The 144,179-nt window shown below is 38.9% G+C and overlaps 3 protein-coding genes across 7 annotated transcripts; 2 read left to right on the forward strand and 1 right to left on the reverse strand.

The window, feature by feature from the left end:
• Positions 1-1,281: 1,281 nt before the first annotated feature.
• Positions 1,282-78,079, forward strand: GNPTAB (N-acetylglucosamine-1-phosphate transferase subunits alpha and beta). Of its 2 annotated transcripts, XM_004742981.3 has the most exons (21): positions 1,283-1,643; positions 30,160-30,245; positions 37,639-37,758; positions 38,676-38,717; positions 40,716-40,921; positions 46,639-46,703; positions 46,935-47,069; positions 52,329-52,490; positions 52,890-53,069; positions 53,282-53,452; positions 54,944-55,067; positions 56,160-56,363; positions 57,238-58,343; positions 60,546-60,745; positions 60,994-61,213; positions 61,863-61,976; positions 63,003-63,088; positions 63,342-63,440; positions 66,826-66,993; positions 69,912-70,002; positions 76,671-78,079. In XM_004742981.3, exons 1-21 carry the CDS (start codon positions 1,527-1,529, stop codon positions 76,746-76,748), a joined length of 3,774 nt encoding a protein of 1,257 aa, XP_004743038.1. In that variant the 5' UTR covers positions 1,283-1,526; the 3' UTR covers positions 76,749-78,079. The 2 variants fall into 2 exon arrangements, with proteins under 2 accessions (XP_044940722.1, XP_004743038.1); XM_045084787.1 differs by lacking the exon at positions 61,863-61,976 and having other exon boundaries at positions 1,282-1,643.
• A 17,731-nt stretch (positions 78,080-95,810) lies between these two features.
• SYCP3 (synaptonemal complex protein 3) lies at positions 95,811-106,643 on the forward strand. The gene is made up of 9 exons (XM_004742980.3): positions 95,811-95,898; positions 96,756-96,901; positions 97,374-97,440; positions 97,730-97,764; positions 99,926-100,043; positions 100,854-100,953; positions 104,163-104,261; positions 106,292-106,396; positions 106,525-106,643. Exons 2-9 carry the CDS (start codon positions 96,769-96,771, stop codon positions 106,576-106,578), a joined length of 711 nt encoding a protein of 236 aa, XP_004743037.1. The 5' UTR covers positions 95,811-95,898; positions 96,756-96,768; the 3' UTR covers positions 106,579-106,643.
• Positions 106,435-136,075, reverse strand: CHPT1 (choline phosphotransferase 1). Of its 4 annotated transcripts, none has more exons than XR_006608034.1 (9): positions 135,578-135,884; positions 122,680-122,827; positions 122,247-122,388; positions 118,090-118,174; positions 115,096-115,227; positions 112,545-112,703; positions 111,964-112,089; positions 109,560-109,759; positions 106,435-106,604 (listed from the first exon to the last, which is right to left on the reverse strand). XR_006608034.1 is itself a non-coding variant. In XM_045084788.1 (9 exons), the coding sequence occupies exons 1-9, from the start codon at positions 135,848-135,850 to the stop codon at positions 106,560-106,562; spliced, it is 1,221 nt and encodes a 406-aa protein (XP_044940723.1). In that variant the 5' UTR covers positions 135,851-135,885; the 3' UTR covers positions 106,435-106,559. The 4 variants fall into 4 exon arrangements, 2 of the variants coding, with proteins under 2 accessions (XP_044940723.1, XP_044940724.1); XM_045084788.1 differs by having other exon boundaries at positions 109,649-109,759; positions 135,578-135,885; XR_006608035.1 differs by lacking the exon at positions 111,964-112,089 and having other exon boundaries at positions 135,578-136,074.
• Positions 136,076-144,179: the final 8,104 nt, after the last annotated feature.

The raw sequence follows: 144,179 nt of genomic DNA on the forward strand, positions 1-144,179 counted from the left end.
TTCTTGCCCTTGCCCTTGCAGGACAACTCACTTCCCCTTACCCTCAGCTGTGTTTTGGAGCCAAGTTACACTGTTCAAATGTCAATTCTGTCACACACTGGTTGAGTGAGTTTAGACAGTTATTTAACTTCAATTTCTTCATCTCTAGAATGAGGATAATAACATTATGTCCCTCACAAGGTTGTTGTGAGGAATAGGGGAACCCCTGCCTACAGTAGATTCTAAGTAAATGCTGGCCATCATTATTGTGGAAACAAACACTGCAATAGAGTTCTGTTGAATGCTAGATGGTTTTATATCTGTTACCGTGCTTGAAAAGCCCTCAGAACTGTGTTTCACACTACTGCCATAATGTGTCATGTATGTGGAGCATGTAATCAGCTTTTCCTAAAGAGGGATTAAAAGAATTGACTAAAAAGTGTAAATGCCTTACCTTGGATTGATCTGTTCATTTCATCTGGCCACCTAATTAAGGGCATATTTTGAGTATTTCCTTAAGCTGCTTCTGAAGATAATTCTAAAGATGCTATGAATGATGGCGAGATAGGCTATGTGTACTGTTTTCCAGGGTGACTACATCAAGGCAAAAATCATAGTCACTAGAGTCTATTGGGAGAAAATGAAAACGTCTCCCAAATAAGAGGAGAGGAGGCCCTTCCGGAAATCACCTGGTGCCGAAGTAGAATTGACACCGCCGCCTTGGCTCCCCTCCTATACTTGGCACTCTTTCTGTCTTAACTTTGTTTGTACTTAGTGTTTTGCGCCAGCCAGACTCTGGCTACAGCTGCCAGGTCTAGTTCATTTTTTAATACCCAACACCAAGCACTTGCCAGGCCCCGGACACTCACCACACATTCAAGGACTACATGAATGAATTGAATTTGGGTTTGGGTACTTTTAGCCTAAAGGTTTCCTCTTTCAAACAACATAGTTAAAGAGACAGAGGGTAAAGGAGCCTCCTAGAGCATCCCCTCTTGGCGCTGAAAAAAAAAAAACGATTTACCACAACTTTTCATTTACTGTAAATGCATAAACAGTTTTGTGCACACAAGTACTCATAAGGCCGTCTGTGGCACAGCGACCTTCCAAGGTCGGGTGCGCTCCCAGTGCGACCCCAACTCACTAGGCAGATGCCGGCCGAAGCGAGAGGCCGCCGCGCACGCGCGGATGGGAAGGGCGCGCGCCGGCCCTCCGCTCCTCCTCCCCTCCGCCCGCCAGGTGGCGCTGGCTGCCCCGCTGCCACCGTCGCCGCCGTCTCTCACCGGGCCCAACCGGGGCGGCGCCCGCCGCCTCGCGGGCCGCGGGTCCGCCTCCGCCGCGCCGAGGGCGTGGGCTCCCGGCTCCCGGAAGCGGCGGCCGCGGCGCGGAGCCGAGCGGGCGTCGATCCTCGGAGCAGCAATGCTTGGCGGCCGCCTCCTGTGACCTGAGCGCGGCGGCCGGGCAGGGGCCGCTGAATGGCGGCTCGCTGAGGCGGCGGCGGCTGTGGCTGCTCGGGGCGTGGCGCGGCGCGGCGCGGCGGAGGCCTGATGCTGCTTAAGCTCTTACAGAGACAGACCTATACCTGTCTATCCCACAGGTATGGGCTCTACGTCTGTTTCGTGGGCGTCGTGGTCACCATCGTCTCTGCCTTCCAGTTCGGAGAGGTGAGTAGCGGAGCGGGTGCCCCGGCCGGGACGCCCCGGACCGGTACGACTCCGCGGCGCCCCGAGCCCCTGCCCACTCGAGCCCCGCGGCGCCCCGAGCCCCGGCGTGCTTGCCTCTTCCCTCCCCATCCTCGCCGCAGCTGCGGGGACAAGTCCCAGAGCCTGCATCCCCCCCCGCCGACCCCCCGCCCCGGAGGCTCCTAGAACTCAGATGTCCCCGAGCTCTGGTTTCACATCTGGGATCCAGATCTCGTCCTCCCGACGGTTTGAGGGAATGGGCGCTCGTTCAGCCAGTTCCCTTTGCCTCCAGGTGTTTTCTTGCGGCTCCCCAAGTCGTTCGGTTTTTCTCCCTCAGGCCTGTCCTCCTCCACGAAGCCGCCTCCCAGCAGCCAGAGTCGGTGTCTTTTCCCATTCCTAAATCCTCCAAAATTCTCATTCCTTGCCCCTCTTACAGGTTTTTTTTTTTTCGTTCCTGTTGTCACCCTCCTGATCTTCTCTCTTATGACAAAGGCACTTTGTCTTCATAATCTGGTTTCAAAACTTTCTCCAAGGGGTGTAGGTTTCTTCGTACGTGAATTTGAAGTGAGGACAGGGTACCGGCTCCAAATTTAAAGACTTACTTGTAAAAGCCCCCCCCCCCGCCCTTCTGCTCTGTTATTGAGAACAACACCAGTTATCCTGTAGAGGCTCTCCTGGTAGAGGTGTACACACGGATGTGAGAGATGTGTTGGCAGCTACAGACATTCTTCCCTATCTCGAGATCCGCTGAGGCTAGGGCCCCTTCATCTGACTAGGAAGCCTTGTCTTGCACTCCAGCACCCAACCTCTTGGGCCCTAGGACAAGCCCTTCGGTCATGGGTTATGCTGATAATTTAGACTCTGGATCACACAAGGCCGGCCTTTCTTGATCTGCTCTTAGTTAATGTGCAATAAAGTAGTTTGGTTAGACTCTAAACTCTTTAGAGGGTCCACACAACAGGTTTGGGGAGGTGGCGACACCCAGGTTTAATAGATTTTTATGCCTCGCTGGGTAATAGACTAAACATTTTCTTGAATGAAATACCCTTTGTTTTAGGTTGGGTAGTTATTATATTATTGATAGTCTTATATGGTATTTATCATAAACGAGTTTACAGAGGCTGGGTAGGTCAGAACTGGAAGAGTACATGTATATGATTTTAGAGAACACATTTGAAATAAGTAGCAACTTGGAGAAGAGTTGTATTTTGAAATTGTTAGATGTCTATTTCCTTGTTTTAGTATTTCCTTTTTTTCTTTCTTTTTTTTTTTTTTTTTTTTTTTGGTAGGAGGTTGCAGAAGGTTTTAAAATTAAGAGAACAGTTTTTAGAAATGCCACAGTATCCATTTGCTTAGTCTGTACCCGTGCTGCATTATAAACTTCATAGGAGAGGGTGTTCTTTGTTTAACTACTGTAATCCTGACCCAAGCACTGTTCCAGGTACTCCAGCATAGGCAGTCTAAATATTTGTTTAATGAGTGAATGAATTAATTGTGTGGCATGCTTTCCAAGTGTACACTTCTAATAGTTCTCGTTCTAGGGGCAAATGAAAATAAGTCTTACAAGTCAGAGTGAGAAAGTGCCCCAGACGTGTAAATGTGGAATATGTACCTAGTATTATACCACAGCTCTTCTTTCATATACTGCAGTTTAATACAGTGAATGTATCTGTGTACAGTTAAGTGTCTTATTCTTGGTGGAAGATTTTTTTTTTGTCCCTGATTAATTTTAAGTTAGCTGTTTACTAACATCTCTGCAGTGTGAAGGTGACTTAAAGGCAATCAGTTGCTAGAATTTTTCACTTTATATATTCCATGTCTGGTTTTTTACCAAAAGAAAGACATTTGTCAGCTTTGAAATGCGCCACAAATGTTAAAGTTTGGAACATACAAAAGAAATAATAGGTGAAGAATGTCAACACGTGAATTGGGAGGTAGAGACAGCAGGCTCAGTGCCGCTCATATTGCCTGTAGTAGAACTTCTTTCTTCCTTTTTTTTTTTTTCTTTTAAGTAGGTTCCACAACCAAAGTGGGGTTTGAACTGATGACCTTGGAGGTCTGAGAGTTGTGCAGTCTACGGACTGAGACAGCCAGGCACCTGCCGTAGTACAATTTCTGCAGCACAATGAAAAAAAGGAGCCGTGGGATTGGGCAGATCAGGGTTTGAATGCTGGTGCCAGTATTAGTAATATCAGCTAATCTATAGGGCTTACCAGATACTAGGCACTCTCTTAACTGCATTACATATATTAACTCATTGAATCTTCACAACAGCACCCCTATGAGGTGGGTACTATTGTTATACCCATTTTATAGTGATGAAATTAAAGCACTTGCACAGAGTAATCCAGCTAGTTACTAGCTGGGGGTGGGGGGGGTGCTTTCAACCAAGGCATTGTATGGTTCCAGAGCTGTAAGCACACATCTTCATGGTTTCTCACACAGTCTGTGCTGTCTTTTGTATGATCTTGGAAAAGATACTTAACCTTTTGAACCCCAGCTTCCTTATCTTTGAAACTGAGATACGATTAAATAGATCTCTTTTGCAAGGCACCATTCAAGGTTCTTGGCACGTATAACAGACTTTCATTAAATGGTAGTAGGTGCTGCTACTGTGTTATCATCAACTATTTTATGCCCTTGTCTGAATTCTGAAATAAACCCTTGAAGTAGAATACTCCTGCCATACAGTTAATGTTATCAACTTGTTAATAACTTCACTAATTGCAGTGGATAAAAGAAAGGACTAAGAAGGGCCTTGTTAACTGTGAATTCATTAATATTCCCCCCGCCCCTCAGTATAAGTGGTATTGGCTGCTACCTTTTGATAAGCCCTTTGTATACTCATCCACATTTTGAGGAAGAAAAACAAAACTGAGGGAGGGAAGTATTAACACATAGCATTTTAAAAAATTTCCCTTTAAGCTGCTGGGGTAGTTTCTGGAGAGCTCTTTTTTGGAACTCTGGTCAAACAAAAGCAGAGCTCCTTCCAAATGCACAGGGAGAGCCCTCAGGGTGGGTACTAATAGCTACTGAAGTATACCGCCTTGGGGTGAGGGTAGGAGATAGAAGCTTATCTAATGTAAACTAGTTGATTGGACAAATCCTGTGCCCTCTGGGAGCCTCAGTTCCCACACCTGCAAACGAGAGCACTAGACTACTATGCTCCTAAAATCAATTTTAGCGCCAAAATTTCTGCTTTTAAATATTTGTTCTCTGTTGGTTGATTTTTTTTTTTTTTTTTAAAGATTTCACTTATTTATTTGACACAGAGAGAGACATCACAAGTAGGCAGAGAGGCAGGCAGAGAGAGAATGGGAAGCAGGCTCCCGCTGAGCAGAGAGCCTGATGGGGGGCTGGATTCCAGAACCCTGGCATCCTGACCTGAGCCGAAGGCAGAGGCTTACCCCACTGAGCCATCCAGGCATCCCCTCCCCCCTTTTTAAAAGATTGGTTGATATTATATAAACTTTAAAACGTGTGTTTTTGAAGTAAAATTTTATTACTTAAGGGCCATCATTATTTAGTTGAACCATTTGTATACAAATCCACAATCCCTTCTCTGAAAATTCTACTGAATTAACCTTATCATCAAACGTGAGTATCTATTACAGTGAAACATAGGAGTATTCTCACTCATTTAGGAAATGAAGACTATAGGGAGTGCCTGGATGGCTCAGTGGGTTAAAGCCTCTGCCTTCGGTTCAGGTCATGATCCCAGGGTCCTGGGATCGAGCCCCACATAGGGCTCTCTGCTCAGCGGGGAGCCTGCTTCCTCCTCTCTCTCTTTGCCTGCCTCTCTGCCTACTTGCCTACTTGTGATCTGTCAAATAAATAAATAAAATCTTAAAAAAAAAAAAAGGAAATGAAGCCTATAAATAGTTTGCAATTAGTTGTAGGCCAAGTTTTGCCACCAAATGAGTTCAGGTGGTCAGGTTTTGTTGCCAAATAAGGTACAAAAAGGTCTTCAGTGTTGAGAACTTTCTTGATTTCAGGATTGCGAATAGAAAATTGTAAATCACTGCTGGGTGTATATGTGTGTATCAGCACGTATGGAAACAAGTACGCCAAAGTTAACTTCCATGAGGAAGCAGATTTAGGAAGAATATACCCATACTGGGTGGTAACTTGTCCCTGGACTCCCTGCTCCCTTTTGGTTGCCTGCCTTCTGCCATTTTGGATTAATGAGATGTTTTTGTTAAGTGAAGAGGAAAGTTGAAAACTGGATCCAGCCAAAGTCATGCTCAGCCTTGGTGACCAGTTTCTGATCCTGGCTCAGTTGGAAGAAAGAAATTAGTTACTATGTTTGTATTTGTTTAATTCTTTCATTAAACAGATATGTTTTGAGTGTGTTCCTTGTCAAAGGCAACATGTAGGTAGAGTAGAGGGACCTGGTCTGAGAATTGTGAGACAGCCTCTGGCCTGGTTCTAGTTCCAACGTAAACTGTGACCTTCAGTGCTTTCCATGCTGTGTTAGTATTCCCAGCTGCCTTCTAGCCTGTGGGCAGCCACTCTTATCTGTTATCTCATGTAGATTTCTTTTGGGGTGAGGAAAGCTTTCTTTATTAAAAATAATGTTTTAAAAAGTCGAGATTTCTAAGACCCCCCATTTTAGTTTTAATGTTCTGTGAATATACATTTATTGTTTCATATGAGAAAGCATGAACCATAATGTAATGTTGTTTGGACTAGAAAGAAAATGCCAGTGGCCACACAGAGCCTTTTTTAAATGGTCTCTTTCTTTTGCGGGGTTTGGGAAAGATACACAGCCCCGCTAACTGTCAGATCAAAGCAGGGACCTAGTCTTAGTCTCTCCTGCATTCTTAGCACCTAGGAAGTGCTTGGTACCCAGTTGGTGCCAGATAAATACTTGATATGGATGGGTGAATGCATGAGTTAATTGGTATGATCTTAATAAACATCCCTTCAAGCTCATTTCCAAAAAAAAAGTTTAGATTTCTACCCCGATGCAGACCCATCTTTAGGTACCTTTGATTTCTCAGACACCATTGGTCTGATTGTACTTTGTATGGTAAAAAAGGTGTTAGTGGATATACGATTTATAGCTCATTTTTGGCCATCTTTGTCTAGTTGAGGTGAAGCCATAGTATATACATGTGAGTACCAATACAAGGAATAAGTAATTGAATGAATAGGTACACAGTAATTGCTTAGAAAATCAGAGGGAAAGAAAATTATGGGTTGAGGCATCCCAGAAGAAGTTGAGATTTTTATAAAGGAGGCAGGAACTTTGCTTTTGAACTGTTAGCGGTTTAAAGTTGCGGCTAGGATCAGCAGCACTTTGGTGCAATTGACAGAATCCAGCTCAGACACAGCCTTAAGAGAAACGTAGTTTTTTGACTCATGTACTTGACAAACAGGGTGAAACTTCTCACAGGGTTAAATAGAGGTGCTCAGATGATGTCATCAGGAATCTCTTTTTGTCCCTCTTCTCCAGCTCTCTTGGTTTAGTACTCAGGTTAGTACTCAGTGCCCAGATGGGAGGAGATTGCTGCCAGCAATTCCAGCTTCTAGTCTGTCAGTCGAGTAACTCCAGCAAAAAGAGTTTCTTTCTCGTTAGTGCCAGCTAGGCCCAGGGTGGCCTGCCCAGCCACGGAATGAGTGTCCTTGCTATGCCCTCATTAACTGCCTGGACCATCTCCAGAGCTAGGATTGTGGGTGGTGCTGTCATTCTCAAGCATATGAATTGAGGGGGTTCCCCAGAAGGAAATCACGAGGCTGTTATCAAGGGAAGGGCCAGAGCAACAGATGACCTAGACAGAGCCTTCAGCCAAAACCCATTTCCTTTCCTGGGCCTTACTGTTGTCATTGTCACTGTGATAGCTCTTAGCCCTCTACCTTCTTCTAAAAGATGTAAAAGTTATTTCCATTTTGATTAATTATTCTGTCTGTGAAATTGTATTCTTAGTTGGGTATTTTTTTTTTTTTTTTTAAGGTGGCTGTGTTACTACACAGTTCTTGTGCCTTTACATCTTTCAGCAATGATTCCTTTGAATATGGTGAATTGATAGTTACAGTTTTAGCCATGGGGTATTGTTAACTTTATTAATGAAATTTAGCATGTTGTGTGATAAAAAAACTTAACCTTTTTGCAGCACCTGGCCCACCAGTGTGTTTGAATAGTCTCACTCCCTCTTTCTTCACAGAGACTACCCTCTCTCTTCTGCTTGCCCATTCACTGTTCTCTCTCAGTCTTGAATGTTGAGATTCCCCAGGCTTTGCTCTTTGGCCATCTTCTCTTATAGGGGATGTTCTGTTTCAGACTCCCATCCATTTGTCTGACTTCCTATCCCCAGCTGCTTTGATGAACTAAGATCCACACTTCTGCCTGTCTGCAGTGCAGACCTTACTACTCTGCCTTTCTGACAGACAGTGCTCATTCATCACGGTGCTCTTTCCACTGCACCCAGACCTGGATTCAGAGTTTTTTTGTTTTTTTTTAACAGCTTTTTTTTTTGTTTTGACAGACAGAGATCACAAGTAGGCAGAGCAGCAGGCGGAGAGAGAGAGGAGAAAGCAGGCTCCCTGCTGAGCAGAGAGCCCGATGTGGGGCTCCATCCCAGGACCCTGGGATCATGACCTGAGCTGAAGGCAGAGGCTTTAACCCATTGAGCCACCCAGGAGCCCCCCGCTTCAGAGTTTTAACAACGTGGGATTCCTCTAGCTCCTGAGAGTTCTCCCAGAAAGTAGAGGAAGAACTTCACCCAAGACCTCAGCAAACCTTTCCAGGAATTGGATCATAGAGCCATTCCTAAAAACACGCCCTGAAAGGAGGAAGAGGTTGCTTTTTGACCACTCTGATCCATTCCTGAACTTAGGGCCTGTCTTGTGAACATTTGTGTTATGTGGGTACAGAGTTGTATTAGGAAAGAATAGGTAAGTGGTACTGGTATAGGTCATGGCTATAATAAGTGTCGTGTTCAGTAAGCACAACTTGTGGGATGTGTAGCAGTTGTCGTATTAAATAAGCACAACTGACGTGTAGCAAGTGTCTTTCTCTCCCACTGGCCCTTTAATATCAGTTTGTAGGGTTAGTTCTACCTCTGCCTCTGAGTGAAAACTCAGGTGGGCTTAAGGCTTTTCTTGTCACTCCTAAGTAATAAAAAGTCTCTCTTTTTTTTTTTTTGAGATTTTATTTATGTATTTGTCAGAGAGAGAAAGAGCATGCATGCAGACAAGCAGAAGGAGCAGCAGGCAGAGTGAGGAAGAAACCCCCTGAGCAGGGAGCCCGATGTGGGCCTCCATCTTAGGACCCTGGGATCATGACCTGAGCCGAAGGCACACACTTAACTGACTGAGCCACCCAGGTGTCCTGATAATAAAAAGTCTTGTGGTCACTTCAAATTTTAAAACATAATGACATTTCAGCATCTACAAGCCTGTCGAATTTGAAGCCTCTTACCTTCCCAGCTCAGGCCTGCCCTAGGCAGAAAGCTTGCAGTTGAGGAAGGAAGGTTGGGAACAGAGGGCTACTTTTCTCTTTATTCATCCCATGCTTCTCCTCCTCCTCCATAGCTTGTTTCTGCCCCTTTCTAGGGGCCAGCACCCTAGGAGGTTGGAGCACCTAGAAGAAGGAAGGGAAGCGAGGGCAGGAACGTCCTTCCAATAGGAGTGCTGGAGCTCTCCGGAATTTGCCGGTGTCAAAGCTTGTTCTCTTGAATGCTTTCAAAGGGCCTCCTTCAGAGACTACACCCTGAGAGCCATGGCTTGCTTTTAACCCTGATGAGAGCAAATGCCTCTTCATTTAGGCTGGTTGCTTGCTCCTTCCTTGGTCCCTAGGAGTATGATGAGACCATGAGAATCTCATTTCAGTCTCTTTGCTTTTCTTTTGGGGGGCCCTGGACCTGATCTAAGATGACCCTCCTTAGGTATTCTCTTGTGCATGGCACACATCTGGTGCATGAAAGACCAATCTGCTCTGCTTTGTAAGAGAGAAAGTTTATCTTTTTCTTCTACTCTTCTAAGTTCTTGGCTGGGGCCTCTGTAACAAAAGACAGATTGATAAGAGAAAAGCATACATGTTTATTTGATATAAGTGTTACATGATGTGGGAGCCTAGGAAATAAAGACTCCAAAAAGTAGTTAAACCTGAGTATTTTTATTGAAGGTTTGATGAAGAGTGGAGTTTGGGAAAATTGTGATAGGATAAAAACAAGAATGAGCTAAGTGTAGTTAGCTTGGGAAACACAAGGCCTGTTCTTTAAGATTCCTTTTGGAAATACTTGTCCTTTGGAGATAAGGATAATCTTTTCTTCCTGGTGTAGGAAGGGCACCTCTTACAGACAGTCTAGGGGTAAGGTCAGAAACTTCTTCCTGCACCTGCTGTTTCTCAGATTTCTTCAGCTTGAAATATTCAGTAAGCCCCTTAAGGTGCTGTATTTTGGGGTGGTGTATCCTGAACCCTTTCAGCTCAAAGCGGGGGAATGTGGGCTGATTCCAGCATAGCAGCAACCTCTCCTTTGTCCTCAGAGCAGTTAGCCAGCCCACCCTTCTGTTTTGTGGGTGTGAGACAGTTGTGGCATCCAGCCACCTGCATGGTCCTGTTGTGGGCTGTCTTGGTGGTCCCACTGAGCCTTTTTCCTGGTGTGGGGAAAATGGAAAGAGATTTCCATCCCTCCCCTTTAAAGAAAATCAAGTGCATATGCAGAATGCCAGCAGCTTCCTAAACCCTTCTGCCATGATTTGGATGAGTTTTCAACCATCTCCTGAGGAAACTTTGCCTCTCGTTTCAAATTCACTTTGGAATGTGACATCTGGTCTTTTGGTGCCTCACAAGAAACTTACTTCTACATGCATGTTTTCTTGGAGCAGTTAACTGAGTTTTGCCCATGAGACAAAACCTCTTTGCCATTTCTGTACTCAGCATCATGAACACAGAGACACTGCCTCTCTTGTCTTGGGGTCCCTGCACTTAGCAGAACACCAGAATCATTCTTCTGACAGAACATTCTTTGTTTGAGCACAGTGCCCGGCCTCTGGGCAGAGAGCAGAGAGCCAAGTAGGCTGTTCCTGCAGAGGAGGAGTTTATATTCTGGTTGTACAGTCGGACATTAAATGCTTCTTAATGACAGTCATGAGCAGTGCTACAAAGAAGGAGAGGCTGTTGTGGGAGAGACGAGCAGTGTTCTTTCTGGTGCCTGCGTCGGGAGAGGCTTTCTTAATGTAATTGGAGCTCAGCTTTGAAGGGTCAGAAATGCCAAGGCAGAGGACAGAGCAGAGCAAGTGTGCTCTCTAGGCCATTGCTTCAGGGCAAGTGTGCTCTCTAGGCCATTTCTTCTCAACCGGGGTGATTTTGCCCCCAGAGGCATTTGGCAGTGTCTACAGATGGGGCACAGGGTGGGGTTGGTGCTACTGGCATTCAGTGGGTGGAGGCCAGAGATTCTGCTAGACATTCTACAATACAAGTACAGGCCCCACAGTAAAGATTATCCAGCCCCAAATATCAGTAGTGTTCAGATTCTGGAACCAGCTTGAAGGTCTTGAAGTTGGGGTACATTTGAGAAGGTGAACACAGGCCCATGTGGCTGGATGCTAGAGAGCAAGAGAAAGTGAGGGTCTAGGGGAGACTAGTGCAGTTGGTGGTACCCACTTCCCAGCACTTGGTAGATTAGGTGTTCAGGATTTGGGTGTTTGTCCTGAGAACAATGGGATGCCATTCAAGGTTCTTAGGTACTGTCTTTTTTAGTGAGTGGACACCAGGGATGCTGATGAACTTTCTGTAGTGCGCAGGACAGCCCCTATAACAATGTTTTCAGGTATTAAATGCCAATAGTGCCAAAGTGAAAAAACCTGAATTAGAGGGAGAGCAGGAATGGCAGCAGGCCCTCAATTAGGAACCTTGGACTAGGCTGATAGAAGGGTATGTTAAGAGAAGTGGATAGATTTGAGAGATTTAGGCGGCAAAAACATTGGTCTTTATGTTCCATATTGTGCCAGACACTCAGCTGACATCTTGGGATACAAAAATGAGCAAGATAGATGAGTTCGTTTGCTCTACCAGATGATAACTATAGATGTTAAGTGAATGAATAGGTGCTTTGTTGAATGATTGCTTCTCGGCCTTTTGGCTAAGATCAAGGGTAGGTGCTTTGTTGAATGAATAATTATAAAAAATTATTTTTATTCATTGGTTGTGATTGAGCCTTAGTGAGGAAAGATGGTTTATAAATGCTAAATACATGCCATGTGTCCTGTCCCAGGACCGTTCCATTGGCCAAGATGCTCAATGAAGAGAACAGCAGGAGACCAACCTTCTGGTCTGGTGCCCAGGGTCACAATTGAAGAGTACATTAATCATTCCTTAGATTAATTAATCTTTCCTTAGAGACAGAGCTGAAAGGTTTGCAATGATTTCTTTACCTGAGTGTGCTTTGTTAATGGTTGATATGATAACAGAGGCAGTAAGTGCATTAATTTAACACAGGCTGTGCTATAGTGTATGTTATTCTAGTTCCTTCTAAAATATAACAAGTATAGCTGTAATAAGTTCTGCATATTCACCATATATCTCATAGTAATCTTACTGTCCTTTAGATTGATTGTTCCAGTCTTGTGATCCACATGCAATATCTTTAGCAGGTGATTAGTCAGCCTGTGTGTGATTCATACTTGCACTAAATTAAGCAGGGGGAAAAAAGTGATCTTTGAAAAATGTTACAGACTAAGTCACATTTGTGCAGGGAGAGCCATTTGCATTCTACCATCAGACTAAAAACCATATTGCCCACTTTAAAATTGCTTCCTAAAATTGTTTCTCCTTTAGGTTCTAGTTTATCCCCCCCCAATATATCTTCTATTCCCCCTTCACTACCTCATTCTATTACCTTCATTTTTTTTTTCTTTAAGATTTTATTTATTTGGGAGAGAGAGAGAGAGAGAGAGCAAGCACAGAGGGAGAGTGAGAGGGAGAAGCAGACTCCCTGCTGAGCAGAGAGCCCGACTGGGGGTGAGGGGGGCTTGATCCCAGAACCCTAAGATCTTGACTTGACCTGAGCTGAAGGCAGATGCTCAACCAACTGAGCCACCCAGGTGCCCCCATTAGCTTCATTTCTGTCTCTGATTAATTCCAAACTGGATAGAACTTCTTTACCAAATTTGCAGAAGCTGTTCATTCAGCAGATTTACGGAGGTGCTTACTCTGGGCCAGGTACTCTGCTGCTAGTAGAGACACAAAAATAGTTCAGTTTCTTCCTGCTCTCTAGGAGCTCACTCTAGACGGAGATAGGCAAGCAAATAGAGAAAACGCATTGTGGTAAATTAAGTTGAAGCACAGGCATGGGTGTTTCTCAGCCGTTAGGAGTGACATTTGAACTTGATCTTGAAGAAGATAGAATAGGTGGCCCCATGGAAGGAAGGGAAACCTCTCCCGCATTAACACCACTTTTCAATAGGGAAAGATGCCGTAGGTGTAAAGGCATAGGTCTAAGAGGTATTATTATTTTTCAGGAACAAAAGTAGTTCTGAAGGGGTGTGGCACACTGAGGATGGAAGCTGGAGAGGCACCTAGTAGCCAATTTAGGACTTGGCTGTTGAATGATATGAAAGAAATTTGGATTCATCCTGAAGAAAATAGAGGCCATTCAGATGATTACTATTTTGGGACCTTTATAAAAAAAAAATTTGCCAGTCCCTTGGCTTAAAATTACATTCATTCTGGGGCACTTGGGTGGCTCAGTCAGTTAAGTGTCTACCTTCTGTTCAAGTCATAATCCCAGGGTCCTGGGATTGAGTCTTGCGTTGAACTAGCTCCTTCCTCTCCCTCTGCCCCCTGCCCTTGCTTATGCTCTCTCTCTCTTTTTCAAATAAATAAAAATCTTTTTAAAAACGACATTTATTCCCTTGATGTGCAAGACACATGGGAGCTGGCTCATCTGGGTGGGTTTTGGTTGGCTCTGCTACACCTATCTTTCATCCTGCTGGGACCAGTGGGCCAGCCTACACATGTTCTTTTTATTTATTTATTTATTTATTTATTTATTTATTTCACAGATAGAGATCATAAGTAGGCAGAGAGGCAGGCAGAGTTGGGGGGGGGCAGGCTCCCTGCTGAGCAGAGAGCCTGATATGGGGCTCGATCCCAGGACCCCGAGATCATGACCCAAGCTGAAGGCAGAGGCTTAACAGTGGGTTAACACTGAGCCCCCCATACGCCCCCAGTCTACACATGTTCTTCTCAAGACAGTGGTGAAGGCACAGAAAATCAGGTAGATACTTGTAAACCTACCTTAGATTTAGAACTGGTGTATTCACTGTCTTTTTATTCCTTTTTTTTTTTTTTTAAAGATTTTATTTATTTATTTGTAAGAGAGAGAGAGAGTGAGAGCGAGCACAGGCAGACAGAGTCAGAGGGAGAAGCAGGCTCCCTGCGGAGCAAGTAGCCCGATGTGGGACTCGATCCCAGGACGCTGGGATCATGACCTGAGCCGAAGGCAGCTGCTTAACCAACTGAGCCACCCAGGCGTCCCTGTCTTTTTATTCCTTGAACCATCAAATTTGTTTCTGCTTTAGGAGCTTTACATTATCTGTCCCATCAGCCTGGAGACAGCTGCTTCCAAGACGGTCATGTAATGAGCTCCTTGTCTTACAGGCTTCAGCTCAGTATCACCTTTTTAGATGGGTTTTCCCCACCACCCAAAGACCTACCTAAAGAGACTACCTAAAGTAGTCTCTTTTAGCAAGCCATTCCTTATTATAGTCCCTTTCTTCTTCTTTTCTTAATAGTACTTAGTCTGAAAATGTGTGTGTATGCTTATATTTAATGTCTTCTCCCTCTTCACCAAAATGTAAGCTCTGGCAACAGGATTTCTGTCTTATCCAGCCTTTCTGTCTTATTCACCACTGTATCCTCAGCCCCTAGAATAGAGCCTGGCACTAAGTTCAGTGCAGACATAATTTGTGCTAGTATCTAAATATAGAAAGGTCACCTGTAGTGATCAGTTTCTAAATTCAACCTTAGTAGAAAGTAGATAGGTTTAGTTGATAGACTAAACCCTAATTATATTAGGGTTCTTCAGAGAAACAGAATCAGTAGAATGTGTATCTATATGTGTATGGAAATAGATTTATTACATAGAACTGGCTCACGTGATTATGGAGACTGACAGGTCTCCAAGATCTACATTTAGCAAGGCTAGAGACCTAGGAGAGCCAGTTGACTTAGATTAATTCTAATCTAAGTCTAAAGGCCTGAAACTCAGAAAAGCTTAGTATAGTTCCTGTCTTAAAATTGGCAGACTTGAGAGCCAGGAAAAGCTGTTGTTTCAGTTCAGATCCAAAGGAAGGAAAAACGATGTTCCAGCTCAAGGCAGTCAGGTCAGAAGCAGTTCTCTCTCACTCAGCCTTTTTATTTTATTTAGGCCTTCAACTGAGGCACTGAGGCCCATCCACAATAGGAGAACAAATGCTTTACTCAGTCTACTAATTCAAATGTTAATTTATCCAGAAACACTGCCTGACACATCCAAAATGATGTTTGATCAAATATCTGGATACCCCCCGCCCCGACTTACTCAAATTGACACATAAAATTAACCATCATGAAAATGTAATAGGTTTTATTTTATTATAGCAGCTTTAAGTTAATGGAAAAAATTGCATGGGAAGTGCAGAGATTTTGCGTTTACCTCATCTCTCCCAGCATACTTTCCCCTACTTTTAACGCTTTGCTTCAGTGTGGTACATTTTTTAAAAAATATTATTTATTTATTTATTTGACAGACAGAGATCACAAGCAGGCAGAAGGCCCAATGCGGGACTCAATCCCAGGACCCTGAGATCATGACCTGAGCCGAAGGCAGAGGCTTAACCCAATCAGCCACCCAGGCGCCCCAGTGTAGTACATTTTTATAATTGATGAACCAATATTGATAGATTTTTATTAACTAAGAATATATTGAACATTAGGATCCATTTTTTGTACTGTACAGTTCTATGAATTTTGACAAATGCATACTATTAGTTATATCATGTATCTGCCATTACAGTATCACACAGTTTAGTTTCATTGCCCTGATAATACCCTTGTCCTGCACTATACCTAGTCCTTGCTTCCCTCCCCACTGGCAATGGATGATTTGGGGTATTTTATTTGATTTTTTATTTAAGTAGTTTCCACGCCCAGTGTGGAGCCCAACGTAGGGATTGAACTCATGACCCTGAGATCAAGACCTTAGCTAAGAACCGGACACTTAACTGACTGAGCCACCCAGGTGCCTTTGATTTTTTTTTTTTTTAAACTATGTATATAGTTATGTTTTTTCCAAATTGTCATATAGTTCGTTGCTGGTATTTAGGAAAGCAGTTGACTTTTGTGTGTTACTTTTGTGTGCTACAACCTTGTATCCTGCAACTGCTTGTTTATTAGTTTCAGGAATTTTGTTTTGGGGGTTTTTTGGGTCAGTTCTGTGAAGTTTTATATATAATCGTGTCATCTGTCAACAAAATAGTTTTATTTTCTCCTTCCCAATCTGTATAGCTTTTATTTCCTTTTTGTGTGTTACCACACTAATTAGGACTTCAATGTGTAGCAGTAGTGAGAGATGGTATCCTTTCCTTGTTCCTGAAATTAGTGGGAAAGCCTTGAGTTTCTCACCATCAAGCATAATGTTAACTGTAGGTTTTTTGTAAATACTACTTTTAAATTGAGGAAGTTTCCTTCTATTCCTAAGTTTACTGACAGTTTTTTTTTTTTAAATCAAAAATAGGTGTTGGAATTTGTTAAATGCTTTTTTAATGCACCTATTATATAAGAGCTTTTTTTTTAAGATTTTATTTATTTGACAGAGAGGGAGAGGTCACAAGTAGGCAGAGAGGCAGGCGGAGAGAGAGGGAGAAACAGGCTCCCTGCCGAGCCCAGCAGAGAGCCTGGGCTCAATCCCAGGACCCTGAGGCCATGACCTGAGCCGAAAGCAGAGGCTTAACCCACAGAGCCACCCAGGCGCCCCTTATGCACCTATTGTAATCATATGATTGTGTGTGTGTGTGTGTGCGCGCGCCTGTTGATGTGATGGATTACATTAACTGGTTTTGGAATGTTGAACCAGGATTCAGAAATTCATATCTAGAAAATATACCACTTTGCTCTGGTAAATGATTCTTTCTATACATTGTTAGATTTGATTTGATAACATTTTATTGAGGATTTTTACATCTCTTCACGAGAAATATTGTTTGTAATATTTTTCTTCATAGAATGAATTAGGAAGTTTGTTTTCTGGAAGAGATTGTAGAGAATTGGTATTATTTCTTCCTTAAATGTTTGATAGAAATCATTAGTGAACCCATCTGGGGCTGGTGCTTTCTGTTTGGAATATAATTAATTATTGGGCCAAATTCTTTTTTTTTTTTTTTTTAAGATTTTATTTATTTATTTGACAGAGAGAGGGATCACAAGTAGGCAGAGAGGCAGGCAGAGAGAGAGACGAGGAAGCAGGCTCCCTGCTGAGCAGAGAGCCCGATGTGGGACTCCATCCCAGGACCCTGAGATCACGACCCTAGCCAAAGGCAGCGGCCCAACCCACTGAGCCACCCAGGCACCCTGGGCCAAATTCTTTAATAGGTATATGCTAATTCAGGTTATCTGTTTCTCGTTTGAGCTTTGGTAGATTGTATCTGTCAAGGAATTGGTCCATTTTATTTAAGCTGTGAACCTGTAGTCTTAGAGTTGTTCATAATGTTCCTTTATTACTCTTTTGGGAAGAATATTGTAGTGACTTACTTCTCTTTTGAGTTATTGTTGTAAAACTCAAATAACATAAAATTTGTCATTTTTAACAATTTTTAAGTGCACAACTCAGTGGCATTAATTACATTTTCATTGTTGTGCAACCATTGCCACTATCTATTTCCAAAACTTTTTCATCACCCTAAGCAGAAACTCTGTAACCATTAAGCAATAACCCCATTCACCCGTTGGGACCTGGTAACCTCTGTCCATACAGATTTGACCATTCTGAATATTTTATATCATGAGCATTTCGTATAATACTTCTTTACTTGTTCTGGCAGTTTCTGCTTGTTTTTCAGTGCTTCTTAGGCGGGTGGGGGGATGAGAGATTAGAATTGCTTACTCTGCCATTTTGATGACATCTTGCTTCAGACTGATAAGTTTTGATAATTGCTTTTTTCACATAATATTTTATCAAACACTTTATCCTTTTTTTTTTTTTTTTAAAGATTTTATTCATCCATCAGAGAGAGAGAGGGGGAGAGAGCGAGCATAGGCAGACAGAATGGCAGGCAGAGGCAGAGGGAGAAGCAGGCTCCCCGCCGAACAAGGAGCCCGATGTGGGACTCGATCCCAGGACGCTGGGATCATGACCTGAGCCGGAGGCAGCTGCTTAACCAACTGAGCCACCCAGGTGTCCCAAACACTTTATCCTTTAATATTCTTTATGCTCCACAAAGGAAGATACTTTGTTTTGGCCATTGCTGAATCCTCAGAGTCTAGAATGGTACCACATAATATTTATTGAGTTACTGAATTAAGTAACTAATTTTTAATAATTATTTGAAAATAAGATTTTTTTAAAAAATTTCCATTTATTTGATGAGAGAGGGAGAGAGGGAGAGAGCAAGCTCACAAGCAGGGGGAGAGGCAGGGAGAGGGAGAGGAAGAAGCAGGCTCCCTGCTGAGCGAGGAGCCTGATGGATGTGGGGCTTAATCCCAGAACCCTGGGATCATGACCTGAGCTAAGAAACACACTTAACCGACTGAGCCACCTAGGTGCCCTGAAAATAAGACTTTTTTTTAATAGCTTTGTAATATTTGTTTGACTGTACTTTATTTTCCTGATTACCTATTGTTTAATTATTAGATACTATTTTCAGGTTTTATTTTTATAACTAATAATGGACATTATTGTATTTACGCAGGTCTTTGGGTACATCTGTGATGATTTCCTTGGCATGTATAAATCAGAAGTAGAGATAGCCAGAACAAAAGACATTTTGTTTGGTCCTTTGATACATAATGCTAACTGCCTTTCAGGAAAGGGGAGATTTTTTTAAAATGACTTTGCAGCTATTTACAAATCTATAACATACTTTTCAACTAATTTATGATTTTTATGCACTTGTGGCTCATAAAAAAGAGATCTCTTCTCGGTGTATTTAAAAAAATGTTTTCATCTAGTGAATAAATAGTATGAGATAAAATTTGTTGATAGCAGTGAGTGGAGTATCACAAGCAGATGTTTTGTAAAACTATCTTATTTCACTAAACTTATTTATTTATTTGAAATATATAGTTCCTTTTTTTTTAAGATTTTATTTATTTATTTGACAGAGATCATAAGTAGACAGAGAGGAAGGCAGAGAGAGAGAGAGAGAGAGAAGCAGGCTCCCTGCTGAGCAGAGAGCCTGATGTGGGGGCTCAATCCCAGGACCCCCGGATCATGACCTGAGCTGAAGGCAGAGGCTTTAACCCAATGAGCCATCCAGGCACTCTTAAATTTTTTTATTTAAATTAAATTTTTATTTAATGAAATTTACCAAAATAAAATTAAAAAGGAAACCTTCATTTGACTAGTTTTTGTTCCTGGTTTAATAGTTAGAGTGGAAATAGCAGGTTCAACTACACTTTTATTCATATTTTGGTTATATTTTTCACATGATATATTGTAATTATTTGTCTTATATTTGTCTTCCCAGCAAACTGTGAGCCCTTTGAGAGGCTAAATAAATAAGGTCAGTGTGTTTTCATAGTCTTAATATCTCATATTTTCTGTTGTACTTTGTGGTTGTCAGAATATTTGGATATATATTTGCTCACTTGTTTTTTTTTAACAACCCCTTGTAGGATAAGGTATTTCTTAAATTTTACATTTGGCACTTATGTTTAAATGACTTGTCTAAGATCACAAAACTGGGGGCTCCTGGGTGGCTCAGTTGGTTAAGCAACTGCCTTCTGCTCAGGTCATGATCCTGGAGTCTGGGATCGGGTCCCACATGAGGCTCTCTGATTGCCAGAGAGTCTGTTTCTCCCACTGTCCTCTCTCCTCTCATGCTCTCTCTCTCTAATAAATAAATAAAATCTTAAAAAAAAAAATAAAATCACAAAACTGGGGCTTCCTTGTATGACTCTTGCTTAACTTTAAGGATTGTATAACCATAACATGATCCAGGGGAAGTTTGTGCAGTGATGAAAGTATTCTCTAATTCTGAACTGTCCCAAACAGTAGCGACTAACCGTGTGAGTGCTTGAAATGTGGCTGGTGTGACTAAAGTACTGAGCTTTTTATTTAATTTTATTTAGTCTTTTTTTTAAATTTAAGATTTATTTAACAGAGACACAACAAGAGAGGGAACACAAGCAGGGGGAGTGGAAGAGGGAGAAGCAAGTCCTCTGCTGAGCAGGGAGCTTGTTGGGGTCCTGTCCCAGGACTCTGGGATCATGACCTGAGCTGAAGGCAGACGCTCAATGACTGAGCCACCCAGGCACCCCTATTTAGTCTTAATTTAGATAACCATAGTGGCTAGGGTATACCATTTTGGACAGGTCTAAACTCATAGGTAAAGAAACTTTACCATGACGTTATAGCAGAGATTGAGACATTGGCTTGCAGAGTAGAGTACTGGATTTAAAGTCCATCCTATACAATTCTGTGATTCTATAAACTCTGACCAGTAAAACTCTGACCAGAGTTTTATAAACGCTGGCCAGTAAAACAAGTAAATCTATGTATACCCAAAAAGTCTGCTTGAATACATTTTGAAAATATCTTTGGTAGGCTTTTTTTGTTGTTGTTTTGTTTTACTTTTACTTTTATTTAAGTGTGGTTACAGGAGTTTTTTTTGTCCCCCCCCCTCGAAATAATTTTTTTTACAATGAACTGTCAAAGGTTTAACGTTTTTAATTCTACTTTTTAGTATGATTTCCTTCATTATTTTGCTCCCACCCCCACTATCCCTCTGGCAAACAATTCTCTCCCTTTCTCTGCTCCTTTTTTTTTTTTTTTTTTTTTAGGATTTTTAAAAATTTATTTGTTTGACAAGCAGAGAGGCGGCAGAGAGAGGAGAGAGGAGGAAGCAGGCTCCCTGCTGAGCAGAGAGCCTGATGCGGGGCTCGATCCCAGGACCCTGGGATCATGACCTGAGCTGAAGGCAGAGGCTTTAACCCACTGAGCCACCCAGGTGCCCCTCTCTCCTCCTTTATTTCCTTAAAAATCTCAGTTTTGTGTCCTGGGAAAAGGAGAGAGATTTTATTAAGCTGTCATGATTAACCCTGTCCTTGACTATTATTTTTCCTGTGAGTCATCTCTTTTATTCTGTACTCATTTGGAAGCTGAACAGTAGATATTCCTTAATCATTTTATACTAGTAAATAGTCCTTAACATGGGTATCAGCTCCTTGAGGACAGAGGCCTGATTTCCCTTTTGTGCTCTTTTAAATGTTCAGCAAATACATGATGTGTGTCTAATTGTCTGAAGGATTCAAAGAACGTAGGAATGGTCTAGAAAAGTGTTTTTGAGTTTAATTAATGTTTGAATAAATAGTGGTCATGCATCTTTTTGGATCATTTCCTTTATGTGAAATGGGGGAAATCAACCCAGTTTTAATAACCATTCAACTCCTAATAAGAAATGGGTTAATTACTTATTTTAGTCACTTTGCTAAATGCTATAGACTGAATGGTTGTGTCCTCTCAAAATTTATATGTTGAACCTTATCTCCAGTGTGACGGTGTTAGCAGCTGGGGGAGGGGATTAGGTCACGAGGTTGAAAATTAGTGCCCTTATAAAGAGACCCCAGAGAGCCTCTTTACCCTCCTGCCATGTAAGATGACACAAGGAGAAGGCAGTCTGAAACAAAGTAGGCTCTCAGCAGACACCCAGTCTGCTGGTACCTCGATCTTGGTCTTCCAGTCTCCAGAATTGTGAGACATATATTCCTATTGTTTACCAGTCTATGATACTTTGTCATAGTAGCCCGGATGATGATGATGATCTTCATCATCATTGACTTCCTGATTGGTATCAAGAAGAGGAGAGTTAGTAGAAAAGATAAAGCCTAGAACATCTGTAAGATATCTTGGTCTCTCTTGTAATGCCTCTTAATGAAAATTTTGTTTTCAGAAACTATGAAGAACATGTTGTAATCTAGGACTATTTTAAACTTCTTTTTTGGGGGAATATTATAAACTCGAGTATCATTATTAGTGTGTGAAAAGCTCTGTCATTGCTACTTAGGGTTCTTACTGTGAGGTTGGAAATTTTTATAGTACCCTGTGAAACAGTACAGGGTGCCAATGTCACATTCTTTTTTTTTCACCTGATTTTTTTTTTTTTTTCTTTAGAGTAGGCTCAACACCTAGCATGGAGCCCTGAACTCAAAACCTTTAGATCAAGAGTCAGTCACTTAACTGACTGAGCTACCCACATATCCTGCATGTCTCATTTCTACACTTGGAAAATTGAAAAAGGGCATTTGCTTTTACAGAGAGTTTTATACCCTTGTGTGCTTAGCCTCCTGTTGTCTCTTTATTAACTCTAGCCTTTAGCTTTTACCTTGAGTATCCTGGAATGAATCCAAAAGCAGAAAGTCCTGGAAAGAAACCATTTCGTGTCAGCTGTTCCAGAATGTTTGCCTTATGAAACTGGTAGCCATATTTATTCAATTTAGAAGGTTTATTGGTTTTGTGCTAGGCACTGTGCAAGGTTCTGGGAATAAAGATTAGAGATCAAGTTTTTGGCTTTGAGTTGTTCAAAGAGGTTTAGACTGATACATAAACAGGTAAAGATATTGCAGGATGAACACGTGAACAGCTTGCATGGAAGTATTGCTGTACAGCCCTGTATGATCTGCACATCTTATTTATTCATCAGAATAATTATGTAATATACATGGCATTCCTACCTTCATTCTACAAGGGAAGAAGCTGAGAATCAACACATGCCCTAGGTCATTTATTGATAACCGTCAGATTGAAACTTATGTCTTCTGATTGTAAATCTTGTGATCATTGCACTGTACACCAGTTCTCTTCTGATAATTACCTTCTTCTTTTCCTTAAGTGGGGAATTCTTCGGATACAAACGATTATGAGGCTTGTGTTTCAGTAACTGTTATTCTTACACAGGCATGCATTTGAACTTGTTCTAGGATTGTAAAAATCTTCAGCCAATGCATGTACCAGTTTTATAATTTTAGAAGTTTATCATCCACAATTTTTAGTATTTGTTTGCACGAGCCAGTTAAAGAAAGGATTGTTAGACATTCTAAAAATACTGGGGGCAAAACAAATTTATTATGGACTATGGTCATTTATAAACATGCCAGGGAAAGAGATCTAGGTCATTGAATTAAGGATGATAAACATAACCAGTTTTGGTATTGGTTGAATGACCACGTTTATAAATGTACATTTGACAAAGCTGGCTCTGTGTAAGCAAGCATCAGAGGAGCTCAGCCTGGATGAAGTTAAACAGGAACACGAGCTCTGGGGTTAGGTCGATTCACATCTCAGCCCCATTACACACTGCTATGTGGCCTGGGGCTTCTCTTTGGGCAATGACCCATTGCAGTGCCTGCCCCACAGCTAGTACCTTGTTGCAGGGATTCAGTGGGGAGGAGAGGAGCACCTGGCATGAGCACCTTCACTTGGTGAAGGTGGGAATGTGCCCCTTCTCTGTGATCAACACATTAAGACTGGCTGCAATTTGTAAAAAAAAAAAAAAAAAAAAAAAGAAAGAAGAAAAAGAAAAGATAGAAACAAAGAAAGAAAACAGAAAAAAAAAGACAAAAGACCAAAAATTGATCTTGAATGCTTTGAATGCCATGATTATTAAAAATGGAGTCGTAAAAGTGATAGATATTTTAAACTAGTAGAGTAAACTACCTTTAGATGATTTTTATATATTTGTCAGAGAGCGAGCACAAGCAGAGGGAGAAGCTGGCTTCCTGCCAAGCAAGGAGTCTTATGTGGGACTCGATCCCAGGATCCTGAGATCATGACCTGAGCTGAAGGCAGACATTTAACCAACTGAGCCACCCAGGCATCCCTAGATGATTTTTATAATTGTTAATAATATATTGCTTATGTGGTATTTCAGAGTTCATACAGTATTTTAGTAAATAGTATTCTAGTTCATGTGTCTTAAGTTTTACCATCAAACCACTTTTAATAAATGGCAGAAAAAAATAAATACTCTGAAAGAGAATAGTGTAGAGAGGTGTGTGTGGAAGGGGTGGGAAGGATAGTGCAAAATGGCAAGTAGGAAAAATTTTTTTTTTAAGATTTTATTTATTTATTTATTTGACAGAGATCACAAGTAGGCAGAGAGAGAGGAAGGGAAGCAGGCTCCCTGCTGAGCAGAAAGCCCGCTTCGGGGCTTGATCCCAGGACCCTGGGATTATGACCTGAGCTGAAAGTAGAGGCTTTAACCCACTGAGCCACCCCGGCACCCCAAAGAATAGTGTAGAGAGGTGCGTGTGGAAGGGGTGGGAGGGATGGCGCAAAATAGCAAGTAGGACATTTTTTAAAGGCCAGCGTTTTGTCTATAAAAATCACATCAGTTTTCTGGTTTTTTCCATAAACATGTTGCAGTACTATCAGTGTAATATTTTAAATGTTTTGCCATTATAAATGATGGTTCAGGAAGATATGCTTTGTTTACTCCTGTGTTAGACTTTTTTTTTTTATGCATGTCAAGGGAGAATCACTGTCCTACTGGAGCAACACAACAGACTGATGAACTACATTTTGTACTTAGTTCATAGTTGAGGAAATTGAGTACCCACAGTTACACAGCTACTAAATAGAAGAACTGGGAGGTTCTCTATCGGAGGTATCCCGTGTCCCAAGTCTCTAAACCCAGTCTTTTTTTTCTTTAAGAGTTTATTTATTTGGAGAAGATAAAGTGTTTACATGAGCAGGGGAAGGGGTAGAAGGAGAGGAAGGAGCAGATTCCCCACTGAGAAGGGAGCCCAGAGGATGCAGGCTCAATCCCAGTGCCCTGGGATCATGTCCTAAGCCAAAGGCAGATGCTTAGTCAACTGAGCCACCCAGGTGCCCCTCCCCCAAATCCAGTCTTAATGCTACTCCTGCTGTAACCAGATAATACTTACGAACAAGAAGATGGTATATAATGAATAGTGCCGGGTATGAGTTGATGATAAGTAGAATTGTAAGTAGTTCTGTATCCCCAAGCAGTTTATAACTTAATTGGTCTGACAAGATGCTTCCATGAAGGGGAAAGTAAGTAATGATAAAAAAGCGAAGGGATGCAAGGCAAGAAATGTTAGAGGGCCATGAGTAATTGATTTCCAAATAAGCAGTAGAGATGAAAGTTAAGTTCTGAGGAGGAAGCGTTTGGGTTGGGCTGAAGAATATGGAAAGGCTTTGTGGACAGAAAGGGGCTTGATTTTATAGTAGGTAGTATTTCTCTAACCTTTTTCTTCTGGTCTTTTGTTTATTGCTAATAATGGCTGAAAACAATATCTCATTGTAAGCTTAGGCCTATTTTGGCTTTTTTGTTGTTTGAAAGTTATTTATATTTATATAGTTTACCCCAGAGTAATTTCATAATGGCTCATTCAAATTTCTACTCTTTCCTATGCTATCCTTGATAGTGTAAGAAAATGATCTGGCACTTGTGCTCAGATGATTTTTCATTTCATTTACAAGGTTCCTTTTTGATCCCCCCTATAGCTAGCACATTACTTATTTACTTAAAGAGTTTAGCAAGACTTCCCTAATAGGGTATAGTTGACAGTTGGGATTAAGCAGAAAGGGCAAACGGTTGTAAAGGAAGAAGATCATGTTTCATTGTTGATGGGTTAAGGACCAGGTATAAGAGACCCAGAGGAGGCTTGAAGACAGGAGAAGAGACATGGTGTCCCAGTGCAGTTGATATGTGGGTTCAGGGAAGAAACTGTGCCTGTCATGGTGCCAGCTGTACAGCCCTGCACCTCCTTCTGTCATATACTCTTAGGGGTGGAAAGGATTTCAAGGAAATTTGGTCAGACCCCATTCATAAAATGTAAAACAGATATAGAAACAACCTAAACAGACTAGAGAACTTACATAAGGTCTCATAAAAGTGACAGAGCTGGGATGAAACCCTGTGTCTCCTGAATCATAACCAAGCATTCCTACTACTTTCTCTGAAGTGTGCAAAACTCTTGGCTGATAGGAGAGGAGAACATTCCTAAATGTGATAGATAAGGACCCTTTGCTGCTGCTATTCTTTCTAATACACGAAAGTTGTTTAGAGATGGTGAGATTAATTTATCTGATGAAGGAAAGCACATTGTGTCAACGTACAGTACATCAGCATTTCTCAGCCATTTGTGAAGTATGCCCTTTCTGATATCTTCCCGTCTTCTGGATAGCACTATGAGCCAAGAACAATGATACTGAACTTTATTTATTGTGGTTTTTTTATTTTTTATTTTTTTTTTTAAGATTTTATTTATTTATTTGACAGAGATCACAAGTAGGCAGAGAGGCAGGCAGAGAGAGAGAGGAGGAAGCAGGCTCCCTGCTGAGCAGAGAGCCCGATGCGGGACTTGATCCCAGGACCCTGAGATCATGACCTGAGCCGAAGTCAGTGGCTTAACCCACTGAGCCACCCAGCCACCCCTATTGTGGTTTTTTTAAATAAAAATAATGTACTAGTTGTCCTTTTGCAGCTACATAGGGATATTGATGGAGAATCACTTCTGTTCTGAATTCAGTAAGTTGATCCAAGTCAATACAATATGTTATTAAAATAAATATACTTTATTTAGCAAAGATGGTATTTTATAGCTATATGTCTGCCATGGGGTTTGGTGTTATGTGTGATACTGCCATAGAGCTCATTCCCCTGTTCTTTTGGAATTTCCAGTCCAGTTGGGAGGCCAGTTATATGCACACACAGCCTCAAATCTACCATGACTAAAATGGTAATCCCACCAGTGCTCATCCCCACTACACCTGTTCCTACTGTGTCATTAAGTGGCCCCACTGTCTCTTCAGTCACTCATATTAGAAATACTGGAAACCTAACATCACCTCGCCTCTCTTCCCCTTCTTCACTCCCTCACCTAGTCTGGTAGCAGATCCCTCTAACACACCCTTGGTACCCCAGCTGAACTGTCAGCAGACATCTGTTCATCCTTTAATACTACTAACATTGCTTCTTGAGGAGAATCTTTAAGTGTCTTCCTAGATGAGGTGCTCTTTCTTCAGTGCAGTTGTTGGCAGTAAACTTCTCTGTTAATCATTGGCTGTATAGTTTGTTCAAGTCAAGGAACTTACTTTATTTCTCTTTAAAAATCCAGTACAAGGTATATTAGACCCTCAGTTTTTATTTATTTTTTATTTTTTTAAAGATTTTATTTATTTATTTGACAGAGAGAGATTACAAGTAGGCAGAGAGAGAGAGGAGGAAGCAGGCTCCCTGCTGAGCAGAGAGCCCGATGCGGGACTCGATCCCAGGACCCTGAGATCATGACCCGAGCCGAAGGCAGTGGCTTAACCCACTGAGCCACCCAGCCACCCCTATTGTGGTTTTTTTAAATAAAAATAATGTACTAGTTGTCCTTTTGCAGCTACATAGGGATATTGATGGAGAATCACTTCTGTTCTGAATTCAGTAAGTTGATCCAAGTCAATACAATATGTTATTAAAATAAATATACTTTATTTAGCAAAGATGGTATTTTATAGCTATATGTCTGCCATGGGGTTTGGTGTTATGTGTGATACTGCCATAGAGCTCATTCCCCTGTTCTTTTGGAATTTCCAGTCCAGTTGGGAGGCCAGTTATATGCACACACAGCCTCAAATCTACCATGACTAAAATGGTAATCCCACCAGTGCTCATCCCCACTACACCTGTTCCTACTGTGTCATTAAGTGGCCCCACTGTCTCTTCAGTCACTCATATTAGAAATACTGGAAACCTAACATCACCTCGCCTCTCTTCCCCTTCTTCACTCCCTCACCTAGTCTGGTAGCAGATCCCTCTAACACACCCTTGGTACCCCAGCTGAACTGTCAGCAGACATCTGTTCATCCTTTAATACTACTAACATTGCTTCTTGAGGAGAATCTTTAAGTGTCTTCCTAGATGAGGTGCTCTTTCTTCAGTGCAGTTGTTGGCAGTAAACTTCTCTGTTAATCATTGGCTGTATAGTTTGTTCAAGTCAAGGAACTTACTTTATTTCTCTTTAAAAATCCAGTACAAGGTATATTAGACCCTCAGTTTTTATTTATTTTTTATTTTTTTAAAGATTTTATTTATTTATTTGACAGAGAGAGATTACAAGTAGGCAGAGAGAGAGAGGAGGAAGCAGGCTCCCTGCTGAGCAGAGAGCCCGATGCGGGACTCGATCCCAGGACCCTGAGATCATGACCCGAGCCGAAGGCAGTGGCTTAACCCACTGAGCCACCCAGGCGCCCTAGACCCTCAGTTTTTAAATCAGTACATTGAGTGATGGGAGGATTATTAGTTGAATTTGGGGTGTTTATAAAGCATTCCAGCGAAGTAAGGTTGTCAGGATAGACAGAGTTTAGATATTGAAAACCTGAATGCTGTGCAAAGAAAAGAGCAGTTATAGCTGAGCACATGGGTCCACATGGCCTCCCCTGTAGCCACATGTCATCACGTGACTGCATTCTGGCCATTGAAAACAGAAGTGGTAGGTGCCCCTTCCAAGAAGGTTCCCTAATGGAGGGGCATATCATTCCCTAGCTCACCTTTCTGCTGGCTGGAATGAAATCTAAATGATGGGCATTCCCATGGTCATCTGAATGTACCCCGGGCCATGCATCCTATGGTTTGCACAGTAGGAAGCTAGAAGTCTTGCCAGGAAGGGGCATTCCAGGAAGAGGAATGAAATGAAAGGATGCATTTGAAAGTCAGATAGAAAAAGATGACCTGGAAAAGGAGATTGAAAAGGAGTCACCAGAGTGATGGGAGGAAAGCTAGGGAAGTGGTTCAGTAAAGAGGAACTGGGTAGCAGCTACCCAGTTGAGTAAGAGAGAGATGGGGAACAGGTCAGTGGATTCCACAACATGGAGGCCTTGGTAAGACCCCAGACATGGTAAGGGCAGAAATGGTTTTGGAATGGCTGAAGGGTAAATGGAGCATAGAAGAAGTCTCTAAAGAAATTTGCCCTTGAAAGAGAATTTCAAATAGAAGGAACAACTGGCAGAGGGTGTGGAGTGAAGGGAAGGTTTTTCTGAGAGTACTGTAATAAGCTGATGAAAATAGTCCTATTGTGAGGAAATGAGAGAACAGACCAGGTCTTGAGACAGGTTGAGGAGATCCAGAGCAAATGGACAGAGATGGGGGTGTTTGCAAGGAGGAAGGACACTTCACCTCTGGTGAAGGGAATGAAGAAGAATATGGGGCACATGTGTTGGTGGGTTTACAGACTTGGGGTGCAGACATGAGGGAGCTCCTATCTGGAGCTTTCCATTCTCTCCTTTATTTAGCAAGGTCATCAGCTGAAACTTGGTAGACAGTAAGGCCATCACTCCAATATCTCCTTATAGCTTTCAGTCTCTTCCTTATAGTTTTGTTCTGTGCTGTGAGGAGACTCTCCCAAGGTTTGGATGGACCATGTAGCTGCCTGAAAATCCTGTAGTGCCTCTGCTTCCCATGGTACATAGGGCACAATAGTTAAGACACTGTTTCCCTTCTCAGCCCCATTCTCTCCACTTATTAGCTATGCTCCTACCAAAGCCAGCTGCCCTGTTGCCCTGAAACCACTCACCCTTGCTGCTTTTCAGCCTTTGAACATGCTCTTGCAGCTCTGTCCCTTTCTCCCTACCTTGTGAACTCATTTTGTAAGACCTAATTCTCATATTGGGTCCTTTAAAATTTTTTTTTTAAAGATTTTATTTATTTATTTGACAGAGAGAGATCACAAGTAGGCAGAGAGGCAGGCAGAGAGAGAGGAGGAAGCAGGCTCCCTGCTGAGCAGAGAGCCCAATGCGGAGCTTGATCCCAGGACCCTGGGATCATGACCTGAGCCGAAAGCAGAGGCTTTAACCCACTGAGCCACGCAGGTGCCCCTAAATTTTTTTTTTTAAGATTTTATTTATTTATTTGACAGATAGAGATCATAAGTAGGCAGAGGGGCAGACAGAGAGAGATGTCAAAGCAGGCTCCCTGCGGAGCAGAGAGCCCGATGCAGGGCTGGATTCCAGGACCCCTCAGATCATGACCAGAGCCCAAGGCAGAGGCTTAACCCACTGAGCCACCCAGGGGCCCCCCTTTTAAATTTCTTTGATGCCCCTCCTCCCACAGGCCATTAACTATAGCTTTTATTTCTATATCTGTATAACTATCCTTCTATTGTAGTTTTTATATCTGGACTGAGCACAGTGTATGGTGTATATATATATATATGGTAGGCAGTGGGTGAATGGATGAATTTTGATTTCTTTTCCTGTTCCTTTAGTGATTCTTAAGGAAATTAAAATGAAACAAAAATTCTTAGTATTTGATGCAGGGTAAACATTTTTTCCTTTTTTTTTTCCAGGTGGTTCTGGAATGGAGCCGGGATCAATACCACGTTTTGTTTGATTCCTACAGAGACAATATTGCTGGAAAGTCCTTTCAGAATCGGTAAGAAGAGATCAGTTTCGGAGAGCTGCTTCTTTGGACTTGAAGTGATGAGTCATGAGATCACCCTTGTTTTAAATATAGGATTTGAAGTTGAAGGGATTTTTCCAAGTGTAGATAGGGTTTAACCTATTCAAGACCACTTCTATCTGAAGGAATCCTCATATTTTATGACTGAAAAATCCGATTCCCAAAGAATAGTCCTGCCTTGCAGAGTTAGTTACATGATCTCATTATCATTGCCCCAGTTCTGTGAAGTAAAGGTAATTCCATCCCTCTGCAGGATGAGGAACCCAAGTGGCTCCCCTGGCCAGTATTATTCTTTTCCAAGTCCCGGCCTGTATTCTTCTGTTGACATCTTCTTTGACTCTGTTAACCAGGGCCAGTCCCATGGAAGCCACCAGACTAACCCCTCACCCAGCCCTATGATCACCACATCTTGCTGTTCACTGTGAGGAACAACAAATAACCTCATAGGTTGGGTCTTTTTCTCTTTAATGCCAAGAGGCTTCTTGGTGCAGCCACTCTTGGATGCTACCTTCAACCTTTCTTTTCCTTGGAGATTTTTTTCCACCCTCAAAAAAACAGACCTCAGAGTGGAATCAATCTTTTCTTACATCCTCTTTTCTTCCTGCAGCTAAAATGAACTGCAGTCTCCTTTTTGTTTTAATTATTACTTATATTGTTTTATATAATAAAAGCAGTTTATGTCAGTGGTTGAAAACAGAAAAATAAAAGTTTATGCTTCTGTCTGTTCCATTTTTAATTTACCCTGATCTAGAGGAAGCATTATTAATGAATTTTGATTGTAGATTCTTTGGGTAATCATCATTCTAACTTTAAAAAATAAATGGAGTTCTCTCCTTTTTCATTTACTCATTTTATGCAGTACTTATTGACTCTTTTCCGTTCTAACAGTGCACAGTGAATCATTACAGGGCAAGGAGCCATAGGTGACCAGAACAAATGTGGGGCAGCTCACAAGGGTAGCTAACCCCACAAAAGTCTAAATGTCAAAATCCTCCTTGATCCTGACTGTCCATTTCCCCCTGAGGATAGTTCTCATAAATCTTGCCCTGTGCTCTCACTGAACTGGAAAACCTAATGAAACTATAAGTGACTACAGTTGGTATCAGTTGGCACACCCTGACAGTTTCCTGAGAACCTCCAGACTACATCACCAGTTGCTCTGGAGCCCTTCCCCACTGCTTGGAAGCACTTCCGTGTCCCTCTCTTCACTCTATATGAGTGCCTTGTGGTTTCTATCGAATAAGTGGGTTTTTAATTTACTGTACTAATTGGATGTATGTACTGTTACAGTCATGAGTATCTTAGGGAGGAAGGGCTAAGGGATTTTTTGATTGATGTTAAGCTTTACTCTTTGCTTTGTGCCTTATGTGTGAATGACATCCCAAGACTTTGCTCCTTTAACATGAAATGAGTCTTTGAGTCTTCCTCTCTTTTAGTCACTGAGATATAACTCTGCAGTAAAGAATTGTGTAGTCCAGTGGGGAGAATGGCATGTTAAGCAAATAATTCGTGAAGTAGGGAAACTAGGCTTTTCTCTTAGGATGTCTCTCTCTTTCTTTTTTAAAGATTTTATTTATCACTTGAGAGAGAGAGCATGAGCAGGGCGTGAGGCAAAGGGAGAGGGAGAAACAGATTCCCACTGAGTAGGGGAGTCTGACACGAGGCTTGATTCCAGGACCCAGAGATCATGACCTGACCCAAGGGCAGACACCTAACCATTTGAGCCACCAGGCAACCCTTTTAATAGCTCTTAAAAACAGTTTTCAAAGACACTAGGGATCTGCAAAATCAAAACTATTTTTTATAACAATACTAATGTCTTATTTGCTTTTTTTTACTGTGTTGACATTTGCACTGATCGTGTAAAAGCATTGATGGGTAAAACTGCCACACCTTAGCATGAGTCACTATATTCTTTACTACCCCACATTTACATGGGTAGGATAAAAGCTAGCTTCACTTAAAAGTGTTCACGATGAAGCAGTAAAAGTTACTAATTTGATTATATCTTGATCCTTTGACCACACATCTTTTTAATGTTCTTTGTAATGAAATGCACCTGACTGTTTGGTGATTATCTTGAGGAAAAGCCCTGTGTGATTGTTTGAGTTGCAACCTGGACTAGCTGTTCTGTTTCATGGAACACCATTGTCATAACTTGAAAGGACAGATGGCAGTATTATTACTCAGACTTGGTCATTTGGCAGATATTTCTTGACAGTGAACAAAGCAATTCTGTCTCTTGAAGGAAGAGTAGTGGTATTCGTTGCCAGTGATAAAATTTGAGCTTTCAGGTGAAAATAAGAATTTGGGAAATCTTGTTTCTACTATTGTGGGCTTAACAGCTTCACAGTATCATAAAGACTTATCTCTTTAGATCTGTGGCATTGTCCAAAAAAATCACAGTTGTTAATATTGTAGAAAAAAAAATGAAAGAAATACGGCACCATTTAGCAGATCTGCATTAACTCAGTGAGCTCTTATTTTCCAGAGAACCAATACATTGTTATAGGATTATTGTTACAGAGGTTACAGAATCTCGCATGGGTAAAAAAGCCATTCAAAGTGCAAGAAGGACCAATGGATTTCAGTGGAAAAGCACAAAAAGCTCATTAATGTAGCTTCATATTCCACATTGCCACTAATTTTTAAGCAACTACCAGTTACTTTGGTGTAGGACCAGAGAGGAAAACCCACTATTACCTGAAAAAGCTATTACTACTTTTTTGAAGATTTTTATTTATTTGAGAAAGAGAGAGTGAGCAGGTGGATAGGGCAGAGGGAGAGGGAGAAGCAGGCTCCCCGCTGAGCAGGGAACCCAACGCAGGGCTTGATCCCAGAACCTTGGGATCATGACCTGAGCCAAAGGCAGATAGATGCTTAACAAACTGAGCTTCCCAAGGGGCCCCCATGAAAAGGCTAAAATACAACTTTCCTTTCCAGCTAAATATCTGTATGAGCCTGGGTTTTCATTATATAGTTCAACCAAAACAACACGTGGGAGTAGATTGAACATGGAAGATCTGAGGTGCTCGCTCTCTTCTACTAAGTCATTAAGAGATTGGCAGAAATGTTAAACAGTGCTTCTCTTCTCGCTAAATTTTTTTTTGTTGTTTTGGAAAATATTGTTATTTTCATTTAAAAAGTTGTTCATGGGGTGCCTGGGTGGTTCAGCCCTTAAGCATCTGCCTTTGACTCAGGTCATGATCTCAGGGTCCTGGGATCTAGCCTCATGTCAGACTCTCTGCTCAGTGGGGAGTCTGCTTCTCTTTCTCCCTCATCCTCTCTGTTCTCCCTCTCTCTCTCAAATAAATAAATAAAATCTTTTTAAAAAGTTAATCTTGTTAACATGTGAGGAGGTTTTTTGTTTTAAAATGAATATTATAGGGAAGGCTGGGTGGCTCAGTTGGTTAAGCGACTGCCTTCGGCTCTGGTCATGATCCTGGAGTCCCGGGATTGAGTCCCATATCAGGCTCCCTGCTCGACAGGGAGTCTGCTTCTCCCTCTGACCCCCCCCCCAGTTCTTATGCTCATTCTCTCTCTCACACTCTCTCTCAAATAAATAAATAAGTAAAATCTTTAAAAAAAAATGAATATTTTTAATGTGTTTTATTTTCAAATATAGCAAATATGAATAGTTACAACCTATAAACAAAAGCCTTTTGGGTTCTTAATAATTATTAAGTGTGAAATGAATAATTATTAAGTGTTCTTTAACATAGCAGTTCCCAAAACTTCAGTGTGCAGCAGAATCCCATGGAAAGCTTCAGAAAATGCATTCCAGCCCCTGCCCCACCTCCCCACCCCCTGCTGGGTTTCTGAGTCTGGAGGTCTCAGAGGGGCCCACAGAATTTTCATTTTAACAAGTTCACTGGTGACACTGAAGCTGCTGGTCTGGTGACTACACTTTGAGAACAATTCATTCGTGGATTCTTAATGAAATCCAGTTTTCCTACTTTGTTTTCATTTTAGCCAGTTTTCCTAAGAAAAGCTCAAAATGGCTTTTTTTTTTAATTGTCTTTTTTTAATCAAATATTTATCAAGCACCTACTCAACCTACTGTGCCTTATGCTGGGCTCATGCTGACGGTGCACACTTGCAGAAATCACTGTCCTGAAGGAGCTTCAAAACTTTAGAAGGAAAAGTAGCTGTAGAAAATTCACATATGGAGGTCAGCAGTTTTAATCAAACATTCTTGTTCTCTTTCTGAAAAATTTTGTGTATGTGTGTTAAATATTTCTCCTCCTAATTTTAGACTGCATTAAAATATAGTTTGAGTTTTATATAAGGATATTTCGAAATTACCTAATTTTGAAGATGACAAGTAAATGCATCATATATAACATCACGTGTTCTGATATATTTTTAAAATACCATAATATTTATAGGAAATTTTCATTATTTTGCTAGTTTCTCTGCAAGTCTTTTTAATATTATTAGAAATGTTTAAAACAAAGTTCTATATGTCATTAAGAAGTAAATATGTAAATGATCTATTGCTACTAATTTTGTGAGGCATTAAGTCAGTCTGGGACTAGTCTAGTCATCTCTAAAATGTAGGTATTAGATTAATTAAGTATAAAATCTTTTCCAACTCTTTGGATCTAAGGTACCATTTAAGTTTTCTTATCTATTTTATAAAATGTAGAAGTAAGGGGCTACATTCATAGTGTCGTTTATATGTCATAGCGCCTGTATACTCACTTAAACTAAACTGATTAAAATAAAAGCTGTATTACTGTCACTGTGGCTTTGGTTCTGAGTCATAGGTGACTTATTTAGTCTTCAGCTCTAAGATAAAGGCTTTCTTTTCATCTGGAAACTAAGATATAGTGGTCTCGTGGTTAGAAAGAAAGACTCAAACTCACTGTGGCTATGTCTAATAGTAGAAAAACAACTGACTCACTGACCTCGGGCAGATCACACGATCTCCTAGTTTGTTTAACACCAGAGAATTAAATTGATCATATAATACAAGCTTACTAGAGCCAGTACATAAAACCATTATATACTTAATTTTTTCCCCATTTGAACATGTATGGATATTTCCTCATTCTATTAAAAAATTTCTAATAGCAGGTAATTGCTTGAAATTGCTTGTACAGGATAGCTTTGGAATGTGCAATCCTTTTTTTTTTTAATCTTCGGGAAAAAAACCCTTAAAAAATATGTCACCAAAGTAGTTTTTTCAGATTAATTTTTGGTCGAAGCTATTGGGAGTGAGATGACCTTGGATAATTTCGGTGTGAGCAATGCAAGACATTTCTTTTTAATGGAAAAGACTGATATATATGTTGAGGGAATGAACTTTATTTAGCCAACAAGTATATGTTAAATCCCACTCATGTACCAGACCTTATTCCTAGGCATCTTGTGATGACCAAGAGGAACTCGTTTACCCTCATACAGAACTGGCACTTTAGTGGGGAAGGTTTGTTTTTTTTTTTTTTAACTTAAGCATGTGAACTACAACCTGTATATAAACAAAACAGTTATCATTGTGGATTTCTGGACTGGCAGTATTGCTGTATCTGGGAACTTGTTAGATATGCAAGTTCTGGGGCCCCACACCAGACCTAATGGGTCAGAAACTCTGGGTTGGAGCCTAACAATCTGTTTTACAAGCCATAAGGTGATTCTGATGCCTACTAATGTTTGAGAACCATTGGTATAATAACTGCATAAAAGACCTAGCTGAGAAAGCTTTCACTTACTGTTAGGGTGAGGAGAGAGAACCTGAAAATATAGGAAAGAGAGGAAGTTTTTTTGTTTTTTTTTTTTTAATTTAATTTTATTTAATTTTGTGTGTGTGTGTTCCAAAATTCATTGTTTAGAGGAAGAGAGGAAGTTATTAATGCAACAGCGCACAAAATTTATGGTACCACATCTGCTCTAGAAATAGTCTATCTAGTGGAAGATAGACATGCATAAAAACTAGTACAACATAGCGTGCTAAGGATTCATTAGAGTACAGAGTATAATGGAAGCTGCATGGGAAGCAGTACATTCTCTTTGTGGGAGGTGAGGGAAGAGGGCGATCGGGGAAGGAGGAAGTGGTTCAACAAAGCATGAAAAAAAGAGGATATTTTAGGCAGAGGGAGAGGCATGTTTAAAGGCACAAAACCTTGCAAGTCTTACTTTATTGGGGTAAATGATCGGAGTGTTTAAAGCACAAGGTGTAGATTATGACATGGTTTAGATGTCATTCTGCAGACAGTGGTAAACATTGTCAGGAGGGTTGCTAAATGTTCAGTTTTCACATATAGCTGAGTATTAGGTGACTCCTCATTTTTCCCATGAAGCTCTGGGTCCCTGGTTCTCCTTTGACCTTCATCTTCTCTTTTGCTCCTCCCTTTTTCCCCTTGTCTCTGCCACTCTGGCCTTTAGCCCCTTGAACATGCCAGTTAGGTATCTATTTCAGAGCATTTACACGTGGTGTTCCCATTCTCTGAACCTTTCGTCCCCCAGTTATCCACATGGCTTGCTCTCTCACTTCCTTCACATCTTTTTTTTTTTTTTTTAAGATTTTATTTATTTATTTGACAGAGAGAGATCACAAGTAGGTAGAGAGGCAGGCAGAGAGAGAGAGGAAGGCAGGCTCCCTGCTGAGCAGAGAGCCTGATGTGGGACTTGATCCCAGGAGCTGCTCTGTGTGCTCAGCACTTTTCTAATCGATTGGGTACTTTAGGGAACAAAACAGAAAGCTTCCTGCCTTCTTGGAGCTTACATTCTGGAGGAAGGACACACACAGTTACCAATGTAGGTAACAAGTCAATTATTTAATATGTTAGAAAGGTGGTCAGTGCTATGAAGACAAGAAAAAGCAGGGCAGGGGAAGGAGAGGGCTGGGCTGGGAGGGGCAGGACTTGGGGCAGCGGGGAATAAGGAGTGCTGCGGCATAAAACAGGGCTGGGAAAATAGAACTGGGTCATCGTTAGGGAATGTTGGATAATTCCCTTTTTGGTAATTTTATTTAGCTTCTAATTTCTTTTCTGTTTGGCTACATTTGTATCTCAGCACCCTTGTTTGCTAAACTGAGCATGTAGGAGTATAAACTGAGTTTCCAAGATCTCCTGACAATCTTAAAGTGGAGTGATGGCAGCCTCTTCACGGGGTGGTTGTGAGGAGTAAATGGTGCAGAACTGCATAGAGATCTGCATGCATCTTGCAGAGAAAGTTCTCAACAAATAGTCTCCTAGCACCAGTTTGAAACATGCAATTTTATGATATGGTTGGCTGGTTTGATTACCTTTTCATTGTTTCGGGGTTTTTTTCCATAACCTTTGAGTTTAAACCCTTTTATACTCTTATTCCCAAATGTATTGGAAAAATGCATGTAAGCGGAAGACCTGTGGGTTTGCCCTAGGCTCTGTCTGCCGATGCCGATCGATGTGGTTTATACCTGGGTGAATGGCACAGATCTTGAACTACTGAAGGAACTACAGCAAGTCAGAGAACAGATGGAGGAGGAGCAGAAAGCAATGAGGTAAAACTGATTCCTTAAAAACAAAACACACACTGTTCTGAGTACAAGTAACAGTGCATTTCAGAAGGAAAGGTGATGTTCACAATGCTGTCCAAACAAAAATCTGGTAACATTGCTAGCCCCTCTCAAATTCGTGCCATTAGAAGATGTTGTCAGTCATGTATCCAACCCTTGTTTCTTGGTGCCCAAGGAGAACTCAGCCACTTTAGTGGCATCCTGGCCTCACTTTGTAAGATGGCCATTTTATGACTGTGCCACTCTAGTGATGCCTTGCTCTCTGAGAGCCCTAAAGGGAAAGGAGCCTCCCAAGAAAGCCCTGGACTTCTGCTTACTCAGGCTGAGTCCCAGGTGTCATACCTTCAGGAAATAAGGTGTTTGTTATTCAGCATAACTACAAGAGCTGTTAATTCCCTGGGAAAGGTACAATGCCCTTGAATGGAGAGCCTTTAGAGCTAGGGATCTGGCTGATTTTTCTTCCTTTCTGATTCCTTAGCAGTATTTGTTGAGAATTTCTCCATTCATTTCTTTGTAAATGTTAATGGGTGCTTCCCAGTTGCAGGTAATTGGCCAAGTTATACTGCAACAAATTGTCTCTTTCTCTTTGCATTAGAGGAATTTTATACCTTCCCAGTGCATGAAAATGACTTTGGCAACCTGATTTTACTAGTAAAATGTAGAAGCTTGTATGTCAACTTTTTCAGTTATTGTGGAAGGTATGTGATGGTAATAACTTCAGTATATTTAATTGAAACTTAAAATTTTATATATCTTACATGTTGTAAGCATTATATTTCTTAACCTACTGGTTAGTTCCAGGGGAGTAACCAAGAAAATCAATGTTGTCAGTAACCTCTTGTTCACATTTAGGGCTAGTACTAGCCTATGCATATGTAATGAAATATATTTGCTTTCATTAGAGAAATCCTTGGGAAGAACACAACAGAACCAACTAAGAAGAGGTAAGTGTGTTGATTCTCTTCTGAGGAATAGAGGTTGAAATGTTGAAGTAAAACTTCCAGGTTCTAACTTGTTTTTGTTGAATACACAGTATTTTATATTTATTGTCCCTCTTCAATCCCTCATCTGCTAGTTTTTGACCCCCAAATTAAGTGCTTCCATTAGATGGAAAATCTAACAGTGCCAAAGGCATAGTTGATTGAGAACTCTTATCCAGGTTGTACCTAATCAAAGCTTTATCGTTTCTGATAGATTAGTTTTCTGGATGTTAAGGTTTTTCTTCTCTGTCGTTTTCATTAATCTCTCTGGGTTTTCTTTTCTCTTGGTACACTTAAAGTATGATTTAGACCCAGTGTTTTCACTAATTTATTTCCTTGAAAAAGCTGTCATAATGTGGCTATTGTGATTTAAATTGTAACTGATTCTGAATAGCCCTAAAAACAAGATTGCCTCACTGACCAGCAGAAATCTCTGTTAACTGCACTCCCCCCACTTAATTGTTAGACTTATAAGAGTTATTTTATAGAAATGAGCCTGAGGAATTTAGAGATCTTGAAGTGCCCTCTGAATCATTTTTTTATGTTATGTATATTCATTTATAAAATAGTACTGTACTGTATATACTACTGTTAATACCACTGTTAATTTTTTTTAATTTTTAAAATACCGATATTTTTAAAATAAGTACATTTTTAAAGTAGTCAAAGTAATAGTGCCACATTACAGAAAGGTTGAGAGGACAGTGAAAAAAATAGGCTCGCATAATTCTATGGTCTCATTCAGCTGTGATCATTATATTATTCCCTTTTCATGCATGTGTTTATAGTCGTTATTTATAATCTTTTTTTTATAATTTATAACCCATGTACAATTTTGTATCATTTTAAAATTTATATAGTCTATACATATCTGTTGATAAATTATCTTGGTGCTTCTTCTCAGTTGTAATAGTTAATAATATTCCATAAAATAACTACTGTAATTTACTAAATGTTGGGCACTTCTGTATTTCACTATTGTAAATATTTTGTGATCTTATATTTGGGTCTGTCACATTTTCTGTGTGTGTGTGTGTGTGTGTGTGTGTATGTATGTATGTATGTGTTTTCCCTGTTTTGTTTCTCTTCTTCTGCTTGGACTAGATTCCTGAAAGTAAACTACTGAGGAAGAAGCATATGTATAAATTTTTATGGGTCTGAATAAGGACACATGCAAATGCTATAAAATTAATTCTCCAGAGAGGAAATGGGAAATACCCCCCTGCAGTGACACCAGCAGTGTTTGAGAGGAATAGGTGTACTGTGCTTGCACTAACACTGAGTCCCTTTTTTTGAGGGATGCTAATTTAGTAAACAAAATGTGATACCTCATTGTTTCCTTTTGCATTTCTTTAAATATTACTGTGGTTGGACAGTTTTACATATTAACTAGTCACAGCTCCCACTTTGTGAGTTCCCCAGCTGTGTTTTGTCCATTGTTTATTTAGGTATTATGTTTATTCTAGGTATTCCTTTCGTTTAGATAGAAATATCTGAAACATTCATCTTAGAACCTTGTTGCATTTGCTTTTATTTACATTAGTGTCATGTCTTTCCAGTGTATTTGTGAATTGGTAAGTTGTATCTGGTAGGCTGACACTCTGTGAACAGAATTTATCTACTTCCTAATCTGCCTAATGATAGATTTCATTGGAATTATGAAAAATATTTAAAATGGTAGTGAAATGCTTAATTTCTTGTGTACCTTTGAGTTAGTAAATTTTGGTGGCAATTATATTAATAGGAGTTTGAAAGCACTTTCTAAAGCTCTAAAGCTACCCTTGTTTAAAATAATTTTATATCATACTTGCTATCTTTATATTCCTGACAAGATTTGTGTTTATTAAATGTGATTTTTATAGGATATAGAAAAACATCTAGAAAATTTAATGTACAAACAAGCTTTTCAATGTTGATTAATTTTTCAAGAATGTTTTTGAGCATGTTGGTGTCTGTTTCCAGTGAGAAGCAGTTGGAGTGTTTGCTGACACATTGCATCAAGGTGCCAATGCTTGTCCTGGATCCAGCTCTGCCAGCCAACATCACATTGAAGGAACTGCCATCTCTTTATCCATCTTTTCATTCTGCCAGTGACATAGTCAATGTTGCAAAACCAAAAAACCCTTCCACTAATGTCTCAGTTGTTGTTTTCGACAGTGCTAAGAATGGTAAGATCTCCTATGGGTATTTTAAACTCATGTCATCATTGATGGTTTGAATAACAAAATTCTAAATGGAACAGACATGATTCAGTTTTTAAAGAAGTACTTGATAAACTAAAAACATAAAAGGAGAAGCAAAAGAGCTGCCACTGTATTTCAGCCCTAACTTCAGAAAGGGATTCCATATATCTTACTCCCTGTTATACACTTGCCTTTCTGTGCTGTGGTCAGGACCTTAAATTTGATACCTTATTTCGCTTGGCTCTGAGTTATTGTGGAGGCTTATTACTATTATTATTTTTTGCCATATAACTCTTCAGCAAGTTATTTTCTCCAGTTTGAACAGAGCATACTGGAGGATTCTTATTTTACATTCTGAATTATCTGATTATACAGTTTGTTGGTCAGATAATAGAACTGAAATTGTAATTTCTGGATAGAATAATACACACATTCGAGATCCTGTCCTCCCACTTGGCCACTGAGCTGGTGAGCCTGTGTCTACTCTGGTCTGTTGTCTCTCATGCTTCTGTCCTGAGCCTCTCTCCTTGAAGCCTACATGTGTTTCACCTGTATAAAATGAAAACGGTCATGTCCCTTTTACAGCATTGAGTCCTGTTCTTAAGTTCCCATTCTTTCTGTGTCATACCTCCCAGCTTAAATCTTTGAAATATCTTTGATGTGTTCTTCCTTTTTACCTTCATCACTAATAATTTATCTCACCCTGTTACTTGCTTTTGTTTTTCACAAATGATTCCCTCCTTTACTTATCTCACTTTGTCTACACCAGACTGAATTCCTTCACATAGGCCCCGGTGATAGCCGCCTAGCTGCTCTGCCTACCTGTAAAGTTTCTCTCCCATCTCCCTGGCACGCAATCTGAATAAATCAGAAATCTCGGATTTTATTGGTTTGCCTCCTTTTTGAAGACGATAATACAGTAGTATGTATTTGTTTTCTGCATGGATACAGATTCCTCCTCCTGGTGTTCAGGACTCAGCCTTGATTCTGCACTTAGTTCCTCGTTCCCTGCCCTGCTGCATCTCCTTGAGGCTGCCCGTGTCTTCACACATGTGTGGTGCTGTTCTCCTGGTCCTCCTCCTCTCCCAGCCTGCCTCCTGTTCTTTCCAGCCCCACCTCTGTCTCCTTGAAGATCGTGGACAGTACACTCACAATGATTTCATTTATTTTTACTTTCTGTCTCCCTTTTGTACTTGTAATGTGACTCACAACTTAGGTTTCTGTGTGTGTGTGTGTGTGTGTGTGTGTTTAAGATTTACTTATTTTTTAGAAGGGGCAGGCAGAGAGAGAATATGCAAGCAGACTTCATGCTGAGTGCAGAGCCCGATGTGAGGCTCCATCTCATGAGCCTGAGATCATGACCTGAGGCAAAATCAAGAGTCAGATGCTTAACTGACTGTGCCAGCCAGGTGCACCAAAACGTAGTTTTTGATTACACAGGAGTTTATGGTGTCCTCATCTAATTTCTTAATCGAGCACAGAGACCTTATTACTCACCAATTTGTGTCCTGAACAGTGTCTAACATCATGCTTTCTTTCTGACACTTAAGTTATTTGTAATTTGAAAGAAAATTGTAACCTTTCTAAGTGCAGGTATCGCCACCTTTACACTGTAGATTTGTTTCTGAATTATTTTGTATAAATAACATTTTTGTATTTGAGTTATAGTTAAATATATAGGAAAAGTAAAGGGATAACCTTTGACAAATTACAGCAAATTATCTTGATTTCTTGTTTTGCTAAATTTAGCTTTGTTTTTTAAAATTAGTTAAGGTACTTTGATAATGTTTTACCTGAGGAGAAGAAAGAATGACATTATGTTAAGAATTATAACTCAGTTACAACATCTGTGGAGAGAATCTTGGATTTTTCCTCTAATTTTATAACATAATAAAGACTTATGAGGTTGTGAGTTTTGATATAAATAAATTTTATATTAAACTATAGTCTTCTAAGCACTGTTTTTGAATTCCTACTTGGGCTTCTGTTTGACTGCCCTACTTAATCATTTGTTCAGTAAAGATTTGTGGAGCAACTGCTCTGTTTTGGTTGTTGTTCCAGGTAACAGAGAAATAGCAAAGAACAAAAGACAGATCCTGGCCATCAGGGAGCTTATACTTCTAGTGGACCACAGACTCCCTCTTTATTCTCCTCAGTTATCTAGATCAGGGATTGCCAAATTCTTTCTTAAAGAACCAGAGAATACATATTTTAAGGCTTTGTGGGCCAAGAGGCAACATGGAGGATATTATGTAGATATTTTGGATAAGTATTTAACATTTAGCCATTTTAAAATGTCAAAACCGTTCTTAGCTTGGGGCCATACTAAAATAAGCAGTGGCTAAATTTTGGCCCTAGAATGCCAACCCCTGATACAGATAAAAAATTTGTATCCACATTTGATGTTCCATTTATCTCATTTAACCTTTTTCAAGTTCATCATCAAGTGCTGTTGGCTTTTTTCTCTTTCTGAAATGTGTCCTTTCTGCCCCTCCGATTCTGTGTCACTGTACTTGTGGTCTAGGCTCTGTAGAGTAGACAGGACTTCAGCAGTTGCACAGTCTAGTCCTGCAGCCTGGGCCTGGATTGCTCAGCAAAGTGGTTTTTCCGGTCAAGCTTATCCCCTTTGATTTATAGGAAACGAATTTTCTCCTGTGAGAATTCATTTTGCCTTTGGACTACATTGACCTTTACAAGGAATTATGGAGTGCTTCCTTACAGCTTTCTCACACTGGTTAAATTGTACCCGTTGGGATCTTCCAGAACTAATGTAATCTCTTTCCCATGTGACATTTCTTTTCATTCCTATTCTTTTAGCTGTCTCTTAGGGGCTTATCTGTGTCCTAGTTTATTCTTCTCAGAGTGAGCTTTGGTTTCATTTGCTTTTATTTATTTTTTTATTTTTATAGATTTATTTATTTTAGAGAAAGAGAGTGAGCATGGGGGAGGGGCGGAAGGAGAGAGAGAGAAAGAGTTTCAAGCAGACTCCACACCAAGCAAGGAGCCTGATGTGGGGCTCCATGTCATGACCCTGAGATCATGACCTGCGCTGAAACCAAGAGTCAGAAGCTCATCCGATTATACTACCCAGGCGCCCCATGGTTTCTGTTACTTTTAAAGTGTGTCAGCTGGAATAGAACATTTTTTTCAGGTGGTTCATTTGCAGAGAGAGCAGGACTGTTTGTTATTTTTTTAATGTATACCATGTGCCAAGTACTGTTCTCAGAGCTGAAAGTGCAACAGTGAAGAAATGGACAGAAATCTTTGCCTGCATTGAGTTTACATCTCAACAGAGGGAGACACAATAAATACAGAATACAAGTAAAAAGACAAGTGGTGTAGAGAAAAATTGAGCAGAGGAAACTGGGTGATAAAGGCAGACTTACCAAGAAGGTGACTTCCAAGTGAAAATTTCAAGAATATGAGAGGGCCAGCAGTGTGAATATATGGACAAGGAGTGATTCAGTTAAGTGGATGAGCCAGTGCAAAGACCCTGAGTCAGGGGTGTGTTTGGCATATTTCAAGAAGAGCAGAAAGGCCTCTGTGACTGGGCTTTCTATGCCCATGAGTGAACAAGGGAAGGGGGCAAAAGATGAGCCTAGAGAAGTAATGGGAAAACTGGTGGGATCGGCCCTGGCAGCCATGACAAGGACTTTGGCTTTAACTCAGAATGTGATGAGCAGGGGCGCCTGGTGGCTCAGTCTAGGTTAAGTGTCTGCCTGCGGCTCAGGTCATGACCCCAGGGTTCTGGGATCGAGCCCCATGTAGGGCTCCCTGCTCAGCAGTCTGCTTCTCTCTCCCCCCTCTGCTGTTCCTCCTGCTTGTGTGCTTATTCTCTCTCTGTCAAATAAATAAAATCTTTTTTAAAAAAACGCAGTGAGCAGTTATTGTAGGGTTTTGAGTATAGGAGTGATGTGATTGAACTCATGTTCCAAAAGGATCAGTCTGGCTGCTGTGGTGGGAATAAACTGAGGAGGGGCAAAGGTTGTAACAATTCAGGTAAGGGGGAGGGTGGCGTGGATCAGAGTAGTGGTGAGGAGAGGTTGGATTCTGGGCATTTTGAAGGTCAGCCCAACAGGATTTACTCATGGGTTGGTGTTGGGGAATACCACTTTTCTTATCCTAAGTCCTCCAGTTCAAAAGCACAGAATTACAGTGGAAATTCAGTATGGCCATAGTACATTGTTGACATACTGACCTCGCCCTGGACTTAAAACTCCTAAGTCTTTTTTAAAAAACTTAATAAAGGGATGTCTGGTTGGCTCAGTTGGTAGAGCATGTAAGTCTTGATCTTAAAGTTGTGGGTTCAAGACCCATGATGAGGAAGATGAAAAAGAGAAGAAAAAAGAAACAATACACGCTAATGCTCAAATACTTGCCAATTTATGCTTACATAGTTGGTTTTTGGTGCCAAGTTAAAGGTCTTTGTAGGAGGTTTCATTTTGCTAGGTTTGACTTGTTGTTCCAAATAGTAAGAACTTTGGGGAACTCCTAGTACATTATTCAGAATAATTACTTCTCTGTCTGCTTCGTGTAAATCCACACATTCTTCAAGCATGTCTTCTGTGTCTTCTAAAACTTTGATGGATCATTGAACAAGACAGAACCTATGGCAGACCTCTAAATCCTCTCTTTACGTTGATAGTAGTTTTATGATTTCATTCTTTAGTCAGAATTGGTTTATTCTCCACCAAACTTGAGATCTAGGCTAAGTCTCTGTTATATCCGTAAAGATGACATGAGATGTCATTAGTTACCTTTGCTGAGATTATTTACAGATAGCTAAACCACATCTATTAGAATGCTCTGATCGACCAGTGCAGAACCTCCCATGTCAGTGGGGGTTGGGGGGAGCCAGGGAGGTGCATATCTGATAAATAATGAACTCCTACTCTTAATGCTCAATGCTTCCCTTAAAGATTAACAGTATACTGCAAAAGCTTTCATTTTTTTTATTGCTCACCAATTTTGTTTTTTACAATACATCTGAGACTCTTGCCCAGAACTGACAGCCATCTTGCCAGGCTGGACCCTGCTTTTTTCTATGACCATTTTGCAGATTATAGCCCTCTGACCTCTCTTCTGTTTTCTAAGATCTGGGATCTCCATATGTGAGGATCAAGTTGCTGATTTTATTTGTCCCTCTCATTTAGGAACTCTCTCCCAGTTGGGCTGTGTCATTGGCCCTCTCCATCCTTAACTTAATCTGCTCTATTCAGCCTTACCAGATGAATATTAGGAATTCCTTGTGACCGTTGGGGAACCCTAGAATTTAAAGTCACTCCCCGCTGTTAATCTAGATGCCTTTGGCCTGGCTGTCAAGAGCTCCCTTCTGGTTACCCTTCTTGTACTCACCACTCCCAAATGTTTTATTCTATCCAGGGTTGTTTTTTTTTTTTTTTTTTTAAATTAAATATGTTTGCTCTGACATCTGTGATTCTGTCATTCTATCATTTTCATGTTTCTGCTGCCTATATGAACTTCCTCTTCAGTACCGCAGAATTTAACATTTAATTGTGCACTGGTATTACATCATTCCCCTTTTGTTGGATGGGTTGAACTTGTCTCCCCCAACCACCTGTTTTTGAGACCATGTATTTTACTGCTATAACAGCTCTCAAAATATTGTGTAGTGTTTTTGGCAGGTATCATAGTTAAGTATTCATTGAAAACATGCTTGCTTATTGTATTCTTTATTGTAGTTGAAGATGCCCAGAGTGAAATATTTAAAGGAAACAGCAGACATACAGTTTGGAGGGGCTATTTGGTATGTTATTTTAAATTAACTGTATTTATGCAGTAGACTAGAATAAAAGTATAAGTAGTAAAGCTGTTTTACCTTGAAAGGCTAATTAATGTATACTTTTTCTCTGAGCCTGGCTTATAAGTATTAATGAATGCTGATTTAAGTAATCTTAATATTCTGATTTTGAGGCTATAAGTTTTCACCAGCCTTATGATGTGGAAAGTGAGTTGTGTTTTCCCCCTCTTATTTTAGACCACAGATAAAGAAGTCCCTGGGTTAGTGCTAATGCAAGATTTGGCTTTTCTGAGTGGATTTCCACTGACATTCAAGGAAACAAATCAACTAAAAACAAAATTGCCAGAAAATCTTTCTTCTAAAATAAAACTGGTAAGAGCATAGGAAACAGAGCAACGAGTATAGCACATTTCATTTAATGCATGACTCTTCTCTTGTGGTCCATTTCGTTATAGTAGAGCTGACAGTCATATGCACAGAGGGTCTCTTCTGCCACAGGATTGTCATGAAGATGGCTCTTTCTTTACAGAAGATCCTTACTCTTTACTTTTTATTTGGGCAAAAATTTAAGAGTCTTGGTTTGCTGGTTTCTCAGACAGAAACATGATTCATTTGTTTAACAATGCAACCTGTGTATTTATTAAGAGCCTTCACTCATAAAGGGAGTATGCTTCAGATATTTGGAATGGTTGATAATGTGAAACCTTTATTCATAAATAGCTAATCAAGCCACTAATGTATTTGGGGATTTATACCTATTAACTCTTCACACTTTGATGCCATTAGTTAGAGTTGACTTTGGAGGCTGCCCCTGAGACATGCCTTTACCTTAACATTTATTGTTTTTAGACCCACTTGCCCTGTTGTATGGTGTTCTTTCCTTCTGACCTTATGTCAAGATACCTGTAGTTCTGTCAGAAGCATTGCAGATTGTAAAACGTGAATACTTTTCTTCTAGAACAGAAGGCATAAAGATCTGGGCTCAGAATTTTTTAGGGTCTGGTTTTCTTCATTAAAGAACAAGGAAACATTCTTTGAATTTTGCCACATTGATCAGGTTCCTGACTCTTACTTCCTTCTGTTGGTGTCAGTTAACAATTGGAGGTGCAAGATGGAGATGGCAGGGCAGTGGTAATGGAGAGCCTTGTTCGGAGAGTTCTTACCTAGTTCCTGTCTTGACCATGTTTTTTAATGCCCTGCCCCATCCACAACGTTCCCTTTAACTTGTCAGAGAGTGCACAAGTGGGGGAGCAGCAGGCAGAGGGAGAAGCAGGCCCCCCCACTGAGCAGTGAGCCTGATGCAGGACCCTGGGATCATGACCCCAGCTGAAGGCAGCTGCTTAACCAACTGAGCCACCCAGGCATCCCAAGAATGACATTCTTGAATCTGTTTATATGATTGCAACTGTAATATGGTTTTTAAAAAAAATTCTAATTAATTATTTATTTATTTGAGAGAGAATGAGAGAGAGAGAGCATGAGAAGGGGGAGGGTCAGAGGGAGAAGCAGACCTCCCGCTGAGCAGGGAGCCCAACCTGGGACTCGATCCCGGAACTCCAGGATCATGCCCTGAGCCAAAGGCAGTTGCTTAACCAACTGAGTCACCCAGGCGCCCTGTAATATGTTTTTAAAGGAAAGAAGGTTCGTGACGTATCTCTGTTCCCCAGTCAAGTTTGACTTTTCTTTGCCTGCTGCAGCTGCTTCCCAGTGTTTGCTGACACACACACGGGTGGGTGCTGCCAAAGAATGCCAGTCCAAGTAGTTGTTGATCCTTCAGCAAACTGTTTTTGGGTGGTATGGAGTGTGGTGTGTGCGTAGAGGTAGGGTGGGGTAATAACTTGATTTGGATGAGGAGTACCAACAGGCTCTGCGCACAGTGATGTGCCCCCTTGTACTGTTCATTCACTGTCCAGAGATTTATTTGGATTCCCAGACTTGTCTTTGTGGACGCTAGCACCTCCTCAGAGGGTCAAGCTAATTAGCCATAACATTCATTACAGGTCATTTTCATGATGCTAACACCTGCAATGAACTTCAGGGATTAGAAATTCTGGTTTGGGGAGATTAGAGAGAAAATGAGAAAGGGGAAGAATAGAAGGGGAGTGGATCAGCATTTAAAGCTAATCCTTCAAGTGACTGACTTTCTGTAGGTTCCTCTTCCTGGTTTTATTTTGAATACCTTGAGAAAGAAGTTTCCTGTCATTGGATTCCCAGGCCATTTAGAGTATGAGCTTTTAGTAAATGTCTGCTTTGTGCCGGGACTGTGTTAAGGATCACTGAGTGAATAAAGCATTTACATAATTTTGGGGCACGATCACTTCCAAGTAAGTGTTTATACGAAGTGGTGTAAGCATACCTGGGTTTTAGGTGTACTGGTGCACGGAAGGCTTTGTAGAATACAAGACATTTTAGCTGGGCCCTGGACACAGCAGCCATTCTCCCAGCAGAGAAGGGGGTGGGAAAGACCATTCCTGCAAGAGGGAACAGCCTGAGCAAAGGGCTGGAGGTTTGCAAGTCAGTGGTTTCCAGAAAACCAAGGCAGCTATTTTTGGCAGACAGCCACCAGACGGGGATTTTCCTGGTGCTGAGATTGGGAAAAGAGATTGAGGCCAGATTGGGAAAGATCTGATAAGGAGCCTAACTTTATCCTGGAGGCAAGGGGCATCCTTAGGAGGAGCCCTTGATCTGTTTCTAAGGAACATAGTAGGTGAAGGTATGGTGGTAGGGATTAAGCAAGATGAGCCTGGGCAGAAAACCAGTTTAGCCACTGCAGCCATAGCCCAGCAAGATGTTCAGGTTCAGCAACTGTCCTGGAAGTGGTGCCAGTAAAGAAAATGGTTCTAAAAACATCTGCGAGAAACACTCAGCATGACCCTGTGACTTATTAGCTGTTGGGGAGAGGGAAGGAAAAATGAAAGGGGAAGTGGATGTTAGTAGTGAAGATGGAAGTGATGGCTTTAACCACATTCCTAGCCTCAGTAGGAGAAGCAGATTTTTTGGGAAGGAAACTGAGAGCTCAGTTTGGGGTATGTTGTTAGAGGTACTTTGTGGCATGTGGGAGGAAGGGGTTATTAGACACTGGACTTTAGGACCTGAATGGGGTAGACTGTCTTGCTCTCCCAAGGTTCTTCAGGAGGCCTTGGCCTAGGTCTGTGGCCTCCACCCAGTGCTCAGTTCTGCTCTGGAGGCCCTGCCTGGGTACGAGCAACACAAGATGGATATTACTTGCTCACCTGTGTACCCCTAATGATTACCATACGGCTTTGCACTTAGAATCATGTTTTGGAGGCAATATGTGTGCATGTCAAGTATTCAAGTAGCAAAGTAAGATAGGTGAGTTAGCAAGGAGAGTAGTACAGACCTCCAAAGTTGGCATGTAGAGGCAGGTAAAGTCTGTGTAGATCAGAGACATGGGGGAGGTTCCCATAGAGAAAGAGGCTACATGGATCCTTGAAGGCTGCCCAGGGTGTTGACTCTGGCAGGAAGGACAGTGCTGGGGGAACGGGAGCGCATATTGTCCTTCCTGAACTTGGTTACCTCCGACTTCTGTTCAGGGCACATTCAAGGTAACAGATAATTGTAATAACTGTATTAATGCCCCTTTTAGTGACTTGCCTGAAACTGTGTTACATGCCTGCTCTTATAAAGTATGGTACCCTTTGTTTTGGTTTTACTCCTAAAATAGACACTTCCCATAGATTAAAGCAACTCTGGAACTGACTTAAGTTTTAGAAAACTCTTGAGTTGTCAAGTTACTGGAATGAGTTTGTTTTCACTTGTATTAGAGGCATGTTTTTTTCCCTAACCTTATGCTACCATGTATAGGTGTATCGATCCATTATGCTAGATAATGCTCTAGTAACACATACCCTGAAATCTCTGGCTTAAAAGTAGCAGACCTTTACTTCTCAGTCATCTTGCCTGTTGTGGGCCTTCAGTGGGTGGGTGTAGTTTTTCTCTTTGAGAAATTTATAATTTAAAGAATTTAGGTAAACTTACTAATTCCATGTAAGAAGCTGTGAATGGAAGCAGCTGCCCAAGCTAATCCAGCATTCAGTATTTACTACACCCACTTTTCCTTGCCACCGCCTCTCTTCCTGCAGATGTCCATGACTAGGGTGCCACCTAGTGGCTAGCGGAGGATACTTCTCCCTGCCCTTTTCACCACTCACAACTTGGTTGATTATGGTGGCAGAAAAGGTTTTTCAACATAGAAATATTCCCTTAAGCTCTTTAGTTTTCATGGCTCTAGTCAGGAAAATGTCTATGAAATTTCAAAGTATTTGTATAGAAGATATTAATATAAGGGTATCTGCCCAATAAAATTTAAATTTGAGTATTAAAGTACTACATTCATTAAAAATTTAGTGATTGTTCTGTTTCACGGAGCTCTCCGAGGTGCTGTGGGAGCCACTGTGGGAGGGAAGGATGGAGCAGGGGAAGGCTGGGGCAGGCAGTGAGACTCAGTACATAGTCGGATAGAAGAATGTTTGTCCTGCCTCCCACCTGCCCCCCACACACTGAGGCAGGATAACAGCAGTGAGAGCTGACCTTCAGTGAGTGCTCAGTATATACCAGGTGCTGTCAGGGTGAAGGAAAGTAATCAGTCAGGAAGATAGTACACACCTTCGCATGTATGCACCCAAACACCCACATGCAGTTTGTGATAAGGGGGAAAATATAAATGAAATTTCAACTTGAACTTCTCATTTTTGACATCATAAACTCAGGAAACTTGGAAAGATGAGCTAAATTTAGTCAGGTAGCATATATGAGAGCTCAGGAGGAGCTCATAATTATTTGCATTTGCTCTGCAATTAATTAATTAACTAATTAATTAAGAATCCGGCCCTGTTAGGAGAGTCAGTTCAGCAGAAGGAGTTCTCACCCCCATCTTTTTAAGCGGATCTGGTAGTGGTAGAAAGCCTATTTGTAAAACATGATGTTTGTAGTCATCTTAGACTGATGACTTCTTTGAAAGCTCTGCCCCAGAAGGTGCTTTTCCTATGGAGACTGTTCAAGCATCCCTGTCAGAGACATTCCTCTTAGACGTGACTCACAAAAGTTTGGAGACTGTGCTTGCAGGCTTGTTTCTACCAATCCCAGCAATGTTACATCGCAGGGTTTCCTCCAGTATAAGCAGTTGGTGATATTCTAGAACAGAGGTCACAGCTGGTGACCAGTTGTGTTTTGTTTGAAAGCAGGACAATTGAAAACATTTGAGCCAGCATTGAAAATGGGGAGATTTCATAGAACACGTGGGGATTCTGGCCTTTTAGGAGATCTTGCTGCACTTGTCAATATTGAGTATTGACTGCGGCTTTTGGGTTCGGCCTGAAATGTCCCATGTGCCAGAACTCCACCACTCCCTCTGTTTTACATTACCTGGGTTCTTCCACTCATTTGGAAAGTGTGTCTGGCCTGTTTACATCTTCTTTTGGTGATCATAAGCTTACTAGTTCATAATCTATATAGAGAGCCAGAATTAAACTTTAAACATACATAATATAGATTTAAGTATGCATTATACGTGTTATATACATTTAAAGATTAAAAATCAAACTGGGAATTTAGAGGTGTCTCTTTTTTGAGGCTCAGTTTTTCTACATGTAACCTTTTGTTATTTTACAGTTACAGTTATATTCAGAAGCCAGTGTAGCACTTCTAAAACTGAATAACCCAAAAGAGTTCCAAGAACTGAATAAGCAGACTAAGAAGAACATGACTATTGATGGAAAAGAACTGACTATAAGTCCTGCATATTTATTATGGGACCTGAGTGCAATTAGCCAGGTAAGGGAAGCAGAGATCCTTTCTAAACCCTAATCAAGGGTTTAGATTTATGGATTTATAAGTCATTATATTTGAAGGAGGAAGAGGACTTACAGAGAGTTGAGTTGATTGGAACTTTTCTAATTTTCTAGTCATTGCCATTGGTTAATATTAACTGAAGTGCCCTAGAATCAGATCCAAGAACCTTCTCTTTAAAAAAGTACAAAAGAAGTGTTGGGTATTTTTGTTGTTTTAAATATGCTTAGTGTTTTGCATTTTTTGTGATGTTCAAATGTAGGACTCAGTCTTTAGAAGTCTGCCAGAGCACCCTGAGAGCAGATCTGGCAGAGGGGACAACCAGGAGGAAAGGTGTGACTTAAGCAGTATTTTACATTTTCACATGTGAAATGTTCTTTTCAGTCTAAGCAGGATGAAGATGTTTCTGCCAGCCGTTTTGAAGATAACGAAGAACTGAGATATTCACTGCGATCCATTGAGAGGCATGCTCCGTGGGTTCGGAATATTTTCATTGTCACCAATGGACAGATTCCATCTTGGCTGAACCTTGATAATCCTCGAGTGACAATAGTCACACACCAGGTCCATGACTTTCCATGTCATCACAAGGCTGTGGTTTCCTTTTCGGTCCTTCACCTATCCCTAATTTTATTCCCTTTTCCCTCATCCTCCCCACCTCCATCCCCTTTGACTGTTCTACTTATCTCCCTTCCTTCCTTCCAAAAAGGAAAACAAAATGAAATAATTCTCATCCACCCTCTTTTTCTCTTGCCTTTGTTGTTGTTTGCTTAAAGGATGTTTTTAGAAACTTGAGCCACTTGCCTACCTTTAGTTCACCTGCTATTGAAAGTCACATTCATCGCATTGAAGGGCTGTCCCAGAAGTTTATTTATCTGAACGATGATGTCATGTTTGGGAAGGATGTTTGGCCGGATGATTTTTATAGTCACTCCAAAGGCCAGAAGGTGAGTGCCTGAGAGGAAAGGATGCCTAGCTTAGAAGTCATTTAGAAGTTATAAACAGATCAGGAAAACAGTATACATACTACTCTATATACCGTTTGGGTCAAATAAGCATTTTTGAGTGCTAAACTCAGGAGAGTTAACAATTTGGGAGGACAAAAAATGTTCCTTAGTAGTTTTTTGCTTCCCTACATTGTCAGACACCCAGACCGCACCTCCTGTATTTTCTACTACAGCAATAGCAGAGAAAGCAAAACCACTATGAAATACAAAATCATCATTAGAACATTAGCAAAATGGCCAAGATAAAAAGTGAGTTCAATTTTCCACTTACGGACATGGGTGTAATTTCATGTAGGGCAGCAGTCTCCCTTGACGTTGAGAGGTATGACTGAGAAGTCGTTATGAGCACAGACGGAGGGGCCGATAATTGAGGATGGTCCTGGGCAATGATTACGTGTGTTTCCTGTCTGCATACTGGGGACACTAGGAATACCCCTGTGGCCCTGTTAGGATTCAGTGAAAAGTTGGAGAATTACTACCATAAACTTTAAAGTTACAGAATCCTGCAACTGGAAATGCTAATTGCACAAAACTACTTTTCCTCTTGCTGTTTATGCCACCCCAGTGTGCCCCTTCTCTCCGTCCCTGTTCAGTTGCCTCCTCTGTGTTTGTAGGGCTGACAGGGTGAGCTGTGGCTTGGCAGGAGAGACAGACAAAATCAGTAACTAGGAACAGTGATTTCGATGTTGGCAGGTGTGCCCTCAGTGGGAAGGCATGGCTGCCCAGGAGTTTGAAACCAGACAGGGCTAGATTCCCATCTGAATTGAGTGAACTTTGAAGAACAAGTAAGAGTTAACTAGATGAAGAAAGGCATTCCAAATAGATGGAGCATGCAGAGGCATGGGGTGTATTTTTTAAATTAATTTATTTTAAAAGGTTACCACATACCATGTCACTCCCTTTAAAAGGCGAGTTCACAACTTAGAACACTGCGCTAACATCATTTATTGCAGGACCTATGCACGGAGATAAGAGTATTGAGAGTTCATCTGACAAGATCATGGGTAAACACATTGAGGAATTACATTTAGGAATTAATGACAGTTGTCACAGAAAAGCAGTGAATGTGTGATATACTTTCTACCTGCTTTGGCACACATTTGTACTTATCTTTAAGTCTGATGTGTTGCTTTTTTTTTATTTCAAGATAGATTATAAACCAATCCATGAGTTGAGTCCTTGTCTGCTTTCCTTGAGTCATGAAAAAGAGCAGATGTGCTCAGTAAGAGTCATTGACGTAGCAGGACTCTGTAAACTGCTGCAGCAAACAGTGTAAAAATACACCACGGGGATGCGGGTGGCCGGCCCAGGGAGAATCGTAACCTTTACTGGAGGCTCCGTTTCTTTCCTTTTTTTTTTTTTTTTTTTAAAAGGAATCCTAATTTGAAATTAGAAAGTGTCTATATTATTTTCTTTTTGGCTCTGTCATAGGTTTATTTGACATGGCCTGTGCCAAATTGTGCTGAGGGCTGCCCGGGTTCCTGGATTAAAGACGGCTATTGTGACAAGGCTTGCAATAATTCAGCCTGTGACTGGGATGGTGGTGACTGCTCTGGTAATGATGTGCTCACATGTAATTTATTCATGTTTACTGACTTTTTTTCATTCATATCATCACTGAATAGGTATAGTGAGTTAAACATTCTTCCTGTGTTAAAACAATACATAGAGTAATCCATAGATTGTGGATGTAATGACTCACATTCCCGGTGGCTCGGTTTTTCATATTCTCCATTGTTGAGGGCATATTCCCAGGCTGGCCCTGCACTTGAAAATGCCTTTTATTATGTGAAATTAAAAAATCAGGAATATCTTTAATTATGTAATCTCAAAAGCAAGAATCACTCTACCTGGTTCCTAGGAGCTCAAGGCTGGTGGCTTTCAGCAGCAGCTTTCTGTCAGTGATCTCTTCAGCATCTTCTCTCTCTTACATGGTTATATCTGTATTTGTTTATAATAGCATGTTTTTACATTTATTGATTGCCTTTCAGTTTATCAAGCATTTGAGTTTATAATGCATTTTCCTTTACCCACTTGAATTTCTCAGTCACCTAAGAAGGAGACAGTATGTGCACAGATATTATCATCCCTATATTCCATTTACAGAAACAGATTTGAAAAAGTGCGAAGTAATAGAAGAAACAAAGCTTTAAGTTGTGTTCTGTCTGATGCACTTTTGAAAAATGTAAGCAGCCTCAGTGAGAGAACACAGACATGCCAAGAAGATCCGTGCAGTCCAGAGACGTCAGCCCCTAATAGAACGTTAAGGTTCGATGATGAGGCTGGCACCCCATATTAGACACGTTTTGGCAGTTCTGACGGTCCGTCTTTAGAATAATCTCCTCCTGTTTCTCTGCTCCTCCACATGCACCTCCACATACCCCTGTAGGCCAGTTTGTACTTCAAGGTTGCACAGCTCTAAGTGCCAAGGCCTGGTCATCCCATGCCCAGTCCCCTGTCAAGTGATTTTTCCCTTTTCAGTTTGTTTTCTTCTTAAGATACATGAAAATTTCTGCTAAAGAATGGGGTGAGCCTTTTCTGACTGAAATGCAGGCATCAACCTTGATAGCACTACTGAGAAAGAAGGAACAGTCCTTTTCCAAGATAATAAGCACAGCAAGATTCTGTCTTCCTCCTCCCCCTACAGGTAACAATGGTGGGAGTCGCTATGCTGCAGGAGGCGGGGGTACCGGCAGTATTGGAATTGGACAGCCCTGGCAGTTTGGCGGAGGACTAAATAGTGTCTCTTACTGTAATCAAGGATGTGCGAATTCCTGGCTTGCTGATAAGTTCTGTGACCAAGCTTGCAATGTCTTGTCCTGTGGGTTTGATGCTGGCGACTGTGGGCAAGGTATATTTAATCACGTAAAAAGATACTTAGAGTAAGGGGATCAAAATCCTTGATAAGTAAAGGGAGGTGTGTATTGTTGTTACTTAAAGTAATTATTCTCTATGAATCCGTTGCCCATCATTGCATCCAGACGACCAGGTGTAAGTGAAAAGAGAGGACACAGATCTTTTTTTCGTTTTCTTTTTTTTTTTTTAAGATTTATTTATTTATTTATTTGACAGAGATCACAAGTAGGCAGAGGCAGACAGAGAGAAAGGGGGAAAGCAGACTCCCTGCCAAGCAGAGAGCCCTATGCGGGGCTCAATCCCAGGACCCTGAGACCACAGCCTGAGCCGAAGGCAGAGGCCTTAACCCACTGAGCCACCTAGGCGCCCCGAGGACACAGATCTTTAAAAAACAGTACACACTAGAGCTGCATCTTTGCCTGTTATTGCTCCAGTCTGACTTATTTTGTACGAGGCAGATGCACCTTCATTGAAAATATATGGCAAAGGTTTGATTTAGAAACAATAGAAAGAGACCAGTAATACACTAAGTAAGAATGGTTTGAACTCTGGATCTTGATAGCTTTTCCCTGGAGGTCATTTTGGCAGAAGGTTCTATTTCCTCAAATGGATACAAAGATGAGAGTTGATCAGTGGAATTTACCCTCTCTCTTTAGTCAGTTAGACTCAGCATTCCACGTTGATAATAGTGATTGCTTCGGATAATAAAGTGAGCCCCCATACCAACAGCTCTTGTGTTAAAATGTTTGATTATTCCGAAGTCAATGTAAAGTCATTCTTAGAAAGTGAAAATCCAAACCCTAAGAATTAAAGGAAACGGAGGTGGAAATTCCTCATTTTTAAAGTCATGTTTGTGTTTTTTCCTCTAGATCATTTTCATGAATTGTATAAAGTAACTCTTCTCCCAAACCAGACTCACTATGTTATTCCAAAAGGTGAATGCCTGCCTTATTTCAGCTTTGCAGAAATAGCCAAAAGAGGAATCGAAGGTGCCTATAGTGACAACCCAATAATTCGACATGCTTCTATTGCCAATAAGTGGAAAACCATCCACCTCATAATGCACAGTGGAATGAATGCGACCACAATACATTTTAATCTCACATTTCAAAATACAAATGATGAAGAGTTCAAAATCCAGATAACAGTAGAGGTTGACACAAGAGAGGAACCCAAAGTGAATTCTACGACCCAGAAGTCTTACCAAAATTTGGTTAGTCCCACAACACTTCTTCCAGAGGCGGAAATACTGTTTGAGGATATTCCTGAAGAGAAACGCTTTCCAAAGTTCAAAAGACATGATGTTAACACAACAGGAAGATTCCAGGTAGAGGTGGAAATTCCCTTGGTAAATATTTCACTCCTTCCCAAAGAGGCTCAATTGAGTCTCAGTAACTTGGATTTGCAGCTAGAACGTGGAGACATCACTGTGAAAGGATACAACCTGTCCAAGTCAGCATTGCTGAGATCATTTCTGAGGAGCTCACCAGGTGCTGAAGTAAAAATAAATCAAGCTTTAATAACAGATGAAAGAAATGACAGTGTAGAGGCCCCACTGGAAAAACAGGTTCACAAAAGCATCTTGCCGAAAAGCTTGGGAACATCTGAAAGATTACAGAGGTCGACGTTTTCAGCAGTGACAATGAAAGTGAATGGTCACTACCAGAGTCAGAATCCACCCCCGGACTTAGAAATCGAAGAAAAATTTAAATCTGAAATTCTGATCCAAAAAGTAAGAGGTGGAAGTGTATCAACAGAAAAACTCTCATCTCGGATTGTTCCACTGGAAAAGCAGATTACAAAAGAAAAGAAAATCACAGGGAAAGAACGAGAGAAAACCAGAATGGAGGAAAATGCAAACAACTACGTAGATGTTAATGAAGTACTACCTGGAAGAAAACTGCAGCATTATACAGACAGTTACCTGGGCTTTTTGCCATGGGAGAAAAAAAAGTATTTCCAGGATCTTCTCGACGTAAGTTATATCCAGCTTTCATCTTTCCCATGCTCAGAAAAATAAATAACCTTGTAAGGGGTAATTATATAATAATAGGTACTGTTTATTCAGGACTTCCTGTGCCAGTCACTGAACTAAATGCTTTTTCTTACATGCTTTTATTGCCCCAACACCCCTAACAATAAAAATACCTTATAAGGTTATCTACTAGTATGATCCTCATGTCACAGTTTAGGAAACAGCTTAAGCTAATGTGAATGAGTAAGGGAGTAAGCTGGGGGCATGCCCTGAGAAAGTAGTAGAACAGGGATGGTATCTTCACTTGACATATTCTGATTTCAAAAAAAATGCTTCTGCATATACTGTGTGAGTCAGATCTGATTATTTTTCTAATTTTACTGATTAAAAAAAAAGAAACCCAGGGTGCAGATAAATTAATTAGTTTCCAGTGTGAGCCAAGCCTCAGGGTTCAAGTGCTCACTCTCCTGTACCATGGTCTCCATGGTGCCATGCTGTCATCTGTCCATCTGCCAAGTGCTGTCACTGTGTTCACTGCAGGGGAATGCAAGACTATTAGAACACAGCTAGGAGGACAGATTTGTGAGTAAATAATTGTAGCGACGTGACGGAGGTCTCCCGAGGTTGCGCAAGGAGTCCAAAAGGAAAATTTCTTACTTTGCCTAGAGGTATTAGAGAAGGCATCCATGAGGAGCTATCCTCCTGAACTATTTGTGAGGATAGTTCCTGTCAACTATGTGGGAATTGACAGACCACCCTGTCTGTGGTCAAGGCTGGATCATGAACAGAGCACAGCCATGAGTAGGTGTCAGGCTGGTAAAAAAGAGGCTGAAGAGGGGAACTTCCCTCACTGTCTTTGGAGAGTATCTTATCCCTACAGTAGTCATTTACCAATTGAGTGAAGGACTGCAAAGTTCTTACCTGTGATAATATCCCTTTCATTACTTAAATTAAAAAATATTATAGACTAGTGGCAAAAATTGTAAGCAATCCAAAAAATATACAGTAAAAAAGGGAAAGATCTTCCTCCTTTCTTCCTTTATTTTCTTACTTGAAATAATCACTAGGAATAGTTTGGTGGGTATTTTTCCAGTATTTTTATATAGATATGCAAATAAACAAACTATATTAATACGTCTTTTGCAGCAGTGTTTTGTTTTTTTGTTTGTTTGTTTGTTTGTTTGCAGCAGTGTTTTGCAGCAGTGAACTAGCACTACACATACTGCTCTGTGGTTGCCTCTTGATCCGGTAGTATGGGAGCAAACCCATGCGAGTGTCACTGTGTTTTTTAAGAGCTGTTTGTTTTGCAATTACAAGTAGTGTTGCAGTAGATATTCTTGTACGTATAGCCTATTTTTGAGGAAGTTTCTACTTATGTAGGTGGAATTTCTAGGTTAAAGTTAATTTTTTTTTTACTGTGTCCTTCTAGAATGCCATACCACTTCATACTGCCACAGTATACAAAAGTGCTAGTTTCTCCACAGGCTAACCAACAACAGTATCAATCGATATTTTTTCACCAGATTGAGAAGCAAAAATATCCCATCTTCGTAAAGTGTATTCATATATTCTCTTAATATTCTTTGCCCATTAGTTTTGCCTCTTACTGATTTTGATTTTGACAGGGTTCCATCTTTGTATTTTATAATATTAACACTGTTATATGGTGAAACAATCCTTTTTTTGGTCCTTCTGTTCAGAACTCAAGTGCTTACTGCTTAGATGTCACCAGTAGAAATAACTTGATATTGAAAGTGCTATTAAATTGATCAGTTAGTTAATTTTTATTTTTAAAGTAGGCTTCAATGTGAGGCCTGAACTTAACAACCTGAGATCAAGACCTGGGCCAAGATCAAGAGTCAGATGTTCAATCAACTGACCACCCAGATGCCCCTGTCAAACTTACTTTCAAATAAATTTTTTAAATACTGCACTGAATTGGCTATGAAATTTCATGCTTGGTGACTAGTCCTTGAAAAATACCCTATAAATAGACCTCCTTTGCCCAACTGTTGTTCATAGACCAGTGCTGGTGAAACTTTCACTGAAATTGAGTTTAGTCCTACTCTTAGGATCCTTAAAGTGATCTGCTGGTGCTCATTTATTTGTCACAGTTCCTGGCTAGGTATATAAAATACTACTTAAACAAAGTACACCTGTGCAGTAAACATAATGCTATGTTACATGGAATTCTCTTTTCAGGAAGAAGAGTCATTGAAGACACAACTGGCATACTACACTGATAGCAAACACACTGGAAGGAAGTTGAAAGATACATTTGCAGATTCCCTTCGATACGTAAATAAAATTCTAAACAGCAAGTTTGGATTCACATCTCGGAAAGTCCCTGCACACATGCCTCACATGATTGACCGAATCGTTATGCAAGAACTTCAAGATATGTAAGTCTTGCTTATTGTGTGAGTTGCTTGCACGTGCTCAGAGTTAAGTCTGCTTACAGTGGACGTCTTTGTGGTGCTTGATGTATGGCTCTTAACACGTGACAACTGGTATGTTGAAGGTATCAGCGAAAGAAATGGGAAAGAAGATTCTAACTCCACAAATGTTGGAATATATTTGAATACAGATTAATGTCTATATATACTTCAAGTATCCAGAGCTCAGCTCACTGTATGTTATGTTTGGACAGGTTCCCTGAAGAATTTGACAAGACGTCATTTCACAAAGTGCGCCATTCGGAGGATATGCAGTTTGCCTTTTCATATTTTTACTATCTCATGAGTGCTGTTCAGCCACTGAATATATCTCAGGTTTTTGATGAAGTTGATACAGACCAGTCTGGTGTCTTATCTGACAGAGAAATCCGAACACTGGCTACCAGAATTCACGACCTGCCTTTAAGTTTGCAGGTGTGTTTTGTTTTATTTTTCTCTTCTGAACCTTCTCTTTTCTTTCACATATTTTGTTGTAGTGCAAGTAAGAGTAATTCTTAATATTTAACAGAGGTATTCACAACTAGTCCATTTTTAGTGCCAGAATTAAAGCCAAATTTGAGGTTCATATTTTATAAGAGTACATTTTTAGGCCTGAAGTAGGTGTTCTGCTATTATATTATGTGGAAAAGAGCCAGACCATCCCTGCATATAAGATTCTCGTGACAGGTTCTTTCAGGAGCTTCAGGTGTGGCCCACTGGATTGTTGTCTCAGCCAGGCCTGGGTTGTTGCACAGTCCCCTTGGTCACAGCATCCTGTAGTCCTAGGAGTAGACGACTTGTTAGTGGAGAGTGCCAAGATGAACCTGACTGCAGGACCTCCCATCTGACTAAAAAGTGCCTCATAAGCCAGTATGTTCTACTTTGAGATGAAGATGAAATATTTGTGTTTGTATTATCTCATTCTGTTCTTTTGGGGATGTTTTTATTTTAGGAGTCATGTAATCAAACTCCCCTTGAAGATAGCATTTAAAGAAATTTTGGAGACTTTCACATAATTTTTATTTTTAAAACCACAGTTATTACTTGTACATATAAGGTTTATCCTTTTATTTTGCTTTATTAGGATTTAACAGGTCTGGAACACATGCTAATAAATTGCTCGAAAATGCTCCCTGTTAATATCACTCTGCTAAATAGTGTTCCACCAACTCAGGAAGCATACTATGATCCCAATTTGGTAAGTGGCATGAGTTCCTTTGTGTAACAAGGAAGTATGTCCTTATCAAGTATTATCTGTACCGGTTTTGTATAGCATTTCAAACATATGAAGTAGACTCTATATTTATCTCTTTGGTAGACAGCAGAAGTTCAGATAATCCGGAATCATTCATATCTTTTCTTTCTCCTATCTAGTGGATGTTAAGCTAATATTGAGATTAGTTGCTAATATTCTATAATCAGACATCTGTTCATTAAGGACAGCAGAGGATAGCCAATGAGAATACTTCAGAGAGTTTTGCTGGTGTTCACTCTCACTCAAGACTTCTGTTTCCCCCACCTGTACTTTCATTTCTGTCCTTCACTGTCTTTTCTCCTCCCCTTTCCTAGCTTTCTCTTATAAACTTTGTGTTCCTAGTAAGACTTCACAGTTACCAGGCCCCTGCGTTTACACAGAACTTGCAGAAATGTGTTCCTCCCTAAGGAAGGTGATTTATACTAGCTTTCTGGCATGAGATTTAGAATCAGCAAATACCCTTTTAAGAATTAAGTAAAGGCTGTTTGCTAATGTTAATAAGTTAGGCTTGAGGTTCATACAAATAAACTACTTGGAACATGAATACTAACAGCATTTGTTAGCATTACTCGAATGAACTCTTAGCAAGGTGTTGGCTTCATTACTGTAATTAACTGTGATTATACCTAGGATAAAGTATTTCCCAATTAGGTTAAGAATGACAAGTTAGCTTATGAGTATGACATAGACCAGTTCATTACAATTTATGTTAGAAATTTATTCTGCCAGTAACTTACAAGACTATTTTAACAGTGTATAGCAATGTGTGATTAAAATAAAAATTTATTTACAAAAACAGGCAATTAGCCTGGAGGTTATTTCATGCCAATTTGACTTTTTCAAATACTGCATTAAAGTATTTGTCTTGATTAGGAGTCTTTGGTCCCTCCTTAAATTTTGCCCTGAAGTTAGTGCTTCAACCTATCCCACCCAGGTCTTGGCCTGATGCATTGTTTGTATTTTCTCTAGCCACCAGTCACTAAGAGTCTAGTAACCAACTGTAAACCAGTAACTGATAAAATCCACAAAGCATATAAGGACAAAAACAAATATAGGTAAGTTGTACATACATTTTCTCTGTTTAAGAATAATTGTAGGAGTCTGGCATTTTCATAATTTTTACAATAGTTTATCTCCTGAGCCCCCTTTTAAAATTTATATGAGGTGGTTTTGTTTAGTAACACCAAAAGAGTAAGTCATTCTCAGGATATTGACTGTTAAAGTTTTATAAAATACTTTTCTTATTTAAATTCTGTTTTTATTTCCATGTAAATATTTATACTCTTTAAAATATGTTTTGATAATTAGGTTTGAAATCATGGGAGAAGAAGAAATTGCTTTTAAAATGATCCGTACCAATGTTTCTCATGTGGTTGGCCAGTTGGATGATATAAGAAAAAACCCCAGGTACTTTTTTCTTAACTGGTAAACTTTACTTTTTTGAGTACTTTTAGGTTCATGGCAAAATTGAACAGAAAATACAGAGAATTCCCATAACTTTAAAAAATGATCTTTCTTTTTTAAAATTTTTTATTAACATATAAGATCTTATTTGCCCCAGGGTTACAGGTCTGTCAATCATCAGGCTTACACATTTCACAGCACTCACCAGAGCACATACCCTCCCCAATGTCCATAACCCTTTAAAAAAAATTTTTTTTTTTTTAGGAGAGAGCGTGTATGCACAAGCTAGTGGGGGAGGGGAGAGGCAGAGGGAGAAGCAGACTCCCTGCTGAGAATGGAGCCCGATGTGGGGCTCGAGCTCAGGGTCCCAGGATCATGACCTGAGCTAAAGGCTGACACTTAACCAACTAAGCCACCCAGACACCCCCAAAAATGATCTTTAATTATGCAAATAGACATGATAAAAGGTGACTCAAGAGAAGGAAGTGGCTTATTTAGTTTGGAGCAGATGGAATGCAGAGCAGGCAGAGGGAGCCAAGCAAGGAGCCCAATGTGGAACTCAATCCCAGGACTCTGGGATCATGACCTGAGCTGAAGGCAGAAGCTTAACTGACTGAGCCACCCAGCCGTCCCAACCATTATGATTAATAATCACTCAGCTTGTAGCTTTCTCTTCCTGTTATGCCCTCTGACTGGAATGCCCTGCTTTAATTTTTTAAAATATCTTAAAAAAAAAAAAAATTTCAGTCCTTGCTTTTTGCTTCCCCCATTTTGTTGATGTGCCCTCCCAGTCATTTTGTGGTGTGTAAGAATACCACGTGAGAATTTGTAGTTTTCAGTTGTACCTTATACCTTTATGTCTTTGTGCCCGTTTGAAAGTTTTGGGGTAAGAGAATTCATAGACCTTTATGGTACTTAAACGGACAGGGATTTCCTAAAAGGACACGTGGTAAGCCAGGCTTAGTACCTGCCAGGCCCTTGTGATCTTGAACAGATCTTATTTTTAACTGTTGTTTTACTTTTTTAAGTGCTCATTTTTAAGTCAGGAATGGAAAACCAGTGTTCTTACTGACTGAAGTTTTAAGGACAGGTTTGCCCCCATTAACGAGGAGTCTGGACTAGGCAGAATCCAGGCTTTGTTTTTCCCTCAGGCCTGTTCCTCTCTGTTGCCCTCCTGCTTTTGTTGGCTTCATCTTCAGGCTGGAGATAGGGGAGCCACAGCAATTCTAGATGTCTCTGAAAATGGAGCTATGCTCTGAGACAAAGGGATTGCCCCTTTGTATGTAGGGTATGCTGTCTCTCCATTCATTCATCATTCATTCTTTTTTTTTTTTTTTAGATTTGATTTATTTTAGAGAGCAGAAAGATTGCACGTTGCAGGGAGGGGTGCACAGAGGGACAAGTATACTCCCCACTGAGCACAGACCACCCCCCAGCCCTATGAGGAGCTCCATCCATGACCCTGAGATCATGACTTGAGCAGAAATCAAGAATCAGACACTTAACCAATTGAGTCATCCCGGCGCCCCAGACCCCCATTCTAATATCAGTCACTGTGAAAAGGATTCACATACACAGGAGCTGTCTCTGGGATGGAGTAGGCTTGCCTCCCATTGAGTCAGCTCATGGGGAGAGAAATACTGAGCAAAATGCAAACTCCTTTTAGAAGAAAGGGGATGATGTTTTCTAGGCACCCAGCAGGGTCTAATTTAGTTGTTGTCCACACATACCCTTTGTCTCGTGCATATACTTTCTTTAATTTCTCCCAACGTTACGAAAAATTTTGGAGATAAAGGAAAATGGAAAAAAATACTACAATAAATCCCATAAATATTTAACCCAGATTTTAAAATGTCAGCGTTTTATTATACTTATTGATCTGTCTATACACACACACAAAACAGGTTTTGTTTTTATTTTGTTGTTGCTGTTTGCTGAACCATTTGAAATTTAGTTTCAGGCATCCATACATTTCACCGGTAATTATTCTAGTACATATCTTCTAAAACAAAATCATTCTCCTTTATACTAAAGACAGTTAACACATAACTAACACACAATCTGATAACACTAAGCAATACCATCTAATAGATAATCCATATTCATATTTCCCTAGTTGCATCCAAATGCCCTGTATAGCTATTTTTTTTTTAAATGCAGGATCTAGTCAAGGCTTATGCATTGTATTTGGTTGATATCTCTTGAGTATCCTTTAATTTGATACAGTCCCCAAGAGAGTAGATAGGATAATGAATTTTTACCCACCACCCATCTTCAATAAGAAGTGATTGTTAGAAGTTGTTCTTCTTTCATCTACACACATCCAGTCCTTTACTACCTCTTTCTGATTATTTGTATGTAAAGCTCAGACATTGTTTCATTTTATCTCTAGATATTTAAAATATATTTCTCTATAACAGCTCTTTCAAAATAACCGCCATATCATTATTTTATTCCTTAATATGATAGCCATCTGGTCAATATACCTGTTTCCCTAGTTGTCTTTTCTAAGCATTTACATTTTTTATTGGTTTGAAGTATCAAGTAAATTCACTGCACTTAAGTCTGTCAGTTTTTCCTCAATCTCTCTTTTTTAAACATACAATTTTGTATGTGTATATGAAGAAATCTCTGTACTTTGGACTACTTTGATTGTATCTCATGTTCCCACTTTTTCTTATAAATTGGTAGTTGGATCTGAGGGCTTTATTAGATTTAAGTTTGGTGAGGGTTTTTTTGTGTTTTTTTTGGTCTCTTTTAAATTTTAGTAATTTTAAATTTTAGTAAAATTTACTTCAAAAGTGGTGTTATCCCTGCCTGCTGTTTTAATGGGCCCTCAGTTTAGTGAGTTTGCCTTGAAGGGAACTTGAAACAGTAGGGGGAAGCATGACAGTAAGGTGCCAGAACTCTAGTACCTTAGTTGGAGACATATTAAGAAAAGTCATCAAACTCATAGAATCTATAGCTGTAAGGCACTATCTTTATATTAATTGTCTATATCACTATTCTTAGTAATATAACCATAATAGAACTTGGTTTTAGGTGTTCACCAGTTTCTTCTCTGGCTGCCAACAAAATGCTCTAATCAGTAAACTGTATTTATTAAACACTTAATTGGGGCCATGTTAAACAGAAATCATTAAATTAACTTATTCCAACAACTAGAAGCACTTTTAAGATTATCTTCCCTAGTTCTCTTCGTTTTACAGATGAGGAAAATCCAAAGAAAAACTCTATAGAACATTCCTCCCCCAGAGAATCGTATCAGCACATATAACAGCTTGGAACATGAGTCTGTTTAAAATATATTTGGAATCTACATTTCTTGTTTTATTGTATCAGGCTCATTCTCATGATAGCCAATAACCCTGAATCTCTATTTTTCTAGGAAGTTTGTTTGCCTGAATGACAACATAGACCATAATCATAAAGATGCCCAGACAGTGAAAGCTGTTCTCAGGGACTTCTACGAATCCATGTTCCCCATACCATCCCAGTTTGAGCTGCCAAGGGAGTATCGAAACCGTTTCCTTCATATGCATGAGCTGCAGGAGTGGTGGGTCTCATGTTCACGTGTGTGTGTGTGTGTGTGTGTGTATTGACAAGTGATGAAATTCCTTTAATGTACTATTTGATCTATAATTACTTTGTAAAAATACACTTAAAAGATTTTATTGAGCTTACTGGCCAAGCACCTCTGCTGAGTATCATTCATTGCCATCAGAATAGCTACCTTGTTTCTTGAGAATCTGCTATATGGCAGGAGAACATGGTAATAGAAGCTGCATGATTTGCTCAAGGTGAAGTAGCTGATAAGTGGTAAATCCCGCCTGATTCCCACCCAGCCTTCCATATGTTCCACTGTAATCCAAAGCTGCTTTATAATGTTTCCTTCATGTCTTATTTTACTACTGTTTACCCCATGCCAGGTGCTGGGAATACACAGATGAAAGGAGTAGGGTACCCGGTTTTGAGGCCCTCAGTCCCTGCAGGGAGACAGGCTGCAGGCAGACAGTTGTGGTATCTAGTGCTCTGACAGGGTTCAGTGCTACTGGAGTATGAACGAGGGAGCAGCCAGTTCTCTTAGGGGAAGGCACCCTTTGGACTTGGTTTTGAATTATGAAAAGGACTTTCCCAAGTAGAAAAGACATTCCTGGTAGAAGAAATGGCACGTACAAGGCACAGGAGTGTAAAAGAGGGTTTCTGGAGAGCAAAAGGAGAGATTGTGAAGGGCTCTATATGAATTGACTTTTTTCTTTAGAGAATGGGGTTTCCCAAGAGACATTTTTTTAGATGTTTGTAGTGATCAGACTTGGATGATCACAATCCAAATCCACATGATTTTTGAAAAGGTAACTGGTGAGGCAGTGTTATCTGGAAACTGAAAGCAGGGAGACAAGTATTAATTATTTCAGGAGCTCTGAAACAGGGTGTGAACCAAGGACCACAGCTCAGGGAATAGAGAGAAAGCAGAAGACAGAATTGGAAGAGATTGTAGGGAGGAAATTAGCAGCCTTGGCAACTAGAACTCTTTGGTGTATTGGAGTTGGATATTGAGCCCATTAACATGTATATTGCTAATAGCTGTGTATTTTTATTTCCAGAAGGAGAAGTTACTACTAAATTGTGGTTCTTACCTTCTAGGAATGGTTTCTCATTTTTACTTTCTTTTATTTAGCTCAGAGGAAAAAGATCTTTGGATGGTTTCAAGTGTTAATTCCCCAAATCCAGTTTGTGACTACATTTATCTTCAAGGGCCCAACTGAATAAGAATAATTTGAGAGGACTTTGATTTCTGTGTTACACAAATAAGGATGAATCAGTTGGAATTCTCTGAACTGGGGGGCTTCATTTTCTTCATCCTGTTCAGCATCTGTGTCTTTTCTTACTGCTGGGCCTCCACTACCACCTTGCCTTCTAGAAACTTCACTTTTTCTTTCCTTTCATGACATTGTGGTTGAGTCCCCTGTCACCTTTCTCTTTAGGCTTTCTTCCTGTTCTCCTTCCTTGGGTATAACACTTTCTACACTGTACAGTAGTCTGTTTGGTGCGTTTGCCCCTCCTGATTGACTATAAGCTCTCTTCATGGGCAGAGATGGTGTCTTACTCTTCTCTGAGTGCACAGTGCCTTTCTAGCACATAATACATGCTCAGTGGATGAATGGCTGAGGGAACCTCCAGCTATTATCAGATTCTCTGGTTGCTGGGACAGCTTAACTGTATTAGAGCTTCTGGCTTCTTATCTCTCTAAATTACATATCAATTCTGAATGACACCATAGACATTAGAACTAACTGCACTAGTTGTGATCCTGTTATGAGACATAGGAAATTCAGGAGAAAATTAGAGGTACTATTATCAATATGGGACTTGAAGTAGAGACATCTACACAAGATACGCTGTAAAAGAGAATCTGGAACTCAGCACAGAGGCCTGCATTGATGGCTATTAGAATATCTTCTAAGACTTATGTTAAGCATATGTTTAGTCTTCATAATAAATTATTACTTCCACAGTACAGATGAGGAAACTTCTCTACTGCCTCTAATCCCAATAACCTATCTTCAAGTCCAGTTGATTCTACTCTTAGATTATCTCTTCTGTTGCTTGTTTTCTTTCTCCCACTTGTCTTCATTTTGTTTTCATACCCAGACTAACACAACTGGCTGCCTGGTCACCTCTGGTCACCGGACATGCATCCTTCAGATGGCCACCATTTTTATTCCAGTTGTCACACATACACCCATACCTGCCATTTCATACACTTTCCCACTAGAGTATTATGTCCAAACCCCATTGCATATTTTTCCAGAATACCTGCAGTTTATGCCCACCTGCCTTGCCATGGCTTTAGCTCTCTTCCTGATGTCCCCAGGCCAGACTTCACTCATTTCTACAGGACTCAGCCTGCTCCTCTATGATGCTCACTGCCTTACTCCGTTAAATGCTTTCATTTAAGGTCCCCCACCCCGCTGCAAGGCTTAAATGAAATATTACCGGATCTGAGTGCTTTCCTCATTTCTCTGTTTTTCCATAAGACTTTGCTTTTGATACTACATTTTTTGTTCCATTTTGTGTGATGGCTAGCCATCTGCATGTCAGTGACTCCCCACGCTTACAGTTTAGAGCAAGAACTTCTTGTTTATCTGTCTACATCCACAGAAAGTGTTGATTAAGTGACTGTGAAGAAATGGATAGGAATGAAAGTGTACTTTTGTTTAAATGCTAAAAGTAATTTTCTTTTGAAGTCCTATCCTCTGCCTGGGTAACTTTTATAATTCAAATATAATATTTACTCTGATGTAATGAAAAATCTGATCTAAGGTGGAAATATACATTGTATTAACATTTTCAAATTGTCTCCAGACAATGTTTTTGTGTTTCACAACTTAGGCTAAACTAGTATATAATTAATTCTGATATAGTGGGACTATGCACAGAACTACATATTTGCTTTCTTCTTTCTCTGAACAGGAGAGCATATCGAGACAAATTGAAGTTTTGGACTCACTGTGTGCTGGCAACATTGATTATGTTTACTATATTCTCATTTTTTGCTGAACAGGTAAGTCTTACATATTTTATGTGAGGATCAAACATTATTTATTATGTATGTATGTATGTATGGATGGATGGATGGATTTAAATATTTTTATGTATTTACTTGACACAAAGAGAGATCACAAGTAGGCAGGCAGAGAGAGAAGGGGAAGCAGGCTCCTTGCTGAACAGAGAGCCTGATGCAGGGCTCGATCCCAGGACCCTGAGATCATGACCTGAGCTGAAGGTAGAGGCTTAACCCATTGAGCTACCCAGGTGCCCCCAAACATTTTTTAGTATAAGAATATCTGATTCTTTAAAAAGTGATATGAATTCACAGGAAAATTTTAACTTTTTCTTTTAGCTTCTAACTCAGATATTAATATGTCAAACAGATTTCATAATATTCAGGCAGCAAACATAATAGCCTTTTATTCATTAATCTTCTAGATGCACTTTCAGTATTCTTTTTACCTGGAACTCAGTAGATTAACTTGTAGACATCAAGGTAAAACTGAAAACCTCTATTTCTAACCAAAAGACCCACCTAGAATCCTCATCTGATACTGATTTTGTATGGTTTTTTGATTTTTCTTTTCTTACAACCTTTCTAAAAGTGACCGCAGTGACTTATTATCTACTCTTCTGTGGACAGTGCCCATTTGTGCTCACATTTCTCCCAATTACATTTCCTTTGAATTGCTGGAATTTCTCTCCGTGCAGGCACATGTACATAGCCTTCTTCAAGTGAAGTCCCATGAGTAGAAGGGAGGTTAGTGAGGTAAAAAGAAAGGGACCATAGAATCCTTACTTGGTGTAGGCATGAAATGGTCTTAAGAGAAAGGGAGTGGTGTCTGGGCTGACCTGACTTACCTGGGTTAAGTAGACCTCACCTCAGCCTCCACCTGAGGTGACTGTTGAGTGGAGCCTTTCTAGCTGTCAATTATGGGAAACTTGCACTGAGTTTACTTAAACTGGGAAGGAGGAGGCTGAAGTATTGAGAACGTTAGAAATAAACAGTGCCTGGGCTTCTTACCATAAATGGAAGGAAATAAAAAGAGGGGAGATTGGGTAGGTAAGCAGGACTGCAGTTTAAATCTTCATCTACTTCCTAGCAGTATCAGTTCTGTTCTGATTGCCGTTATTCTGGGCTAGTAAAACTCTCCCTGCTCTAGAACAGAGGTCACTGAGGAATTAGGAGTCAGCAGTGTGCCTGCCTGCAATGAGGAGAAAAGACAGGTTGGCTGGAAGGAGCAGCTGACAGCAGTGGGAAGGAACAGGAGTGCCAGTCTTTCATCTGTGTCACTTATACCCATAGAGAAGAGGGAAACAGAGAGGCAAGGAGGGAGAAAAGAGGGGAAGAATCAATCCTCTTTTCTCTCTGCTCCGTTGTTCTCAAAAGTCTCAGTGACAAAGAGTAAATCCTGAAAGCATCTTGGGACAAGAGGTCTGTAACCTACAATGGTAGAAAATGTTAGATTGGCAGCAGACCTCTCCGCAGAGACCTGGCAGGCCGGAAAGGACCGGCATGATATATTCAGGCACTAAATGAGAAAAATATGCAGCCAAGAATACTATATCCAGGTAGGCTGTCATTGAAAATAGAAGGAGAGGTAAAAAGCTTCCAGGACAAACAGAAGCTAAAAGAATTTGCAAACACCAAACCACCCCTACAGGAAATACTGAAATGGGTCCTCGAAGCAAAGAGAGCCTAAAAGTAACAGACCAGAAAGGATCAGAGACAATATATAGTAACAGTTACCTTACAGGCAGTACAATGGCACTAAATTCTTATATTTCAGTAGTTACTCTGAATGTAAATGGGCTAAATGCCCCAATTAAAAGACACAGGGTATCAGGATGGATAAAAAAAACAAAGACCCATCTATATGCCATCTACAAGAAACTCATTTTAGAACCAAAGACGCCTCCAGATTTAAAATGAGTGGGTAGAAAACAATTTACCATGCTAATGGACATCAAAAGAAAGCTGGGGTGGCAAGCCTTACATCAGCCAAAGACTATAATAAGAGATGAGGAAGGACACTATATCATACTTAAAGGGTCTGTCCAACAAGAAGATCTAACAATTTTAAATATCTATGCCCCTAACATGGGAGTAGCCAGTTATAAAACCAATTAACAACAAAATCAAAATCAAAGAAACACATCAACTATAATACAATAATAGTAGAACACTTGAACACCCCCCCCTCACTGAAATGGAGGGACTATCTAAGCAAAAGATTAACAAGGAAATAAAGGCTTTAAATGATATACTGGATCCGATGGACATCACAGATATATTGACAACATTCCACCCCAAAGCAACAGAATACACCTTCTTTTCTAGTGCACATGGAACATTCTGCAGAATAGATCCCAACCTGGCTTACAAATCAGGTCTCAATCAGTGTCAAAAGACTGGGATCATTCCCTGCATATTTTCAGACCACAGTGCTTTGAAACTAGAATTCAACCACAAGAGGGAAGTTGGAAAGAAAAACACATGGATGCTAAAGAGCATCCTAATAAAGAATGAATGGGTCAACCAGGAAATTAAAGAAGAATTTAAAAAATGCATGGAAACAAAAGAAAATGAAAACACAACTGTTCAAAATCTTTGGGATACAGCAAAGGCGGTCCTGAGAGAAAGCATATAGCCATACAAACCTTTCTCAAGAAACAAGAAAGGTCTCAAAACACAACCTAACCCTACACCTAAAAGAGCTGGAAAAGAGCAAAGAAACCCTGAACCCAGCAGGAGAAGAGAAATAATAAAGACCAGAGAAGAAATCAATGAAATAGAAACCAAAAGAACAGTAGAACAGATCAATGAAACTGGGAGCTGGTTCTTTGAAGTAATAAGATCGATAAACTCCTGGCCAGACTTAACCAAGAAGAAAAGAGAAAGGACCCAAATTAATAAAATAATGAATGAAAGAGGAGAAATCACAACCAACACCAAAGAAACACAGATAATTATAAGAACATATTATGAGCAACTATACATCAGCAAATTTGACAATCTGGAATAAATGGATGCATTCCTGGAGACACATAAACTACCAAAACTGAACCAGGAAGAAACAGAAAACCTGAACAGATCTATAATCAGTAAGGAGACTGAAGCAGTTATCAAAAATCTCCCAACAGGGGCACCTGGGTGGCTCAGTGGGTTAAGCCTCTGCCTTTGGCTCAGGTCATGGTCTCAGGGTCCTGGGATCGAGCCCTGCATTGGCCTCTCTGCTTAGCAGGGAGCCTGCTTCCCTTCCTCTCTCTCTCTCTGCCTACTTGTGATCTCTGTCCATCAAATAAATAAATAAATAAAATCTTTTAAAAAAATCTCCCAACAAAGAGCCCAGGGCCAGATGGCTTCCCACAGGAATTCTACCAAACATTTAAAGAAGAATTAACACCTATTCTCCTGAAACTGTTCCAAAAAATAGAAATGGAAGGAAAACTTCCAAACTCATTTTATGAGGCCAGCATTACCTTGATCCCCAAACCAAAGACCCCATCAAAAAGGTGAATTACAGACCAATATCCCTGATGAACATGGATGCAAAAATTCTTAGCAAAATACTAGCCAGTAGGATCCAACAGTACATTAAAAGGATTATTCACCACAACCATGTGGGATTTATTCCTGGATTGCAAGTTTGGTTCAATATCCAATCAATGTGATATAAGACATTAATAAAAAAGAACAGGAACGATATGATACCCTCAGTAGATGCTGAAAAAGCATTTGGCAAAGTACAGCAACCTTCCCTGATCAAAACTCTTCACAGTTGGCGCGCCTGGGTGGCTCAGTGGGTTAAAGTCTCTGCCTTCGGCTCAGGTCATGATCTCAGGGTCCTGGGATCGAGCCCTGCATCGGGCTCTCTGCTCAGCAGGGAGCCTGCTTCTCTCTCTCTCTCAGCCTGCCTCTCTGCCTGCTTGTGATCTCTGTCTGTCAGATAAATAAATAAAATCTTAAAAAAAAAAAAAAAACTCTTCACAGTGTAGGGATAGATAGTACATATCTCAATATTATCAAAGCCATCTATGAAAACCCACAGTGAATATCATTCTCAATGTTGAAAAACTGAAAGCTTTTCCTCTGAGGGCAGGAACACAGCAGGGCTGTCCACTTTCACCACTGCTATTCGACATAGTACTAGAAGTCCTAGCCTCAGCAGTCAGACAACAAAAAGAAATAAAAGGCTTCCAAATCAGCAAAAATTAATTAAACTCTTACTGTGCCGATGATATACTTTATGTGGAAAACTCAAAAGACTCCACTCCAACACTGCTAGAACTCAGGATAAAAAAGTAAAGTGTCAGGATATAAAATTTACACAAATCAGTTGCATTTCTATACATAACAAGGCAGAAGGAAGAGAAATTAAGGAGTTGATCCCATTTACAGTTGCACCCAAAACCATAAGATACCTAGGAATAAACCTAACCAAAGAGGCAAAGAATCTATACTCAGAAATTGAAGAAGACAGAAATAAATGGAAAAACATTCCATGTTCATGGATTGGAAGAACAAATATTGTGAAAATGTTTATGCTGCATAGAGCTATCTACACGTTTAATGCAGTCCCTATCAAAATACTGTCAACTTGATTCAAAGAAATGGAACAAATAATCCTAAAATTTATATGGAATCAGAAAAGACCCTGAATAGCCCGAGGAATGTTGTAAAAGAAAACCAAAGTGGGTGGCATCACGATTGCAGACCTCAAGCTGTAATACAAAGCTGTAATTATCCAGACAGTAATGTACTGGCCTAAAAATAGACACATAGATAAATGGAACAGAATAGAGAGCCCAAAAATGGACCCTCAACTCTATGGTCAACTAATCTTTGACAAAGCAGGAAAGAATTTCCAGTGGAAAAAAGACCGTCTCTTCAATAAATGGTGTTGGGAAAATTGGACAACCACATGCAGAATGAAAGTGGACCATTTTCCTTACACCACACACAAAAACAGACCTCAAATGGATGAAAGACCTCAATATGAGACAGGAATCCATCAAAATCCTTGAGAAGAACACAGGGAGCAACCTTTTAGACCTCAGCTGCAGCAACTTCTTCCTAGAAACATTGACAAAGGCAAGGGAAGGAAGGGTAAAAATGAACTATTGAGACTTCATCCTGATCAAAAGCTTTTGCACACCAAAGGAAACAGTCAACAAAACCAAAAGACAGCCAGCATAATGGGAGAAGGTATTTGCAAATGACATACCAGATAAAGAGCTAGTATCTAAAATCTATTAAGAACTTATAAAACTCATAGGGGCACCTGGGTGGCTCAGTAGGTTAAACCTCTGCCTTCTGCTCAGCAGGGAGCCTGCTTCCCCCACCCTGCTCTGTGCCTGCCTCTCTGACTGCTTGTTATCTCTCTCTGTCAAATAAATAAATAAAATCTTAAAAAAAAACCCAACTTATAAAACTCAACACCCAAAGAACAAATAATCAAATCAAGAAATGGGCAGAAGACATCAACAGACATTTCTGCAAAGAAGACATCCAAATGGCCAGTAGACACATAAAAAGTGCTCCAGATCACTTGGCATCAGGGAAATACAAATCAAAACCACAATGAGATACCACCTCACACCAGTCAGAGTGGCTAAAATTAACCAGTCAGGAAACGGCAGGTTTTTGGTGAGGATACAGATAAAGGGGAACCCGCCTACATTACTGGTGGGAATGCCAGCTGGTGCAGCCACCCTGGAAAATACACCAGTATGGGGTTTCCTCAAACAGTTGAAAATAGAGCTACCCTACGACCCAGCAATTACACTACTGGGTATTTACCCTGAAGATACAAATGTAGTGATCTGAAGGGGCATGTGCACCCGAATGTTTATAGCAGCAGTGTCCACAATAGCAAGACTATGGAAAGAGCCTAGATGTTCATTAATAGATGAATCAATAAAGAAGTGGTATATATCTACAATGGAATACGATGCAGCCATCAAAACCCCTGAAATCTTGCCATTTGCAACAATGACATGGATGGAACTAGAGGCTGTTACCCTAAGCGAAATAAGACAGTCAGAGAAAGACAATTATCATGATCTCTCTGATATGAGAAATTTGAGGGACAGGGTGGGGGTTATGGGGGGGAAGGGAGGGAAAAAGTGAAACAAGATGGGACCGGGAAGGAAGACAAATCATAAGAGACTCTTAATCTCAGGAAACAAATTGAGGGTTGCTGGGGGCAGGAGAAGGGGGGAGGGATAGAGTCACTGGATTAAGGACATTGGGAGGGTATGTGCTCAGTGAGTGCGGTGAATTTTATAAAACTGATCATTCACAGACCTGTACCCCTGAAACAATTATTACATTATATGTTAATAAAAAGTAAATATGTTTGGTAATCACTGTGTAAAAATATGTAGTTAAAAGGTCTTTATGGGCCAAAATAATTTTAGTCCTTGTGTGTTCAAATATTTTGTGGGCATATATTTAGGCATATTGACCCTATAATGAAAGTAGTAGTTGGTTTTATTTGGGGGAGGAATGATGAAGACTTGTTTGCTCTATTTTTTGTGTGTTGTTTTTGTTTTTGGTTTTTTTTTTTTTTTTTTTTAATGTAGAAGACTGTGGAAATGATAGAGGTCATAGGATTCTAAGTTTAAAATTTGTCAACATGGAGAATTAAAATATATTTTCTGTGTTTGATATTCTAGTTAATTGCACTTAAGCGGAAGATATTTCCCAGGAGGAGGATACAGAAAGAAGCTAGTCCTGATCGAATCAGGGTATAGAAGATCTTCGTTTGAAAATCATCTACCTCAGCATTCACTGAGCATTTTGAAACTCGGCATCATAGAGATGTCTTCGTGATGTGATGCTTACCCAGCCTGACTTGAAGAAGGAAAAGCATCCAGTACAATACTTGTTTTGTGGCATGAATGTAGCCTACTGACCAGGAGTTGTTTAACCAAGACATGGAAAACTTGTGTGTTGAGCAGCTCTGACCTGGTTTTACTTTTAAAGCATTTGCTATGGACCCATCATTCTTTTTATGAAAAATCTGACAAGATAAAGCTGCCAAGTTCCCATAGCAACTATTTCCAACTAACTTTCACATGAGAAGCCTAGGCAAGCTTGGGAACCATTGCTAAGCGATCCCAGTCTTTGCATTCTAAAGCCTTTTGCTGCAGTTTTACATTTTTGTTTTTTCCATTTCTTGTTTTTTAAAATAAGTAGCTACTAAGTTAACTAGTTAACCCTTACTTCTGAAAATAATGAATTGGGATATCTAAACATGTTTTTATCTATGTTATTTAAATAATACAACAATATCACCTTCTATTGGCAATACCTAAATTATGGATTCTATTAACATTTAAGACCATAAGTGGTCAAACTACTGATGAGATCAATGACTGACAGCTGAAGTACTTTGTGCTTGTTTACTTCAGCCCCTAAGAATGTGATTTCATGCAGAGGCCTAATTACAAAGGGCTAGAGTTAAGTAGCAGAGCTACCTTCCAGATGTAATTATGTTTCGGAAATGTACATATTCAAACAGAAGTGCCTCATTTTAGAAATGAGTAGTGCTGATGGTACTGGCACATTACAGTGGTGTTTTTTTAAATGCTCCCTATATTCTAGTAGCTAGCTCTTTCAGCTGGTTTCGAGTAATGCAGAGGTCAGCAAACTTTCTGTAAAAAGTCACATAGTAAATATTTGCAGGCCACAGGGGTCTCTGTTGCATATTCTTTATTGTTTAGTTTTAGTGTTTTTTTTTTAACTTAAAAATGTCAAAAAACCATGTTTAGCTTGCAGCTGTACAAAAACAGGCCACCAGCTGGATTTGGCCCACAGGCCATTGTTTGCTGACCACTGGGATAGAGAATTCGTATTTTTATGTATGAGTAAGCCCTGATGTTCAGCTTTTATTTATATCACCATATGGTGGATTTCTGGAGATTAGATTCCATAAGTCCCTTTTGAACTCTAACAGGTATTTTAAGATCATGATCTTGAACAGTATTCTTTCAACACATATTTTGTAAAAAGAACTTGTGATGTAAATAGTGTGTTTGTGCTATGTTATGTATTTCAAAATGTGAAGTCTCATAAAAACTTACATTTTGTCTGATGCTTTGATTTTTAAACTTTTGAGGAATGAGTTTATTGTTATCCAGATTCTGCAGTCACTTGAGGGCTTGTACAGTATATCAGCATCTGTGCTGAACATAACTGAACATAAATGAAAAGTGATGTAAGGAGAGAGTAGTACTATAACATACTGGGGAGTGTCATGTTATAGGAGACATAAATTCTAAATGGGATTTATCCTGTGGTAGAAGTTGAGGAGGTATCTGGGTATCATTCTAAAAGTGAAGAATTTATTATAGAAAAATTATAGAGAAATTAACATTTGGGTGTGTTTGTTGGACATTTCTGTGGTTAGATCTAATTTAGAGCTTAATAGCTTAATTGGATAGAAAATAGAATCATAGAATATTTGTAGAATCATTCATCTAAATGACTCTGTAGTGATTCTGTAGAATCATTGGAACAAAAGAATCTCAGAAGTTGAAGAGTAGTCAGATGGTTTCAAAATTTTAAAGCCTCAGGGGCGCCTGGGTGGCTCAGTGGGTTAAGCCGCTGCCTTCGGCTCAGGTCATGATCTCAGGGTCCTGGGATCGAGTCCCACATCGGGCTCTCTGCTTGGCGGGGAGCCTGCTTCCTTCTCTCTCTCTCTGCCTGCCTCTCTGTCTACTGTGATCTCTCTCTGTCAAATAAATAAATCTTTAAAAAAAAAATTTTTTTAAAGCCTCAGAACCATTAAATGAAATTCTATAAAAGGCCAATATGTAATATAGAAGAAGGAAAAGCTCCTTGTCCTGCTTGACCCCAGGTGATGCCTCCAAACTCCGAGGCCTGACAGGTAGAGTTTCAAAATAACTTCCTGGACAACACCCTGCATTCTGTCATCAAAGACACAAGGGCAAGGAAGATGATGTGATTTTTCTAAGATCTCACAGCCAGTTAGAGGCAGAGGTAGGTTGGAGCCCTGATTAGGTCTCTTTTCCCATCCCTGCCAGGCTGTGCTGCCTCTCCATGACATACAGGCATGAATGGGTGAAGAGCATACACTTCGCAGTCAGACTTCTGGAGTTTGAGTCCAAGATCCTGGACATTGTTTGACTTTCTCCTAAAATGTGGGAGGCAGTAACTGGTGTCTACTGATAGGCATACGGTGATGATGAAAGGAAATGATATATGTAATACATCTAGCACAGTGTCTGGGAAGTTATTTCTGCCTGGTAATGTCAGTAGTGATGAAAGTTTGTGGGTAAAGGATTGCTGTCCAGACCACGGGTGAGGTTTTTAGTGTAGTCATTAGGATGAAATGTTTACTTTTGCACTTAGCTAAGAAAGTTACACATATTCTCATTTTTTTGTTTTTTTGCCTACTTTCTTGAAATATTTTAAAAATTATTTCTACATATACAAAAAAGTATGCAGTCTAGTGAATAACAGCTCAAGGATTTAAAAGGAAAGTGTAATTATAACTGAGGTCAAATTACTTAAGGAAGAAATAGCATCAATCCCACAAAAATTCCTCCAGAGTGTAGAAAACAAAGAAACACACCATCTAATTCATCCATCGAGGTGAACACAGCCCCACACCAAAGGTTGGCACAGTTACAATTAGAGAGGGAAACCACAGGCCATCTGTCTCAAGAATCCCATATGAAAACTAATAAGCCAGATTCTTATATCCTTCAAAGGAACAACTCTTTTTTTTTTTTTAAAGATTTTATTTATTTATTTGACAGAAATCACAAGTAGGCAGAGAGGCAGGCAGAGAGAGAGGAGGAAGCAGGCTCCCTGCTGAGCAGAGAGCCCGATGCGGGGCTCGATCCCAGAACCCTGAGATCATGACCCAAGCTGAAGGCAGCAGCTTAACCACTGAGCCACCCAGGCGCCCCGGAATAACTCTTTTTTGATCAAACTACATCTACTGTAGGAATGCAAGGTGGATCCAACCTTTGAAAATCAATGCTGTTTATATCAGCAGTACTGAAAAGAGAAACTGCATGATATTCTCAAGGAAACTTTCTTCAAAAAAGATTATAAAAAATTTAAAAGTAGAGTCTAGCACAGTGACTCTGCTTAACTGTTATCAAGATTTGGCACATCTTTTGCTCTATTCTTTATTTCTCTTTGTTCATATATTTTAAAGTAAATCCCAATTTCATGGAGACAGGAGTACAAAGTTTCAGTTGTTAAGGGGAGGTAAACGGGCTTCTTGTCATTCTAACTGCTCCTTCTTCCACCTGCCCTACATCTTAGTGAACACGTTGTGTGCGCTAAATGACTTAGACCCATAATCCCATTTCGTTCTCACCACATTCCCACTTTACCACTGGGGCCTAACTAGTTTAAGTGGCAATTCCAGCTTTTGACCCAAATGTCTCCAGAATTAACTCTTAGCCACTAAGATACACTCAGAATACAAGGGACAAAAAGAAAAACAAGGGTGGAGGAGGCAGATACATTGCACGACTGTTGCTCAACACAGCCCATCCCTGCCTCCGTATGTCAGCTTTTCTCCCCACAGTGGCGCTGTGGCAGCTTCTGACTCTCATCTCTCAGAGACGCAGGAAGCTGGTAGAGATGAATTAATGTGATTTGTGCCCACTTTTATAGCCAGGGAGATGGAGACTTTTACCAAAAGAAGGAGGGAAGGAGAGGAGTTCTGGCCTGACAAAAACATGAGCTTCACATAATAAAGTTTGGGTTAATGTGGAAGACGAAGTTCTTGGATTAAATACTTAAATTGAAGGGAAGCTGCCATACTTGGAAAAAAAAAATTAGAAAAATCAAATTTGTTCATTAGGATACTTTACAAATTTTTCATTATTGAAAAGATTCAAAGAAATGTTTGCAAAGCATCAGTACAGTACCTGGCACATAATAAATGCTCCATCAATGGTTCACAATTATGGTTATTATAGTTCACAATGGGTCCCAAGTTGTCTCTCTGACTGATCCTCCTTATACTTTTCCTCCCCTGCCAGTCTCACCCATGGCCACACACTGTGGCCACACTGCATTTCCCGAAACGTGTTACATACTTTTATCCCTCTGTGTCCTCGTAGATGCTATTCTTACTGGTTGACCTGACTTTTCCTTGCTTATAATCCATTAAACTCACTGATACCTCAAGGTGTGAGTCCATCATTAGTTCATCTACTAGAAAGTTTTCTAAGAGACTATCACCTTAGTTCTTTGAAACAATAAGCAAAGAAGGAATGTGGTATTTAGGCCTTCAAATGATCTTGACAAGATTCTACACCACTGGTTACTAAAGAAAATGAGAGGACATTTTGTCAGGAATCCAGGTAACAGAGTAAATGAGCAAATATGGAGGAGTATTAATGTCTTCCAAGAATCAGCACTGAGTTCATTTAAGCATTATTTATAATAGCCAAGATAATGGAAACCTAACTGTTGATGGATGGATACAGATAATGTGGTATATATATATTTTCCAATTTTTTTCCAAGTTTTTCTTTAATTCAAGTTAACATCCAGTGTCACGTTGGTTTCAGGAATAGAATTTAGTAATTTATCACTTAAATGTAACACCCAGGGCTCATCACAAGTGCCCTCCTTCGTGCCTATACATTTAGCACATCCTCCCACCCACTGCCCCTTCAGCAACCCTCAGTTTGTTCTCTGTAGTTAAAAGCAACTCTTATGGTTTGCCTTCCTCTCTGTTTTCATCTTATTTTTCGTTCCTTTCCACTATGTTCATCTCTTTTGTTTCTTCAATTCCACACAAGAGAAATCCTATGGTATTTGTCTTTCTCTGACTTACTTCGCTTAGCATAATACACTCTAGTTCCATCCAGGTTGTTGCAAATGGCAAGATTTCATTCTTTTTGATGGCTAAACAACATTCCATTTTATATGTATACACACACACACACACACACCTTTGTCCATTCATCAGTCAGTGAACACTTGGGCTCTTTCCAGAGTTTGGCTATTATTGATAATGCTGTTTTCAACATCAGGGTGCATGTATTCCTTTGAATATGTGTTTCTGTATCCTTTGAGTAAAAACTTAATAGTGCAATTGCTGGGTCATAGGGTAGTTCTATTTTTAACTTTTTGAGGAACCTCCATACTGTTTTGATGATGTGGTACATTTACACAATGGAATACTACTCAGCCATAAAAAGGAGATCTTGCCATGGATGGACATTACGAGTATGAGGCTAAATGAGATAAGTCAGAGAAAGATAAATCCCATATGATGTTACTTGTATACTGAATGTGGAAAAAAAGCCCTCATAGGTACAGAGAACAGACTGGTGGTTATCAGAGGGGAAGTGGGTTGGGTATGTGAAAGGGTGAATTGAATCAATTATATGGTGACAGTAACTAGACTTACTGTGTTGATCTGGGCGGCTCAGTGGGTTAAAGCCTCTGCCTTCGGCTCAGGTCATGATCCCAGGGTCCTGGGATCGAGCCCCATATGAGGTTCTCTGCTCGGCAGGGAGCCTGCTTCCTCCTCTCTCCCTATCTGCCTCTCTGCCTACTTGTGATCTCTGTCAAATAAATAAAATCTTTAAAAAAAAAAAAAAAGGAAAAAACTGGGACACATGGGTAGCTGAGTCAGTTAAGTATCTGACTCTTGATTTTGGCTAAGGTCATGATCGCAGGGTCATGAGATCGAACCCTGCATTGGGATCCATACTGGGCATGAAGGCTGCTTAAGACTCCTCTATTCCTCTCCCTCTGGCACACATGCCCCCTCCCCCACCGGCTCTCACTCTTAAGAAAAGGAAAAGAATTGCAGAGCTGGTAGCAAATTAAGTCAAGTACAAAGTGAAAAAATATTTTCAAATTATTCAGTGGAAAAATCCATTCATGCACAGAAAAAATGAAATAATACCCCAAATTTAACTATTATATCTTGGTAGTGAGATTATGAGTGAACTTCATTTCCTTCATTAATTATTTATCTTCTACAAATTGTTTTACAATGAATAATTATTACCTTAACTAAGATAACAATTTAACAATACATTTTAGATAAAATTATAAGGACCCATGTTAAATTTTTAGGGGAAAGTAGAATGCTTTTTATTAGCTAAACAAGGGAAAGCTAACTTTGAAAATCCATAAGATGTCCTTGGTTCCATTTTAAGAGACTTCATGTGATGAAACAGTTATTTCAATTCTTGTGTTTTTATTTAGTTGGATAAGGATTAAAACTTGAAACTTACGAATAAAGATGAGTTTTCATTTGGAGCTAGAAAAGCCAAAAGATAACATAATCTAATCTTGATTACTCATGGGGCAGATAGATCATTCATATCTTCTGTTTCTTATTTCCTTTCTGTTTTTCATATTTTTAAGTTAACTAACATTTGAGAAAATAAGGCATTGGTGTTAGTATGTCACCAGATGGAGATGTTGAGCTGTTCTTGTTAATGGAGCAAATCAAGTTAGTGGTTCCAAATTTTAGTCAGTATGAGCATGACATGGAGAATTATTTAAAATGCAGATTCCCAGTCCTTACCCACAGAATTAATTTGGCAGGACTACCATGGGGCCTAGGAATCTGCTTTAACACCTTTTTCCCCTCCCCCCAACCCACATTTCCCCACTTTATCTTCTGCTAGTGATCCTGATACATGCTGGTCCATGAACCACACTTTGAGAAACTCTTGTATTTGAAGCCATGTATATTTGAAAACACTTAGAGAAAGAATACAAATTGAGAACTAAGTAAAACAAGTCCTGGAGAACTCCAACATCTGACGGTCCACTGAAGAAGGAAGAGTTAACAAACGTACTAAGAAACTGTCAGAATAAGAGATTATCAAGAGAATCTGTAGGTACAGAAGCCAAAGGAAGACAGAATGAAGGAGGGGGAATAAATGGTTAACAGTTTGACTTGCTGAAAGTCAAATGAGATTAGGACCAGAGAACATGCATTTGATTTAGCAATATGGAGGTCACTGGTCACTTTAGAGTGAGTACAATTTTAAAGTAGAAAGGACCAAAGGTGGTTTAGTGTGGTTTACAGGGTATTTGGAAGGAAAGGAAATTGAGGCAACAAGCTTAGATATTTCTTTCTAGAATTTTGATGGCTAAGAGGAAGACATAGGGGAGTAATTGTTTGGAATTAAGGTCCAGGAATATTTAAAGTGTGAGATATTAGAATATTTGTAAATGTTAATGGGGAGGGATAGAACAGAGGAAGGGAGAGAAAGAATGAATAATGTAAGATTCTTAGAAGACAAGGACTCAGACCCAGGTAGGCTATAGCTCTGATGGCAGAAGTTTTGGGGGTTTCAGTGTGAATTACTCCCTGGGGGGGGGGGTGGAATGGGATTGTTAAATACTAAGTGTGAAGGGAAAGTGTTAGTGTTCAAGGTTGGATAGAGTAGAAAGGGCTGGGGGCAATGAGTTGCCACAGGGGAAATGGGAGAATTTAGGGCAAAGCTGAGGGCCCAACTGAGGCTAGAACTCAAAATAAAAGTGCCACAAATTTGTTCCTTTGGATGGTTTTCTTCAGAGGCACCAGAGTGAGGGTAGGTAGCACAGAGGAAGATAGTTGAGTGTTTGCAGAAATAACATTTTGCCAGACAAATGCAGTGAAAGTACAGGTTGTTATTTGCATGACACTGACTGAAATAATGGAATTTGAATCAAAGACAAGAGGGCGGTTCATGGAGAAAGGAAAAGTTAAAACAGTAATGGACTGAAGGTCTGGAGAAGATTGGCATGTATTTATAGTGTGAACAGATGAGACTGAGCTGGAAAGGTGGGACGTGGTGGTTTGAGAGTAGGGTATCTGACAGGGGAATTACGAGGGTGGAGCAGCTTCAGGCGTGGCCATACGAGTTAGAGGACTTTAAATGGAGTGCAGGGGCAGGTCATTTTAGATGAGGACCTTAAGAAACTGAGAGATCAAAAGACGAGGGCAAGAGTTGGGGTGAGAAGACTGTGCCAAATGCCACTGTGTTCAGTAAGTGAACAGGGGGAGACCAAGAAGGAGATGTTAAGGATGCTTGGGACAACTGTCTAGAAAATTAACTTTCTAAGTTATACTTTTTTTCTGTGATTGCAAAAATATCAACTAAGTTATGTATAATCTTGTCCCTTTCAAACTTCTTTTTTTTTTCCCCCTTTTCCTTTCAAAACTTCTAACGACGCTCCTTTGTTTTGGTGACTGGAAGTGTAAGGTGGATACAACAGGAGCACGAGAAAGTTATGTTGTTTACAAAAGAGAGTAATAGAGTAACCCAAAAAGGGAAGATCCAGGGCAACAGGGAAGAGGTATATTGGAGAAGCCAGGAAGAGAGGTAGTGGGAGAGAACTGGCAGCTGCCATGAGGCTCTTTTAAGGGCACTTGAAAGGAAAGAGCTCCCTGGTTAAAAAGGATGTCTACAAAGTTCTGTTTGATGTGCAGTGTGTCACCCCACTAAACTTAATAAAATCATATAATTTGCCTATTACAGACAGAATTGGATGGGACAACATGTGAGAGACTGGCCTCAAAACTCTGAGAGCAGTGACCACCACAGAGTCCTTCTAAACCAGTCTATGCAAGCAGTCTTCTTTTTGACTGAATAGCTGTGGACTTCTTAGATCTTTTTTGAGAAATACCTCCTTAAAGACTCAAAGATGCCTTGTGACATTTTATATCTTCTGAATGACTCTCAGTTTTTAAAAAAAAACATGTTTTCCATCCCTAAATCTGCACTTGTTAATAAAATAGAATTCTAATTTTTATTAATAAAATTTTAAATTTCTATATTATTTAATATGTCTGCCACTGGTAGCATTCATGTTTGATATTCAGGAAATGGTATACCAATGATTCAACAAATAACCATCATGATATTAGTAATGTTGATAACTTATATTTACTGAGTACTTTCTATATGCTATTGAGTGACTACTAAGAGTTTTTATGCCTTATTTCACTTTTTAAAATCCAAATTTCTAAGAGATAAATACCATTACACCCCTTACATTAGTGAAGAAAGAAACAGAGGCTTAGAAAGGTCAAGTGATTTGCCCAAGGTCTCACAGTTTATAAGTGGCAGAGCATAATTTAATTTTGTTCTAAATTTTCATTTCATGTTTTACACCATTTTTATGAGTTTCTCCTTGAATAACATTGTACCTGCTGTTAGGTGTCTACATGCGATTGAGTTTCTAGGTGATAAAATGTGAGCAGAAATAATGTGTGTCACTTAAACCTCTTACCTGTGCTCCTTCATATTCTTTTCCCATCTAGCTGGCTGGGACAGAGACCACTTCTTTGGCAACTTTGGAACCCGTAAGTTGAAGATGGCAGAGTTTCCATCAGCCTGGGTCCTTATGTGACTGCACACTAAAAGTTCTCTGAGGACCTATTTACTTTCCCAGTACTGTTAGAGAAGAAACAAAAAAAATTTTTTTTGAGTCATTATACATGCTTGGTTTTATTTGTTGCAGTAACAGTCTACCCTAGCTAATGCAAAGAGGGTAAGAAAAATTTCAGCTGTACTTCTCTATCATTCACAATTGTATTTGTTTGCATTTCACATAGTGACTTAACCAAGTATAATTGCCCACACTATAGCAGAGATACAGAGAGATGCAAAATATAAAAGAGGTTTGTGATAACTTATTTGCAGAGATGGCTACAATAATTCCCCTGTCTCTGTATGTACATACCTATGCTGTTCCGCCCATCAAGTAGAATTTGGGGTGCTTGAGTGGCTCAGTCTGTTAAACACTTGCCTTTAGTCAGGTCATGATCCTGGGGTCCTGGAATCAAGTCCCACATCAGGCTCCCTACTTCTTCCTCTGTCCCTCCCCCTGCTTGTGCTTTCTCTCTCTTTCTCAAATAAATTTTAAAAATCTTAAAAAAAAAAAAAAGATTGAATTTATTTTTTCACTCTCTGAAGCAGGGCTTGGCTATTTGAATAACTTTGGTACATAGGACAAATGCAGAGGTTTGAAAATGGTCATTCTTTGGGGTTTGCTTTCTTCTGGCTTTAGTTGGAACCCAGAAACCGTGATGTGGATGGGTTTGAAGTAGCTTCCTGGAGAACCCACTTTGAGGAAAACTGAAACACCCTGACCAACAGCCTACATGCCCCAAATATTATACAATAAAACAAAACTGGATATGCACCATGGGGTACACATGAAATATAAAAGGATGTAGGAAGTCTAAAAGTAAACACATGAGAAAAGATATCCTAGGTAAACACTAAACAAAAGAAACACATGGAAATTTTATTAATATAAAAAAATAGAATTTAAGACAAAAAGCATTATTAAAGTAACTACTTAATGATTAGAGTTTCAACTGACTAAAAGTTGAATAAATTCTAAATATATATATTTTTAAAGATTTTATTTATTTGACAGAGAGAGATCACTAGTAGGCAGAGAGGCAGGCAAAGAGAGAGGGGGAAGCCCTTCCGGCTGAGCAGAGAGCCCAACGCAGGGCTCCATCCCAGGACACTGAGATCATGACCTGAGCCAAAGGCAGAGACTTAACCCACTGAGCCACTCAGATACCCTTTAAAAGTTGACTAAATTCTAAACTTGTATGTACCTAACTAGTTTCAAAATACAAAAATCAAAACTTGATAGCACTATAAGGTAACACATACAAATCCACTACCGGAATAGAAGACTTTAAGCACATAACCAGTAACTCCTCAGTTATCCCTAGGCCAATAAGACAAAGATATCAGCCAAGTCTTAAAGGATCTGAATGATACAATTAGTAAACTTAATTAGATGGACATATTTAGAATGAAAGACCTCCCAATCAGAGCTTACCCATTCTTATCAAGTACACATAGAATAAATTTTTTTTTAAAGATTTTGTTTATTTATTTGACAGAAAGAGATCACAAGTGGACAGAGAGGCAGACAGAGAGATGGGGGGAAGCAGGCTCCCCGCCAAGCAGAAAGCCCGATTTGGGGCTTGATCTCAGGATCCCAGGATCATGACCCGAGCCGAAGGCAGAGGCTTTAACCCACTGAGCCACCCAGGTGCCCCCACATAGAATAAATTTTTTAAATGGCCCTTGTGCTAAATCATAAAACAAGTGGTAACACATTTAATATCACAGGTATGATCCAGATTACAGGGTACTGAGTTAGAGTATTTCAATTAAAAAATAAAATTGAACTACATTTGTTTCAAACATTTGTTTGAAAGTCTAAAAACATATTAAATAATTCAGGAGTCAAAGAAAAACTCATAATGGAAATTTATTTATTTATTTTTTTTTTTTTAAAGATTTTTATTTATTTATTTGACAGAGAGAAATTACAAGTACACTGAGAGGCAGGCAGAGAGAGAGAGAAGGAAGCAGGCTCCCTGCTGAGCAGAGAGCCCGATGCGGGACTCGATCCCAGGACCCTGAGATCATGACCTGAGCCGAAGGCAGCGGCTTAACCCACTGAGCCACCCAGGCGCCCCTCATAATGGAAATTTAAAAATACTTAGAACTTGATAGTAATGACAATGTTGCATATCACAGCTAGTGGGATTCAGTCAAAGGGAGGGTACATAGAAATTTATCATCCCAAACGAATATCTTAGAAAAGAAAAAAGACTGAAAATAAACAATAATCCAACATAAAAAGTTAGAAAAAGAACAAAAGAAAATAGAAAGAAATAATAAATAGCAAAAACTGATGAAAGAGAAAACTTAGGTTTAATAGAAAAGATCAGTAAATTATAAAAGTCATTAAAAAATTAATAGCAAAGATACACCTCTGGTGGTACTTAAAAAAAACAAACAAACAAGGAAAGACTCGAGGGAGAATCTGGCACATGGATGTTAATGGTGACCCCCCTGAATCTGAATCTCTCCACACATCTTCTCTGAGAACCATAAAATAACAAAAGCAAAAATAAAATCATACATAATCCATGCCTTCAGCATTACTAGGAGACAGAGCATACAATGAACTTCTCTAAGAAGAAGACAACAAATTTTAACAGAGCTTGTGCCATTGCTGCATCCACAGGCTCACAGAACCCAGGTTCCCAACTTTTGTGTAATTAAGAAGCATTTTAGTGGTGCCTGCTGGCTCAGTCAGTTAAGCATCTGCCCTCAGCTCAGGTCATGATCTCCAGGTCTAGGGATCAAGCCCTGTGTTGGACTGAGCTTTTCCCTCTCCCTCTGCCTCTCCCCCTGCTTGTGTTAGCTCATGTGCTCTCTGTCTCAAATTAAAAAAAATATATATATACTGGAACTTTCTTGGAACATTTTAACATCATTAAGATGTCATTTTTTTCTAAGTAAATTTATAAATTTAATGAGATCCCAATAAAAAGTCAAGGTTTCTCTGAAACAGGAAGAAATAGAAAACTTGAACAGACCAGTAACAAGCAAAGAAATTGAATCAGCAATCAAAAAATTCCCCAAACACAAAAAGCCCAGGGCCAAATGACTTCACAGGTGAATTCTACCAAACAGTTAAAGAAAGTTAAATACCAACTCTTCTCAAACTATTTCAAAAAATAGAAAAGGGAGGAAAACTTCCAAATTCATTCTATGAGGCCAGCATTACTCTATGCCAAAACCAGGCAAAGACTCCACTAAAAAAGAGAACTACAGGCCAAATCCCTGATGAACATGGATGCAAAAATTCTCAATAAAATACTAGCAAACTGAATCCAACAATACATTAAAATAATCATTTACCATTGATCAAGTGGGATTTATTCGTGGTTGCAAGGATGGTTCAATATTCACAAATCAATCAATATGATACACCGCATTAATAAAGGATAAGAACAATATGATCATTCAATAGATGCAAAGAAAAAAAGCATCTGACAAAATACAACATCCATTCATGATAAAACCCCTTAATAAAATAAGTTTAGAGGGAACATACCTCAACACAATAAAGGTCATATATGAAAAACCCACAGCTAATATCATCCTCAATGGGGAAAAACTGAGAGGTTTTCCTGAATGGTTAGGAACAAGACAGGGATGTCCACTCCCACCACTGTTATTGAACACAGTCCTGGAAGTCCTAGCCACAGCAATCAGACAACAAAGAGAAATAAAAGGCATCGAAATCAGCAAGGAATAAATAAAACCTTCACTACCTGTAAGTGACATGGTACTCTATATAGGAAACCCAAAAGACTCCACCAAAGAAACTGCTAGAACTGATACATGAATGGAGTGTAGTTGTAGCATACAAAATCAATGTATAGAAATCTGTTGTACTTCTAGTGGTGCCTGGGTGGCTCAGTTGGTTAAGTCTCTGCCTTTGGCTTGGGTCATGATCTCAGGGTCCTGGAATGGAACCCTGCATCAGGCTCCCTGCTCAGCAGGGAGTCTGCTTCTCCCTTTTCCTCTCCTTCTGCCCTAACCCTGTTTATGCTCTCCCTCTCTGTTAAAATAAATAAGATCTTTTCTTTTTTTAAAAGAATCTGTTGCATTTCTATACAACAATAAGGAAGTGGCAGAAAGAGAAATTAAGCAATCAATCCCACTTACAATTGCATCAAAATAGTAAGATATCTAGGAATAAACCTAACCAAAGAGGTGAAAGATTTGTACACTCTGAAAACTGTAAAACAATGATGAAAGAAATTAAAGACAACACAAAGAAATAGAAAAACATTCCAAATTCATGGGTTGGAAAATCTGTACCCCACCCCAGCTAATGCTCTCTCTCAAATAAATAAATAAAATCTTTAAAAACAAACAAACAAACAAACAAACCCTACAATGAAAAACCACCTTACACCTGTCAGAATGGCTAAAATCAACACAAGAAACAGCAAGTGTTGGCAATGATGTAGAAAAGGGCAAACTCTTGCACTGCTTGTGGGAATGCAAACTTGTGTGGACACTCTGGAAAACAGTATAGAGGTTCCTCGAAAAGTTAACACAGAACTACCTTCTATCTACAATCCAGCAATTGCACTACTAGGTATGTAGAATACCAAAATACTATTTCAAAGGTGTATATGCACTCAGACGTTTATAGCAGCATTGTATATAATAACCAAATTATGGAAACAGCCCAACTGTCCATCAACTGATGAATGGATAAAGAAAATGTGGTATATAGAGAATGGAATATTACTCAGCCATAAAATGAATGAAATCTTGCCATGTGCAATGACAGGAATGGAGCTAGAAAGAATCATGCTAAGCAAAATAAGTCAGTCATAGAAAGACAAATAGCAACGATTTCACTCATATGTGGAATTTAAGAAACAAAACAATGAGCAAAGAGGAAAAAAAGAGGGAGGCAATGGTGGCCCCCTTAACTAATGGTGACTCTTAACTATAGAGAACAAACTGCTAGTTACTAGAGGGGAGGCAGGTGGAGGGATGGGTAAAACAGGAGATGGGGATTAAGGAGTGCACTTGCTATGATGAGCACCTGATGTTGTATGGAAATGCTGAATCACTATATTATATACCTGAAACTAATATTACACTGTATGTACACTAACGAACTGGAATTTAAATGAAAACTTCTAAAAAGTCAAGGTTTTTCTTCTTAGAGAGACACAAGATGATGCTAAAAGTCACATTTCTAAAAATGCAAAGGGGCACCTGGGTGGCTCAGTAGGTTAAGTGTCTGCCTCCAGTTTAGGTAATGATCCCAGGGTCCTGAGATTGAGTCTTGCATCGGGCTCACTGCTCAGTGGGGAATCCGCTTCTCCTTCTCCCTTTGCCTCTCCATGCTTGCTCCTTCTCCTTCTCTCTCTCTCTCTCAAATAAATAAAATCTTTTTAAAAATGCAAGAATAGGGGCGCCTGGGTGGCTCAGTGGTTTAAGCCGCTGCCTTCGGCTCAGGTCATGATCTCAGGGTCCTGGGATCGGGTCCCGCATCGGGCTCTCTGCTCAGCAGAGAGCCTGCTTCCCTCTCTCTCTCTCTGCCTGCCTCTCCATCTACTTGTGATTTCTCTCTGTCAAATAAATAAATAAAATCTTAAAAAAAAAAACAACCCCCCCCCAAAAAAAAATAAAAATGCAAGAATAGCTAGGAAATTCCTGAAAAAATTAACTATCATGGAAAGTAGCCTATCAAATATTAAAATAAGCTCATGGGGCACCTGGCTGGTACAATTGGTTAAGCTTCCGACTCTTGGTTTTGGCTCAGGTGTGATCTCACTGTGGTGAGGTTGAGCCCCACATGGGGATCCCCACTAAGTAGGAAGTCTGCCTGAGATTCCCTCTCTGTGTGCACTCTTGTTCTTTCTTTAAAATAAATAAGTAAATCTTTTATTTATACACACACACTTGTAAGTGTCTATAATTCACTGTGGTACTGGTACATCAATGATAGGTCAGTGGAATGCAACAAAATCCAGAAGTTAACCCACTCTTTATGGAAATCTAGTGTATAATAAAGGTAGTATTTTTTTAAGACTTTATTTATTTATTTGACAGAGAGAGAGAGAGAGAAATCACAAGTAGGCAGAGAGTGAGGGGGAAGCAGGCTTCCCACTGAACAGAGAGCCCGATGCAGTGCTCGCTCGATCCAGGACCCTGAGATCATGACCTGAGCTGAAGGCAGAAGCTTAACCCACTGAGCCACCCAGGCGCCTGTAAAGGTAGTATTTTGAAGGGGGGGGGGGGCAAAGGTTGATGTTTTAGTAAATGTTGTTGGGATAATTGGATAGATATTTGGAAAAAGATGAAATTAAATCTGTTCCTCACACTATATACAATCCTGTCTGCCCTTCAGAGTTTACATTCTAAAGGGCCTGGGGGAGACAATAAAGTAAATAAATTACACGTATAATAAAAAATGTTAAGTGCTAGGAGAAAGGTACATGGTGAAGAAGAATAGATAAGAGAAAGTAAGGTTCAAAGTTTGCATTTACAATATTTAAAAGTAGGTAGGGGCAGAAAAGTCCTCACTGATATGAATACTAGCATTTGAATGAAGACTTGATAACATGGAACAAGCCATGTACATAGACTTCATTCCAAACTAGGTAAGAGCAGAAAATTAAATGCCAATCTCATTCATGAAAATTGACACAAAATACTGTATAAACCAAATATAGCAATGTGCTTACAAAATTAATGTATCATGATCAACTTGCGTTTATCACAGGAATGTAGGTTTGGTTTAACATTAGAAAAACATATTAATCTTATTCACCACATCAACAGAATAAAGAGAAAAGATAATTTTGATATAAAAATAATTAAATAAAATGCAGCATTCATTCATGATTTAAAACAGAATAACAGGACAAACATAGCAAACAAAAAACTTACTGAACCACAAATAGAAGCTACATTTGTAAAAAGAGCAACTGTCTACATACAGCATCATCATTGTTAGTAGAAACCTTAGAAACATGACCTTTAAAATAGGAGAGAATGTTCAGTATTGATGCTTCTACTCATCTCTAAACCTTCTCATGAGTACAGTCAGAAAAGAAAGGGAAAAAAAAGCCTAAGAATTAGAAACAAAAATGTCATTATTCACAGATGATATGAGTATACCATCTTAGCCTTTACAAATTATTATATCCAGCTGGGTATAAGAACAAGATCAGTATCAGAAACCAACTGGATTTTTATATACCAGCAATCAGGAAAAAAATGATATAATTTATAAATAAATCTGATAACAGTGAAACCCCTGTAAACAGAAAAAAAGGACTAATTTTATTGACTGATATTAAATAAGTTCTAAATAAATGGGAAATATGTATATTCAAGACTAGGAAGACTTCGGGACGCCTGGGTGGCTCAGTTGGTTAAGCAGCTGCCTTCGGCTCAGGTCATGATCCCAGCGTCCTGGGATGGAGTCCCACATCGGGCTCCTTGCTCGGCAGGGAGTCTGCTTCTCCCTCTGCCTCTGTCTGCTATTCTTTCTGCCTGTGTTCGCTCTCTCTCCCTCTCTCTCTCTCTGACAAATAAATAAAAAAATCTTAAAAAAAAAAAAAAAAGACTAAGAAGCCTTCATTTCCTCAAACTGAGGTCTGGATTCAGTGCAATTCCAATCAAAATCCAAGAGAGTTTTTTTTTTCGTGGAATTTAGAAAACAGATTCTAAAATTTACATGAAAAGAAAAAGTTCAAAAATAACAGAATACTCCTGAAGAAAATAAGGTATGAGACTTGCCCTATTAAATACTAAAGACAGCAACCCCATCGGTTGCCCTCCCTCCTTGGGAGCTTTGTACTGTCACTTTGCCATTGCTCAATAAACCTTGCTTTGCTGCTCACCTTCCCCCCCCCCAAAAAAGGATACCAAAGATATAATAAGGCTGGAATGATGAAAACTATGGTTTTGGCACAGGGACACTCAGACTGGCCAGTGGAATACGTTAAAGAAGCAAACTCAAAAACATGTAGAAACATCATACAAAGAAACATAGAACTGTTAGAGGGAAAGCACAAACTATTGAAGAAATTGGGTTCCATACATGGCAAAAAAAGTAACTGGATCCTACCTTGACACTGAGCACAAAAATTGATTCTAGATGAACAAAGACTTAAAAAATAAAACCTTAAAACCTTTATATTTTTATGACTTCAGAATAAAGATGTTTCTTTGAAAACATACAGAAAAAGTCATAAAGATTAATATCCAGCATACATAAAGGCTTATAAATCAACAAAAACCAAACAAATATATATTTTAAGGAAAAGAAAATGCAAATAGCCAATAAGCATAATAAGAGTTTAATCTTCTGAGTGACAGGAGAAATATAAAGCACACCCAAAGTAGTATCATTTTATACCTGATAGAATGGCAAAATTAATAATATACTAAACAGGGGCACCCGGGTGGTTCAGTGGATTAAAGCCTCTGCCTTCGGCTCAGGTGGTGATCCTGGGGTCCTGGGATCGAGCCCCACATCGGGCTCTCTGCTCGGTGGGGAGCCTGCTTCCTCCTCTCTCTCTCTGCCTGCCTCTCTGCCTACTTGTGATCTCTCTCTGTCAAAAAAATAAATAAAATCTTAATAAAAAACAAAAAGAATAGACTAAACAATGGGAACTCACTCTGTCAGTGGGGACTAAATTGGAAACCAGTTCACTTACTTATTATCATCCAGTTTATGACCTAGCAACTTCACACCTAGATTCTCTGCAAAAGCTTTAGCACATATGCATGAGATCAGAATTCATAGTGGCATTGTTTATATAGGTTATGCTCTGGAAGCAACCCACATGTGCATGGCCAGAAAACTCAATGAATAAATTGTGGAAAGGAGGAACGATAAAATATTATACGGCAGTGAACATGAAAGAACTATGGCTACACCTGATAATATAGATTTTCTTAGTGACGGGTAAAGTAAAAAGTGAGTGGAAGGATATTACAAAGAATATGGTATTTGGGGGGGGATACTATCCACGCACAAAAACCAAGCAAGGTTAAGGATACTTGTATGTGGAAACAAAACTTAGAACATGTGAGCGACGATGATTTACACAGAATTCAGGATAAGTGAGAAAATATCTCTGACCGGGGAATTGGGGGCGGGAAAGGAATGGGATGGAAGCAATTTCCTGACAAAATGCCAAGGGTAATTCTGGTAAAATTCTGCTTCACAAATTAGGTCGTGTGTTCCTCGTGTTTCGTAACTTTATATTCTGCACTTTTCAAGTACTACACAAGTTTAAAAAAACAAACAAACAAAAAAACCAAAGCAGGAACATACCTCAAGAGCCCTAATACCCGCAGGCCACAGCCCGCAAGGCACTCTGGGTCAGCAGTCTCGTGGTCAGTCGCTCGTGGGGGCGGAGACTGTGGGTCTTCTATACGCACGCGCACAGCCCACCAGCCAATCAGAGACGCCTTCGTGCCAGGCGGCTCTGGCTTTTCTCCCGCGGGAATTCTGAGTTGCCTCAGAGGAGCGTCGCGCTGGCCAAGCGGACAGGAACCTCAGGTGAGGGGCTGGGGCCGTGGAAGCTGGAGTGGCAGCGACACTGTCTGGAGACCTATAGCTCTGGTCTTTGGCCATTGGGGTTTTTTTCACGCGGGAGGAGGGGAGGATTTTTTCTAGCGCGGGCATCCGAGCTAGAGGCTTTTCTGGATCTGTGAGGTAAATCTTTCCGACTGGCTCTACTAGGGGCCTCTGACAGAAAAATGAAGTCAGTGAACTTCACTGAGCGCAGGGCCTGGATCAGGCGAGGACAGGTGGAAAGCTGCGGGATGAAAGGGGGTCTCACTGGTCGCGATGCCCTGGGCAAGTTTATATCCGGGGAGCAGAGTGGGCCTTCGTCTGTCTGCATGTCTCTCCCTCGCGCCCGCCCTAAACCTGTCAGAAACAGGCTGAACTAAGGTCTTCTCTTCCTTTGTCCTCAATGTCTGTGTTGTGAACATCTTAGGCGGAATTGTTATTTCTCAAGGCACACATTGCAGAACGTTTTTTATTTTATCTTTATTTTGCTGTAAACTTATTTTGGGGCATGATCACAGGATCGAACCTGTCAACAACTACAGTTTCACTTTGTGACGGAAATGCACAAACTAGATTCTAGCCCGAATTTAGCCGGAATCTGACAGAGGCGGGACTGAAATTCAGATCGCATAGCCCTCAGATGCTAGGCTCTCCGTCGCCTCACACCTGGAATCAGGGTCGATGCTGTCATTATCTTCTTTGTTAATTTGGGCCAACAAAATAAGTGAGGAGTTTCCTCTTTATTTGATATAGTTAATTTTGAAATTTACCAGTTTACTTAAATGGTGTCTTTGGATTCAGAAGGTTTGAGAGATTTATTTACTTATTTATTTTTAAATCAGAAAACATCTAAATATGGTGCCCTCTGGAAGAAAACATACAGGGAAATCTGGGAAGACATCAATGGAGGATCAGGTTGTAAGAGCCTATGACTTTGAGAAGGAAGATAAAAAAGATCTGAGTGGTTCAGAGGAGGATGTTACCGAAGGTACAGTGTATCTACTGTTGTTGGGCAGTGACCCTGTCCTGTAGTTCATTCCTTCCGGATGCACTACATTTTAGACTATAATAAAACTTTATTCATGTACTTCGTGTTTCTCATTTGGAGCTTGAAAAGTGTACACAGCATCTCTTTCCTTTACAGTCATTTTCTCCAGATGTCTGTTTGTAAATAAATAAATGAGTTTTGTATAGCATAAATATCTGTATTATATAAAAATAAATAAAAACCTGGCCTACTATGACATTAACACAGGAAGGCTTGCAAAACTGTTCCTATAAAATGGCCCTAGATCCTGATTTAATTCTATCTAAACTGCAGAGCAAGTACTGTATTTATATGTCTGCTTTAAAAAGTTACATTGGCAAAACAACCCTAAAAGCCTCTAGATAGTTCATCATTAAAAATTACCAAAATGGAATAGGTTCAAAAATATTTTTCTTTTTTATTGTCAATGCAGGGAAGACTCCAGTAATTGAGAAGCATGGGAAGAAAAGGACTTCTGCAGCAGTGTTTGAAGATATGGGGTGATGTGCTGAAAATAATTTTTGCGTGTTACATAAACTACTTTAAGAAAAGTCTACTTTGGGGGGCGCCTGGGTGGCTCAGTGGGTTAAGCCGCTGCCTTCGGCTCAGGTCATGATCTTGGGGTCCTGGGATCGAGTCCTGCATCGGGCTCTCTGCCTGCCTCTCCATCTACTTGTGATTAAAAAAAAAAAAAAAAGTCTACTTTGGTTGTCCAATGAATATTGTATGTAAAACACATTGTGTAATATTTCAATCCTTAATTTAAAAATTTCTAATGTAATTTCACAGGGGTGAAGTACAAAATATGCTGGAAAGATTTGGAGGTATGTTTTAAGAGATATTTTTCTTTTAAGATAATTATTTTAAACCATATAACATATATAGGATTTAAACCATGTAACATATATAGGAAATGTTAATCAGTGAACTATAAGATTGTTAATCTAATGCTTGTCCTCATATATAAGATTTTCCCTAAGTATGTGTGATTCAACTATATAGATTTCCTTACCTAATCTCCAGTTGTCAGTGCGAAGAGTAAGAATGGTGTTTTTATTTTATATATGTGTGAATTTAATGGACTGTGCAATTTTAGAACAAAAATGGAAGGGGAAAGTCTCTAATCCTGTTTATATGATCTTCCACAAACTCACAAAGCAAGTGTTAAAAACACACATATCTGTATATATTTCAGTTTTTCATTTTCTCAATTTAGTTATTTTCTATGACATTGCTGTGTTCTTTCCTTAGGAGCAGTATAAACTGAACACTTTAAAATACCTCTTTATTGTTATTTTTTACTTTATTAAACTATGTCATTTAGAAAGGTAACCCTGCTAGCTAGTGAGAAATATATAATCAGATAAAAAGTTTATAAACCTTAAATGGTATATTTAATATTTAGTTACATTAACTGTGTTAGGGGATAGTGTTCTTTTTTTTTAAAGATTTTATTTATTTGAGAGAGAGAGAGAGAGCGCACATGCATGAGCCAGGGGAGGGGCCACAGGGAGAGGGAGAGAGAAGCAGACTCCTTGCTGAGCAGGAAGCCCAACACAATGTGGCCTAGATCCCAGGTCCTGGAGATTGACCTGAGCCAAAGGGGACATTTAACCAACTGAGCATCCAGGTGCCCCAGGGAATAGTATTCTTAAGAAAGAACAATATTTGGTTCCTCTATATGGATTATGTACTCAGTCAAGTCTTTTTTGAAAGCATTGCTCTATTTGGTGGTAGAAAAATGTTTGTTTTATAATCTGTCTTCTAAATTTATCATAGGTATATACTGGAAATATGAAATATTTGTATAATAATACAGATCCATCACGATTACTGAAAAAAATAATTATTGATGGTAGATTCATATGCAAGTATTTAGCAAAACAGTTTTATAGGACAAAAATGTCTTATTAAAAGCTCCAGAAATCATTGTCATAAATCTGAAACTAATCTATAACATTGTGTGTCAACTATACTTCAGTAAGAAAAAAATTTTCTTTTAGTAAGTCCAGGGGAAAAAAAAAGATTCCATGGAAATATTTAAAAGGGTACTTGAGTGAATTTATCAAGATACTTACTTAAATTAAGGTTTTTCTATGCTTGGTTTTTATCTCTTTTGGTAAAAATTTTATTTGAAAGTATCACAGATTATATTTTTTAAAAAATAATTTTCTTAACTGTTTTTATCCTTTTTGGATTCTTTTTAGATTTTTAAATTTATTTATTTGTGTGAGAGAGAGAACAAAAGGGGAAGGGAAGATGGCAGAGAGAGAAACAGACTCCCCACTCAGCAGGGAGCTGTGATGCAGGACTCCATCCCAGGACCCTGTGATCATGACCTGAGCCCAAGGCAGACATTTGACTGAGCCACTGACCCTTTTTTTTATTCTTTTAAAATTTGTGTGTTTCATATGATGAGTTCTAGCAATAACTCATATAAATGAGTTCTTTCAGTTTTTTTAATTTAGAAAAATTTAGCCTTTATTAGTGTTTTCTCCTGAGGAAGTTAAAGGTCTGTCTTTGAGACGCCCCTTTCTTTTTTCATGTTTAGTTTTTTTCAATCATCTCTAAATTAAAAAATTAGCTCTAGGAAAATCAAAGTAGGGATACTAATTGCCAAAAGCTTTCTTAGGAAAAAAGCAAATAATGTTGGCTTTTTAATATTATACCTACTTTAAGATTTAATTTATATTTTTTTAAGATTTTATTTATTTGTCAGAGAAAGAGAGAGATTGAGAGAGAGAGCACAAGCAGGTAGAGCAGCAGGCAATTAGCAAGGAGCCTCAATACAGGACTCAATCCCAGGATCATGACCTGAGCTGAACGCAGAGGTTTAACCTACTGAGCCACCCAGGCATCCCCAAGATTTATTTTTAAATGTCTTTCCAAAACTGTTGAACCACCTGTATCCCTATTTAATTTAAATATGTGGGAACAAAATAATTTCCAATATTAAGTTTTAATGAATGTTTATTTTCAATAAAGCTGACATTAACAAGGCTCTTCTTGCCAAGAGAAAAAGACTAGAATTATATACCAAAGCGTCTCTCAAAACTAGTAACCAGAAAATTGAACATGTTTGGAAAACCCAGCAAGAGCAAAGGTAAGGTTGTTGGTTTTTTTCACAGCCATGACATTGTATCATTTCTTAGTATTCATTTCAAATTATGAAAAATACTGTCATCTTCTATTTGCCAAGGTCTCTACTAAAATATATATTTGGCTTGATTTTCCTTTAAGTCCTTTAGTTCTATAACCTTCTTCATAGACTTGAGATATATTTCTTAGAAATCAATGCAGGTTATCTTTTCCTCCATTTAAATAACAACTGAATTTTTTTAAAGGTTATTCATATTCATTCTAGAAATACTCCAACTGAATAAAAATTGTCATATAAATTATTAGCCTTATGAGAGTTCCCTATTTAACAATGTAGAAAAAGATCCATCTTATTGTAAATACTACATCTGTGTGTTTTAGCTGAATTGACTTAATTGCTCTTTTGTACAAAATCATTCTTGTACCAAAATGGGGAAAAATTAAGTGGAATATTTCTATTTGGAAATCTTAACATGATAAACATAATAACTTCACTGAATCTATTTATCATATCAGAACATACATTTGGTTGGCAAAAATAAAAAATCTTCTTGGAGATGAAATGGACCTTTCTGGAAAAATTATGCGTATAGTAAAACTTCCATAGTTTTTAAGAACTGACTCATTTGAGAGGGCTTTTCTGTTAGCTGATTAGAAAAAGAAATACTTCCAAAATCTGAAATTTTACTTTTTGGTTTCATATTTGAAAATTTAAGATGCCATTATTTCCTTCTATAGTATTTATAAAGTATGTCAAATTTTGTTTTGAATGTTTTGGTATAAAATATGAAAAATTCACTGTTATGTTTTACAGGCAGAAGCTTAACCAAGAATATTCTCAGCAATTTCTGACTTTGTTTCAGCAGTGGGATATAGATGTGCAGAAAGCTGAGGAACAAGAAGAAAAACTAGCTGTTAGTATCATGCTTAATTTTAGAATCAATTACAACCAAGTGTCAAGTAGAAATGGAGAGCCTAGCTATGTGGTAGATCTGTGATAGTCAGTTTAGTTCCATTTCCCATGCTGGCTATGTGTTTTGGTCCTGCTGAATGGTAAGCCAGAGAATTATGGGCACATACCCTACTTACAAAAGCTGTTGGCCTTTGCTTCCAATATTGGTTGTGATTCTTGCAGTTCCAAGTGATGGAAATTGTGAAAGTACAAAGGAAGGATTATTAGTTTATATAAAAGAAGTCCAGGGGTAGTTTAGCTTCAGGCATAGCTGAATGGGTATAAGGAAGCTCTGCTTATATAGTGTCTTTGGGCTCTGTCTCCAGTCCTTCATAGGCTCTTTCAATATGGTAAGCAAGATAGCTTCTTGCAATTTAAACTTGCTACAAGCTTAGTAACTGGGTTTTTATCAAAAACTGGCAGAAAGAAAAGTCCTGCAGAGGAATATCACTGATCTAGTTTGCATCATTTGCCCATTCCTGAACCAGTCATTATGGTCAAACCATGGTTTACTCTTACTGGCCAGACTTGAGTTTCATGCCCATCTCCATGGGAGGTGGAAGTGAGCCCCACCCATATATATGCAACTACATTAACTATCCTTTTATTTCATTCTTTAATTTATAAAATTATCACACATTTCTTATTTAAGAGCTCAGGTACTATTCAAATTAAATGATTTTAGGGGTTGTTTGGTCAGCTCAGCTTTGGAAATGTTAATATGAAACATGCAAGGGGATGTGTTGAGTAGGCCATTGGTATAGGTGTCTGGAGTTCTGGAAAGAGATATGAATTGAACATACAAAGTTGGGAATTCATAAAGACAGCATTTAAGCCATGAGTTTGGTTGAGATCACCAAGGGAGTGATTGTAAATGTAAAAGGAGGTCTAAGGACTGAGCTCTGGAATAAGTACTTCAATGTTTAGAGTTCAAGAAGATGAGAGAGAACCAGTAAAAGAGACTGAGAATGAGTGGTCTATAATAGGTTGGGGGGTAAAATGACTCCAAGTGAAGTCAAGAAAGCCTTTTAAGAGGGAGAGAGGATTAGCTTTGTCATATGCTCCTTTTGGGTGAAATAGGAGGGGATTTGGCAATGTGAAGGTTGTTGGTGTTCTTGAGCAGAATTATTTTGGTAGAAAAGGGAGTGCAAAAACTTGATTAGAATGCATGTAAGAGGGGCGCCTGGGTGGCTCAGTGGGTTGAACATTTGCCTTCTGCTCAGGTCACGATCTCAGGGTCCTGCAATCAAGCCCTGTATCAGGCTCTCCCCCTTCCCCTCTACCTGCCTCTCTGCCTACTTGTGATCTATCAAATAAACAAAAATCTTAAAAAAAAAAAAAAAAAGAATGCATGTAAGAGAGAATAGGAAAAAAAGAAACAGAGTTGTTGGCCTGAGTAGAAAAGGAATAGTGTGTCGTTTTGTTTATGAATGGAGAAAGAGCAACATGTTTGTGTGCAACAAGAATAATCTTGAGGGAAAAATAAAAAGTAATGCAAAGAGGAAGACAGTTGTTGAATTCTTAAGAATGGTTGGAACATGTGAAGAAATTGGTGGTAGCAGAGAACAGGGATAGTTCATCCTTAAAAACAGGGAAGAAGGTGGAGTATGTGAGCACAGGTGTAGGTGCATAGGTAGAAATAGTGATGGATACTCAAAGTTCTCTTTGGATTACTTGTATTTAGTGAAATAATTAAGGTCCTTGGATGATAGAAAACATGTTGCTTTTTGAGGTCAAATGAGAAGGTATAAAATATTTTCCTGAGTGGATCAGCAAATGGACTAGGGAAATATAATTAAGGATCAAATTTAGGCTTGTGATCACAGTGATCATAATTTAAAGTGAGGCGTGTCAGCATGATTGTGGGGTTTTCTCCAGTCATGACCAGCTGCAGGAATGTATGCAGAATAGCTGGAGCATTGAATTTTTCAGTATTGGGGTTTAGCCAAACAAGTGTGACAGAGTAAAAATTGGGCAGGATATATATACTCCTTTTATTTGAAAGGAGTAATTATGATTGACCATATAATTTAAGCCGGGAAGGAAGAAAGCGAGGACATAGGAATATGGATAGGGGATAGTGAAAACTAGGTATAGGATGAGTGGATTTTACGTATTGATAGAAATTATTGAGTTGTAGTACTAAGAGTGTGCCAAGTACTAAGTATGAAGAGTATTTGGTAAGCAAGTAGTGGTTAGATAGTGGGCTATATGGAGAAACAGCATGAATAATGGTTAGATTTGGATTCTGGAAACATACTGTGGAATTATCCTGGTATGACCAAACACTGGCTGTGAAACTGGAAAAATTATCTATGTGCCTCACTTTCCTTATCTATGAAAGGGGAGTAATAATACCTATCTTATAGAATTGTTTCAAGGATAAAATTAGTTCATACATAATATGTTCAAGAGTTCAAGTGTTATCTAACAGAGTTAATATGACATTTTCTATTATTAGTACTATGTAGAAGTTGTAGTTATTGGCAGTGATAAAATCTAGGATATAAGCATGTATGTGAATGGCTGAAGTAGGATGGGGACAAAAACCTTTGGTGGAAAGTAGGAAAGAACTGAAACATCAGCATTATTGGAAGGTTCATTATGTGTTGATATGGAAAGCACCAAGAATTAAAACATATTTTGAGTATTGTTGGGTTGCCTGGGTGGCTCAATCCGGTAAGCGTCTGACTCTTCTTTTTTGGGGGAGGGTGTAAGACTTCATTTATTCATCAGAGAGTGAGCAAGAAAGCACAAGCAGGGGCACATGCCGGTGGAGATGCAGGCAGAGGCAGAAGTAGACTCCCTGCTAAGCAAGGAGCCCAATGCAGAACTCCATTCAAGGACCTTGGGATCATGACCCAGGCTGAAGGCCATCACTTAACCAACTGAGCCACTCAGGTGTCCCTAAGCATCTAACTCTTGATTTCAGGGTTGTGAGTTCACATGGAGCCTACATTTAAAAACAAAACCAAAACAACATTAAGTGTTCCTACTCAGTGACTGGTAGGATTATTACTGTTGTGTATTAGTGGTGAACTTGGTCATAATAGTTAAAACTGTTGACTTTTGCATTCCTTTTGCCATCCTTTTGTTTAATGTAGAATTATTTTTTTTACTAAATTTTAAATTATACCTAAATTGTTATAATTTTTTCTTTTACATTTGTAGAACATGTTCCGACAGCAACAAAAGGTTTTTCAACAATCTAGAATTGTTCAGAGCCAGAGACTGAAAACAATTAGACAGTTATATGAGCAGTTCATAAAGGTCTGTTGTATTTGGTTATGTAATACCTTCTTATATAACATTATATTTGGAAGTAGAAGATAATTTTTTCCTATTAAGGGGAAAAACATTTTGCTCATACATTTTAAATTCTTACCTACTTTCCATTTTGATTTAAATGTTGAATATATTTTTACAATTCTAATGTTTTTATGGGGAGTCTTCAAACAGGAAATGGTAAATTGGAAATTTTACCTAAATGTACATAATGTGCATAAAATTCATACTTTAATAGTTCTATCTTAACTGAAAATAGAAAGTTTGTAAGTCATTTCTAGGTAGTCTTTTACTTGTCTTTGCACTTGATCTTAGCCTTTACTTGTCTTTGTATCTCCAGTGTTTGCTAAATAGAAAGTACCCAATTGAAAATGAAGAAATTTTTATTTTCTAATGTAATATATATGTATTTTATGGCATATTTCCTTTTAGGATTATTACAGTGACTAAACGTGGCTTTATATGGCATCTTATAATCATAAAGCCAGATGATTAAAAACTTGTGGATTAAGAATTATCTGACATATTTTAGCAAATATTAACATATTAGCAAATAATGGTTTGTGGCATTGACCTCTTACTCATGCAGATATATTATTTTTTAGTAACTGTTCATAGTTCATTGTAATCCTACACATACTTTTTTCTTTCTCTTTTTTTTGATGTGGGGATTCTTTTAGATAATCTTGTTCAAATGTTAAAATGTCACCCTTTTAAAGGAATCAGGATGCTCTGAGTAAACTAGTAGTTATAGACCAATTATTTTTAAAGAACTTTAATATGTATTTATATCAAAGTTACTTTTAAAAGTGTTCCCAGTCAGCTTGCTCTAAGGCTGCCTAAAAACCATTTAATTGGTGTTAAGATTGATGAAGTACTAAAGATTTCTTCTAAATTTTATCACTAAATGTTACCACTTAGGCTAGGAACTTTAGTATTGTATTTGACTTCTCCATCTCCCTTATTCTTCATACCCAGGTATTAGTAGGTCCAGTCATTTTTACTTCTGCTGTGGTTCCTTTTTTTAATTCCCAGAGCTATTTTCCTAGTTTACAACCACATCATTCTTTGCTTATCCTATTAAACCTCAGCTGATTTTTTTTTTTGTTCTCCAAACTACCTTCATAGGTCTGTCATATTACTTTCCTAAAACGTCTCTTCTGAAAAAGTCAGTTTCTCATTTTCAGTTCTTATTTATTCAAGTTCCCTCCCATAATACGATTTTCTCTATGCTTCAATTGTTATATTTGTCTGGTAATCCTCACACCTCCAGATAACTGCTTTCTCTAAACTCACTGTGTACTTCCATGTTTTTGCTTATGCTCTTGCTCTAAAATATTTTTAATAACTTTTTCTTTATTGAATCTTACTCTTTTGCCAAATAAATTGGAGTTAATCGCTATTTTCTACTATATAGCTACAAGTTGCATTTCCATTCCTACTATAAAATTTTGTGTTATTTTTGTTCTTTACTGGAATAAGGGAGTGATCATGTATTAATATTTTTTATTTTCTCTACAACACTTAATAATATAATACATTTTATATAGTAGGAGTTAAGATCACTATTTGTTAGATGAAAAGGATTTATAATGTAATTTTTTTCATAAATTGAAAAGAGGTATATTACACATCATTTTATTTCTCCTTATGAATTCCCATCACACTATTAGTCATAATAACATAACTACCTGATATTTAGAATGCTTACTAGAAATTTTAAAAATTAAGGTATTCTTTTTTTTGTTCTTTTTTGACCTTAGCAGCTCATTAACCCAATATTTCGAGCAAAATACACTACTGTTATATCTCCTATAATAATATTTGATCCATGTCTGATGCTTTTATTCCTTTAATGGGTATTTTGGTTTCCAGTATTCAAATATTTTCATTTGAAATAAAGACTGCACATTATTTGAATACTAAAAAGTTCATATTTTGAAAATTAATTCTTTAAGTTTAGAATCTGAGATGAAAAGTGGTAGTTGTAACTGAACTAGCCTTTTGTGTTTTAGAGTATGGAGGACTTGGAGAAGAATCACGATAGTCTACTTACTGGTGCACAAAATGAACTTAGAAAAGAAATGGCTATGTTGCAAAAAAAAATTATGATGGAAACTGTAAGTCATTACATTTTGAATTGAAAAAAAAGGAGTAATGCAAGCATTGAAATATTTTATTTGCTGAAATATGTATAACACTTATCTAAAAATTAAACAAATGTTTAATATTTCCTTTCATGTAACAGCAGCAGCAAGAGATGGCAAGTGTTCGAAAGTCTCTTCAGTCCATGTTATTCTGATGACTCTTTGAAGGAAGAACTTGAACCTAAGTAATATGATACAATTACAACATTAGCTAAGAGGCATGTAATTCTTTTAGAGTGGTTTAAAAATTCTAGTTTAAAACAATACGAAGTGTTAATTGTTAGCTTAAGTGCAAGACCCTTCCTTCTGTTAACCTTCAGATAAAGCTGAACAGTTATGTGAGTCCAGATCTTTAATAGTAATAGTGAATTTTTCTCTTTAACACTTGTTAATTAACTTTTAGCAATAAAGATGATTTAATTTCAGCTTTTGGCTTCTGTGTATTTGTATTAGTCCCAAAAGTTAGAAAGCACAAGTATAAAAGGTTACATTGTTTTTCTTTAAGGAAAAATATACAAAACTATGTTCTATGTACATTCCACTGTATATACTGAAGTTACAGCCAATTCCAATGAAAATGCGGTTTTAAAAGAAAATCTATTCTACTGACTTACATAATTTATTAAAAGCAACCCAAGTTTGTGTTCTGAAATAAATAAAACTGCTAAAAACCATTAAGAAAACCAAAAAAGATATATAACTATTAGTTTTAAGACATGATTGGTGAATATGTCATTTTCATAAAGACATCAAAAAGCCATTTAATTGGCCTTGGTCCATAATTAAATGACACATGCCCTTAGTAATTATTAAGATCATATCATTAACATACCTAATTACTTATGGTTTAAATATTTCACATCCGTCTTTAATACCTAGTAAATATTTTGTTTGAAAATATTGTTTGTTTTAATATTCAGTAAATATATGAATTTTGATTATATTCCTTTCCAAACTTGAACAATTGACTTCATACCTTGTCACTAAAAATTTGCATTTTTTTAAACAGAAAAACATATGAAGCACTGGGATTTAGTAAATATTAAACTGTTTCAGCATTTGTTTGAAATATGTCAGCTAAACTTACTATCTTTTGCTGGAATTGCTTTCATTAAATCATTCAAAATGAAAAATATCACCATTAGAAGGAGAAGATTGATTTTCTCCTGTTTTTTCATGTTTTAAACTTTAATTTTTGCCCCATAACCCACTTTACCTTAGTTTTAAGGTGTTCCAAGTTTTAAAAAGCAAGTCCATACTGATCCTCTTTTTTTTTTTTTTAACTATGATAGCTTATATAGGAAGAAATTAATGATTATCTAATATTAAGGAGCCAGTTTCTAAATTTTGTAAAGGACTTATTTTAAGTCAAAATTTATGCTGGAATCTATTTTTTTTTTTTTAAGATTTTACTTATTTATTTGACAGAGACACAGAGAAAGAGGGTACACAAGCAGGGGGAGCAGGAGAGGGAGAAGCAGGCTTCCCGCCAAGCAGGGAGCCCAATGTGGGCCTAAATCCCTGGACCCTGGGATCATGACTTGAGCCAAAGGTAGCCACTTAACAACTGAGCCGCCCAGGCACCCTTGGTATCTAAATCTTAAGTACCATTCAAACACCTTAAAAAGTCCTACTTGAGTTTGAGTAAAAGTTAGAAGCAAAATAAGCACTCCAGAGTGGTTTCTATGTACTTAATTCACGTATTTTTCCCTTTCAAGGAATATCAACTTTCACTATTTTTTCAGTATACCTTTTTATTGCTTAATATATAGTCTGTGTTCATTACTCCTTTATTTTTTTGATTATTTCATCATATGCCTTATGGGCTACAGAACTGTTGGGCAAAATTAAAAATAAGGTAAGATGGGGAGTCAGTCACAATGAGCAACATAAACTTTTAAGTGAGAGTGGAAAAATCAGTACATTATCTATTTAGTGATGGGATGACTGATAATTACATTATCCCCCTTTCCTCATGAGTCATCCATTTGAGGCAACTTTGGTTGTTACTCGAAAGGGAAGATATTTTTGCCATGTTGCCATAAATTACTAATTTTTTTCTTTTTAGAGATTTATTAGAGAGAGTGAGAGAGAGAGAGCGAGAGGATGAGTTGGTGGGGGTGGAGGGAGAGTAAAGGGAGAAGGAGAAGCAGGCTTCCAGCTGAGCAGGGAACCTGGTGACTAGGGGCTGATTCCAGGACTCAGGGATCATGACCTGAGCAGAAGGCAGACGCTTCACTGACTGAGCCACCCAGGAGCCCCATAAATCACTAATTTTTTTATATCAACCTTGTTTTAGCTACTTTATGTTTCACAAAAGGGGATCTTTAACGTCCACTTTTTTTATGACAATGAAATTTTAACTTAGAATATCAAGGAATGATGTATAAAAATCCATTTGCTTTTCTGAACTGGTAAGACAAATTCCTCTTACTAAAAAAAATTATAGGAAAATTCTGGTAGCCCCTTTAAATTCTAGTTGTAAAGCAAGTATTTCCTTTTATACAATAGTAATTAATATAACTTGAAAAACTGCTAATTAAAAAATACCATTTCTTATAACATCATTTGTTTCAGTAACTACAATATTACAATCCATGCATTTATGCAGTATTATGAACTTGTCAAATTTTTGCAATTGAAGTAAGCATCACCCTTAAGAGGGCTAAAATCCTTTAAGCCCTGAATTTTTATGTAATCCTTTAGCAATGAAAACCCCAAGTATCTGACAAAGACTTTTGAGACAGAGACTGATCTTTAGAACGACAGTGGTTTACTTTCTTGTCCTCAGAAAATTGAAATATATTTCTTTGATTTTGTTTCTAAGTAAAAGTTAGAAGCAAAATAAGCACTCCAGAGTGGTTTCTATGTACTTAATTCACGTATTTTTCCCTTTCAAGGAATATCAACTTTCACTATTTTTTCAGTATACCTTTTTATTGCTTAATATATAGTCTGTGTTCATTACTCCTTTATTTTTTTGATTATTTCATCATATGCCATATGATAATACTCTGATAATACCTGTGATCAAAATGTTGATATACAATGAGGACTTCACAACTGAAATAAACAATGGAATCTACAAGACTTAGAGTTTTATATTCAAATATAACCTTATTTATTGTATACTAGCCTCCTGCAAAGGGGAATTTCCTTCACTCATAGGTTCCCCTAACTGCTTCTCCTCTTTTCCTTGGGCTATTAGTCAATATGCTTGTGAACCTGTTCAGGTGCTTCATGATATGAAGTCTTGAAGATATTTAGATGAAGGTGTCTTGAAATTTGCAGGCACAAAGCACTAAAGTACATCATCATATCAAATGAAGAAACGACCTTTAGAAGCAAAAAAAAAAATCAAATCTATTACCGTCTATTCTTCCTGAAGCAGCAGATATTTTTCTGTTCCCCCTTCCCACCCACCTGGATCTCACACCTTAATCTAAAATTCCTCAATGGAAATACTACATTTTAGAGTACTTTCATATATTTCATATTTGGATTTCACTATAATCCTCTGGAACATGCAATGTATTTCACAGTTATAAGAACTGAGGCTCAGAGTGGTAAAACTCCTAGACAAAAATACAAAAGCTGGAAGGTAACAAAATTGGTCTTCTGACTCCACATTCTTTAAATTTTCTGCTGTGCAACAAAGCCTAAATTTTCTATTAGAAGGGTTGCCAGTCACTATTAATAAAATCATTCCATCATATACATTTCTTTTTCCTTTGAGATGGTTGTAAAGTAAAGGCCTGGAAAAGACCTAGTTGAGGGGAGGCATATACAAAATTGTGTTGAATACAAAATTAAAGAGGAAGGCACACTCTAAAAAGTCTACCAAAGACCAGGAGGAAATGCTTCCTTTCAGAGAGGGAGGCTCACAGCTTTACCAGTGGAGGGGGAATTCTCACCTATGAGGGGAAAAATCTCCCATATCATTTACTTGAAAAGCTCTATCTGATCCTTTTCTCTCTGAAGTAAGAAGCTTTTGTGTAAGGATGCTAAAGGGCACATGTGTTTTTGTTTGGGCCACATAAGTGTTTTCTGTTGTTTTAAATTGTGGTCCACATAGTGTTTTAGAGAAAAATTCAATTTGTCTTCCTCACCATAATCTCTACCACTGGCATAAACCAGGTCAACTCACTCACTATAAGACAGATGCTTGAATTTTTAATACCTGGTGTTTTAATTATGTTAAACATAAATTGATAATATATATGCAAGCTTAGTAAAAGTAACCCTACATTCAATTTTTGGATATTCTGCATAATCACCTCTATTTCTTAGATTGTTTTGGAGCCCTAAAAATACGTATACTGGATAGAAAGTTAAAGGAAATTATTCTGATTTTCAAACACTTTTTAGACTATTTCCTGAAAAAGTTCCAAGGATTAAGATTTATATCTCATCACCATTTGAAGAATGAAACACTTCTGAATTGCCATGAATGGATATTAAACTATTTACTCCAGAAAAAAGAATAATACTATAGAACCTAGTATAAAGAATCATCAGATGTACTCCTGTGGTCTGTGTGCAGAACAGATATATTTTAATGCCTAAGTCTAATAGGGTACATTATTCAAACTATCAAGAGATTCACTGAAGGATTTCTTTTAGCACACTTTAATATGTATTTATCTATCACTAACAATTAGATGCAAGGTCCAAAGGTAGGGGAAAACAGAGCAAAATTGTTCAGAACCATCATTAATTGAAGACCATAAAGATAATGTCTCAATTTAAAAAAACTGAATAATGCTCCCTTTATCCATGTTTGTGATTACGGTGTTGCCAACAGTGATTTTTTTCTTCCTCAGAGCTAGAGCTCTCTTAAGTGCAGAATTTTGTGTTTTATAATAATTTTGAGTAGAAACTAATAAATTATCTCTACCACTTTCTTAAGCTGGACATATTCAATGAGAATTTAACCTTTGCTTGATGAGCCATCATTATTGATATAAGTTATGCACTGTCCTCAAGAGCCAAACAGATATATCAAGTTGCTTACTTCTAGAACAAAATGGTCCCAGAATCCTATAATTGGTAGTACTGTTTTTTTTTTCTGTTTTGTGTCTTCAATATTAGCCAACAGTTCTTGATGCAGTAAGGGCCCACATATTCTAACCCTAATTCCATTTAATTTACCTGTTACTTGCTATAAGCTCAAAAGCTTGATTAAATAAAAGTCAGACACCTAAAAAAGTATTTGCCATTCTCTGGGCAGAGTGAGGTGATTTTTGACATCTTTGTATTGTTTTTGGTGGGGGAGAAAGATCTGTTTTTAAGGTATACAATTGGGTTTTTAAGGATTTAAGTTGTTGAAAGCCTAATCTCCAGATAATCTGGGCCATTCCTATACACACACACAAAACACAATTCACAGCTTAAAAGGAGTTAATTTTAAATATTCAGAAACATTTACAATATAGACTAGATAGTAAGACTATCTGCTATCTCACTGAAATGACTCTTAAGCATAGAGTTATCTGACATCTATTAAAAATAAATAAAAACCTTAGCAGGAAAGAACTTACCATTGCTATCCAAAGAACAACATACTCGTCTACAAAATTATTAAAGTACTGGTCTAAAAACAAAAGACCTGGGCCAAAAAAGACAGTGTCTTGAAGATACAGTTCACTTTTGGTCATGTGAGCTATCTATAAAAAAGTAAACAAAATAATTTCACTATTAAATTTTAAATATTTTAGCTTTTATTTTTCAGGAAACAATTATAACTTTAATTCACTGTTAAGACAAAAATAGAGACCATTTTTCTCACATTTAATATGGAAATGCTAATTCTAAATTTTCTCAAATTCATAACTGGGTAGCTCAGTAAAGTTCCCAATATTTAAATTCCTTGATATCAGAAAGCTATAGTTGACAATATAGCTAAACAGCTAATTAAAAGAACTTAGCATACAGAAAAGAAACTATCTCCCTGAATATAACATTAACCCATTCACAGTTTTAGGTTGGAGCACAAATAGCTACTTATTATAATGATAACGCCATTGAAAACCTACCCGTTTTATGAAATAGTTTCCAGCCTTGTATTTGAGGATCAAGTACATTATTTATACCAGGAAATATAAATAAAAGAGTTTCTTACCACCAATTTTTGTGAAATTTTAGCAAAGACACATCCAAACATAAGGGTATAAAGACAAGGATGCTTTTCAAACACATTAGTTGCTGACTTTTTATAGATCATTATTGCCAGTATAATAATTATTCCTATGTGGAGTCCAGGTGACAAGACACTAGTGCCCTAAGGGATAAATCAGAAAATCAGTATCATATTTTAACATTGCATTTATCACACTGCAAACATTTTCTGAACATCTATTTTGTGTTAGGAATTAAACACCTAAAGAAGAATATAACGAAGTGTATGGACTAAAGGAGTATGTAGACCTTAACTGTGCCTTCAAACTTCCATAAAACCCTAGGGTTACACAGAGGTAATATGGTGCCACAGATGTGTGATTTCAATTTTATATATACACCTATTTTAAACTACCACTAAAAAATATGACTCATTCTACACCAAATTTTACTATGCTGAAAGCCATCGATATTTGATTGTCAAGTTAACATATTTTTGTGCAGATATCGAAATAAAGCTTTAACCTGCCAATTTTTTTACTTATTTTTTTAAATTATATTTTTAACTAATCTTTACACCCAAAGTGGGGCTTGAACTTATAACCCCGAGATCAAGAGTCACATGCTCTATCAACTAAGCCTGCCAGGCACCCCAACCTCCCAATTTTATAAAATACATTAATGTTACACTGATAGGAAAAGTTTAATTCTGCCCTAGTCTCCCTATATATCAATACCCCTCACCCTTGCCTTTTTTGGGTTTAGACTGCAAATGCTCTCTTGCGTAACACTGTAAATCCAACCCATTACATTTTTATCCATGTTAATCAGATTCTCTCAGTACTGCTTATCCCAAACAAAATACTGAAATAAATTTGGTATTAAGGTTTACTAAATCTAGAACTACCAATTTAAATATACTCATTAAAATAGCATTATTGTTTATTGTTTATATGTTATATTAGAATTTACTAGTAAATTTATATAACATATTTATTTATATAAATTTATATAACATAAATTTACTAGTAAATTCTATAATTTAGAATTTACTAGAATAATTATTAGAATAATTACTGCTAGAATACTACCAGAATTACAGTAGTAAGATTATAAACACAATACTATTATACAAACTATGCATAATAAAATATGTCTACTACATATATAGTATACATATGTATATGATACATATAATAAAATATACATATTACATATAATAAAATATGTATATGTTAATAAGTTATAAAAATTTAGACTAACAGTGCTTTTATCTGTATTATGGTTTTGTAGATTTTTTTCAAGAAAATCTGCTGCTGAGGATCCTGGGTGGCTCAGTTGGTTAAGCAACTGCTTTTGGTTTAGGTCATGATCCTGGAGTCCCCGGATTGAGTCCCACATCAGGCTCCCTGCTCAACAGGGAGTCTGCTTCTCCCTCTGACCTCTCCCTTCTCATGCTCTCTCTCTAATAAATAAATAAAGTCTTTTAAAAAAAAATAGATACTATGTTTAGAAGTTGGCAAGAATTCTGACTTTTTCCCACATAAAAGTATTGAAGAAGTTTAAAAAAAATAAATATATATATAGATGAATAAATACAAAAGTATTATAGCATGAGCAAAGTGTAAAAAAAAAAAAAAACCCAGAAACACAAGGTGTACCTATTCAACATAAGAATTAAGGTTTAAAATTTCACCTTTTAAAATATAAGAATAATTTTTAAAATATATTCCAGTGAAATGTCTGTAACATTTATTTCTTGAGTAATAAATTGCCCTGTATGTGAAACCATGCATGACCTTTGGCAACTTTCTTGCTATTAAATAAGGAACTCTTTCCTCTTCTCCTCTCCCCTATTAGTGTAAGGCACAAGAAAACAAATGGCCACTCAGAGTTGTACAGTAATGAGACAGTGGATGATAAACAGGATGTCAGAAAAGTCTTAAGAAAAAGGCTGTAGAAAGGAAAAATGCTTGGGGCGCCTGGGTGACTCAGTGGGTTAAGCCTCTGCTTTTGGCTCAGGTCATGATCCCAGGGTCCTGGGATCAAGCCCCACATCAGGCTCTCTGCTCAGCAGGGAGCCTGCTTCCTCCTCTCTCTCTGCCTCTCTGCCTACTTGTGATCTCTGTCTGTCAAGTAAATAAATAAAATCTTTAAAAAAAAAAAAAAGAAAGGAAAAATGCTTTATCAGTCAAAACTTTTTTTTTTTTTTTTAAAGATTTTATTTGAGAGAGAGCATGCAAAGGAGAGAGCACAAGCAGAGGGAGCAGCAGCAGGAAGAGGGAGAGGGAGAAGCAGACTCCCTACTTAGCAGGGAGCCCAATGTGAGTCTCCATGCCAGGACCCTGGGATCACGTCCTGAGCAGAAGGCAGCTGCTTAACCACTGAGCCACCCCAAGCACCCCCAGTACAAACTTTTTAAAATACTTCTTGTATTATGTGCGGTTCCCTTCCCCATTCTTGGAACATTGGAATGTTTTTAGTATCTCTGTATCTGATAATAATAAAACTTGTAATAAAATTAATACTAAGTGATGATGAAATTAGTATCTTACTGCTATAGTGGATCCATTCTTCCCAACACCACCATGGAGGATAACATGGAAATAATTTGAACAGGAAAATATTGCGCCACCTACTACTCCAAGAACTGGAAAGATCTTCAATTTTATTTCTAGAATGGGTATCTTTAGGGGTAGAGGAAAGAAATAAATCGTTAAGAAAATAAGAATTTCTTTTCCTATTAAATAGTAAAGAAACATTATAATATGACATTATATGATAAGCTATCCTTTTTCTTATAATCAAATCTTAACTCCTGAATATAGCCTACAGTAGTAACTTTTCTTTTAATGGTTTTATCTAGTAAGTGAAAAATGAATCCACCAAATTCAGGGAAGTCTACATAACCGTGATGATATATTTAATCTCATAAACCTTCATCTGACTTAAACATGAAAAAGGATAGTTCCCTTGAATTTAGTACCTCTAAAAGACTGCATCACAGGAAAAGTCAGACACCATGATCTGCATCATGAATGTGACAAATATCACAATGTGTGTGCATGTAAGACTTTTGTGTAGTTAATATCCAGGATTAAATCTCTAGCAATATATTTACCTGTTGGTCAATTTGCTCTTCAAGAAAACTTCCCAAGGCAGCAAAGGATTTAAAAAACAGTAATAATAAGTTGCCAAAAGGTATAGGCTAATGCACTTCGAAACAGGCTATGAAATATTTTACCAACATTTGTGGAAACTACAGATTAACATATTTAGAAAATCTACATCTAAAATAAGTATTCTTGTTGGTAAAAATAAACAGGTGTGCTTTCCTCCTATGGTATTACCAAAACATTGAATGAAATGATTTTAAGATTAAATTCTTTCCCAATATAAATAAATCAATTAAATTTAAGACAACAACATCTGACTTAATAACCTAACGGCCTCTAGGTCAACATTCACCTTTTTTGGGAACCAACTGAGCAGCTAACATAGAAGACACATCATATCCCTCTAGTGTATTTTAGAGGCCTACAGTAGCATATCTTTGATTCTATTATTCTTCTAGGACGAGAAGGAATATGAATGTCTCAGGAAATGTACCACTACTTAAAAATATGCTTCAAGTCTGAGCCAGTGATATGAACTGTAATTGGTAATTCTGAAACTATACCACAGGGAAATTTTACTATTATTTAATAGACTTAATTTTTAGAGCAATTTTGGACTCATGACCAAACTGTATGGAAAATACATAAACTCCCTATATACTCCCTACCTCTGCCTCCCAATGCCTTCCTCCCCATCAACATGTCCCACCAGAATGTTACATTTGTTGTAATACATGAACCTACACCAATATATCATTATTATCACCCAAAAGCTATAGTTCACATAATAGCTTACTCTTGGTGATACGTACTTTCTATGAGTTTAGACAAATGCATAATGACAAGTTTCCATCATTATAGTATATCATACAGAATAGTTTCACTGCCCTAAAAATACGCTGGGCTTTGTCTCTTATTCCTCCATTCCCCATAACCTTTGGTAACTGCTGATCTTTTCACTGTCTCCATTATTTTGCCTTTTCCAGAATGTTATATAGCTGGAATCATATAATATATGTAGTCGCCTTTTCAAATTGGTTTCTTTCACTAAGTAGTATGTATATAAGATCCCTCCATGTCTTTTTATGTCTTGATAGAGCTTTCTTTTCAACACTGAATAATATTCCATTGCGTGCATGTGGCATAATTCATCCATTCACCTACTGAAGGACATCTTGGTTGCTTCCAAGTTTTGGCAATTATGAATAAAGCCGCTGTAAACATCCGAGTTCAGGTTTTTGTGTGGACATAAGTTTTCTGCTTATATGGGTAAATATCAAAGAGCACGGTCGCTGGATCCTATGGTAAGAGTATGTTTAGTTTTGTATCTCTTACTATTTTTACTGGAGGTATATATCTGAGTGATTAAAAACACAGAATCTGGAATCTGTCTTCTTAATTCCAGTACTTACTAGCCATGTGTCCTTGGACAAATTACTTAATTATTCTAAGACTTACTTATAAAACAGAATAATTGGGACGCCTGGGTGGCTCAGTTGGTTAAGCGGCTGCCTTCGGCTCAGGTCATGATCCCAGCGTCCTGGGATCGAGTCCCACATCGGGCTCCTTGCTCAGCAGGGAGCCTGCTTCTCCCTCTGCCTCTGCCTGCCTCTCTGTCTGCCTGTGCTTGCTCGCTCTCTCTCCCTCTATCACTGACAAATAAATAATCTTAAAAAAATAAATAAATAAATAAATAAATAAAACAGAATAATTATAGTATCTATTTCATAGAATTGTTCTGAGGGTCAGATAAAACAGTGATGGTAAACTGTGGGAACATAAGGTGTTTGTTCAATAAATGTTAGTTGTTGGCTATTGATATTATCCTTATTATTCTTATATCTATGGGCAGGAGGTTGTGAGTCAGCAAGTGTTATGGACTTGGGTCATAGAGACAGAATAATTTATTTCTTTATAAATTCTCTTTCTATGCAAACCATGGATATGTAACAGTGGCCTCCCAAGAATTAACTTTTGTCAGAATACTGAGGCCAACGGGGCAGAAAGTAAAAACACTCCTTAATATGGGCAACTTTACCTCATTGTAGATTATTTAAAAATGCAAATTATTAACTTTTCTTTCCTAATATTGAGGGACAAGTTTCAAAAGTAAAATATTTTACTGAGTTTACTTTTTTATATATCTATTTTATGAGATAGATTTTGGCCTGGAAAAGGTAGTTCAACTAGTGTGTTAAAATTTTGTATTAGGGTAATGGGGTCATTTTCTTCTATGTGGTAATATATTCATGCATAGGGGAAAGTGCCAAAATAAGGTATATAAGATAATAAAATTATAAAATGAAGAACAAAGGTTAAGAAGTGGTATGATCATTAAAAACAATGCCAAGAATTTCTGAAGAAAATTAACAATGCATTTTTTCCTAAATATTTGTTAAGTACTGAAATGTAAATTTAAATATTCAGATTTACCGTATAGTCCCACATTGTTGCTCCTCCAAATGTAGACAACACGAAGACCATCACTAAAGCTAACTGAATTTCAGTTACATCCACTCTAAAAAGAGAGAAAAAAGAATAGAAAAGGTATTTGTAAATAAAATTCATAAATGTGAAAGTCAGTTAACCATAGGTTAAATATCAAAGATAGAAGAATCTTTTCAGGCTTAGCTTATTGTACCTTCTGTTCCATCACTGAATTATCGATTTACATGATTAAATGAAAAGCCCACTGAACAACATGGGCTCACAGAGAGGTAAACATTAGGATATGCACAGGTTGGGATGGGGTAAGCTTGTACAGCATGTATAAAATTGCTGAGAGCAGTTATCATTGAGATTACAGAAGGATTTTACTTTCTGCTTTATGTACTTCTGTAAAGTTTGAATTTTTAAATAACAATCATGTATTACTCTTGTAATGAGGAAAAATTATAATAATATAAAAACAACCAGATGACTTAAGACAAATTGAAAACACTCCCAAGTGAATTTCACTTGAAGAGTAGGGAAAGTTAAAATAGCTTTATTAGGTTATTAACAGTCACTACAGCTTTTTGGTTTCCATAGACATTTTCCCCTAATATATGAACATAGTTAAGTTCATTTTTTAAAAAAACCCACTAAAACAACATCAGTCTCCAGTCTGCATTGCCTGAAGCTATTGACTGACTCCTCTATCTCCTTTGCTCCATACACAGGCTAACTGAAATGTAGTCCATATTTGTAATTTCCTCTTCTTCATATTTGCTGCTTAATCCACTGTAGTCTGGTCTTTGGCCCCATTCTACTAAAACTGTTTAAGGTAAACAGTGACTTCCAATTTATCAAATCTAAGGGATATATTTCAGTTAATACCTTGGCTAATTTCTCTGCAATACTTAAAATGCTGATCATTCCCTCTTTCTTAAAATGTTTTGCTATGTTATTTATTCCATGCTCTCTCCTGATTCACCTACCTTATTGGAAGCTCTTCTCAGGCTCCCTCCTAGACTGCTGCTTCTTCCACATCTTAAATGCTACTACTTCCAGAATTCCATCTTTTCTCCTTTTAGATTTTCTGAACAATTCTATCTAAGACTACCATCTGTAGGCTAAGGACATCAAAATCCCTATCTCCAAATCCACATCTTTTTTTCCTGCTGAGCTCCAGATTTTTTATGTCTATCTACTTTACATCTCTGCATGGATGCCCTGGAGTCTTTGGATGCTAGAGGAATACTTATTGCTCTGCAAATACAAGATATGCAGCAATTATATGACAAAATAAAACCAGACAGGGAATAAAAGACTTCTAGACTAAGCTACTTAGGGGGCAGTTAGTAGGAGGTGAACTGAACATTAACCCACAAATAAAAAGAAAACGTAAAAAATGATACCCAGTATTTGTAAGACCAGTAACAGGTAAACCAAGGCCTCCAGCAGGAAGTTAGTTGAAAAAAGTAAACATAATAATATAACAAGTAGTACTTTGTAGAGAAAAAGGAAGAAAGGTTTAACATCTACTGAACATCTATTATGAGTCTAATCAGCTATAAATTATTCTGATAAATTTTTTGGAGAGGGAAACTTAAATGATTTTCCATGCCTACACTGGAACAGCTGAATATTTATTGCCATAGGAAAATGCCTCAGAGCCAGCACTTTTCCTACTACACTTATGAGTCATTATCAGAGTTTTGTGCTCTTTTTCCAGTAACAAAAGTAGAATTATATTTAATTATCCATAATTTTTCTAGGTTATGACTAGTGACCAGTAGCAACTAGGAAAGCTGGTAGGAAACAGAACAAGCTTTCTCTCAATGAACTAAGTAACCCAAATAAGGATCGGGAAATCCATACCAGCCAACAGACAATTGATACTGACACAGTGTGTTAAGTTTTGCCAAAGGCATGGTTGATATCCTATATGCAGATCCTTCTTGTAATGTTAAACTAAACCATCAATCTACTTACTCAATGCTCCATGACATTTTTACTTTGACAAAGTAAAAAAATATACTAGTTATACTAGTGTACTATATCCTATACTATATCCTAGTTATACTAGGATCTCTGCCATTCAGTGTTACTATTTTTAATTTAAATTTTGGGGCAAGAGAATCTTAAGCAGGTTCCACACCCAGTGTGGAGCCCATGCAGGGCTCAATCTCACAAACAGACCTTGACCAGAGCCAAAATCAAGAGTCAGACATGGAAGCTTAACTGACTGAGTCACCCAGGCACCCCACAGTGTTAGTATTTTAAAAGGCTGCCTAGCCCCAGCACTGTAGGGTCTCCTCCTGCCCCTATGTGCTGGAGCCCCAATCACAATAGTCATTTTCCTAATGTTCTCAGTACTTTCTTTCCTCATGCTTCTCCCTAGTGCTTCTACTCCAATTTGTCTGGCATAGTCCATTCATAAGAAACTCATCTTTGTATCTCCAGTTCTAGGCACGCATTAGGCTCTCAATCAACAGCAAATGAGTGTAAAATTTACAACTAGGCCAGGATGAACGAATTCATTTTAGAAAGATTTTTAATGAAGTTAGAAGCCAAAAAGGTAAAATGTTAGTCATTAAATAGTGACACCAATAATAATTAACCAGAACACTGCATTATTACATTACTCTAGTTTACCATAGCAAGTTCAGCAAATTAAAAAGCCGTAGATTTTGTAAAGCTACTTTTCTATTTTAGCATATCTTAATTTATAAAAAGATACAGATTCTAAACTTCACATAGTTGCCTTGAATTTTAAGGCAGGCTTTTTGACACTTGGGCTCTTGATCAGTAGATAAGGAATCACCTAGACTCACATTTTCCATAAAAGCTTTCTTAAGCTAATTCAGACTACAGAGCCCTTCCCCTTACTTAGGATTTCTTCAGTGCTTAAGGAAACCTAGAGCAAGTTATTTTACACTTGGTGATGGACTACATTAACTGTGTCACAGAAGTATTATCTCTTTCCTTTAATACAGTATACCAAAAATCCCTAAAACAGGAATTTTTAAAGAATGCATTTTTGTATCCTTCTACAGAATCTAACACATTGCTGATCTCATAGAACTGAATAGCAGTCACTAAGAGTATGGAGTTTGGAATCAAACAGACTTGAGTTTTAACCCTGGCTCTATACTTATTAGCAGTACAAGAACATTACAGAATCTCTGCTTCATTTGTACAGAGGAGGTTAATGTGAGGAAAAAATGAGATAATGCATGTAAAGTACTTAGTATAGTGCCTGCAACATGCAAGTGCTCTAGATGGTAGCTGCAATTATCCCATTATTTAGGAATCAATGTGATGTGTTGCCTAAGGCTTTCTCTCTGTTACATGATCCACAGATTTGAGCTTCTCTCATTTTTATCATCATCAGAGGTTTTGGGTTTGTTTTTTGTTGTTGTTGGTTTTTTGGGTTTTTTTTTCCAGAGCTGTTTCTCCTATGTAGCAATAAAAGAGGGGCCAAAAAGAATCAGTAGACATGGGAAGGCAGAGTCGAGAATGAGCCAATGGCAGATAGTTCCTAAAGGATCAGGCAGAGAAGGAGCTAATGGGAAACAGGAAGAGTACTGGGCTCCTGCTTCATGCACTACTTCCTGGTGTCCAAGAAAGAGGCATCAGAGGTTTATCATCTAATGTTTAGCTCTAACATTTTCAAGGTATTTTTACATTAGCTCATCAACTGCCTACCACAACTGAAGAGTCTCACAATTACCTGTTGATGGTGACTGTTGTAACAGGTGGCCCCTTGTTGGGCACTGAAGATTTGACCAAAAAGGACATTTACATTCTGTATTTCATTATTTTATTATATAAATCAAATGCTGTTTACAGTTACTGCATATTTTTTTTCTATATTATCCAGGCCCCTTATTTTTCTCTTTCTCCTGTATAATGTAAGCTTGGGTTAGTAAGTTATTAAAGTGGAAAAAGGGGGAAAAATAAAATTATTATTGAATATATAACTATTTATGATGCAGAATACCTAACAAGACTTAACGTGTAGCATTTATGGATGTGCCAATAAATTAAAAGATAATTTAAATTCTTGATTGAAGTTTTGTTCTCCTTACGGATAAGTAAAATTTAAGATTGTGAAAATAAACTGAATTATATTTTAAAATGTACAACTTAAAAAACATACTTACTTTCCAAACCTCAACACGCCTGAAACATAAGTCTGCCAATGAGCACAATAAAACATGAACATCCCAATAAAAGAGCAGAAAAACAACCAGTCAGGATGAGTTCCTAAGCGCACCGCAATTGAAGCTCCAATTGCCATAAATACTGAAAGAAACAAGGTTTAAGAACTATTAAGAATTAAAAATAATTAATGAAATAATTTCCATGTACTATTTAGAAATACAATTTTTAAAAAAATGTAATTACATTATGGTGCACTAAAGAAAATTAATTTTTGAACATACTTTCACAAAATGCACTATGCAAATTTGCTCCCAAATGCACACTTACCACCAAAACTGACCATTCGAACAGCTCAGTCCATTTTTAGTTTTTGAGCCATCAGCAAAAAAAGAAAGAAAAAGAAAAAGAAAAAGAAAACCTTCATTAACTTACCTGTGGAAAGAGAGTCACAACCATGGTCAAAAAGTTCCCCTAAAGGGGAACAAGAATTTGTCCTTCTGGCTTGTTTCCCATCAATAGCATCCAGTGACTGATAGATAAAGAGTCCCAGTGCACATAAAAGGTATGTCCAGTATGGTGCCTAAAAATAAACGTAAATAATAAATACTCTTAAATGACAACAAGCTAGCTTCTCTTTGAAAATAGTTCAACCTAAGCCAATTGACACATTTTCTTGTGTTCTCATCTTACATCACCTCAGAGTGTTATAAAAAACATTCATAACCCTCCTTATACAGATGAGAACTAAATTGAGAAATCAAACGAACTGTTCTAAGTCATGTGGATAGAGGGACAAAGAAGCCCATACTGCGAGAAACACAAAAACTAAATGAGCAAGGATTAGGACACTGATTTTAGTTCCTAATCCACAGCTCTTTCAATATATTACTTACATATGGCACTAGATTTGAAATTATTCAGTAAGATTTTGCTATGAAAAATATCTTAAAGACAAACCACAGAACTCTGCTCACGATGGAGTATCGGGGAACTGGATCTATTCTCCCACCTTATATAACCAGAAAAGCAGTAAAATAAATGAAGTAAGTTTTCAGACACTGCAGGCGGTGAAGCACTGTGATCCCTGACAGAGGGAAACATGAGGTGAGCCCTGTAACTACTCCAGCTTAGGACCCACAGGCAGACCACAGCATAGGAATGGGGAACCTGAACAGAGCCCAGTGATCTTGATATGATGAGGAGAAGCGTAGCAGAATTCAGAAAGGTCAAAACAGCTAGAATTTGTGGAGCACAGTACCAGAGAAAAGAGGAACACAAGATCTACAGAAGAGTACCTTTGAGTCTTTGGCTGAGAAGTGACCTGTGCCTGAATGAAATAAAACTATTAACCAAGGCCAGGGAAAGAAACATTGAACAGTACAAGGCTGCATAATTCTTGAAGGCCACATAAAGCTGAGAATTTTTCATGTTCCCACCAGGCACAGCAGAAAGACTCTGTAATGCCTAGGACATTGGGTAGAGTTAACAGAAATGTATTGCCTTAGCAGTGGCGAGAAATTAGCCCAAGTTAAACGCCTCTTGGTAGAGTCCTAACAGACATAAAGTCCAGCCTCAAAAGAACCCAACAGGTCCTATTTAACTAAACTATAGTCAGTACAAAGTACAATATCTTTTTTTTTTTTTAAGATTTTATTTATTTATTTGACAGAGAGAAATCACAAGTAGATGGAGAGGCAGGCAGAGAGAGAGAAAGGGAAGCAGGCTTCCTGCTGAGCAAAGAGCCTGATGCGGGACTCGATCCCAGGACCCTGAGATCATGACCTGAGCCGAAGGCAGGGGCTTAACCCACTGAGCCACCCAGGCGCCCCCAAAGTACAATATCTTAAAGGGATTTAAAAAAACCTAGTACCCAAAGATATAAAATTCATAATGTCTGGTATCTAATCAAAAATTACCAATCATGCAAAGAGGCAGGAGAGTATGTTCTACAACTAGAAGTTAAAACAATTAATACAATCAGACCCAGGAAATGACAGAAAAATGGAATTAGATGAGGCCATTAAAAGTTATTATAAATATGCTTCACATGTCCAAGGAGGGGAAAGAAAACATAAAAGACTCAAGTGAAACCCATTAATATTAAAAACAGTATTTGAAATGTAAAATATACTAGATAAAATTGGACAATGCAGAAGAAAAGATCAATGAACTTGGAGACTACTAATGGAAACTATCTAAAATTATACAAAGGAAGAAAAAAGACTACCGATAATTGATCTTGGGTATCACTGACTGGTGGGACAGCAGAAGCAGTCTAACATTTTTATCGGCGTCTCGGGGAAGAGAAGAGATAGCTGAACATGAAAAATATAAGAAATAATGGCTGAAGGATTTCCAAATTTGATGAAATTTATAAACTTGCATATCCAAGAAGCTCAAACACCAACCAGAATAAGTATTTTTTTTAAAACCCACCAAGGCACATCATAATCAGAAGCCAGAGAAAAACAGAAACATTATATACAGAAGTGTAGATACTGACAAAAGAAAGAGTCTGTAAACTTGAAGACAGGTGAACAAAAATGATGCAATTTGAACAAGACAGAGAAAAAGAGATTTTAAAATGACCACTCTTTTCTTCAAGCACTTTGTAAATATACTCTTCTTCATCAGGGACTTACGTGATGGTACGAATGGTCAACCCAGATTTCTATGTGGTAGAGAGGAAATACAGCAATATTATTAAGAAGTAGGGTTGTTTTTTAAAAATAATTTAAAAAAATTTTTTTATAAACATATATTTTTATCCCCAGGGGTACAGGTCTGTGAATCGCCAGGTTTACACAAGGAAGTAGGGTTTTGAAGTTAGATCTTGTTTGAGTCCCTGACTCTCATTTAATAGCCAAATAATCTTGGGCAAGTCACTCAACCTCTCTAAACCATAGTTACGCACCTGTAGGGTATGAATACTCACAGTTCTGTCAGATGAAAAAATTCTAAGATAGCTATTTATACAGAGCCTGGCACATAGTAAGTGCTCAGTAAAGGTTAGCTATTCTCATTAAGTTGTTTTGTATACTTTCAGTGGCAAATATAGTTTTTAAAATACCAATCTTTGTATGGTTTATTGGAGAATTCTACAAATATCCAATCAACCTGCTATCTTGTTCCTCAATCTTTCTAAGTAAATAGAAGTTTACACTGAACCTACTTTAATAAAAACTTCATTTTTAAATATTAGATGCCCAGTATTAATGATGACACTACTAATTGCTTAAAAGGGCTTACTAAGTCTCTTCCACTTAAAAGACAAGCAGCATAAGTTAGAAATAATTGAAGAAGGGAAGCAACCTGAGTTATGAATATGCATATTAAAATACCACAGTCAAAGAAACAATAAGCACTGGTGAGGATTTGGGGAAGAAGGAACACTTGTGCACTGTGGGTAGGAATGCAAACTGGTGCAGCCACGATGGAAAACAGTCTGGAGGTTCCTCAGAAAATTTAAAATAGAACTACCCTAAGGCCCAGTAATCACACTACTGGGTATTTAACCAAAGAGTATGAAAACACTGATTTTAAAGTGTATATGCACCCCATGTTTATTGCAGCATTATTTACAATAGCCAAATTATGGAAGCAGCCCAAGTGTCCTTCGGTAGATGAATGAATAAAGAAGATGTGGCATATATACATCCATAAAAAGAATGAAAATCTTGCCTTTTGCAACAATATGTACGGAACTAGAGAGTGTAATAAGTGAAATAATCTGAGAAAGACAAATACCATATGATCTCACTCATATGTGGAATTTAAGAAACAAAATAAATGAACAAGGGGAAAAAAAGAGACAAACCCCCCAAAATGGACTCTTAACTATGGAGAACAAACAGAGGGTTACCAGAGGGGAGGGGAGAGGGGAGCTGGGTGAAATAGGGGACAGGGATGAAGGACTGCCCTTGTGATGAGCACTGAATAAGGTATAGAATTGAATCATTATATCATACACCTGAAACTAACACACGAATGTACGTTAACTATGTTGAAATTAAAATGAAAACTTAGTAAAAAAATTAAAAGCTTAAACACTACATTCAATTCTGATTAGCATGTTTTTAAAGGCTTATCTGCAAACTATGAAACAATTAGGAGGGGGCTAAAAAAACAGAATTGGTAAATCCTTACAGCAGTACAAAAGTGGAAAAAGCAAAACGAAACAACCATCTGAGTTTTTCCTAGAATCTTTCTTGAAAGAATACCAAAGTGTTTTGCATAGAACAAGCCCGGTGACTCTTTTCAAACTAGTAAATTCTTAACTATTTTTTCCTACCAGGAAAAATTATATTGTATTAATTTCGATAACCAAAGGAAAGCAAAGTTATATTTCAAATCTATGTAAAATTGGAAATTGAAGTTATTAAAATTTCTAGAAGGACATAAAGTCACTTTTCTGATCTATTTTCCACCAAGTACCTTCCCCCTACATGACAGACTTCTGAAGAACATCATCTACCTGAGAGGTATTCCATTTCTCCCTTCTATGCACAGAACCTTCTTATACTGAGACAATGGAGCCAAGGTCCATGTTAAAAGCCTATTTCTGACCTCTGATTTGGTAGACTGGCAGCAGGCAAGTTCAAAGGTCAAAGTGTTAATGGAAATCCATACTGAGATAAATTTGGTCACTCCTGGACACCATAGTTGAAGGTGGACTCTGCTCATCATTTGGAAAAAGGAAAGGAAGACTTGTTGACTAGTTTAAAACTACATCATTAAGCTACTAGAGTTAAGATTTAGGGTTTAAATGGGTAAAGAACGCAGGGGAATTTGAACAAGGAAACAGGAGAGGGGGTCTCGGCCTAAATGAAGGTTGAGGCCTGGAAAACACGAGGTTTACTCATGAGTCAGTGACCAGATCCCTGTTGCAGGATCAGAACATCAATAGTAGTCAGATTGGAAAGGCAGTAACGTTATCTTAGACAGTACAACAAAGGGCATTTTCCAGCACTGTTTTATTTGATACAGCAATCCACAGAGACAGGGCAGCTATCATGTTCTTTTTATTAAAGTCGAAAGTAAAACTTAGAGAGGACTGATCACATCCCATCCAGTGGCCAGACTGGGCCTGAGAATCAGACCCGGGTCTTCTGCCCTGCCCTTAGGATAAGGGCTCCGTCAGACCACAGGCTGCAAAGACCTGAATTCTTACTTCACATCCGACTTAATCCTTCAGACCTGCTGAGAAGCGCTCTCCTGCCCACACAATCCAATTTCAAGTGTAAAGAGCCTAAGGTAATGGCTGGAAGCCATGTGATGCTTGCCTCCTTTTAAACCCAGGAAGGCACACTAGTCCCCAGTACCTGGTTCATTCATTTCCAGTCTCCCCAATGCCACAAAGGTCAAACTTATCTTTCCTTTTCCCGGATGTCATCAGCTCCAACTCCACCTGAAGAAAGCTATTAAATAGCCTGCAAATTGTCATCTTCCTTCCCAACCTGTTTTCTCTGCAAAACTGACTCCAGGTTGGAGATCCACTGGCCAGGAACCACAGGACCCTTCCTTCCAGAAGTCTTCTCAAAACAGGTTTAATTACAGAAGAGACTCCAGGTTGAAGGAGGATCTACAAAAGCCACCCCAACTCATTTTATCTTTTCATGTGAACTTTCAAAAATTTTCAACATAAGCATGGAACAGTCAGGCCTGGATTACTCATTATAAAGTCACAAGCAATTTATCAAAATACTACTATAGAAGGAACCTAGTCCAAAAAAGTAGAACTTCTCCAGGTAATATTAGATTCCTAACATTTAAAGTTTTAAATTATATAATTTTCAAAGTATCTACTGTATCTTTTAGGATCAGAATTTAAAGAATATGCCATAGGAAGCTTTTCAGGTCAACCATCAAGACCTACATCAATCTTGTAAATGATGACATGGTATTCAATAATGTGGCTACACCACAATTAAGTGATAACTTCACTAATGATGAATCTTGCATTATTTGATGAAAAATTATTATGTAAATTTATTCTAGAAAACAAAATTATTACTAAGAATCAATCAATCCCCAGTCATTTAAAAAAAAACACTAATAAATTTAAATTGCTTTTCAGTTACACCACTAACAAAGAGCTGTATAAAAATAAGTCTTGGGGAAATTTTACTTTTTTAGTTACCTGAATTATAGGTTGTTATTATTCATCTTATAATTAGAAAAACCAGAGTTCTGAACCAGACCATATGGTAATTGTTCTCATTACAAATAACTGTGTCAGAGAGAACACTCACATATAAACCAATTACTTATCTTCTTTTTTTAAGTGGGTCTGAATGAGCACACATACATCAAGAAAAGGAAGAAAAGATTTCGAAAGTGATCAGTAAGCACATCTCTGCTCACTGGACAAACTTCATTTACAAGCCTGGACCTTAAAATACTTGATTTTCTGGAACACATACTTAGGTCTCCTATAATTAAAAATGTTATTAGACTAGATAGTCTCCAAGGACCCCTCTTTCATATTAGAATATAATTCTCTCATGGGTATGAGACATGTTGTCTGTTTTTAAAATCTGCTGTACATACCACAGAAGCTAAATTACTAGATGATCTAATTGTTCCTTATCAGGTAAAATGGTTTCCAAAGGGAAAAATTTATGCCCTTAGTTGTTCCTGGAGAGTGGTTAGAAGTATGCAATCTGGGATGCCTGGCTGGCTCAGTTGGTCAAGGGTCGGCCTTCGGCTCAGGATCTAGTCCTGCACTCTGGGCTCCCTACTCCACAGGGAGTCTGCTTCTCCTTCTGCCTGTCTCTCTCATGAATAAATAAAATCTAGAAAAAAAAAGTGCGCAGTCTGGACTCTACCTGCACCCAGATCCTTGCTTTCATCACTAGCTGAGTATGGATGACTTAACCTCCCAGTGCCTCAGTCTCCCTTTATCAAACATACAAATAATCACTGCTCCTGTCTCACTGTGAAAGTCAAAGTATTACATGGAAAGTGTTGAGAAAAGTGCCCGGCATATGGAAGGAGCTCACTAAGCTTGTTGTTATTATTGTTATTACTGATATAAGACAATTTTAGGTGATTCATGGGTCAACTTTTTATTTTAATAATTAGGTCTTTATTTTAATATGTTTTGGAAATATTCTAACAAATTTAAAAAAGAGCTAGCATTAAAAAAGCTAGCATAGTTATCACATCTATGATTTTATAGATATTAAGGCTGAGAATGAGTCCACATCTTTAAAAAGGAAGAGATTTAAAGTTGATGTAAAGAAAAATAGTAAATAAAAAACAGTATATATAAGTTATATGCAAAAGTAGAAATCTTCCCAAATTAAAATATAGGAAATACTGGAACTATATAATGCTTATTTATATAAAATTTTTATACTTAAAAAAAATTATCTCTTTGCTTTAAATGGCCTTGGGTATTAGCTGACACACATGCAAAAAGTATTATATAACCAGTAACAGTTGGGCCAGCTGCTATCGGGGAGACTTAATTATCCAAACAGCAATTGACTTTTCTCTCTATAAAAACATCAAGTGCATTTATAAGAGGTAGGAAGAAAGAAAATTAGAAGACAGAAAGAAAATTAGAAAATTATGTGAAAAAATGTAATGTTATGTGGTTTAAAAAGTGGATTTTCAAAAGAAAATTCATTGCATTTCTAACAGACCACGAATCTGACACTGGTCTAGCCCTGTGGTGTGATTGAGAGGTTGTGGACTAAGGCGCCTGTCGCTGATGGGGCACTTCCTGTTTACAGAGGGAGGGCCCCACCAGAGGCCTGAAAGGCTCCAAGAGAAGCCGGTGGTCCGGATTGGTAAAATCATTCTCAGTCCCCAGTCAGGAAAGGGCCTGGGGACATACTGGTTTCAACGCAGATCTTCAGGCTTCAGGTCTGGTTACCCGCCAGCTTTTGAGAAGAGCATACCCATTTTCAGGAAATGAAGCAGGTTATAAGCAGGCATTTTATAGAAATGCAGTCTGAACAGCAATTCAGGCCCAGCGGGGCTCTCTCCTGACTTTAGAAATCTGTACTCTGAAAGGTAGCTTGCTTTCTTTTTATATTTTGGGGGAATAGTCCTTTTCCCCCTTCTTTTTTTAAACCTTTAGTACTTACTAAAGTTCTTATTGAAAACGCCAGTCTCTCATTGTGCCCAGGGAAATAGGAAAGCAGAGGGGTATGAAGAGAATCCCTGGGCCAGATGGATCATTGACAGCAACTGTACTGGGTGCTTTCACAGCTGTTCTCTTTAATGTTGCAAAACCCAAGTGGTCAGAGCCTAGGCCCAGGTCAAAAGTCCAAGGAGGAATAGCTTATATAATAAAGTATAGGAAAACCATAGGAGTCAAAGAGTCAAGCCCCAAAGCAATTACCTGCAGAAGCTCCTTCCAGCCAAGGCTGAGAATATGGTGAGGCCAGTGAGCCACCAGGGGTTCGTACAGAAATTGAGGCTGTATTTACCCTCAGGATCAGGGTCCTTTGGTGCCTCCTTAAGTCCCGAGGCCTAAGTGACTGCTTGCCTCATTTTAGTTCCCTTCCCTGCCCTGCTTTCTCAAATTTCAAATTTCCACCTCCGGAAAGGAGCTGGAGTTTTTATTTTGTTTTATTAAGACTAGACCACTCCCTAACAAGAGTCCTGCCTTAATAAATGATGCCTGATAAGTTACTGATCTGGTTAAAAGAAAAAAACGATGGAGACAGGTAATAAAAAAGGAAATACAGGGGTGCCTGTGTGGCCTGGTGGGTTGAAGCCTCTGCCTTCCAGTCAGGTCATGATCCCGGGGTCCTGGGATCACCCCAAATCGGGCTCTCTGCTCCTCGGGGAGCTTGCTTCCTCCTCTCTCTCTGCCTGCCTCTTTGCCTACTTGTGATCTCTGTCTGTCAAATAAATAAATAAATCTTAAAAAAAAAAAAAAAGGAAATACAATATTTTGAAGAAACCAAACCAAGGAGAACAATCTGAGTAAAAATCTAAAGATTGTTGCCTTTTCTTATTATTCCCCAACAAATAACCCTTTACTTTATAGTGCAAAGGCAACTATAATCTGAATCATTTTGACAGGGAACAAACCATTTCTTAAGGTCTTTCTGACTTCTCAGAAAAACGTCGTTTTTGGTACAACTTTCTATCATCATTAACAAAATAAATATATTAATGCCCTCTGACCTGACCCTATACTAGGCATCTATTTGCTCTAATCAATGACACTGATGTGTCATTAGCCTGGAGCCTAAAGAATTAGATCCGAATTTCTGAGTTTTCTTATATACAAATTTAGGAATTGCAATAAGTAGGCTCTAAAGTCCTTCAAACTGTTTAAGTCTGTGATTCTATTTCAGGACTAGGCAGCAAGGAATGGGGCGGGGGGGGGGGCGGTCAAGGACTCCATACAGAGTAGCATTCAGATAGAACCGCTTCATCCAGGTGAGAAGTGGGACAATTCAGTTCCACTTTTCTCTAGTAGTCCTAACTCTTGCTTACTCTCGTTAAAATCCCCAGGCCAAACAACTGATACTTATTTAATCCAAGACCCGCTTAAACTGATGAGGGTGAAAAAACATCATCTTCCAAGATGCCATTTCATTCATGCAGACAATCATTTAGTGAATATTTACTAAGCCTCTGTGTTATGCAAAGTGCAGTGCAGTACAGACTGTACAAATCGGCAATCTTTCTCTGAACTTAAAAGTTGGTAGACTGTCCTGCTCAGTAAGGACACACGTAACCAAAATAAAATGGAGAAGTTCCCCCAGGAGACCTACAAAGCCCCACGGCTGAAGCATAGCATTCTAGCTTGGAATCCCGGTCTTCAGTTAAAGCTACCTACCCCAAAGAGGTTAATTTCTCTTCAATTTCCTAATCTATAAAATGGGGATAATAATACTACCACTTCATAAAGTTGTTTAGAGGATTAAATGAGACAACAGGCTAATGCACCTTCAAATAATGCCTGATACACAGTTAAGGCCCAGTAAATGTTCATTGATACTATTATTTTTACTGGAGTTTTAGAGGACAGACTCTGGAGAAGGAAGAAAAATTTTACAAGGAAGTCATGAGAACTGAGCATTGAGAGATGGAAGCAGGACAGGAGGAAAGAAGGAGAAAGAGAAAAGAGAGGGACAAAAAGAAATCCTTGCTATATAGCAAGTAGTTCAGTTTGGCTGGAGTGAAAAGTTCTTTAACAAAAACAGCAGCATGACACGCAGTTCAAAACACCATTGTAGGGCGCCTGGGTGGCTCAGTTGGTTGAGCAACTGCCTTCAGCTCGGGTCACGGTCCTGGAGTCTCGGGATCCAGTCCCGCATGCGCTCCCAGCTCCATGGGGAGTCTGCTTCTCCTCTGACCTTCTCACCTCTCATGTCCTCTCTCACTGTCTCTCTCTCAAATAAATAAATAAAATCTTTAAAAAAAAAAAAAAAGAAAAAGAAAACACCATTGTAGAAAAGAAGAAGAAGAAGAAAAAGGAACACACACTGTAGAACTTAATATGAATCATTTAATTTTTTTCTATTAAGTTCCCTTCATCCCCATTTATGTCCTAGAAGTTAAAACAGTAGTTTAAAAAAATAGATCAAGTGTTATTATTAATATAGATACATAGTCAGCACTGCCTACACGTCATCCTATATGGGTACAGAAGCCAAAACATCTAAATCCAATAACCTTACGTATTTTTCCTCTTTCTGGAAGCAATCTGTCAAGTTTGAAAAGCACTACGAGTTCGTAAGGCTAAGAATCAGAAAACACTTTCTAATCCAGGATAAAAATCACTTAACCCTCCAGACCTCAAATTCCTCTTAATAAAAACATATATACTACTATTACTTCAGGATGGATGGATAGAAGAAATACTAAAATGGTGGAAAGGCCATTCTAGGAAGGGAAAAAACTTGCCAGCCTCCTTGGGTAGATATAAAACACAAAGGCAACAATGGATGTGAAAGCACTTTACGTACCTGATTAAATCTTATATAATATACAAGGAATTTTTCCTGCATACAACATAGACAAAGGCAGAAACTCTGGACCAGAAGGTGGTGATGCGTTGAAAATATATACATAGGCTTTGGGGTCAGATGGACTTAGATCTGAATCTTGTCATCAAGTCCCGTCATTTACTAGCTCCGTGACGTGAAAGCAAAGCATCTTGAACTATCATTACTTCTTTCCTGCGATTACTGGGATTTTATCAAACCTGCAATATGAATCCTGTAATGAATGGCTTGTCCCCTCACAGCTGCAGCCACTTAGAAGCAAGTGCAGGAGGATCTAATATCATACATTTCAGAAACTCTTCTCAGTTTCATCTTATTATTTTAACTCTTTGGGGGCCACTCTGATTTTTTCCACTTTTTTGTGTATCTGAGATTCCCAACTCCCCCAACCTTTTTTTTTTTTTTTTAAATGAGGCTGAGCCTAAAAATTAGTCATAATTTTACCTCTTCCATCAGGCCCCACTTAACACTCCTACACAGCATCTCCTGGACTTTTCTAAGTGCTCAACAGATGGTTCTGAAATAATATCGACACATTCACGTGGCAAGTATCAGAAGCGCCCAAATGTTGTTAGCCAAATTCAGGCCCAATAAAAACTAAAATTTTTTATACATTGTCAGGACATTTTTATTAAAAGTGGCATTTTTAGGGGCGCCTGGGTGGCTCAGTGGGTTAAGCTGCTGCCTTCGGCTCAGGTCATGATCTCAGGATCCTGGGATCGAGTCCCACATCGGGCTCTCTGCTCAGCAGGGAGCCTGTTCCCTCTCTCTCTCTCTCTGTCTGCCTCTCCGTCTACTTGTGATTTCTCTCTGTCAAATAAATAAATAAAATCTTTAAAAAAAATTCAAAAATTCTTTAAAAAAAAGTGGTATTTTTAATGTGTTGAGTAATATTTTAAATTTGTTGTGCAAAGTGCCATTTTCTACATTTATCCTCAGGTAATATGGTATTTGATCCTCGCTGCATCCTTGTGAAATTGGTTCTGCAGGCATGATTTTCTATTTCACACATGGGAAAACTGACCAGCAGGTCTTTCCATGGTGTGGTGCAGCCCCATGGGAACCCAAGCCTTCCACTTCTAAACTCAGAGCTCCTCCATTCTAGCAAAACCACCTCTAGGCCTTGAGGAAATTCTGCAAACGGGCTGCAAAAAACAAAAACGAAAGAAACTTACCTTTTTGCAAACAAGATGGAAATGAATCACAATGCAAACATCTGCCAAGAACTCCTATGTAATAAACATAAGCATTGACTGGCAAGATAGGATTTTAAAACGTAGGCTCCATTAAATATTTTTTAAAATGGACGCCTAGCATGGAAGGCCTAAAATATTTCCATTGTATTCCTGCTACCCAACCTTAATTTGAATTAGTTCCCCACAGAACCTATACTCAAATATGATTATAAAAGGGATTTCACTATTTGGAGGGCAAAGAAAGCAGTGTCACAGAATGTGCAATGAGTTATTTATTCCATGAACTCCACATTAAAGCTAAAAATGCGAGTGAACCTCCTCTGCCTCCAATCCTGTCCCCACTGAGCCCGCGGGGTGCGGTGCTTCCGAGTAACAGCTGTCCGAAGCTGACGTTATTTACTCTCATTTCCGACACAGGTCAAATACGCACAGCTAAAATCCGTCGGCTGTCGGGATCCCTGGGTCGCGACAGTAAGGATTATCTCCTTGCTAATACCTTAGTTTGTTTTGCATGTCAATGAAGCAAAGAGGAAGTTATCTCGTGGAAGTAACTTATCTCTTCTCAGTGCTACCAGCAATTTCAGATCACTAGCACAACCTTGTGAAACGATTATAAAAGTGTCCAAAGGGTAACTCGGGCTTGGCCAACCCGACCGCAGGCCGCGGTGCCCGGCCGGCCGGAGATGGGGGCGTTCAGTTCCCCCCAGTGTGCAAAGTAACCGACGGCTTATCCATCCCACAGCTCCGCGCCAGACCGGGGTGGAGGCCGGACAGGCCGGCCCCCGGGCTCTCAGTGGCCGGGGGAGGCTGGAGTGGACCCGGGCTGAGGCAGTGACCTTGACAACCCCTCTGCCGCCCGCGGAGGCTCGGGGTAGACGCGGACCTGAGGTAGCGGCGCGACAGCCTCCAGGCGGCCCGCGGGAGTCCCGGGGCGGACGCGGCGCGGGGCAGTGGCTGTGTCTGACCCCCACCCCGCCCCGGGAGAGTCATCCGCGCGGGGGTCTCCCCGCTCCCCGGGCGCCTCCAGCGGCGGGACAGCTGCGCACTGGGGCGGGGCTGGGATTGGGAACGCGGGGTTCCCGGGACAGCAGTTGGGGGTCCCTCCTCCGCGGCCGAGGCTCCCCGCGCGGGCCGCGAGCGGAAGGCGGGCCCTACCTCCTCGGTGGCCGTGGGGCAGTAGGAGATGAGCAGGAGGGTGGTTAGCAGGTTGATGGCCAGGCCCAGGAGGGTGATGGAGTTGGGGGCCATCCACAGCGGGATCCACTGGAGCAGCCAGGTCCAGTAGATCTGCAGCGGCGGCTCGAGCAGCGAGACGCCCGCCGCGCTGTAGCGGTGCTCCTCCAGCCGCCGCAGCTGCGCGGCGCTCAGCGGCTCGGCCAGCGCCTTCAGCCAGCGCGGCGCCGGCCTGCCCCCGGCGCCCGCCGCCATGGCCGCCTGCGGGCCCCGCCGCTGCGAGGGAGCGCGGCCCGAGCCGGGCGCCAGGGCGGGGGGGTGAGGGGGGGAGGTGGAGGGAGGGGCCCGTGGGCCCCGGCCTGCGCTGACCGGGTGGAACTAGACGGTCGGGCCGGCTCGGGTGAGGTCGAGGTCAGGCCGGGCTGCCCCAGGTCCCCGGGCCCCTGCCCCCAGAGCGGCCCGGCCGCGGGTGCGACCGCCGGGGGTGGGCGGGGCCTCCGAGGAGGGGATCTTAGGGGAGGGGTTGGGGAGACTCTGGCGAGGTGTCTGGGAGGATCGGGCCGGTACTCGGAAGCCACCGGGTTACCACTAGGGTCCTGCAGACAGTAACTTTCTGGTGGACGTGCCAGGGACTGACTTCCCCAAGGGGCTGGCTGATGCACCTGCCTCCAGAGGTTCCATTCTTCTCCAGGGACGTCTGGCCGCGCTTCCGTGACTAAAGGATCCTCCCAGGCTGGGCAGTTAGAGGCTGCTTCCTCCAACGTGTGGTCTTGTGCACAGCTCTGTTCTCCTAGTGTGGGTATCTCTGGCCTTTGGCTAACCACTGCAGGATGACGCTGCCAGTGGAGTCTTGGAGGAGGGGGAGGGGGTTTTGTGAGAACATGATTTTTGCACCTCTTGGGTCACTGGCCTAATGACCCCATCTGTCTGCCCCAAAAGAGGTCCTGCTTTATAAACACACAACAAAAACAATTCTCCTTCCTACCCTGAGGACAGAGTCCCTGCCATTAATTAGCTCTACAGAACACTCCCTGGGCGTTCAAGGTTCAGGGTTCAGAGACCAAGGCGTTGAAAAGAAAAACCAGGACTTTGAAACATTTACTGAAAAGGGGACTGAATGGCTGAAACCCAAATGCCCCCCCCCCAGCATCCAATACCAGTAACTGGATATTTTTACACGCAGCTTTCTCTGGGAGTAGAGGACATGGATCCAGGCAATGTGTTCCCACTGCAGAGTGGACTAAGCACACTTGCCACACAATGGTAGTTCAGCAGCCCCTTACCTCACAATGCACCCATTTAGGCAGGGGACATCTTGTCATAAACATATTTCACAGCCTGAGCTAAGACTGCCACTTGCCTTTTTTTTTTCACTTCCTGGTCCTGTTCTAAGGCATAGAACAAGCTCAGAAACTGCCTTGGAGATAGTGTGTTAGGCAACATCTCTCAGCAGATGCGGTTTGTCCCACAGGATTCATTACAACACTCTGAGAGGAGTCAGCAAACTACTGCCCAGCCCGGCCGCCTGTTTTAGTATAGCCTGTGAGCTAAAAATGGCTGAAAAAAATCAAAAGAATTTTTTTTGATGTGAAATTATATGAAATTCAAACTTCAGTGCCATGGATAAAGCCATGCTTATGCCTCACATATTGTTTACAGTACTTTATCCCTCCAAAAGCAGAGTTCAGTGGTTGTGACAGACATTGGCTTGCAAACACTGGAATATTTAGTCTGGGCCGTCACAGGAAAGAGTTTGGCAATCCCTTCCTTAGAGCAATATGAAGGTTCCTACAGACCTAACCATCCATTGAATATACATCTCCTGATCTTTAACGTGGGAAAAAAAAAAAGGTGCTGAAAAATGCAGGAAGGAATCAGAATGACATCCACTTTTAACTATGCTGGTTTTATGTACAGTAAACTTGGGGACATCGGTTTTTTAAATTTATCAATACCATGAATAATCCAAGGAGAAATCCTTTTCCACAATAAATTTAACTATGTTACAATTAATTTTTAGTGTACATCAAAACATCAAAGGAGAATGAAAAGACAAGCCACAAGCCAGGAAAAGGCATTTCCCTCAAATAAAATCCACATTGACTAGTACCCAGATTATATAAAGGATTCCTAAAAATCAGTGAGAAACAAAAACACTCAACTGGGCTTACATTCAGATACCTGTAACAAAAATCCCCCAAATCTGGTGACTTAAACAGAATAAATGTTTTTTTTTTTTTTTTTTTCTTGCATAAGTCTAGAATCATGGTGGCTTCATGATCACTGGGAACTCAGGCTCTTTTGTCTTCCGCTCTAATATCCTGTATCTGACTTACACCTATAAAGTAGGTCATCTCTTGGTTCTGAATGGCTGATGGAGCTCCAGCCATCCTATTTGCACTCCAAGTAGCAGAAAAGAGAAAGAGGGTGAAAAAAAAAAGTTGGATACCACTCAGCTGAGCCCCAAAGTAAGGTGCTTTTCTAGAATTCCCAAATGACACTTCTACATACATCCCACTGACCAGAACTTAATCATGTGGCCTACCTGAGTGCAAGTGTTAGCAAGGAGGAATAGATGAGACAACCATTTTGAAAAACAGTCTGGCATTATCTGGTAAAGTTGACGATGCACATGCTCTAACACCACAATTCTGATCCAGGAGTATATCCTAGAGAAATTGTTGCACATGTGTCCTAGGAGACAGGTATAAGAATATTCATAGCATCTTTGTATAATAATCAACAACTATAAATATCCTAAATGTCCAATAATGCTGAATGGATACCCTGAGGTATTTTCATATAATTTAATATTACACAAAAAGTTTAATATAGCAGTAGAAAATTGATAAACCATAGCTACACTTATTACACGGATGGACTGCCTAAGTACAATGTTGACAGAGGGAAAAAAGGTTATAGAAAAAGTGCACACAGTATGATTTCACTCATACGAAGGTTGAAAACATGAATGACTTTGCATTTCGGAGTATGTACATATGTGACCATGTGTGACAAAGCTATGAAGAAAAGGAAGTAAATGACACATACAATTCCAGAAATGGGATTGAAGAAGTGCACACAGATTGCTTCCAAAGTATTGATAATTATATTAGGATACAAAACCACACAGCCTAAATATGATGTAAGTGTATTTTTCTCTTACCTAGTGTCAGGCAATTCTGGGCTGCCATGGCAATGCCAAAATGCCAGAGACAGATTTCTTCTATTTTATTAGTCTGCCATCATTACGATGTTGCCCCTTGCCCTTGTGGTCAAAAATGGCTAACCACAAGTTCTAATCAGTTGGAATGGGAAAAAAGAGAAAGCAATGCTGCATTCATTTCCTTACTCGGGTAGGTCTAAAGTGTACCCCTTCTGCTCTCATCCTATTGGCCAGAGCCTGGTCACATGACTGTGTAAAGCTGCAAGAAAAGGCTGGAAATGTAGTTTTCAGCTGGGCAACCATTTGCCCCGCTAAATGATTTCTATTATTACTGTAAAGTGGGAAAATGGATATTGAAGGGCCCTCTTGCTATCTCCACCACAATATTTAAATTAGGTAGTAAGAACATGGTTTTCATTTTATTATTTATGTTATATATGTATAATCATTTTCTTTTGCAAATATGGAATATCATATTATTTATTTATTTATTCATTATTAAGATTTTATTTATTTATTTATGAGAGAGAGAGCGCGTGCGCACACAAACTGGGGCAGCAGCAATGGGAGAGGGAGAAGCAGGCACTTTGCTGAACAGGCAGTTGCGGGGTGGGGGGTGTTGCAGGGGCTCTATCTCAGGACTCTGGGATCATGACTTGAGCTGAAGGTAGATACTTAACTGACTGAGCCACCCACGCACCCCTGGAATATTTTATAATTAAAAAGTAAAAGTAATAAAAAAAATTTAAAAATTAAAAGCACATTTTAAAAATAATTTTTGTATAAACATATAATGTATTATTAGCCTCAGGGGTACAGGTCTGTGAATCGCCAGGTTTACACATTTCACAGCACTCACCATAGCACATACCCTCCCCAATGTTCATAACCCAACCACCCTCTCCCTCTCCCCCTCCCCCCAGCAACCCTCAGTTTGTTTTCTGACTTAAGAGTCTCTTATGGTTTGTCTCCCTCCCAATCCCATCTTGTTTCATTTATTCTTTTCCTACCCCAAACCCCCCATGTTGCAGCTCCACTTCCTCATATCAGGGAGATCATATGATAGTTGTCTTTCTCCAATTGACTTATTTTGCTAAGCATAATACCCTCTAGTTCCATCCACATCAACTAAAAGCGCATTTTTAAAACTCATGCGCCTAAGCTGATTTCCCCCTGGTTTTTTTGTTGGTTTTTTGTTGTTGTTGTTGTTGTTTTGTTTTGTTTTTTAGCAGATTTTTGGAAATTTCAAATGAATTCAAGACATACTAAGGCCAACCTATCTAGTGTCAAAGAAAAGTAGATTAGCGATTTCCTATTATCTCTTGCATCATGGCTCCCTTTGATTATCATGGTTTATTACATAGTGACTGACGTATACACAAATTTTCCTTTTCTTGAACTAACATGGTAGCTTACATTGATGAGCTTCAATGAGGCACTATTCTAAGAATGAAGAGTAATTTCATTTAATATTCACAAAAATTCTGTGAATTAGATATAATTATTTCCTCATTTTGCAGATTTTTTCACTGGAGCCCAGTGAGGTTCAATAACTTGCTAGGACTGCACAACTGGAAAAGTGATGAAATTGGGATTCAAGACCACATAGCTGATTCCAGACCCTATACTCCTAACCATTGCTAAATGACACCTACTAAGTTATGTATATTAAATATCGGACTTACTGTCAGAGAAAGACAAATACCATATTATTTCACATATATGTGGAATCTAAGAAACATAACAGATGAGTGAACAAAAGAGAGAGGGAAGGGAAAACAAAAAAAAAAAGAGAGGGAAGCAAACCGTAAGAGACCATTAACTGTAGAGAACAAACAAACTGAGGGTTACTGTAGGGGAAGTGGGTGGGGGATGGGCTAAATGGGTGATGGACATTAAGAAAGGCCCTTGTGTTGAGCCCTGGGTGTTGTCTGTAAGGGATAAATCACTAAATTCTACTCTTGAAACCAATACATAAGTAAACATATACAAAAAATAAAAAAATAAATAAATATTGGATTTAGATAGGAATTTTTGTCAATATCGAACAGTCCAGTTTCTATAGATTTTTGCACCATTCTAAATATTATGTAAAAAATTGTTTTACCTAAATACTAAAGCTGATGATGAATTCCCCTGTTCAGATGCCTTTGGTAAAATCCAACCTCCCTTGCTTGGTATTTGAAGGCTGAATCTATTTTTCCAGTTTTACCTCCCAAATGTCTCTTCTTCCCTCAATCCCCTCTCTGCATCCCATGCTCCAGCTCCCGTTAGCTGTTCCCAAACACACCCAGCGCTTTCTCATGCCCTGATTTGCTCCCTGGGCTAGGGAAGTAGCCTCCATCTCTCATTACCTCTAAAGCATTGCCCATTTGTCCAGGTTCGGCTTAAATTCCACCTTCTCTGAGATGACCTTTCACACTCTTCCAGTTTGACCTCTCCTGCTTCCACACCAGGGACTTTGTACCTGTATTCCAATCTGTCTTTGGTCACTCACTTATGTACCAATCTGCCTCTCATCCAGCTTATAGAGTACCAAGACCACAGTCCTGCACTAAGTGTGTTCCTCAATGCTTGGCACTCAGTAGACATCCATCCACATACTTCTAAGAAAGTTTAATTTTGAAATAATTATAGAGTCAGAAAGTTGCAAAAATAATACAGAGAGATCTCTTGTACTCTTGACCCAACCTCCCCCAATGGTAACATCTTAATATATTCATAGTACAATAGGCCCATAAATTTTTCTATTATTATTCTTATTTAAAATTTTATTTATTTATTTGACAGAGAAAGAGAGAGAGACCATAAGTAGGCAGAGAGGCAGGCAGAGAGAGAAGGGGAAGCAGGCCCCCTGCCGAGCAGAGGGCCTGATGCGGGGCTTGATCCGAGGACCCTGAGATCATGACCTGGGCCGAAGGCAGAGGCCCAACCCACTGAATCACGCAGGTGCCCCAAGGCCCATAAATTTTTATTTGCTTTTTTAGCTGAACTGAATTTCTTTCCCCAAAGAGAAAGGATACCTTGGTTTTACCACTGGTTCTCTTTGTGTATGTCACTTTCACTCACATTGCAAAACTCCTTCTTCAGCATCCTCAACATCTCCGCTGACCTTCCATGAGATCTAACACAGTAGCCTCACAGATTAGGTGCATCTGTTGTGATATAACCGCTTCAAAAAGCCACTGACTTTTATTGGTTTGGAAAAAGGCATGGGTTGAAATCAAGGAATCCACTTGCTAGATTTTTGGTGTAGCAGAATGTTATCATTTAAGGAGTCAAGCTCTCTCTGTGTTTAGAGGTTTAGACTCATAGGCTGGAGTATTTCTAAAGATTTTGCAGTATGAAGACTTGTCTTTTTTCATTTACTTCCTTTGACCTAATTTATGTTTTTATAGTTTTGTACTTTGAGACTATAAAGTCTATAAATTTATAGAACTAGGATACCTTACAAAATGCATGAGTAGACATGCAGTGTTTACTAATAGATTGCCAAAAACATTTGCTCTCCTCTTTTACAAATGCTTGATTTCCTGGACGAGATCAGAAATAAAATTTCACAATACGGTCTCTGAGAAGTTGTAATTGTGCTTTTTATCTGAAATTGCGAAAGCAATTTAGGATTAAGGAAACTGATTTCCCTCAGAGACAGTTCTTAGCACTTTTTTTGTATCCTTTAACCTTTTTAATTTATTATCCTTTTCTGAGTTCATATCCTTCTGCTTTAAAATTTTTTGCGCAGTATGATCTGAGGAGCGTGAGAGGGAATGCTTTTCCTCAAAAATTCTTTCTTCAGCAGTCTAGGGGGCCTGAAATCCCAAGAGTTATTCCTTTGTTTGGGTTAGGGTTTTGGGGAGTAACAGGTTAGGTCACATTTCTTTTTTTTCTTTTTGTAAAGCAGTCAGATTTTATTTCTATGTAATTGTATTTATGATTTGATTTTCTTATAAACAATACCTTCCAGACGCCTGGGTGGCTCAGTTGGTTGGATGGCTGCCTTCAGCTCAGGTCATGACCCCGGAGTTCCAGGATCGAGTCCCAGCTCCAGCTCCGGGCTCCCAGCTCCATGGGGAGTCTGCTTCTCCCTCTGACCTTCTCGCTTATGCTCTCTCTCACTGTCTCTCTCTCAAATAAATAAAATCTTTAAAAAAAAATTTTAAAAAAATAAACAATACCTTCCTCATAATATTACGTGAGGATTAAATGACATAGTGCTTAGAAAGCAATTAGCACAGTACTCAGCATGGTAGGCGCTCAATAAATGTTAACAATTGTTATTATTTAACTTCCATAACATTTCCCCATTTTTAAAATTTTAATTCAATTAGTTAACATATAATGTGTTATTGGTTTCAGAGATAGAGGTCAGTGATTCATCAGGTTTTGCTTTTTTTTTTTTCCAAGATTTTATTTATTTATTTGAGAGAAAGAGAGAGGGCATGCACTCTTAAGGGGGGGAGGGAGAAGCAGGCCCTCCACCTGGTAAGAAGCCCAATTTGGGACTTGATCTTAGAACCCTGGGATCATGACCCAAGCCAAAGGCAGATGGTTAACAGACTGAGCCACCCAGGCATCCCAATGACTCATCGGTCTTATATGATACCCAGTGCTCACTACATCACATGCCCTCTTTAATATTTATCACCCAGTTACCTCATTCCTACACTCCCCTTCCCTCCAGCAACCCTCAGTTTTTAATTTATTATCCTTTTTTATTATCCTATGATTAAGAGTATCTTATTGGTTTGTCTCTCTCTCTGATTTCATCTTGTTTTATTTTTTTCCTCTCTTCCCTTATGATCCTCTGTTTTGTTTCTTAAATTCCACATATTAATGAGGTCATATGATAATTGTCTTTCTCTGATTGACTTATTTCACTTGGCATAATGCCCTCTGGTTTCATCCATGTCATTGCAAATGGCAGGATTTCATTTTTTTGATGGCTGAGTAGTATTCCATTGTGTATTACACCACATCTTCCTTATCCATTCATCTGTCCATGGACAATTGGGCTCTTTCCATAGTTTGGCTGTTGTGGACATTGCTACTATAAACAGATCGCTACATTTGTATCTTTGGGGTATATGCCCAGTAATGCAATTGCTGGGTCATACCTTAGCTCTATTTTCAACCTTTTGAGGAACTTCCATACTGTTTTCCAGAGTGGCTGCACCAGCTTGCATTTCCATCAACAATGTAGGAGGGTTCCCCTTTCTCTGTATCCTTGCCAACATCTGTTGTTTCCTGGCTTGTTAGTTTTAGCCATATGGACTGGTGTGAGGTGGTATCTCATTGTTCTTTTAATTTGTATTTCCCTGATGCCAAGTGATGTGGAGCATCATGTGTCTGTTGACCATTCACACGTCTTCCTTGGAGAAATGTCTGTTCATGTCTTCTGTCCATTTCTTAATTGGATTA

Source organism: Mustela putorius, unplaced genomic scaffold, assembly GCF_011764305.1.
Source record: "Mustela putorius furo isolate JIRA1106 unplaced genomic scaffold, ASM1176430v1.1 tig00000788_pilon_pilon_pilon, whole genome shotgun sequence".
Lineage (NCBI taxonomy): Eukaryota > Metazoa > Chordata > Mammalia > Carnivora > Mustelidae > Mustela > Mustela putorius.

What these genes read in the sequence shown, in the direction of transcription:
- GNPTAB (XM_004742981.3), top strand. Translation starts at nt 1,527, where the DNA reads ATGCTGCTTAAGCTCTTACAGAGACAGACCTATACCTGTCTATCCCAC. An exon ending in GAGGAGCAGAAAGCAATGAG is followed by an intron (nt 37,759 to 38,675) that starts GTAAAACTGATT and finishes TGCTTTCATTAG; the next exon opens with AGAAATCCTTGGGAAGAACA. An exon ending in ACAGAACCAACTAAGAAGAG is followed by an intron (nt 38,718 to 40,715) that starts GTAAGTGTGTTG and finishes GTCTGTTTCCAG; the next exon opens with TGAGAAGCAGTTGGAGTGTT.
- SYCP3 (XM_004742980.3), top strand. Translation starts at nt 96,769, where the DNA reads ATGGTGCCCTCTGGAAGAAAACATACAGGGAAATCTGGGAAGACATCA. An exon ending in AGAGGAGGATGTTACCGAAG is followed by an intron (nt 96,902 to 97,373) that starts GTACAGTGTATC and finishes TTGTCAATGCAG; the next exon opens with GGAAGACTCCAGTAATTGAG. An exon ending in GCAGTGTTTGAAGATATGGG is followed by an intron (nt 97,441 to 97,729) that starts GTGATGTGCTGA and finishes GTAATTTCACAG; the next exon opens with GGGTGAAGTACAAAATATGC.
- CHPT1 (XM_045084788.1), bottom strand. Translation starts at nt 135,850, where the DNA reads ATGGCGGCGGGCGCCGGGGGCAGGCCGGCGCCGCGCTGGCTGAAGGCG. An exon ending in AGAATGGATCCACTATAGCA is followed by an intron (nt 112,704 to 115,095) that starts GTAAGATACTAA and finishes TTTATCCCTTAG; the next exon opens with GGCACTAGTGTCTTGTCACC. An exon ending in TTGTTCTTTGGATAGCAATG is followed by an intron (nt 109,760 to 111,963) that starts GTAAGTTCTTTC and finishes TTGCTTCTAAAG; the next exon opens with GTCGTTTCTTCATTTGATAT.